General features: G+C 34.3%; 2 protein-coding genes across 4 annotated transcripts; one reads left to right on the plus strand and one right to left on the minus strand.

The window, feature by feature from the left end:
* Positions 1 to 588: 588 nt before the first annotated feature.
* On the minus strand, positions 589 to 86,972 carry SLC9C1 (solute carrier family 9 member C1). 2 transcript variants are annotated; one of them, XM_074301171.1, is made up of 30 exons: positions 86,767 to 86,972; positions 86,457 to 86,531; positions 83,750 to 83,947; positions 81,673 to 81,773; positions 79,423 to 79,551; positions 69,740 to 69,905; positions 68,669 to 68,797; positions 61,787 to 61,948; positions 58,735 to 58,834; positions 57,360 to 57,503; positions 56,101 to 56,275; positions 47,283 to 47,364; positions 44,098 to 44,264; positions 42,740 to 42,865; positions 41,534 to 41,631; positions 39,998 to 40,132; positions 37,566 to 37,761; positions 36,530 to 36,715; positions 35,359 to 35,508; positions 33,977 to 34,028; positions 27,406 to 27,554; positions 16,272 to 16,397; positions 16,002 to 16,100; positions 14,268 to 14,438; positions 9,439 to 9,570; positions 9,137 to 9,322; positions 6,633 to 6,759; positions 4,745 to 4,785; positions 2,962 to 3,064; positions 590 to 846 (listed from the first exon to the last, which is right to left on the minus strand). In XM_074301171.1, exons 3-29 carry the CDS (start codon positions 83,907 to 83,909, stop codon positions 2,993 to 2,995), a joined length of 3,561 nt encoding a protein of 1,186 aa, XP_074157272.1. In that variant the 5' UTR covers positions 83,910 to 83,947; positions 86,457 to 86,531; positions 86,767 to 86,972; the 3' UTR covers positions 590 to 846; positions 2,962 to 2,992. The 2 variants fall into 2 exon arrangements, with proteins under 2 accessions (XP_074157273.1, XP_074157272.1); XM_074301172.1 differs by lacking the exon at positions 57,360 to 57,503 and having other exon boundaries at positions 589 to 846.
* Positions 86,973 to 94,971: 7,999 nt separating this feature from the next.
* Positions 94,972 to 113,637, plus strand: LOC141561499 (OX-2 membrane glycoprotein-like). 2 transcript variants are annotated; one of them, XM_074301173.1, is made up of 7 exons: positions 94,972 to 95,100; positions 97,042 to 97,380; positions 98,695 to 98,994; positions 101,994 to 102,093; positions 104,546 to 104,660; positions 105,775 to 105,857; positions 113,451 to 113,637. In XM_074301173.1, exons 1-6 carry the CDS (start codon positions 95,046 to 95,048, stop codon positions 105,817 to 105,819), a joined length of 954 nt encoding a protein of 317 aa, XP_074157274.1. In that variant the 5' UTR covers positions 94,972 to 95,045; the 3' UTR covers positions 105,820 to 105,857; positions 113,451 to 113,637. The 2 variants fall into 2 exon arrangements, with proteins under 2 accessions (XP_074157274.1, XP_074157275.1); XM_074301174.1 differs by lacking the exons at positions 105,775 to 105,857; positions 113,451 to 113,637 and adding an exon at positions 105,907 to 107,022.
* Positions 113,638 to 144,179: the final 30,542 nt, after the last annotated feature.

Below are 144,179 nucleotides of genomic sequence, written 5' to 3' on the forward strand. Positions count from 1 at the left end.
TCTAATAACTGAAAAAGAGATGTGATAGGAATTGCTCCAGGTTTCAGCCCCACAGTTTGGTCAAGGAACATAAAAGTGCACACGTGGTTGCTCCTTGGATTATAAAGTAGATAAAGACTGCAGTCAGAAAGATTCATCTTCATTAGTCGAATCCAGCCTCAAACACTTGCTAGATGTGAAGCCTGGGTAAATAATTTAACTACTTTGCTTCAGTTTCCTCATCTATAAAATTAACTAGAGAAGAAAATGGCAAACTACTCCAGTATCTCTGTCCCCCTCCACCCCCCCGCAATCCAAATGGAATCACAAAGAGTTGGACACAACTGAAAATGGCTGAACAACAATAGCTCTGATGTTCAGTGTTTCCCCTAATAGTTTCTTCAAATAGTTTCTCATTTTGACACCCTGAGTGAAATCCAAGACAGGAAAAACACATGAACAGCATTAACCAAGTAATAATACTCTTTGTCTAGCAACAATATTTCAAATTCAAATATTGATACTTTAATTTTTAAATACAGCATTATAGTTATTTTAAATCTAATATTAACATATTAACTATGTGACATAAACTTATTTCATATCTCTTTGAGTAAGAAATATACCAGAAATTTATATTGGGATCTTTGAACAAAACATAAGGATATGAGAATATGCCTAAAAAGTCTTCAAGAAAAATGTTGAGTCTAATTCAGGTTTTACTGAAGGGTTGTTATGATAGAACCATTGACGTTTTCATCTTCATCTATTCATAACAGGATAATAGCCAATAGTACATACGTATACATCATACACACACAAAAAAGTGGATGCTTCAAGGAAGAAGAATAGCTTTGTTAACCAGTCCTAAGAAAAAGGATAAAAAATATTTTAAGATGTTAAAAAGTTTTGAGATATCAGGGTACATTTTTAATAATTAACTACAACTGTTACAAAAATTACAGTAGGTCAAATTAATTCAGATTAGTATCTTGAGATAATGAAAGGATATTGTTCAAGGAAGTGCAGAGAATGAGAGATATGATTCCTTGTTATTTAAGCTTGTGAGACAACAGAATGAAAGATTAAGGTCAATTAAGTTCTAAAGGACTTCCTGAACAGTTGGGTGAATAACTGGAGCATTGTGCCAACCCATTCCCTCCTAAAGAAGGAATTGAGGTTAGGAATCTGACCTGTGATTTCATTAAGATAGGGAGCCAATGAAAAATCTCTACTAACACAGGTTGGTATCTTTTATGCAATTTATAGTCTCGGAGAACAACCCAAATTTCTGGGATATATTAACTTTTCTGTAGTTACTCAGCCTTTGTGTATCAGCAGCAAAACACCAAAGGGAAATAGAAGCAATAGTCTAGCCAGTAATCTGTTAATGAACTTTGGCTAGTTCAGGCTTTATCTTTAATTCTAAATTCTACTAATGTTGCTGCCAAAGCTTTTTGGATGGCGAAGGGAATGATTAACCAAAAGATTGAAAAAAAATATTATTTAATTTAGAAGTTTTCCAATTTCATGTTAACTTATTTGCTCTTTTCTATGGAGTTATTTTCTGACTGGTATGGGTAAGTTTTTGGCAAATCAAAAGGTTTAGCTCAATCAAGATGAGTTCTACTACATACTCAGGGACTCCTTTTTCCTTTTCTTTAAATTCATAGTGTTTAATAATTTATATTTCAATTGTAAGTCCTACACCTATTAAAATTGCTTTTATTTTATTCTTATCAACATCTGTTTTTATATCACCTTCATTTTAAAAATATTCCTCCATACTAAGTGAGCAAAGATTTTAAAATATAAAAAAGCTATTCAGCAGAACCAACACATTAACTGTGCCTGGAAAGCTATACAACATTGTATACCAGATAATATATGCAACATATCTTTAGTTTCCCCCCCCTCCACCTCTGCAAAGAGAAAAGGAAGGTACATGTTCTCAGCTATTTTCTAGACCCAAGCTTGGTAGTTTAAAAATCTTTTAAATATGCAACTAGTTCTTAAAAAAAAAAAAAAGGTGACCAAAACAAATATGCACACATGTAATATGTGTCCATGTACAAATACACATATATACACACAAATGTCTGTAATTACATTTATGTATATATATATATTTCTTGTATATAGTACACACTCAGCTTTTCATACTTCTTGCCTATTTCAATTGTCTCTTAATGTGTTTCTTCTCTGCCTCCAGTTTTACCTAATTTCAATTTCTTTTTCATATTATATCCATATTATTGTTTTTAACATTTCACTTTCATTATGTCACTTATCTGCTCAAAATCCTTGGCTCCCCCACACTACAAAATTTTTAGATTAAGCTTGGTTTTCAAAACCCTTCATGATATAATCTTAAGCAACATATCCAATTAATACTCACTATCCTCCAAGTGATCCTTTTTAAAAACGTTTTTTAACATTGTGCCTTCAGTATGGTAGTTTTCCCTTAAATGGGATACTATTGTTTTGTTTTGTAGCTTCTCTAAATCCTCCTCATATTTCAAGATCCAACTCTTGTTCAGAATAATTTCTATTTCCTTCAGTAATACTTAGTCTCCTATCATTCAGTAACCCCTTCTACTGGCTTGCAATATAATGTTACTGTTTCATGTATATATATGTCCTAACTCTTGGATTTGATTGTAAGCTACCTAAAAATATCTAGGATTACAGTTACTTCTTATTTCCCCTAGCACAATTCTGAACAAAGAATAGGTTTAATAACACTTGGTGAATTGGGAGCTGTTCTAGATAGCTTATACATATGAAACAATTAACAGAAACATAAAAGGAGAATGAGGGAACATAGGTTGTCACTTAGAATAAGGATCTTCAGGAACCAGAACCAAAGCGATTTTATTTGAAAAGAAGCTTTCTCAAGATAATAGTTAATTGATACTCAAAAATTCAGAAGAATCATCTTAAAGGCAGGCTATGATATGATTCAAAGAAAGGGTTCCTTACCTTTTCCTCTGAAACAGAAGCTTCTAAGAAATCACAACTCTTCAAGTGCTTCCAAGTTCACCCTGATGTCAGTAGAACACTCTTTCATATGTTTCTGAAAATTCTAGGAGGTGAGAAAGAGTATGATGATTGATTTCTGAGACCCCTTTTGACACCATTCTTATGTTGTTAACTAGATGTTCATGCTGTGCTGTTGATTCTTCCTAATTCCATATTCCCCATCACACCTGACTCCTTAGGATCTCAGGTAATCTTAGAAGTCAGGTAGACTTAGGAATCAGGTACTCCATGTGCCCTGGAGCTGTCAGTTCTCTTATTACAGTTATCTTTCCACATCATGGGGAATAAAAGGAGTGGTGCCCCCCCATCTGGAAAATTCATGTAAAAATTTTGGCCCTCCATTTTTACTATAGAAATCTGAACTATTGTGGTATTAAAAATAAAATATGTATTATGCAAGTATTAAAAATAAAATATGTATTATGCAATACTATACATATATTTATGCATTTCTGAATAATCTGCTAGTCTTCACATGTTGTCTATGAATTCCACCCTCAAATTCCCAATTAATTTTTTATGTTGACTCATGATATATTGAAATCATGATGGGGAAAGTTATATTGTGGAAGGGATAACTGTGCTCTCAGCTTTCCCTCTCTCCTCTCAATGGAGAAATGTTGGACAGCAAAGAAGGCAACAGGAAACTGGTGACTTCTTGATAACAATACTAATAAATGGATAAATATTGCCTCTATTCCAACTGTTTCTGCTGCTACCTAAGTAGTTAGCTAGTATTTATATAGTGCTTAAGATTTGTAAAACATTCTACAAATGTTATTTTATTTTGTATTTACAATCACCCTAGAAGGTAGTTGCCATTTTTATCCTCATTTTACAGATAAGAAAACGGAGACTGATAGAAGTTAAATGACTTGTCCAGCACCATAATGAAAATAAGTGTCTAAGATAAGATCTGAATTCAATCCATTGTCCACCTAACTATCTCTCAGGGAGGTAGAATGTGGAGAAACATAGTAGTTCTTCAAATCAAAATATATAGTTTTATTGATTTTTATTCATATTGGTATGTAATGTGATTATGGAATGTGCCAATATCCATTTTTGTCTATTTCAGCATGTCCTAGTAATGAAACACAAAAGCAGCCTAGAAAATTCTATATTAACAAAATTTCATTGGCATATATAGTAGCCTGAGTTTCAGCATGTAGTTATAATTGGATGATGCTGGGCTGTATCCTCACCTTTCCTCTATGGATTCTCCTTTGATACTAGACTCCCCACTATTACTTCAATGGTAAAGATTCAAAGCCAGGTTGAAAATTCTGAAGGGTCCCTGATTTGGAGAACTTTTGGCAGTAGTTTTGCTGGGAATTTGAATCTAATTCATTCAAGGATCCCAAACCAGTTTAGTCAATGTGGTCATGGAATTGATCCAACCATAGCTTGTCCCTTCCTATGACTTCTTATTATCCCACCTTTTCCCTACTCATTCTTTGGAACTCCAGATTCTTTGACACAGCAGATAGGGTTCTGGGCCTGGAGTCAGGAAGACTTGAGTTCAAATCCAGTCTCAGTCAATAGCTATGGGGCCTGGGACAAGTCACTTAATTCTGTTTAGGGTTATGTGAAATGAGCTGGAGGAAGAAATGGCAAACCAATATTTTTGCCAAGAAAACTCCAAATGGAATCACAAAGAGTCATTCACAATTAAAACTAAAGAACAACAAATAGCAAACTTAGAATGATGATTTTAATTTACCACTGTGGTATCTGAAGGTAGGTTCCTCTCCGAAATGGAATCTGTGGGGGATTTCACATGACATATTATAAAGATACTACCATGTTAGACAAATTAGAGAATGTTTGATATCTTTTATTAGTTCAGAATTATTAAATAATACCATTCATACAAATAGGGATTTAGAGTCAATTTGGAATTTCAGCTTTGGGGATCAGAAATCATTTTTTTAAATGTATTTTTACTGATACTATTCCTTAAATATCAAGTCAAGTTGATAAGCATTTATTAAGCATCTACTTACATGCCAAGTCCTATACTAGGTGTTCAGGATACAAAGATATAAACAAAACAGAACAGAACAAAAAACAAAGATAAAAAACAAAACAAAAAATAAGAACAAAAAATGTTCTCAAGGACCTTACAATCTAGTGGAGGAAACGATATACAAAGATTATTATACAAATGACATATAGACTAGATAAATGGGAAATAATCAACAGAGAAAAGGCACTATCACTCAAGGAGATAGAAAAGAAGAACAGCATCCAAGGAATAACAGACACATAGTGAAGAAGTAGAATTGCAAAATGGAGGGTCTTGTCTAAGGAATAACTTGAAAGCCAGTGTCAATAGATTGTAGAATACACGGAGAAAAAGAAGGTGTAAGAAACTGGAATGGTAAAAGCAGGGCAAAATAATAAGGGTTTTGAAAGTCATCAGAGGGGGTTCCTACGTAGCACAATACATAGGACACCTCTGGAGTCAGGAGGACCTGATTCCAATACTTCCTCCAATCCAGCCCAATCAATGTGATCATGGAAGAGCCAACCATAGTCTTGTCCTTTCCTCTGGCTTCTTAAAAGCCCCCTCTCTTTTCCCTACCCTTTCTTTGGAACGCCAGATTCTCTGGAAGCTTCATTACTTGAAACATTCCAAGCTAGAAACTTTTTTGGCTTCTAGATAATTGGAAGCTGTGTGACCTTGGGCAAGTCACTTAGCCTTGATTGCCTCATGAAAAAATAAAGAAAATAAAGTTATCAGAGGATTCTATATTTGCTATCCTGGAAGAAATAGGGAACAATTACTTAAGAGATTATTGAATGGGGGTAAGGTAACATTAACAGATCTTTAGGAGATGAATTTGACAACTGAGCAGAGGATGGTCTAGAGGAGGTTATAGTATCAATCCGGGAATGAGATGGTGAAGACCTGTATCAGACTAGTGGTGACATCAGAGGAGAGAAGAGAACATAAAGAAAAGATGCTCCAAAGATAGAACTGATAGCTTTTCATTTACAGATTATAATTTTAATTATACATGTTATATATGTATATGCACATTATATTACATGAGAGAGAAAATAACTTTTCAAATAAACAAACTACAAAGTACATGGTGTCTCAAACATCTTCATTCAGTTTTAAAACTATTAAACAGTGAATAAACTTAAGATAGTTTTATCTTGGATTCAAGTCCTAAATCTATAATGTGGCATAGTTATTGCAGGGCTATTTCTGTAGAGGGTTTTGTAGAAGTTTGAGAGGGGATGCACTTAAGAAGGCATAGGAAAGTCAAAATACAATAGATATAATTGTTTTTCAGTTTTCTTTCCTTTTTTTTCCCCTCAGGATGTTATATGCAGAAATGACATGGTTTGGAAAATGGATGGGGAAAGAGGATATACATTAAAAAGAAAAAAATAGGAATTAAAAAGTTTGAAGGAATAAAAGATGAAGCATGTTGAAATTCTAATGTTCTCTAGAGAGATAGCAAAGATTGTAATTTGGACTTGGAGGCCACAAGATTGGAGTTTAAATCATCGTGTTAATTTGAAAAGTATAATTGAAAATGTGTTGATATAAATTTCTTTTTGTAGTAGGAAAATTAGAAACAGATCTGACTTACTTCCAGCTTTAGGTTTTGCTACATGTTTGCATACAGGAACATAGCATTTAGTGTTGTGCCTGCATTTCTTTAGATCAACTGATGTCTGAATCACTAGTATTTTTGTTATGTCTGCAATACCTTGTATCTAGAGAGTAAAAAAAAAATGCAAATCAATGACTGAATACTACATTATATTTCAATTAATTTCAATATATTTCAATTAAAACTGAGCATCTCTCCACAGAGCACATTTTCCTTAGATTATGCAGGGATTCTCAAACTGTGGCCTGCAGGCCAGATACGGCCAGCTGAGGACATTTATGCGGCCCACCGGGTTATGGCAAATGGGCTGAGGGGAAGAGACAGAGTGTGAGTTTTTGTTTTTACTATACTCCAGCCCTCCAACAGTCTGAGGGACAATGAACTGGCCCCCTATTTTAAAAGTTTGAGGACCACTGGTTAAGTAAGCCTAAGTAACTGCTGAAAATCTTGATTCATTACCATTAACTATCAGTCTGGGAGGACCTTGTACAGATCAAAATCCAGTTATTGGGTTAAATTTTTTATTCATCTGGTTGGTTGTTTTGTGGCTGGTTGTTGGCCTTCATTGTTGAAAAGGACCAAAATAATATTACTTTGTCAGAGTTGAATTAATGTTGAATTAATGGTAGGTATCAGGCTAATAATGAGCTTAGAATGCTCTGCCACAGGTCGACACAAATAGTCCCTATAAACATTTGGAGTAGACTTTCTTAACTTTGCACATCCCACATTTCTTCTGAGCAAATACAATTCTGCTTTGCTCATAGAGCACAGCATCTTCTCTACTAAGGGCATTCCATGCTGGGCAGTTCTGTGCCAGTGTCTCACATGTCATACAAATAATTTTAAAGTTCTTAAGACCTTGAGAGTGTCCTTGTATTGCCTTTTTTTTTTTAAATTATTTTTTATAAAAATTTAATTATTAAATTTTATTATGATATAATTATAATTATTAAAATTTAAATTATTTTTATATAAAATTATTTTTTATTAATTTTTATAATTGTTTTGTTAAGCATACATTTGGCATTCAAATATTGTGGCCAACCCAATGGAGTTGTGTTCTCTGCAATAAAGTTGAACTGCTAGGAAATTTTACTTGAGGAAAGGACTTCAGTGTCTGGTATTTTATCCTGCCAGGGGATCTTCAGAATCTTCCTAAGACAATTCAAATGGAAGCAATTCAGTTTCCTGTCATGGCGCTGATATAATGTCCAGGTTTCATAGGTATATAATAATGACGTTAGCAAAACAGCTCTGTAAACCTTCAGTTTGGTAGTCTAATACCTCTCTTTTCCCACTCTTTACTTCAGAACCTTCCAAACAGTGAGATAGCTCAGGCAATGCGTGTGTCAGTATCATTACCAATATACACATCTGGAAAGTATGCTTCCAAAGTCAGTGAACTTACCCACATCATTCAAAGCTTCCCCATTTGCTGTAACTGATAGTTCCACATATGGCTAGTATGGTGCTGATTGGAGTACCTATATTTTCTTGGTGTTTTTTTTTTTTTTTTTTTTTTGGCTAATATTGGCACAAGCAGCAGAAAATTGATCCATACTTTGTAGTTAGCATATGAATTTAGTCTTGTAATCAGTATGAAGATCAGGGGTCAAATCCTACTTCTGACAGAAGTATGTCTTTTAAACTCTGATCTTCAGGATGCTCACTAAAACTTGGTTGAGAATTTGCATTGGTAGAGTTTTACTATCCACAAAATTGCAGATCCTTGATATATCAGTATTATAATCTACAGGGAATATGGTAACTTGAAAAGACATAGACCTTAGAAATAAAGATTTAAAAGGGATTGTAGAAGTCACCTAATCTTTTACGCAACGTAGAAATCTCAGGCATATTTCTAATGATAAAGAACTCATTACTTAAGAAATTAGTCTGTTGAATATTTGGACAACTAAGTTTTAGAAGTTTCTTCCCTTTACTAAGCTGTATCTGATGGTCTATGATTTCTACCTATTAAACTTAGGCCAAACAAGTCTCTTGCCTTATGACATGGAACCCTTTGATGAAGCATTTGAAGGTAGTGACCTCATTGAATATGGTGGTATTCTTATTCCCTCAATTAGTCATTATGTGACATTGTTTCTTTCACTATTTGGGTTTTCTTCAATTTGACTTAATCAGCATTTATTAAGCATCTATTATGCAAGGTTCTTTGTCAGGTGCCAGAAATATATAGACAAAAACAAAAGTGGTTCCTCTTTTCAAAGAACTTAAATTCTACTGGACTGTCTAGTTTTGTCAATATACCTATTCAATGTGACATCAAGATCAGAAAATCAAACACAACTGGCACATCATAGAATGGCACTGTTATATTTCTTGCCCTAGATGATCTTATACTTCTGTTAATAGAGTGTAAGATAACATTTACCTTTTTAGAAACCATATTGTATATTATCATATAAGACGACATATAGAGTATTACTTAGAGTTATATAAAACCATCTCTTTACCTGATGACACGTTTTAGGAATTAGTGTAGGTGCAAAATGTATTTTCTGTAACTGACAATCTTTGGCACTTCCATATACAAGAATAACATAGCTCACAGTTTCATCATAAATGTCAGCTTTGGTACCCATTGGTACATCTCTCACATACACATTACAGAGCTGTAATTGCAAGTTGTATGACCAATTCTACAAGAAAAAAGGAAATAACATTATTTTGTATGTAAATTCATCTCATTTAAGAAGAATAAGTATACTCTGTTTTTACATGAGCTAGAAGGGAGAAAGGGCAATTAGCATCTCACCTCATAAGCCAAAATTTCCTTGACTTTTTGAGCACCAACACCAAGTGACAACTTGAGCCATATTTTATATTCTATGGAAGGACAGCACTCTTTAAATGTTTCATACAAATGCTCTTTGGGAATGAAATAGGTCTGAAAAAGGAAGGAAGAAGATCATATCTAAAAGCAGAAATTTATTATTTCAATCCTCACATTAAGAAAGGTGAAAATATTCTTTGCCATCATGGTTTGCAGAAAAGGGTTTTCCAGTTTTTAGAAATAATAAGGGGCTGTACATGGGCTTAATTTTGAAAATGAATTTTTTTGTGGCAATCCACAAAATAGCTAAATTATTTGCTGCTGCTGATCAGAATTTAGAACTTTTGAGATCCAAATACTTAACATGAGTTTCCCCAACTAAATGGTTCATGCATTTTGGGTTTGTTTGTTTTGTTGTTGTTGTTGTTGTTTTGGGTGAGACAACTGGGATTGAGTGACCTGCCCTTGTCACACAGCAAGTATTAAGTGCCTCAGGGCATATTTGAATTCAAGTTCTCCTGACTTCAGGGCTGGTACCCTATCCACTGGACCATCTAGCTGCTCCCATGTGTTCTGTAGATTTAAAAATGCATAAGCTTGTAAGTATTATTTCTTATATCTATGAACAAAGGCAGCCTTAAAGAATGAGCTCAAATTTAAGTATTTCCTCTGATAACGTATGACCTTGAATAATCACATTAGCTTCATATAATCTCTTAGATTATAACTTAAAATGTGTTGCCCTTTCTGTACCAGCAGAGAAAAGTTTCTACCCTAGAATTTTGTTACTCTGAAGAAATCACAAGTCCAGACTTCCTCCATCCCCAAGTGAACTTAGCTGTCTTTGTTCTTTCATACCATGCTCTGTGCTTTAGTTATTGGTATATACATAATCTCCCTTTTTGGAGGACAAGGACCTGTTTATACATATTGTATCACATATAACATCTGGCACAATGGTGGGCACAGAAATATTTTCAATATTATATGAATATGAGAGCACTGAAAGGAAAAGGCATCATGTAATCTCTTTAGTTGAAGATCAGTCTACCAACAAGCATTTACAAAATACTTTCTGCTCTAGGGCAAAAATGAAACCTGCTCTTAATCATCTCAATCATGCATCTCAATAATTCTTTCATTCCATTTTATCATGGAGAACAGTATGTACCCATATAAGCAAATTCAAAATGAATACAAAGTAAATGCAAGGTTGTGTGTGTGTGTGTGTGTGTGTGTGTGTGTGTGTGCTCGCAAAGCTAGTAGGGAGAGAGGAATTCAGGTTGTACCTCATGTTGGCAGTAGGTATTTGAATGGAGTTTTGAAGTAGGCTAGGATTCCAAGAAATGGAAGAAAGTAGGGAGTGCTTCTAAGTATGGAGGGTACCAATGAAAAGACAGTGATAGAAAAGGAATGTGATGTGGAATGGACATTCAGTAGGATAGAATAGTACTTTAGGTGATGGTGTTTGTAAATTTTTCTTCATTCTTGAAGAGGACCAGGATATCAGAGAGGTGATGCCATGACATGCAAGTGAATTGGATTCAAGGGAGAGAGAGCTGTGCAAGGTCACCTCCTTTACTTTCCTCTCCAGAGTCATCTGGGTCCAATGGCCAGATATAGGTCAGGACAATTGGAGATGGTCTGGGAATACCAGTACTGTAGGCTTCCATTTTGGAAACTGTGGATCATAGAGTGAAGGGAGGTAATGTAAGGAGAAATTGAAAGAAATTAGGAGACTATTAGGGGAGGGGTAGGGAGTACTGTGGCACCCAAACTGGCATGATGGCTACCTAAGGAGAAAGAAGAGCATGGATGTAAGAGATTTTGTAAAGATTGAGAGGACAAGTACTAGCAATCATTATATCTATAGTATATAAACATTTCTAGTAATATTATAGTTGGTGTCTAAAAATTGCAATTTATTTATTAATTCTACATGGGACCTATGAGATGAAGTGAATGAAAATTCAGGGTTGGCATTATTTTAGCACTCATACATTCATGCAGACTAAATAGTTTTATCTTTGATCTCACATCAAAAACAAAAATATGAGCACAAATACTGAGCAACATGTGAGAGACTGTGCCCTTCTCTTTGGACAAGAAATCCCAGCATCTTAACTCCATAATCCCAATGAGTACCTGCCTAATTTATCCCCACACTTATCTCATTCCCTTAATTATATAATCCATAGTAAATGTTGTGAAATGTGTTCTACACAATTTCCTGGGAAGAAAAAACAATAAAGTTTTGTCAAGGCAAAACTCATGGATTCTTCCCAAGTATTTGGATTGAATGAACTAATATAGAGGAAAGCACATTGCAGTATGAAGAGCATGAACAAAAGAGACCTGGATTTTCATCTAGATTTTCATGCTAATATCATGTAACTTCAGAGATATAACAAATTCCCTGATCCTCTCTTTTCCCCTCATTTAAAAAATTAGGAATAATATTATTTACATAGTTATGTTAAAGGGTTTTTAATTAGGAAAATATTTTGTAAAATGAAAAGTAGCGACAATAATGATTATTATTTCCCTCCTTTGATAGACTGCTGATAGATTATTCTTAAAGTAATAGGTTCCTTATATTATTTCCCCATCAGAATCTTTCTGGCTATTCACCATTATCTTTAGGTTAGAATGCAAACTCCTTAGTTTGATGTTTAAAGCTTTCTACAATTTAGTCCCAATATGCCTTTTGAACCATAATCCTAAGTACTTTTCTATTGTTTTCCTGACAATTCAATGTTAAAGGGAACAGTAATTATAACTGATTCTTAAATTGGTTCAGAGTTCTAGAGCTAGGAATAACTTCAGAGGCCATTTACTCTAACCCCCTCATTATAAAGATGAGATCGAAGCCCAAGGACATTAAATGATTTGCCGACCATGATATCTCAGAAATTTTCACTGTGATCTGGGGTCACCATGTTTTAAAGTTTATAAAGTGACTTATGTATGTGAATTTGAATTTCACAATAATCTTTTGAGATACATATCACATGTATTATTCTGTCCTCTTTTCCCCGGAACATTAGTCACAGAATCAAAGCACTGAACACATTTTTACAATTGATTCCAAATCCAGAATTTTTCCCACTATAATGTGATGGATGTTTTAGGAGATAGGATAGTGATTGGGGGTAATTGTTGTTCAGTTGTTTCAGTCACATGCAACTCTGTGACCCCATTTGGCATTTTTTTTTTTGGCTAAGATAATAGAATAGTTTGCTATTCCCTTTCCCAGCTCATTTTACAGACTTGAAAATTGAGGTAAACAGGATTAAATGACTTGCTTGGATAACAAAGTGTCTTGAGGACACATTTAAACTCAGGAAAATAGGTCTTTCTGACTCCAGGACTAGTACTCTGATATGGAGGGTAGATAGGGAACATTTTGTATTACACATGGTGCTTAATTTTTTACAGGAATTTTTTAATGCTTTTTAGGAGATTAAAAAAAAAATGCCCACCAAACTGCAATTGCATTGTATATATCTTGATGGTTTCATAGATTTTTGAGCTAAAAGGAACTTTAGAGGTTATTCAGTCCATTTCTACAGATTCAAAGACACTGAATTTCTAAGATTTGGAGTGACATGACCAAAGTCACAGAGGTAGGAAATGGCTGAGCATGGATTTAAATCTAAGTCCAGTACCTTCAAAGCCAGCCTTCTGAAACACTTATCTTTAAAAATAAATTTGTTAACAATACCAAATTCTGGTAATCAGAGAGGTAGATTTTGAGAGGCCTATCCTCAAGGAAAACAAATTGCAAGAATAGTGATAAGATCTGAGGCCACTTGGTAATACAATCGGACAGAGTCCTGGATAGAGGCACTTCAAATCTGACCCCAGATCCACTTATTAGTCATATGAAGCTAAGCAAGTCATGTAACCCTATTTGCCTCAGTTTCCTTACCTGTAAATTGAGTGAGATGAGGATATAGCAAATCACTACAGTTTCTTTGCCAAGAAAAACCCCAAATAAGATCATGAAGAGTCAGACATGATTGAAAACAACAATAAGAATGGTAAAATTTAGTAGTAGCAACTAGTAGTCTAAATGAAAAGGAAAAAAAAACCTCAGAAAAGCTGGCTGCTATGTTTCAGTTATATGGTTAGGATATGTATTAATTATACATATTTTTATATATTTACATAATTTGCTGTTCATTCATATCCAACTGCTGTGAATCTTTCTTAGTAAAGATACTGGAGAGGTCTACCATTTCCTTCTCTAACAGACTAAGATAAACAGAGGTAAATATATTTCCTAGGGTAACACAACTCATTTGAACTCAGGTTTTTCTGATTTTAGGTCTATCCACTGAGACATCTAGCTACCTCATATTTATTATTATATATTATATTATACAAAATACATAAACATAGGCAAAATTACATGTTTTACTACAATAACCAATATTTATTATTGCATGTATTTACATAAAATCAACTAATTGGATAGAAGAAATCATCTCAATATTGTGGATAATAAATTTAATGAGTATTATCCATGAACTAATTTGTTTGACACTCTTCCCTTAGTATGATTATAGTGAGTTTCATAAACCAGCTTCAGTAAAAAATTCATTAGGTTGGGAAAAAATGTGAATCTTAATAAATATCTACTATATGCAGATTTTGTTCTTTCATAAACATTTTTATGCCCTCATTCTCATCTCTCATATAAATGTGTTAGATATAGGAATATTTTTATTAATGGATTTGCACATAATAATTAATAAGAGGAAGTAATTATCAGGGGAAAAGGAAGCCATATCCAAATGTTTCCTGACCTCTACTACAGTTTTACAGGTGGCAGTATATTTCACAGGTTCATTGGTTAAGCAGTTCAATTCTCCTATGATTGCCCCACTGATGAGGTAGTCTGCATAAGTCATCTGACCGCTATGGTCACCCTTTGAGGGCATTTGGTCCATTCTAAAATCACGGTAGGTACTCTTTCGCTGTTCACAAAGAAAGAACAAGATAAAGCATACAATTATTCTTCATAACCCTCTAACAAAGGGGAAAAAACCCACCCCAAATCCCTTAATGAACCAAACAAAACACCACTCCAACTAATCACCCAATTTGTAGCTCATTTTCACCCTGTTCTTGAATATCCATCCTACTACTTTTGGATAATTTGACTTTTGCAATTTTTTATTTCTTTTGGAAAAAATAATTCTCAAAAGATCATCACAAAATGGAGGGAAGGGTGGCATGAATTTGGCATGAAAATATCCCTTAAATGTCTTGCTTTTAATGATTCTTCCTACCTTGTGAATTATGCCCCAAACACAGCTAATAATATGTGGCTAATTCCCTTTTCCCTTTCTGCAGAAGAGCAGAAGGCAGCAACCCATATGCTGGAGCAAATGACAAATTTATTTGTTTGTTTTCAATAAATATCTGAAGTGGGCTGGCTCTTCTGCCAAATACTTAAGCTTATCCATATCAGTCAAATTTCTCCATAATCTTTTTTTTCTTCTATCCTCTTGAACATCTGCTTGATTACAAACTCCATGATATCCTAGATTTGTTTCTGATTATACTCAGCCATTCATAGAGATTACATTATTTGAATCTAAGTGTCCAAAAACTACCCCAGCAGGTGATCATCTAATCTTTTGTTTTAAGATCTTTAGTGAGGGAGAATTAACTAATTTCTGAGACAGTTCATTTTGTTTTGGGATGATTCTAATAGTTAGAAATTATTTTTTATAGTAAACTAAAATTTCCCTCTCTTTCCTATCCCTATCACTTGCCTCCCTTAAATTCTCACTTCAACACAGCAATTGTGAATACTAATCTTCCTTCAAGGTACAGCTCAAGGATACCTCCTCTGTGTCAAGTCATTCATATTTTCTATCTCCACAAATTATTTTGTATTTCCTTATTTGTGTACCAACTGGATTCCTGTGGAAGAATGAAAACTTCTTGATGGTAAACAAATATTGCTTTTTTCCTTTATTCTTCACCACTTAATATTTCTTCCACTAAATTTAATGGAATGAGCTTATTTATGATGATTGTTACCCATTTCTGAGAACAATTGAAAAGATTAGTATGCAGTCATCAGTCTTCTCTATTCCACACAGATCTCTAGAGGAGACATTTTGATATAATCAATAATATCTTGAACTTGGTACCAGAGTCCAAATCCTAATTTACAAAGACTAGCGGCCTTGGGAATAAATTATTTGACCTCTGTAAAACTTTGGGAATATTAAAATTAATACTTGGCTTATTATTACTATTTAACCCTGTTTTGTGGATAAGTTCTTTCTGAAATGCTTTTAAAAAATGCTTTTCCCAATAACAGTCCCTCCATGTCTATTTGTATAGTATAGGATGGAAATGTTCATAGGACTGTAGTGTTGAAATTAAGGCCTGGAGAAATCAAATGTTTTGAGCAAGGTAAAATAGATAGTGAGTAACAAGGGAAAGTTTAAAAAATTATAAAATATTATAAAGTTTTGAATGCCATCACCTTAGTGTAAATTTTGCAGTTATGGATCTCTTACCTTTATCATTCCAGTGATAATCAAATATATTCCTGTCAGATCATCACCTTCTTCAAATATATTATTTCCACAATCAAAGGTCAAGATTCTGACTTTTTTCTAAAAATCACCAAATGCTCAGATAAGAATGATGTTTTTGTTTGCAGAAAGACAAGATAAATAACAAAAAAAAATAATTTCAAAAACAAACTCAGAAGGAAAGGATGAAAACAAAACATGAGAGGGTAAGAAGGGAAGTAAAAATAAATAGAAGTCAAAATATTGCCTTACCTTAATGAAATTTATGTGGACTTCTGATTTATTTAGCCATGGAATATGGTATAATATTTCATCAAGAGAGGGAAGTCTGACAATGGGTTCAAAGTCAAGCATATCTTTCTTTTTAGAAATAATTATCTGTGAAACAAACCAAAAAGAGATTTGGTCTTGGCTAGCTTTGATGGAATCTCTAAAACACTTATTGCCAACATAATGACATTTCCTTTGTTTTTTCTTCTGAAATTTCCTTCCTCTTTCCTCTTGCCTAACTTTCCAATGTTGACTCCTTTCCTCTCCTACTACTTCCTCATGTTGTGATTGCTCAGATGCTATGGACAATATTTTAATTTTTTTTCTTAAGTATTAGACAATTGGTTAAAAATAACTATAACTTCAAAGAATTTTTCCAGCCTAAATGTTTTTATCTAGCTTTAGTCAATGACATTGATGAACATCCTCATTAATGAATCTTTACTGAACATCCTGATGTTTATGATCTTTTTCACACTAGTGATGAGCCAGAATAACAGGTTTATCTTATTGCTGGTGGTGGTGATATTTACTCCTATTAATACCTAATGGCTTGCTCAGCCTGATTTCAGTTGCTGGACAAATTCTATTTTCCAAGAGCCTATATTCCAATATAAGCATAATAGAAATACATTTTCTAAGTATTATTTTTCACTTTTTTGTCTCACATTTGATCAAATTCCATGTAGGGAAAAATTACATATAAGCATATGTAAGGATCCAAGGAGAAACCTCGCATAATGCAACAAGGTAGTAAAAGTCTTTGATACATGAGGCACCCAAATGTGATCTCTGCAGCTAACAGGGACTGCTTCAGGAGCAGGAATTCTAGTAGCATTGAGAATGAATCATCAACAGGAGACATCTCCTTCTCTTATTGGCTGTGTATGTGATGTCAGAGACCCAATATAAGTAGTGGGGACCAGGAAGTAGAGTAGTGCAGGATGTGATCACATACAATAAAGACTTGTGCTCCTGTGTCCGGGTGCTCTCTCTGTTGAACAATGAACTACTGCTCCACAAGGCAGTGCCCAGAGACGGCTAAATACCTGGGATTAGGTAAGACCTGGATGGCAGATCACAAGTGGCGCCCAACATGGGGCAGCGCTTTTAGGGTCGCCAGGCCCCACAAGGGAAGGTTCAACAGCCTCATGGAGAGATGAGAAGACAGAGAAGCATAATGGATTTGGGTTTAAGTTTTCCCAATGAAGACTGAGGACACAGCTGGGCACGCAGCTCAAGTATATAAGCTAGAGAGTCAGTCGAGTGATTCTCTAGCAGAGAACATCTGATGAGGAGCAGAAGGCTTGCTCCTGGACTCCAAGGCATCTACCCCTCAAGCCCATTGACTACAGCTCAGCAAGGAAAAAATCAGGAGGATGTGAGTGAATTGCTTAAGCCATTAGAATAAAAAGTGCAAGAACTCTGCTTGCAGACTGAGGAAGAGAAAAAATGAAAAGTTACTTTACACCAGTTAGAACAAAAGGAAGCAAGATTAGAGCTACAGAGATAGAAGTTAGGGAGAGAAAATTGAATACAATGGGTTAAATTTGGTTTTAAGGAATTCCACAAATTTTAAAACTAGGAAAGATTTTAACCTGGGCAACCAGATAAGGAAGTATGAGGAGAAAAGCAAACAGAGAGTTGGTGGCCAAAGCCCTGGATAGTGCAACACCTGAGGCAGAGCTAAGGAAGTCTTTTTTTTAGCATTTTACTGATTTATTTTGCTTGGTACTGCTCTAGGAGATCTGTACGGTATAGCCAGTTGGGCCAAGTTAAGTATTTTAAGTACCATGATGAGTTGGCCAGAAGAGGAATTAAGTACGTTGAGTACCTTGCTGATGAGAATGGGAGTGGTGCTTTTCACATTCAAAGCTGGGTTACAATTCTGCCTACAGCTGAGCATGTGCCCTTAGGGTATTCCCCATCTCCTGACCCTTCTCCCTCAACTCTGCCTTTGTGGGCAGGAGGAGGATAGTGGGAGGGGCGATGACATCATCAGCACCGCCCATAAGCAGTTGTGCCCACTTTCTATGTCCTTATTACTAGAAGCAGGGTTCAGCTCCAGGCCCAGGCAAAAAACACTTGGGGCTTGATGGCAACTATTACACACAGAGAATCTTTAAGCAAGCCTTTGGGGGAAGGGGATTGAAATGAAGGAGAGTAGAGTTGTATGCCACTGGGACTACTAAGCTATCCCCTGGAGAGCTGAAATCTATTCCTGTCTGACCTATAGATCCCTTGCCTTCAGGCACAGTTGCCTTGACCATTTCACCTCCTAAGAGTGCTCACAAAACAGTGTCCATCCATACACTGATGTGGGAAATTGTGAATGTGTAGCTAATGTCGCAGTCACTAATATAGGGAGAAAATGTGTAAGCTATCACCTAGGAGAAGTAGCAGCATCAAGCCTCCTGATACACACTCCTGAAATGCAATTTGGTGCTATTTATCCAGATTTTGACTCCCAGCAACAGAATCCAGGAATATTCTGGCCTGCAGCCATTACAGCTGACCATCCTATGCTCACTCTCTATGTAAATGGCATACCATCGAAAGGATTGGTAGACATGGGTGTACATCATAAAGTCATTAGAGGTACCAACTGGCCCAGTCACTGGCCAAAGATTAAGGCAGAACTCTACATGTCTGGGGTAGGAGGATCAATATCAACTGAAATTAGTGCTACTCCTTTGAGATGGATATTTGATGATGAGACAGGAGTTTTTATTCCTTTTGTAGTTTAAAAAATCCCCATCAATCTGTGGGGAAGAGACATTTTACAACGATTAGGATTAAAAATTTGGTTTTTTAGGCAGGGCTGCTGTTGAAGGCCTGCCAACACTTTCACTTGTTCCTATCCAATGGAAAACTGATACAGCAGTGTGGATAGAATAGTGGCCCTTAGGTAGCAATAAAACCCAGGCCTTATTAGATATAGTACAGGAGCAACTTGACCAAGGACACTTACAACCTTCTCTAAGTCCTTGGAATTCCCCAGTATTTGTAGTAAAAAAGAAATCTAGAAAATGGAGGATGTTGACTGATTTAAGAAAGGTAAATGAACAGATGGAAACTATGGGAACTCTTCCACCTGGACTTCCATCTCCTACTCAATTGCCTAGAGAATGGCCTCTTTGGGTTATAGACATTAAGGATTGTTTCTATTCTATCCCTCTAGATAAGGAGGATATGAAAAGATTTGCCTTTTCAGTGCCCAGCGTTAACTTAGCTGAGTCTTATAAAAGATATGAATGGACAGCTTTGCCACAGGGAATGAAAAACAGCCCTACTATGTGTCAAATGTATGTGGTTACTGGTTTTATTCCTGTAAGAAAAGCATTTCCAAAAGTTATGTTATTACGTTACATGGATGATATATTGGGATGTGCTCCTGAGGAATAAATGTTAGAAACATGTCTGTAAAAGACCATAGAAACCCTAAGGAATTACAAATTGCATATAGCTCCAGAAAAAATTCAAAGACATGCTCTTTTTCAATATTTAGGATATGAAGTATACCCTAAGGTGCTTACAGTACAAAAATTCTCCTTAAGGACAGAGAAGCTAAACATTTTAAGTGACTTTTAGAAATTGATTTATTTAGCCATGGAATATGGTATAATATCCAATATCCAATATCCATTGGAGATATCCAATGGATGCGTCCAGTGTTAGGCTTGACTACCTGTCAATTCCAACCATTATATGACATTTTAAGGGGAGACAGTGCTTTAAATTCACCACGCCAGCTTACAAAAGAAGCTCAAGAGGCTTTGAGACAAGTTGAACTGGCTTTATCCAATGTGGTTGAAAGAGTCACTCAAAAACCCTTGGAAATATCAGTTTTTGCTACACAAGAGGCACCCACAGCAGTCCTTCATCAGGGAGACAGTGTGATTGAGTGGGTGAACCTCCCAGCACAACCAGAACAAAGCCTTACTCCTTACCCAGTGCTTGTGGCTAGAATTTTACTAAAGGCCATTAAGTGAGCAGTACTGTAGTGGGGTGGAACTCTGAAAGGATATACTTGAATCTAAGATAGCAGGGTGCATGTAGTTAAGTACCTACTGGGTTCTAAGCACATACTTGATGTAATATAATGATGTAGTCAATCTAGTTGGTGTATACTTAGGGTAATGTGATATGATGTTCTACAGCTACACGTGCTCAGTGTGATAGTGTAATATAGTCATGCTGGTATATTTTAAGGGAGTCCCAGAGACAGAGGGCTCTCTCAGGCACGGCGATCTCAGCCACAGAGAAAACTTCATGCTTCAGACTCCAGAGTCCACCCTCCATTTTTGACCTGCTATGTATCTACTTTCCTGCCTCCTTCACTTCACTCTCCCACTAAGCCCAAGGACTCAGATTTATCCTGAGCCCACTAGAGAGCTAGCTCAGACATTACATAGTACAAATATCTGGGATAAGACCTGACAAGATATACACCTTTTATACTATTGCACAAATTAATGGATGCTATGAAACCATCCCAGAGTTGCAAATTTTATTGACCACAGCTCCAAATCTTACTCACGGGTCTCCATTAAAAATAACCCAGCTATTATTAATTGGCCATGGATTTTTGAAGAGAAGGTTTCTAAGGTTCCTCTTAAAGGACCAACTATCTTTACAGATGCATCCAAACATAACACTTGTGCTGTATTCTCTCATGACTTAACTATAAAGAGAGTAGTAGAACTTCCTTTCAGCCCACTTGGAAGAATGAATTGTATGCAATTATGCTAGCTCTTAATTATTATTTAAGAGATGTAAATATATTATCTAATGGGCCCATTCAGTAGGTGTGGTAGAAAGAATTGCCACAGCCCAAATAAAATTTGTAGCTTTCTGTATATATCAGTTCTTTAAGGAGCTTGAAGAACAAGTGAGAAAGTGTCCAGGTAAGTATTATATCTTTCATGTCCATTGAAATTCAAAGGCAAATCACCTTCTAATCATGTTAGCCAATACCTCTTTATTTCAGGAAGCCCAAGAATCTCATTCTAAATATCATCAGGCTGCTCAAGCTTTACATTTGCAATTTGGGATAACAAAAGAAGCCAGGAGTATAGTAAAAGCCTGTACAGCTTGCCTTCCTTTCCATGCTCTTACACTTGTGGTTTGAGACCTAATGAAATTTGGCAAATGGATGTGACCCATTATAAATCTTTTGGCTATCTGTCTTTTATCCATGTTGTGGTAGACACCTTTTCAGGATTCACTTTTTCAATACCAGCAGCAAAAGAGACAGCCCAAGTGGTCACTGAATGCCTCATACAAGCTTTTGCAATTATGTGTACCACAAGCAATAAAGACAGATAATGGACTGGTTTATACACCTTCTGTCTTTCGGTCCTTCTGCTTTGAATTTGGCATTGCCCATTCCCATATAACACTACTTGCCAAGCTATTTGTACCCTCAAGGTGCTCCTGTCTAAACAAGAAAAGGAAGTATTGGGGTTCACATGACCCTTCACCCAACTCACAAAAGCTCACTTAGATGCAGCAATATATACACATAATTACCTGCAATTTTCCTATGCTGTGAATCTTACCCCAGCAAGGCATTTTTGGCACATGCAAAAGGCACAGTTGAACAATGAATTGGTCAACAAGAATGGGAGCCCTTTCTCCACAGTGATGTGGAAGGGCTTAGATGGCATCTGCAAGGGCCCAGATTGGGTTGGGGTTTGGAGACCTGGATATGCTCTTGTCGTTTCCAATGCAGACTCAATAGCAGAAGAGTGAATCCCAACCAGGAACATCTGTGACCTGGGGAATCAAGAAGAGAAGAACCAGAAGACGACCTCATCCCCAATGATGGCCCAGAAGGATCAGGTGGATATCAGCAGCCCTTCAGATGCTGATGAGAGCCAGGTCCCTCCTGAGCATGACACCAAAGATGGCGAACACAGCACCAGTGTCACAGCTGAATTGGACTGCCTTGGTTGATGCTTAGCACCTAGTAGCTGACAAAACTGGACAATGAACTTGGCGCTTCTCCCATGGCCCCCTGCCAATCCTATGGTGGGCTGGGGGGGAGGCTTTGCCCATTTTCCTGTAGGCTATGCCTCTAAATTAGTGGGTGAAAAACCAACAGACCTATCTGCCAAAATAACTGAGGCAGTGCTGAAGAATATGACTTCTTTTCTTTACTAGATACAATTGAAACCATAGAACTTTACCTCAGGTATTCATTTAGTACATGACTTACCTAATCCCAGGTCTTCAGACATCTGTGGTCACTGCCTCGTTGAGCAGTAGTTCATTGTTCAACAGAAAGAGCACCCAGACACAGGAGCACAAGTCCTGTGTCTTCCCTGAACATGGCTTTCTTGAACGGGATGACCAGCTCTTACCATCTTACTTTTTATTTACCCTTGTCCTATTTTTATATGCCTTGTAATCTCACTAATTAAGCAAGCTGTTGTTGATGTCAAAACTCGTTTGATGCTGAGTGGTCCCCGCTAAACAAGAAAAGGGAGTTGTAAGGGTCCAAAGAGGAACCTCGCACAGTGCAATGGAGGAAGTAAAAGGCTTTGGTGCTTTGGGATATGATCTCTGCAGCTAGCAGGACTGCCTCGGGACCGGGAACTCTAGTCCCATTGAGAACACATCATCAACTGGGAAGCTTCTCCTTCTCTCAGACCCAATATAAGTAGTGGGGACCAGGAAGTGGAGCAATGCAGGGTGTGATAGCGAACAATAAAGACTTGTGCTCCTGTGTCCCGGTGCTCTCTCTGTTGAACAATGAACTACTGCTCAGTGAGGCAGCAGCCAGAGACGTCTGAAGACCTGGGATTAGGTAAAACTGGCGATCGGTGACCTGGGAGATTACAGGTGTGTGTATGTGTGTGTGCATATGTGTGTGTGTGTGTGTACATACATACATACATACCTTTGGGATAGATAGCTATGTGGCACAATGAATAGGTATCAGACCTGAGGTAACAAAAGTCTCCTATTCCTGAGCTCAAATCTAGCCTCAGACATTTATTAGTTGTGTAACTTTTAACACCACTTGTCCTAGTTTCCTCATCTATAAAATGGGTTGGAAAAGGAAGTGGAACCATTCTGATATTTTTGCTAAGAAAATCCTCAAAAAGGATCACAAAGAAATAGATACGATTGAAAATGAATGAACAACAAAAAATATCCTTAGCTGGCCTTAGCTTAACTCCCTTTGTATTGTCAATCTTTTTATCAATTCCACTGGCTCTCTCAGTATTTGAAATGCTTGCAACCTGTTGCTTTCTTTGCCCCTCTAGAGAAAAATGAGATTCATCTTCCCTTTAGGAGTGAAGTCATCATTTCCAAAATAAATTTTACTGGAAAACTAGGGGAAAAGAAAATAAATACGATGTATAATGGAAACATTTATAGAGTATAAGTGGTTAATAATTAAGAAAAGATTAAATAAAATCTCACCAAGGAACAGTTTGGATCAAAAAATTGTAGACTAATAAAACTAGCAACTTAAGGAAAACTATAAGAACTTCTTGTCTGTTTTCTACCATGTCTTGTTTCCTTGGCAGGAAATAGGATAAAATTATAAGGATTACTGCTTATATGAGATGTGAATGAGCTATTCTAATGAAGGGAGAACTGCTCTTGTAGTAGAGGAGAAAGCCAGGGCAAAAGTATGACAATGAAGATAAATAAAAGCTACTATTAAGAGATAAAAGGAAATTTAGAGATCCAGAGAAAATGTTCAATGACTCTCTCCATGGTCTGTGTGTAGCAGACACTTGGAGAATTTTGAACTTGGATAAACTGTTTTCTAGGCATCTACCCTGCAAATTGGTGCTGATGGTATGAGTTGAAGTGGTGTGATGCCTATCCCTACTTAAAGGTATCATCCACAAAGAGATAATAGAACCTCTTGTTAATATTGATGAACTCTTCTGGTTTTCTTATTCAGAACTTCTATCTCTATTCTTCCTTTATCTTATGCACCATGTGTCATGATGTTTTATGCCCTAGAATACCCTTGTAAAACCCAATAGAAAGATCAGAAGTCTAGAATTCAAGGTGGAGCCAAGGTGGTGAAGTAAAGTCAGGGACTTGCAGGAACTCTCCCCCAAGCCCTTTCAAATACTTTTAAATAATGAATCTAAGCAAATTTCAGAGAATCAAAATCAATAAAAATATGGAGAGAAACAATGATTTAACCCAGGACAGCTTGAAAGGTCAGGAGGAAAAGTCTATTGCACCAAAGTAAAAGCGGAATACAATAGAATTGGACAAATATTTTTAAAAAGCCACTTAAATTAAAAAAAAAATTAAAGTAAATTGGACAAATGGGAAAGGAGGAACAAAAGTTCACTGGAGAAAATAATTCCTTAAACATTGGAATTAAGCAAATGGAAGCTAGTGACTTTATGAGAAATCAAGAAACAAAACAAAATCAAGAAAATGGAAAAAGTGAAAGACAATGTGAAATATCTCTCTCATTGGAAAAAAAAATAACTTGGAAAATAGATCCAGGAAAGATCATTCAAAATTATTGGACTACCTGAAAGCCATGATCAAAAAAAAAAGAGCCTAGATATTACCTTTCAAGAAATTATCAAGCAAAACTGTACTTTCTGGAATTAGAGGATAAAATAGAAGCTGAAAAAATGCATTAATCATCTCCTGAAAAATACCCCCAAAATGAAAACTCATGGGAATATTATAGCCAAATTCCAGAGCTCCCAGATCAAGAAGAAAACTTTGTAAGCAGACAGAAAGGAACAATTCAAGTATCAAAGAACTACTATCAGAATAACACAGTATTGAGCAGCATCTTCATTAAAGTATTAGAGGACTTGCAAAATGATATTCTGAAGTACAAGGGATCTAGAATACAGCCAAGAATCACTTACCTAGCAAAATAAGTATTATCTCCTAGTAATATGTTAGAAGGAAAAATGGATATTAAATGAAATAAAGTATTTTTAAGCATTCCAAATTTTACTTTTAAATACAAGAATCTAAAGCATAAAAAATAAACAGGAAAAAGAAATCATAAGGAACTTAATAATATTAAACTGTTTACCTTCCTGAGAAGATGATACTTGTAACTCATAATAACTTTCTCATTATTAGGGCAGTTAAGAATATATAGAGACAGAGGGCTCAGGTGTGAGTTGAATGTGAAGGGATGACATAAAAAAAATAAAATTAAGAGGTGAGAAAAGAATGTATTAAGAGAAAGGGAAGAGAGGTTGAATCATATAAATTATCACACATTAAAAAAGCAAGAAAAAGCCTTTACACTGGAGGAGAAGAGGAGAGAGGAGAGGGACAATGAGTTACTTTCAGTAGAATTGGCTCAAAGAGGGAATAACATATACACTCACTTGGATATAGAAATTTGTCTTACCCAATAGGATAGTAGGAAGGGAAGGGGATACTGGAAAGGGGGAGGATGATATAAGAGAAAGCATACTGGGGGAGGGGATGACCAGAAGTAAAACACTTTTGAGGAAGGCCAAAGTGAAAGGAGAGAGAAAATAGAATGGATAAATATATAGGGGAAATTGAGAGTATACCCATCAGTTGAGGAATGGATGAATAAATTATAGTTTACTTATAAGAAATGATGAGCAGGATGCTCTCAGAAAAATTGGAAAGATTCCCATGAACTGATGCAAAGTGAAAAATACAGTGTGCAGAATAACAGCAATACTGTATGATGATCAACTATGAACGATTTAGTTGTTCTCAGTAATACAATGATGCAATACAACTCTGAAGAACTTATGATATAAAATACTATCCATCCCCAAGGAAGTAATTGATTGCATCTGAATATAGAATGAAGCATCCTTTTTGTAAACTTATTTTATTTTTGAGGGTTTTTTGATCTGTTTTCTTTCACAGCATGACTAGTAGGGAAATGTTTTGCATGACCTACACATGTATAACCTATAGCTAATTTCTTGCATTATCAATGAGTGGGGGATAATGAGAGAGGAAGGGGAACAATCTAGAATTCAAATTTTTTTGTTTTGTTTTGTTTTTGTTTTTTTGCTGAGGCAATTGGGGTTAAGTGAGTTGCCCAGGGTCACACAGCTGGGAAATGTTAAATGTCTGAGACCAGATTTGAACTCAGATCCTCCTGACTTCAGAGCTGGTGCTCTATCCATGGAGCAACCTTGCTGCCCCTAGAATTCAAAGTTTTAAAAATGAATGTTAAAAATTGATTTTACAAGTAACTGGGGAAAATAAAATACTAAATAAAATGGGGGGAAAGGTCAGAATCTTTGTATTCTGTGCTAGACAGTCTTCTTTTAGAGGCTTTGATCACAGCTCACTTCCTATTGGTATATATTGTACTGGGAAGGGGATGATGCTTTTATAGTCCTGATTAACCCAACTTCCTCTCTCCATTGTCTCCCCTCCCCACATTCTACACTTTTGCTGCTCTCAATCTCAAACCACTTAGGCAATGAAATTCAACAGCTCACTTCATATTGGTATATATTGTTTGGGGAAGGGTATGTTGCCTTTACAATCCTAACTAAGCCAACTTCCTCTCTCCATTGTCCTCCACTCCCTACATTCTACACTTTTATTGCTCTCAGTCTCAAACCACTGAGGCAATGAAATTCAACAGTTCAAGACCTCATACACAATCATACTCTCAAGCCACTTCTCCTGCACCAATTAGTAATGCAGTGTTATGATGCTTAAGTATCACATTTGCAGTCATAGAACTCAACTTCCCCATTATGATAGCAAACTATATGCCCAGAATATCCTCTTCCTTTAGCCTTTGGCTTACATCTCCACACAACCTTCCAGGAGAGGTATGAACTGTTAGAAAAGTAAGAATGGAAAAGGGTCTACCAAAGGAATGGTGGTTAGTTACCAAAGTAGTCTCTGGCAGTGTGTTAAATGATTTTATGCAAGGATACTGGTAAATCAGGTATTTTTATCTCACAGATAACCGTTAGAGAAAGTTCAGTTTTTAAGCTCAGGCCTATACAATAACTATCAATCAATAATAATTTATTAAGTACCTACTATGTACTAGGTATCATACTAAGTACTAGGAATACAAAAAGAGGCAAGAGAAAGGAGATTACAATCTAATAAATATTGGTGGAATTGTCCTGATTACCTTCTGTATTTCAGTAACTTCAGATTTATTGACTATTCCTTTTGCTTCTAAGCTCCTAAGAATCTCTGAAGCCATTTTGAGCAAAGTGTTAATTTCCTCCTTGGTTTTCATAGTGATTGCAATATCTGGATGGTCATATTCTAAATAACCTGAAAAGAAAATTATGTCATGAGTTAAAGCTCAAATCTTTGCTGTAAAATTCTATAGATTTATGTGAAAGGGAGTAGCATGTGACTCTTTTAGAACTGTGAAGAACTGAGGTGAAAGAGGTAGATGAAAGAAATGGGTATGGCTCTCTGCCTCTTGTCACAAATTAACTATTGCTAATTTATAAGGAGGAGAATGCTTAAAAGCAAGTCAACAAGAAAACAGTCCTATCTCATGATCTATGATTACAACCTTGTTGTTTGGTGCCATCAAGACTCTATTTTGATTCTAGTTTAAACTCTGTGTATAAACTCTTCCTTGTATTATATACATTCTATTTTTCCAGCATCCTCTGGTCTGGTCTGGATTTGATTATAACACAACATATGTCTTCCAGCCTAATCTGGTTCTCTAAAAATAAATTCCTGCTTTCTATGCTTAGGTGATGCTCCTATTTGTATCCTCCCTCTTAGTCTGGATCTCTGGCTACTTATTAGGCCTGGTTCCTCAGAGATGGTACCGTCTAAACTACTGATAGCAGCTTCTTCTTTCTAAGTTTACAGTGTCTGTAGATTCTCTTCTGATTCCTATAATCTCATGCCTCTCCTCCCTCCCCCACTGGCCTGATTTTAATTCTAGCTTCCCAGTTTTAGTCTCACTTGACTTTCCCTTTCCCCTTAAAACCCATGATTGAGAATTGCCACAAGCATCATGGTGCTTTAGCATGTTTGTTTAAGTAAATTCAAAACATAAAGTATCTCTATGTGTAAAAGCATTGTGATAGGTACCCAAGAGCACTACAATAGATGTTGCAGTATATATTTCATTTTATGGATAAAAGACTTTTGAGGATGATTCAGAACAGAATTCTGCACCATAAATGGTACATAAAATACATTATTGTGTTTTGTATTTATTAACTTGATCAGTTTATTAATATTTCATCACAAACTCTCAAGTTTTGCTGATAAGAAAGTGATGATAGAAGAAAAAGTTGCAAGGGATGGAATTCCCAAATATTAGACCTGAAATGATCTTAGAGATTATTTAACCCAATCTCTACCTAAGTCAGTAATATAGCCAAGCAAGAGTAGTCACCGAGGTTTCTGTTAAGGAGCTCAAGTGAAAGGGAATTATCCCCTATTACTCTTAGGTAGAACCATTTTTTGGACAACTCCAATTATTAGGAAATGTGCCCTTATTTTTTTAAATTTTTTTATCTTAATTTTAATTTATCTAATCAATAGTGACCTAAAACTTTTTTTTTATTTAATAGTTTTTATTTACCAGATATATGCATGAGTAATTTTACAACATTGACAATTGCCAAACCTTTTGTTCTAATTTTTCTCCTTCTTCCCCCCCTCCCCAGAGGCAGGTTGACCAATACATGTTAAATATATTAAAGTATAAATTAAATACAATATATGTATACATGTCCAAACAGTTGTTTTGCTGTACATTGTCCAATTGATGGGCATCCACTCAGTTTCCAGTTTCTGGCCACCACAAAGAAGGCTGCCACAAACATTCTTGCACATACAGGTCCCTTTCCCTTCTTTAAGATCTCTTTGGGATATAAGTCCAGTAGTAACGCTGCTGGATCAAAGGGTATAATGTGCCCTTATTTTTGAGCTGAAATATGTCTTTCTATATTTTCCAATTACTGCTTCTAATTCTGTGCTTCAGAGAAAAATAAAACAAACTGGCTATATTATTCTGTCTTCCTTCCTGCCTCATATAGCTCTTCTCTTTTCCTTGGGCTAAACATTTATTCAGCTTATCATCTTATACATAATTTTAATTCCCTTCAGAGATTACTTATGAATAATTTACAACTTGGGAAGAATTGAGAAGTAAAGAATAGATTTGCAAGTCACAAGAAAGTAGATTTTAAAGGGTTACTAATAAAATGTAGATGTGATCTTAAATTAAGATTCATCAGAGACCATATATTGTTCTGTTTTTCTGAGTATTTGCTAGCAAGGCAAAGAAATAGATTTTTCCAGTTCTTGGAGTCTTATTTTTTTTTTATAACATCACATTTAAGAATAAAATTCAAGTATCTTGACTATCAACCCAATGTTCATTCTACTAAGCTTAATGACAATCTTTACACTTTATAAAATATATTATTTTTAGCTATGGGTGATAGTGTAATCTCTATGCTCACCACTCTTTATTTACACTTTTATTCAGTCATTCTAGTCATGCCCAATTCTTTATCATCCAATTTGGGGTTTTCTTGGTAGAAAAACTGGGATGATTTACCATTTCTTTCCCCAGCTCATTTTACAGATGAGGGAAGAGAGGCAAATGGGATTAAGTGACTTAACCCAGGTCACATATTAATAAATAACTGAGGCCAGATTTGAAGTGAGAAAGATGAGTTTTCCTGATTCCAGGAAGGTGTAGTACTCTATCCACTGTGCCACCTACCTGCCCTATGCTCTATTACCCCTTTATAAAATCTTTAGTGCAACACAAAACTAGAGACAGTCAATAGTAGTCTTTTGAGAGGTGTAAAGGCATTGACCAGTTCAAATGCTGAAGGAATTAGCATCTAGCATTTGGCTTGCCAAACACTGATCATCCTTCTAAGACCCTTTGTAAAACATGACAAATTATTAAGGGAGGCAGTCACTTTACTGAGAAGACAATCTCTGGAAGTCAAGAGGAGAAACATCTATGGAAAAAGAATCTTATCTTTGAGAGAGAGTTGTCTCTCAGGAGGTAGATGGTAGAATTTCTCTCTGCTATTCCACCCCACCATTGGACATGACATGTCACTGCTTGCTCTATAAAAACACTGTCCAACAGAGAACAGAAGCACTCCTTGAGTATTCACAGAGAAAAAAACTAGCCCTGATTATAGGGAGTTGATCTTCAAAAGGTTCAAGTCCAGAAATATTAAGAACATAAATATATCTTTGCATAGATATAAATATAAACATATAGATGATAGATGGAAAGATAGACATTGATATAAATTTATCTTTGCATTTCATTTAAACTCTACCCTGTTTTCATTACCTACTTCTTATCTTCAATGATGACATTAGTTGGACTAAAGGAAAGTACATTGATCAGGAGTATTCTGATCAATTCTTACTCTACTACATAAAGATCAGATACTAGATCTGATTTGACTTCATGGGTTGCTATTGTAAAAGTCTTTATCACCTACCATCCAGACTAGAGGGGATAAATATACTTCTGTGTTCTCAGTGAGTTGGTCTTTGAATGGCAGATTTAGGCTGTTATTTGGATTGCACCCAGAGATTTTCTAGCATAATAGGAACTGCCAGAACTTATGATTCTCTGACATAGCCTTTGAGAATACTGGGCCACTCTACCATGAGCACCTCACAACAGATTTCATGACAAAATCTTAACCAAATATAACAATGTTTGGTTAAGATTTTGTCAGGAAATCAGGAATATTATTAAGGAAATGTATGTATGTATAAAGATACACATGAAAGTGAGCCAGTCAGGGAGTGAAAATGAGGGATAAATCATAAGGCTCTTCTGGTGCCCACAAAATCCAAAAGACCTAAAGTGAGCCCTTTAGATCCTTGGTTAAGTCCTTTGTAGAAGATCATTGGAAGAGAATGGTGAAAGATGGATAGGATGAGAAGGCACAAACAAGTTTCAGTGTGCAGAGTTGTTAAGTCTACATTGCTGAAATTGTGGATCTACTTGTGCACAATAATTAAACTAAAAATTGCAGAAATCTGAAATCATGGCCAAAAACATAGGAAGGGATCAACATGGGAAAAAAATGATTCTCGAATCAGAGTACTGGGCAGCTAGATGGTACAATGGCTGGTACAGGTGGTGGAATCAGAAGGTACCTGAGTTAAAATTTGGCCTGAGACACCTGACACTTACTAGCTGTGTGATCCTGGGCAAGTCCCTTAAATTCAATTGCCTTAAAAAATGAAGAAACAAAAAAAAAAATAATCCTGGAATCAAAGTACTTGGATTCAATCTTACCTCTAACTACCTCACTGCAAGCATTTTAACATTTCTAGATGTCAGATTTCTCATCTATAAAATTAGGGGGTTGAACAGATGGTCTCTAGCCTCTGTTTCTATAATTTTATGAGGAAAATGGTAAGATACCCATTCTTTATTTAAGATAATGGTGTAGCGAGCTATCGTCTCCAGAAGCTGCCAGATCGCTCTCTGGGAAGAGATCTGCTGTGTCTACTCAAATCTCTCAGTCAGATTCTTCTTCCTGTAGTGAACCGTTGTCTCCAGGTAGTTGCTGTTAACTCTTGTCCTTAGAAGTGACTTCCCTTCCTGCAGAGAGCCCCGTCAAGCCTGATGCAATTCAGAGTCTTTCTCTTGAATCCTGTCTCTGAATCTCCTCCAGCTCTTATCCTTCTCCAGGCCGATCTGCTCTCTGGGCCCAGTGCTGTCTCTTTTATCCTCCCAGAGAATGGGCGTGGGATAATGCAAGGGCTTCTGGGAAGAACCACCCCAGCCAATGAGCTTGCTCCTTCCATCAAATCAACCTGAGTTCTCACCTTGTAATTGTCCAACCTGAATTCTCACCTTGTCACTATCCAGACAACCTGAGTTCTCACTTAGTAATCCTAACATCATGGCATAGAAAGAGATTTTTTTAAAGCATACTGGAAAATACATTAATCATATTATAGCATTAGCTAGGAATCATAGATCAGTGAGATTTTATAAATGGAAAAGACTTTAAAAGTTTCCTAGTAAAATGTTAGAAGCAGTTTAGCATAATCTAAAGAAAACTAGATTTAGCTCTAAATCACTATTCATTAAAAAAAATGCAGATTAAGACAACTCTGAGGTACCACTACACACCTCTCAGGTTGGCTAAGATTATAGGACAAGATGATAAATGTTGGAGGGGATGTGGGAAAACTGAAACACTCATATACTACTGGTAGAGTGGTGAACTGATACAACTTTTCTGGAGAGCAATTTGGACCTCTGCCCAAAGGACTACCAAGCTGTGCATAAAACCCTTTGATCCAGAAGAATCTCTACTGGGTCTGTATCCTAAAGAGATCATAAAAAAGGGAAAAGGACTCACATGGCAAAAATGTTTGCAGCAGCCCTTTTTGTAGTGTCAAGGAACGGAAAACTGAGTGGATGCTCATCAATTGGAGAATGATTGAATAAGTTATGCTATATGTATGTTATGAAATATTATTGTTCTATAGGAAATGATTAGTAGCATGGTTTCAGAAAGGCCTGGATAGACTTACATGAACTGATGCAGAGTGAAGTGAGTAGAACCAAAAGAACATTGTACACAACAGCGAGATTATGTGATAAACAACTGGATGGAGTTGGCTCTTTTCAACAATGAGGTAATTCAGGCTAATTCCAATAGATTTATGATGGAGAGAGCCATCAGCATACAACAAAAAGACTTTGGGGACTTTGGATCATAAAATAGAATTTTCACCTTTTTATTGTTTGCATACTTTTTTTGTTTCTTATTTTTTCTCCTTTTTGATCTTATTTTTTATGCATGTTATTTGTGAAAATATGCATAGAAAAATTGCACATGTTTAATATATATTGGATTACTTGCTGTCTAGGGAGGTGGGAGGAAAGGAGGGAGAAAAATTGGGAACAAAGTATTTTTCAAGAGTGAATGTTGAATGTATGGGATTGCCTATCATCTAGGGGAGGGGGTAGAGGGAAGGAGGGGAAAATTCTGAACAGAAGTGAGTACAAGGGATAATGTTGTAAAAAAATTATCCATGCGTATGTACTGTCAAAAATTATAATTATAAAATTATTTAAAAATTACTGGTGGCAAGGACCCTGAGGTGTACAGGTGTTTATCCTTCTACCACCTAACCTCCACCTGGCTAGACAGCACCTGTTCTTCCTGCTAATAAATATTTGTGAATGTTTTGGAAAAAAAAGTGTGAATGTTGAAAACTATCTGCATGTATTTTGAAAATAAAAAGCTATTATTAAAACATGTATTTGGAAAAATAAAATGCTGTTGAGAGAAAAAAAACTAGATTTTTGTCAAGATATTTAGCAATGTCAAGGTTCTAATATTAGGAACTAGGTGACTGCTAAATCATGTTACTCCCTCAATCCTTCAAGTTCCTCATCTTTAAGAAAAAAAAAAGGTCTACTTCTGCTGATTCTAGAACACCTGCTTATTTGAAAAATAATTACAGTTTAAATGATGTAATATTAAAAAGAGGCCAACACTTTGGAGAGTGAAATCATTTTCCTTTGATTGTAATTCTCTGCAAGAGAAAAGACATATCTCTCTAATATGTCCTATAGAGAATTTTAATTATTGTGGAACTACACAATCTCTGAACCTATTGAAGCTCAGGATTTTGAAATGTGTTCATAATATGCTAACCCTATATTGAGAGCAAAACCTGCCATAGTGGTTACCTACCTAGCTCTTTCATAGCATCTTCTGCACTCTTGGATACACGATGACGCAATACCTATCAAACAAAAAGTGTGCAAGTTCACAACATATGTATATAACTGCAAGCAAAACTCAGTGAAGTATGACTTATGTTTTTTTTAGGTGTAATGTGCCTTGTGGACAGATTTAATATATATATATATATTAATATATTTAATATATAATGTCTAACCTAAATGGATGGCAGAACTTAAAACAGGACAAAGATATTTACCAGGGACATTTCCAAGAGACTCAGGCATTTCCCTGGTTGTTTGTAAGGTAAATCATTACACTTTGCTCTTTGTTGAATGAGTAAAGATGCTACTGTTAATTAATCTTGGCAATATTTCAGTGATATTATGAATTTTTTTCTATTCTGTTTTGTGAGACTAATATAAAACTACATCAAAGGCTTCAAGCAAAGCAGTTGGTTTGAAGAAACAAAGGCTTATTGATTCAGAATTGGAATGATCACAGTAAGAGACCTTGGAAATCATCTGGTTGAAGTACTTCAATGTTCAGATTTATTGTACTGAGTAAAATTGAGTAATTTGCCTAAGGTCATATATATTATAAGTAGAATATGTGATTTCTATTTAGCTATTTTGGCTCCCAATTTAGGGCTTTTCTTATTATATCTCTCATACTTGAATTTAGATGAAATGACTAAGACATGTAAAAATCTCTTCTAGATGGGAAGCAACATGAAGGCTATTTAGTCCAACCTCCACCTAGTGTTATTATTTAGCCTAAGCTTGCAAGGATGTAAAAGCTAACATCTTTTCCCCTCTGTTCAGCTGTTCTTTGCTTTAGAAAGATTTCCCCCCCCATAATTTGGCTTTTATAACTCCCAGGATGCCTTGTGACTGGTTGTTGTTTAGTTGTTTTTCAACTGTGTCTGACTCTTTGTAACCCGATTTGGGATTTTTCTTGTCAAAAACATTGATTTTCTATTTCCTTCTCCAGCTCATTTTACAAAATGAGGAAATTGAGTCAAACAGGATTAAGTGACTTGCCTAGGAAGTATCTGAGGCCAGATTTGAACACAGGAAGAGGAGCCTTCCTGATTCCAGGGGCTGGGGCTCGATCCACTGAATCACCTAACTGTCCAAATGATAAGTGTTGGGAAATTATATCAGTATACACTGAACAACTCCTTCTCTTGTCAGTGTGGTTTTGAAACCTCAGGGAAGAGGTTAACTTAGTAACTTAAAAAATAAATAACACTGCCTTTCTATTACCTGATACCATACAATTAACAGCTGACTTGGAAACACAATTTATGTTTTAATATCTGTTAACCTGAGTCCAAGAATGAAGGGGGCAGAAATAAATCCAATATAATGTTTCATTGTTTCTCTTACCTGAGCAACTGCTTTGTTTCCAGAAATATGGTCTATTATACATGTTATGTCTTCTTCACCTTGAACATATCCTTTTAAGATGGCATATCTAAAAGATAATTGCTGGCTCATTCTCTTATCTATTACCTCAAGTAACATTGGTGTTATGAGCTGAAAATAAGGATACACAATATTGAATTCAGAAATTATTTTATCTAAAAGATAGTTTAATTGATATTGATAAAGCAAAGCATTTTTAAAAGTTAGTAAAGTTCTCAAGTTAACTAGAGGATTATATGTAAATATTAAAAATATTAAATTGGGCTTCTACACAGAGTACATTTATAGAGTAGAATGCTATTTGAAAAATAAATTTTTTAACATAACTTACAAAAAGATGTCAGAAACAAAATAGCATGAAACTTGCATCAAAAAGGGAGCCATTATTATGTAAATGGGGGAGATAATTTCCATAAATCATTCGTTTCCAAACTGGACTATGGACATCAACCACCCTTTAGCAATTTATCCTGAATTTTCTCTGCATCTGTGGAACTCACATAGTAGAAGTATTCCACTCTCCTTCCAGCTCTCCCTCTAATTGTCTCTATCTAAGGAATGCCCAGGCTAAACAAAATTCATTCTTCTCTAGCCGGTATTCCAGTCTTCCTTTACCATGCCCCAGCAATATATACCTTTTTTTCCCCTTTTTTTTCTCTCTCATTCTTTTCAGTGTCTTTTTATATACTGTCTTCTCCCATTAGAATTTAAGTTCTTTGAAAACAGACAGGAAGGAAATAATTATTTATTGGCTGCCTACTATGTGCTTTGCACTGTGCTAAATCTTTTATAAATATTGTCTCATATGATTATTACAACAATCCTGGGAAATCAGTGTTATTTTTATCCATATTTCATATATTAGGAAATTGAGGAAGATAAATTAGGGCAGATTTGTACTCAAATTTTCCTGACTACAAGTCCATATTCAATATGTCACAAGGGCTTGTCCTTCTCTCTATTTGTATTTATATTCTTAGTGCTTAGCACAATTCCAGGTACATTGTAAACATTTAATAAATGTTTGCTGATTGATAATAAAATATAAAACTATGCATTAGCCTGAACAGTTAGGAAAAAGCCTACATTCATTATTCCTGCTCCAAAATGATGTGGTTTGATGGTTCTTTACCTTAAAGACACGAAATATACGAAGTAATTTCACAATTTTTAGAAAGAATATACTATTAGTTGAATAGTTAGAAACTTCCACGGCTTCTGAATCAATCATTAATTCTTCAAAGATGGCAATCACTGTGATTGCTAACTCTAATAAGTTCCAGTTTTGCAGGAAAAATCTCTTCCTCATTGCTATTATCTGTTTGATGAAAAAGCCACATATTTACCAGTTGAGATTTGACAATTGATTGACCACAAGAAAACAAAAGTCTACAGTTTTTTTTAGTGACACAGTAACATTTCACATGCCTGTCCTGTAGCCCAAGGACACACATGGACAATGGGGAGAAGAGATAGCAGAGGGAAGAAATGAAGGAATAATGGAAAATGGAGATATTTACCAATCAATAGGCCTATATCCCTGAGATGTCCTTTCTTTATAAACAAATACAATTATTGATGTTCCTTTTTATAGACTCATCTCATTTAAAAATTGTGATTTTGTGTGGTATGTTTTATATGTGAAGTCAGGTAACTGTGTGTACTTATGTGTTTATTTTAGTTTCATTAAAATGGTTTGTTTGTAGGTGTTATATATACAAATTTTGTCTACTTGAAATACCACATTCCAAGATGATGTGAGATCGTAAAATATGTGAGATTTTGACAATTTGAGTAAAAGTCACCCTTATAAGGGCTTACCAATATGATTATATCAAACCTTTGCTTCATCTCTATTGGTGTGGTGATGGTGGAGTGGGATTAGAAGTAGAGGTGAGTTCACATTTCTAGTTACACTTGTAAATGTCTATATATTTGCTCTGTTAGAAGTGTGTAAATTAACATTAATTTTGTACTAATATTTGAAGAATATTTTTTATATTCCTCAAAGTCACTGTGATACCTAATGGTATGCCAAAACTAAGTTTGAAAATTGTTTCTTTAAACACAGTGTATCTAAAATCACATACATGTACTTATATACACACATATGCATACATACACGCAAACATACGAACAAACAGAGATGGATAAGAGATGGTTATTACCTTAAATACAGCTTCCACTATGTAAAACAAAAGGAATGTATGGTTTACAGTTCTGATTTCCTTGTCATAGATTATATTTAATTGTGGTATCCAAGACATTATAAGAGGAGACATATTCAACATGATTACAAGATATCCAGTAAATTCAAATTCATCACTAAACACGATCTTATGACAAAATAAAAGAATTGGATTTCTGTTTAAAAAAAAGTTTATAGAAGAAAAAATATATCATTATTATATACTTAAGCTCTTTGTCAAACCTGTAAGGACCCACCAGCAGCACTTGTATAATCCTAATATGCTAGAAAATAGCCCAAAATATCTAACTGTTCTATGACCATACCAAAAAGGCAGTTTAAAATGAAGTCTGAAAACCTTCATTCTGGGATCAAAAGTTATATCCCAATTGTGCTATTGTGTGGACACACCTACATGATCTTGGTCTTGAAATGTAATTTCAGATATTCTATTCTGAAATATATTTCCCTCCTTATTTTCTTATGCATAATTTGTATCCTCAATTGTGCCTTTACTTTAAATTTCTGTCAGGACTTTATATTGTTTGGGATTTTTTTTGGTGGGGAAGAGGGGGGATGCTTGAATATTGGCTTTTCAGTTTGGACTTCGGATTAACAACAATTTTACCATAACCCCTCATTTTAGCCTGACACCCGAGATTTTGACTTTGTTATTAAGTAACCCTGATGGTAAATTTATTCTACTGGCTCCACCCAAGTGCAAACCTTGTCTTATATCTTATTGAGAAAAGCAGAGGTCATTTGCTGAGAGCTCCTTTTTCTCATCTCATGTCACTCTTGTGCCTTCTGCTATTATCTACTTCTTCACCCTTGTATCAGAAGAAGGGGTAACCATTTTCCTTACCAAGTCAAACTCTTCTATCTGCACAAGTGGTATCTCATCTTCTCTAGCCGAATTCCCATTCTATTATTTCTACTCATCCTGTCTTTTGGTTGCTTCTTCCCTGCCTACACACACCTGTATGTTCTAATTTATCATCATCATCAGCTCTTTCCTTCTTTTTTTTTGGTTAAACTCTTGAGAAGGTCACCTACAATATATGCTTTTAATTCATTTTCCTTATTCTGTGAATTTTCACTAGCTATTCTCCATGCCTGGAATTTTATTTCTCCTCATGTATGGCTTCTCTGACTTCCTTTACTCATAGCTAAAGTTCCACCCTCTTCAAGAAACCTTTACCAGTCTCCCTTAATGCTAGTACCTTCTCAATGATAATCTCCAATTTATTCCATATATAGCTTATTTCTATAAAGTCATTTGCATGTCTTCTCCTTTGTAGGACTTTGAGTTCAAGAGCAAGAACTGTTTTTTGCCTTTCTTTCCCCTGTGATTAGCCTAATACCAGTAGACATTTAATAAATAAATAAATAAGAATCACTTAACTCACTGATTCTTGCCCTTCCACTCTTCCTATAATCTAGTGTTGACACCTTTGCATTACAAGCCATATCACATATTTATCCCATACTCCCTTTAAAAATTCTTAACTTGTTATTTTGTTTCTTTTGTGGACTTTCTGGTGGTTTGGTAAAGCCTACTAACCCTTAAGAATAATATTTTAAAATGCATAATAAGATGAAATACCTAGGATTACAAAGGAAATAGATTATAATGAAATATATTATCAAAATAATCATGTCCATAGGTCCCAGGTTATGAAATATGATTTAGAATAAAAGCAAACAATAAAATAATGTAGCATTTTGCAGTAAAATTTTGATAAAACTTTTTCTTAAAGATAAATGGATTAAAATAGATTAGAGTAGGCATGCAATTAAATAACATGCTAGATAAATAAAGAAAAAGATATTTACGTGACCTAATAAATGAAAAAAATTATATGCTATCCATTAGTTTAATATTTTAGACTTAATCTATAACTACATTTCCTCTCTTGCAAATTGACAGAAGGACTAAAGTCAAAGAGTGACTTATGGTCATCCTTCTGTAGCTTTTTAAATTTATTTTCCATTTTTGAAAATTAGCTTTAAGGGAACTTAGTGGTGGGGGGAATAAACTAATACCTAGAACTCTGTTTCTACTACCAATTGCAGCAATAGTTAAAAATTTGTGGATTAAAGTAGTTGAATTACAAAAGTTTTCAGCTTGTTTCCATTTCAGAGAGGCAGCATGAAATGTGGAAAGAATTTAGAATTTAAAGTCCCAACACTGGGTTCAAATTTTGAGTGCCAGTAGTTATTATCTGGGAAATCATTTTTACTATCTAGATAAGAAGAAAGATACTTTGTCAGTTCTAAAGCATTATGGAAATGATTTATCATTAAAGACATGGCTATTTTTAATAATCATTATTTTATATACATATACTATAAATAAGGAATCAGACCTTGAAAACTTGGAAAAGTTTATATTAAAGTAATTATATTTACAGTAGAGCTATGTATTTTGTTGGTGCTCCTTTTTCTTTTCTACTGTTATAAACCCAATTTAGCAATATGTTTCTGAAGAAATTAAAAAATCTCTTTTTTTCCACATAAGCCTGTATTGTCTGAAAACTCATAAATCTGAAATAAAAAAAAGAAAGAAAATAAATTGTAAATGTATTTCTGGGATATCTTGACTGCAAATTCATTAGAAAACCAATCTTATTTCTTGCCTAAACAGATCATAATGAATGATCTGTAGTGGTTGTTGTAATAGTTGAGAGGAAAATGTCTGGGGAAAAAAATGGACTAAATGTTTTGACAAATACTAGTTTTGTAGTGATTCTATCAAGCTTTTGTGTCACAATGCACAAAAAAGAAGACATGAGCACTATCTCTTAGAAGATGAAGCACTCCTGATTGGCTCAGGTACAAAGAACCTTAATGATTTAAGGGGCTACAAGTCAAGAATTTGTTTTGCTTGACTATACATTTAAATTTAAAAGGTTTTATTTTTCTTTTGATTTTGTATCCCCACTGAGTGGAAAAGTGAATGGGGGTTAAGGGCAGAGTAAGGTAGAAGAGAAAGAATAAAAGAAAGAAAGAGAAAGAAAGAAAGAGAGAGAAAGAGAGAAAGAAAAAGAAAGGAAAGAAATAAGCAAGGAAAGAAGAAGGAAAAAAAAGAGAAAAAGAGAGAAAAAGGATTGATTTAGTATGCTATCATAGATTTATAGGATTAGAGGGAAATTTGAATTATCTAATTTAAACCATCCTTCCCCTTCCTTGGAATTGATTGATACCTCTCCCCCAGGAGCCTCCTCTCCCCTTGGTTTGAAGAACTGGAGCGTAAAGTACCAAACTCCTCTAAAAACTTACCTTTATAAAGGGTAGAAAATGGAATTTTCCTTCAGTTCCCTTTGCATCTATTGTTCTGCTTCTCTTAACTCCACAGAACAAGAAGCCCCTTAGAGTCATCCTCACTTTCCTACCTCCTTTTGTTTTCTGTCTCTTACCTCTCCCCCCATTTGATTGTAAGCTTCGTGAGGGCAAGGACTGAATTTCCTTTCATTAATTGAATCTCTAGTAATTAGCACAGAGTGGGTCCTCTGTTGCTCATTTGTTTTTTGTCATGTCCCACTCTTTGTGAGCACACTTGGAATTTTCTTGGCAAAAATAACAGATTTACCATTTCCTTCTCTAGCTGATTTTATAAATGTAGAAAGTGAGGCAAAGAGGGTTAAGTGACTTGCCCAGACTCACACAGCTAGTTAAGTGGCTGAGGTAAGATTTGAATTCTTAGACTTTTCCAAATCTGACAGTGTAATATGGTGCCACCTAGCAGCCACAATAGGTCCCTAATCAATGTTTATTGGATTTATTGGATTCGATTGCACTAAAAGGATTCAACCTTTGCAGTTATAAAGGCTATTTTCTTTTTGTCTTTATATCTCCTATGCCTAAGACAGTCTCTTGAATGTAGATGACTCTGAAGATATATTTGTCAAATAAATGAATGAATTAAAACATTAAACAGGCACTTACTGTCCCTTTTTATCGCCAAAACTCCCTGCAGCACCTATCAAGACTTTGACTGCATTTTGGGACAATATTTCACTTGCAAATTGTCTCTCATAGCTTGCCTTTAAAGAAATAGCAAAATTATTATAAATTATTATTAAATTAAAAATTATTAAAAAAATTATTATAGGGAAGGGTAATAAAGATAACATTCTATTTTTTTCTCTGGGGAAAGCAATTTTACATCCAGAATAAGTGGTAAAACACTTTTTGGGGGAGTTATATTTTGGACTTCATTTAAAATTCAATCTAAACCATGAGATCATATAGAACACCTTGATTTTGCATGCATGCTAGTATCTCAGCATTCCTGGAATTTTCTAAATATATACTTCTCCAAAACTATTCTCAGTGACTGTGTATGGCATATGGAAAAGTATGTGGGATGGAATATTAGAAAGAAAAAAGCAACAACAAGATTAAGTCAAAGAAAAGGGACTCAAAGCCTTCTGTCAGTATCTTTTCCCTTCTTAAATTGTATACATATTTGTTTCCATTTATAACTTTACCCCACTCCACAATGTTTTATTTTTGTATCTATATATAAAATATCTTTCCATGTTTTATCTTTATAATAAAATGTAATAACAATGACAATAAAATGAAGGAAGATCTTGCTTCTCATTTTGTCTTTGTATCTTCCCTCCACACCTAGCACAGTGCCTTGAACGTAACAGATACTTAATGAATACTTGTTGATTTGCATTGGATTAGTTTGGTCAGCTCTGGAGTAGTGTCTTACCTACTTTTGCTAAAAAATATAACCCTATAAATGCAAAATGAATTGAACTGGGGGACATTAGACCTACTATTTAATGAGCTCACAAAAATCTAAAAAGGCTTTATGCTGTTATGGGTAGTATGGAAGCCTATAAAGCAACACCAAGTGGGGAAAAATGCTTTATGAATCTTGGATTTCATATAGACCAGCTATATTAGGAAAGGCAGTGTTCTATAGCAGATATAATACTATGTGGTTGCTAAGATCCAAATTTTAAAAGTGTCTTATTCACTTTAGCACTACCTAAATGTCAATTATAATCAGATAATTGTTTAATGTTATGAGCCATCACAGAAAGAGACATTGAGTTGAATATAAATCAAGATTAATCAAAGAAGGGGATCAGAGTTTTGTAAAAGACAAATAGAAAGAAAACGAAAACTACTCACTATTTGTGCTGATAATAGGCGTATTCTTGCCAGTTCCATGATTTCAGTGCTAATTCTGGTATCTCCTAGTTCCATTTGACATTTTGGACATTTGAGTTTCTGTTGCTCTGATTCTTCTGCTGTCAACTAATTACAAAAATTAAATATATTCACATAAATACATCATTAATATATATATATATATATATATATATACCAAGTAATTAGCAAACAGGATCTTTTATAAAAAAAGTATAGACAATGAAGGAAGAAAAAATCTTTCACCTGATATCAAATTTATCAGATTATTTGCATATCCAAAATTCTCCAAATAGATAGGCAATGGCTTACTTTATAGATAGCTTAAAGAGATTTGGTTTTAGAGAGCCAGTTATTTTTCTAAACTGTATTCTGAGGTCTTTAGATTTGGGTTACAGGACCACTCAGAAATTCCCAAGGGCTTTATTCCTACGGACAGTTTCATTAAATTGGGATTAAATTTATCAAAAAGTAGATAAATTGTTTTTGACTAACTTCCACTGGGGTGTGAATCACTGCTAAATTATCATAATAGTATTTCCATCCCATCTCTCGAACACATTCATCTGATGTCCTCTTTCCAGCTAACACTAGGAACATGAAATAATTTCATCCCATTCCACTATATAGATTCTGCTATTAGGTAATTTTGCATGCATGCTAGTAACTCGGCATTCCTGGAATTTTCTAAATATATACTTCTCCAACATCTACTCTCAGTGACTGTGTATGACACATGAAAAAGTATGTGGGATGGAATATTGGAAAGAAAAAAGCAACAACTAGATTAAGTCAAAGAAAAGGGACCTAAACCATCTCCTGTCAATATCTTTTCCCTTTTTAAATTGTCTATATATTTGTTTCCATGTTATGTCTTTACCACACCCCATAATGTTATTGCTCTTAGGTATTAGGGGGTTTGCTAATAGGTAAGATGATAACAAATATTATTACAGCATTCTCCATAGTATCTAATATAGTAAGTTGGGATGGAAAGAATTCTTGTTTCTTAAATAGGTACCTAAAACTCCAATGGCTACAAATCAGAGCCAATGTTTTTCCTATTATGCTAATAATAATGATATTGATAATGACAACAAACCAGTATTCATAAAGCTTATCACAAATACTATTATTTCATTTGTCCTCAAACCATCCTAGAAGGTAGGAACCCATTCTATATTTGTTGTTCAATATTAGAAAATTATTGTAACTTGTCTACTGATCCTAAAGATCAAGAATTGTGAATCTTTATTAATTTATTTATTTCATAAATCATATTTACTTAAAGTTGATTACATCAAACTCTGTAGGGAAGACAATATAGATTAGTTGCTCACCTTATAAGGATTTTTAAACGTAGTTTTTTTGTCAACCCAAGTCCAATCTGCATTGGCAAGATCTCTGTCAAATCTTAAAGCAGTGATTGCAGACTTGGTTATTTCTTGAAAATGTTGAACTGTGTAATAGAGTGACTTGCGTTTTGTTAATGTAATATCACGGAGACCTATCAAACAAAGAATAAGTTTTTAAATTGTGGAAGGTCTGGTTTCCCTATGTAGATTTATGATTTCTACTCATTTTGTTTTTAATGCCTTCATAAGAAATATTAATGGAAATGAAAAGTGAGAGACTCAAATCAGCTAGTTTTATAGTGAGAACAATTTAGACCTCAAATTGTTTTCCTTCCATATTTGCTTTTATTTGGAAGAATAAAAAACAGAGTCAGAATGCTTATGAACAAAATTACCCATACTCTCTTGTTATCAGTAAGATTCCACACAGAATATAGAGTTATCTGCCAAACTAAAAGCTCTCTTTGTATTAAGACAACTCTGAGATACCACTACACACCTATCAGATTGGCTAAAATGACAGGAACAAATAATGATGAATGTTGGAGGGGATGTGGGAAAACTGGGACACTGATACATTGTTGGTGGAGTTGTGAAAGAATCCAGCCATTCTGGAGAGCAATTTGGAACTATGCCCAAAAAGTTATCAAACTGTGCATACCCTTTGACCCAGCATTGCTGTTATTGGAATTATATCCCAAAGAAATACTAAAGAGTGGAAAGGGACCTGTATGTGCCAAAATGTTTGTGGCAGCTCTTTTTGTTGTAGCTAGAAACTGGAAGTTGAATGTATGTCCATCAATTGGAGAATGGTTGGGTAAATTGTGGTATATGAAGGTTATGGAATATTATTGCTCTGTAAGAAATAACCAGCAGGAGGAATATAGAGAGGCCTGGAGAGACTTACATCAACTGTTGCTGAGTGAAATGAGCAGAACCAGAAGATCACTATACACTTCAACAACAATACTGTATGAGGATGTATTCTGATGGAAGTGGAAATCTTCAACATAAAGAAGATCCAACTCACTTCCAGTTGATCAATGATGGACAGAAATAACTACACCCAGAGAAGGAACACTGGGAAGCGAATGTAAATTGTTAGCACTACTGTCTATCTACCCAGGTTACTTATACCTTCGGAAGCTAATAATTAATGTGCAACAAGAAAAAGGTATTTACACACATATATTGTATCTATTTATATTGTAACACATGTAAAATGTATGGGATTACCTGCCATCTCAGGGAGGGAGTGGAGGGAGGGAGGGGATAATTTGGAAAAATGAATAAAAAAAAAAAATTAAAAAAAAAAAGCTCTCTTTGTTCTAACTCTCCTATGTTTCCGTTCAGTTTGCTTTTCTTTAACATAGCATATGGCCATACAAAGACAAAATTAACTCCTCTATCTCTCTGTCTCTGTCTCTGTCTTACACATACATATGCATATGTATACATATATATATATATTTATATATATATATATATATTATGTGTGTAGATGAATATTCATCAAATATACATGTGTGAGAGAAAGTTTTGAGAAGGAGAAAACTAGTACCTGGGGGAAGGGGAACAGGAAAAGTTATATATATAAGGCAACATTTGAACTGAGTCTTTAAAAAACAGATTCCAAGAGGTAGATGTGAGTACATAGAGCATCACAAACATGGGGGACAGCCAATAGAAAGGTACAGAGAAGGGAAACGAAATAAAATTTATGCAGAACAACAAAGAGGCCAGTGTAGTTGGCATGGAAGGATGTGTAAGATTAGAAAAATGAAGAGGCAGGTTAGGAGAAAATTTGAATGCTAAGCCAAGGAGTCCATATTGATCCTAGAGGTTATAAAGAGCCACTGTATGAGGAGTTGGGGGTAGGGTTGTGATGTGCTCAGAACTTCCATTTAGGAAAATCCCTTTGCTGGTTTTGTGGAAGATGGATGGATAATTTATTATCTATAGCCAACCCTAATATCTTGCCAAAATCCTAGTGGCCTTCTGGATATCTTTACTTAAATGGTTAGTAAGCACCTCAAACTCAGCATTAGTAAAGTAGAATCCATTGTCTCCTCATTTCCTGAACCTTCCCCCTTCTACACTTTTCTATTTCTCCTTAGAGTCTTGCCATTCTTTCAGTCAACCAAGTACAAACAAACATGCAATACCACCCTACTCTTTTTCTCTTATCTCCTCTATATCCTAACATTTACTCAGATACCTCAAGTTCTTTATTTTCATTTGTTTCATTTATATTTATTCATCCAAGTGCCGCCTCAACACATATAAGGTCTTCTCTATCCTACTTCTTCTCTTACACAATTTTTAATTCTTTCTCCATCCTCAAATGATCTTTCCCATAAAATGTCTCCTGATAGTAAATTGTTTTCATTTTTATCCCTGTATCATATGCTTTGTATATAATGTTGAACTTATTTGAACAAGCTGTTTGTAAATAGTGGAGTAAAACAGTTCAAATTTTAGATCAGATAGTTAATCAAGCCATTTAACTCCTTTCAATCTCAGTTTTCTCAACTATAAAATGAAGTTGAATTCAAACACCTTGATGATTCCTTCCAGGTCTACTTCTATGATCTTAAGTTTATGATTGATCTTATTACATTTTGTTCACATTTAGTTTTAATTTTCTCACTAGTATACTTCATTTTGCTATCATTGCTTTTTTTTTTACCTCTTCTAGTTTTAGTAGTTATATACAGACTTACTATTTAGAAGTTTTGCTTTGTTTCTGTTGTTTGTACTAATTATCTCTTATAAGCCAAAGTGAATGAGGCATATAAAAACTCATTATATAGACCACAGAAGACAAAGGAGTGAGGACAAATAGCTTAATTGACTTTGATGTGAATTATCAATATTTCCCACTTAGTTCCCATTTCTGCTTTTTATCTATGTAGAATTATATTCACATGCCATGTACTTATTTGGGTTCATGGTGATCAATTTTTAGCTTAATTAGCAGAAGCCATTTGGGGATGGCTACCTAGGATCCTTTTCATTGATCTGCTGTATGGTCTTGAGTTTGTGGTCATTTGATTTTTCTTGATTTCCTCATATGTAAAATAGATTTTATTATACAGATAATCTCTACCCTTTCTTTTCTTAGATTATTTGAATATTTTTTTTACCTACACAATATTAACATGACTTACCTAAATGGATAACTGCTCGAGGTAATGTGATTGAATTTATCAACAAAGTAATTAAACATAATGTCACTCCATGAAGTAAGATCTAGAATAGAAAAACAAACAAAAAATAAATCTCTGGTACTTTACATATTATGTTTTTAACAATGTAAAATTTAAATTCTTTTTACCTAGTCTATAATCTAGTACATAAGTACCTGACTCCACTTTAATGGATAGGCAATTTTCCTTAATATTATATGTGGTATATTGTTGTTCTGCTATTCTTTTCCTAGCTTCCATAGCCATCCCTCCTTTGTGTCTTCAGGTGCTGTGCATCTAGGTCATAAAGATCACCTGACTCAGGAAAAGAAAAGCATATGGCAGAGAGATCCTGCTAGGCTCCACTGACCTGTAAATTCTCTTTTCTGCTTCTTTTTCTACTCTTCAGGAAAATATTCTAGATTTGTAGTTCTACATCATTCTTGTCTCCATTTCTTTTATTTTTTTCCCAGTTTCAATAATACTTTATTTTCCCAAATACTAAAAAGATAGTTTTCAACATTCATTTTTATAAAACTCTGTGTTCTAAATTTTTGTCCCCTCCCCAAAACAGCAAACAATCTGATAAGGTTAAATATGTGCTATCCTTTATCCATTTTTCCATATTTGTCATATTGTGCAAGAAAAATCATACCACCAGGAAAAAAAACATAAAGAAAAAAACAAATAAAAAGGTAAAAATACTATTCACACTCAGTCTCTATAATTCTCTTTCTGCACATGATTTGCATTTTCCATCCAAGTCTACTAGAACTGCCTTGAATCACTACATTGTTAAAAAAAAAAAAAAAGTGCCAAGTCCATCATCACACCATCTTGTTATTGTGTGCAATGTTCTACTGGTTCTGCTCACTTTACTCAGCATCAGTTCATTTAGGCTTTTCTGAAATCAGCCTGACTATCTTTTTTTATAGAACAATACTATTCCATTACATTCATATATCATAACTTATTTAGATATTCCCCAAGGGACACCCACTCAATTTCCAGTTCTTTGCCACTACAAAAAAAAAAAAAAAGGCTTCTATAAATATATTTGCACATGTGGGTTCTTTTCCTTCTTTTATTATCTCTTTGGGATACAGGCTCAGGAGTGGCAGTGCTGGATCAAAGTGTATATGCAGTTTTATAGCCTTTTGTTGCCTCCATTTCTTATACTTCACGATAAAACTCCTTGCAGAGATTAGATAAGAGACATGCACTAAGAACTTCTAATCTCAATCTAGAAGTCATCCTTATTTTAAAAGGGACATCTTAGAAAATACTCAGCACTATGTATGAATGCTTTTCCCAATGGTCAGAGGAAAAAAGGGGGAATGATCCAATGTGAAACTAAAATAAAAAGCATTTAAAAGTTTAGCATCCTACTGTCTTTCTACCCAGGTTACTTATACCTTGGGAATCCAATACTTAATGTGCAACAAGAAAATTGGATTTACACACATATATTGTATCTAGGTTATACTGTAACACATGTAAAATGTATGGGATTGCCTGTCATCAAGGGGAGGGAGAAAAGGAAGGGAGGGGAAAATTTGGAAAAATGAATACAAGGGATAATGCTGTAAAAAAAAATAGTCATGCATATATACTGTCAAAAAATTATAATTATAAAATTAATAAAAAAAGAAAAAGAAAAAGAAAATAAAAGTTTAGCATCATGTGGTGTAGTTGGAAAAAACTATACAAGCAGTCAAGAGTTTTGAATTCTATCAACAGTCTCTATAATCTTAGACAAATCAGTTTCCCATTTTGATACTATTAAAAGCATTGGACGCAATGTTCAATTTCTCTTCTGTGAAATTGTCTATAGTTTGCATGGAGTTGAATTAACAAAGATTGGAAAGAAATTTCTTTCAAAGAGGTAAAAAGGAACTATGAAGGATAACTGATATAAAACTTTTTCATTGAACCACTTCTGTTTTCTGACTATGATAGTTTTTAATAGTCAGTATGATTTATTCCTCAGTAGATATTATACTGTGGTCAAGGATCTGTTCATGTTTATAAGAATGGTGGAAACACCAAGCTGTATATAAAAAAAATTTAATGATGGAATCTAAAAGGAAGTAAGGAAGTAATAACTCAGAGATCATTTAGTGAAACTGTTCATTAATCTTCCCTTAAACTTACCCACAATTAGTCTTCCAATCTTCACTTTGGCATTGAGAAATTATAGGTGTGTTTGATTCTTTATTGACCCCATTTGAAATTTCTTGGCAGAGATACTGGAGTAGTTTGACATTTCCCTCTTCAGTTCATTTTACAGATAAGGAAAGTGAGGCATAAAACGACTTGCAAAGTACAACTTACAATCACAGGGAGTAGTAACCCTCACAGTTCCAGGGAAGAAAAGAGTGCTTGTCGTTAGGTCCCTGGAAAGATCTCTGAAAACAGATTGAGACAATGCACCATCTACCTTGGAAACAGATGCTATTTTAACAAAAAATTAAAAGCCAAATAATAGTCTGGGAAAATGAACAGACAACAGAAAAAGATTATTACCAAAGATAGTAACTACTATGATGAAAATGAAGATAAAGCACACTTAGAAGAAGCTCACAAAGTCAAAGCTCCTATATCCAAAGACTCCAAGAAAAATAAGAATTAAGCTCAGGCCATGAAAGATCTCAAAGGGGATTTTGAAAATAAAGTAAGAGAGATAGAGGAAAAATTGGGTACCAAAAACATTGGGTTCAAAAGGGATTACAAAAAGCTAACAAGAAGAATGCTTTAAAAAGGAAAATTGGCCAAATGGGAAAGAAAGTACAAAAGCTCATTGAGGAAAATGATTCCTTGAAAATTAGAACTGAGCAAATCAAAACTAATGACTTTATAAGAAATCAAAAAACAATCAAAACCAAAAGAATGAAAAATAGAAAATAGAAAACAATGTGAAATATCTCATTTAAAAAACAGCTGACCTAGAAAATAGATCCAAGAGAGATAATTTTAAAATTACTAACCTACCTGAAACCCATGTTTAAAAAAAAGGACCCTTGATATGATCTTTTAAAATCTTATCAAGGAAAACTGTCCTGATATTCTAGAACCAGAGGGTAAAATAGAAATTGAAAGAATCCACCAATCACTTCCCCAAGAGATCCCCAAATGAATACCCTCAGAAATATTATAGCCAAATTTTGGAATTCCCAGGTCAAGTAGAAAATATTGCAAGCATCCAGAAAGAAATAATTCAAATATAGTGGAGTCACAGTTGGAATAACACATGTTTTTTAGCATATTCTATGTAAACAACAGGATGGCTTAAAATATGATGTTCCTGAGAGTGATGGAGTTAGGATTACAACTAAGAATCATCTCTACAACAAACTGAGTATAATTCTTCAGATGAAGAGGTAGAAATTCAATGAAAATAGAGAACTTTCAATCATTTGTGATGAAAAAAAAACAGTTGAATAGAAAATGTGATTTTAAAATATAGGTCTTAGGAGAAACATAAGGAAGTAATCAGGAAAGGGATGTCATAAGGAATTTAGTAAGATTTATCTATTTACATTCCTTCATGGGAGGATGATATATGTAACTCATTAGAACTTTCTCATTATTATAGCAGTTAAAAGGAGTATATATAGACAGAGGGCACATGCATGAGTTGAATATGAAGGGATAATATCTAAAAAAAATAAAATTAAGGGGTGAGAGAAGAACTCAATGAAACCCTCTAGATTAAATCAATATGGACTTTTAAGATTCAGTGATTTCCAAAGGATATGAATAACGTAATTTTCAAAAGAGGAAATCAAAGCTATCAATACTCACATGAAAGCATACTCTAAATCACTTTTGATTAGAGAAATGAAAATTCAAACAATAATTTCATGTATAAGTTTAACTTATATAAATCAATTATCATAATGAGGACTTCAAAAGAGCCTAGAGAGGTCACATCACACCCATCAGATTGGCTAGTGTGACAGAAAAGAGAAAGGCAAATGTTGGAGGGGATGTGGGAAAATTGGGACACTAATGCACCATTGATGGAATTTTTAATTACTCTAATATTTCCAAGAACAATATGAAATTATGCCCAAAGGGCTATAAAATTATGTATACTCTTAGACTTAGCAATACTACTCTTAGGTCTATATCTTAGAGAGATCAAAGAAAAAAGGTTTAGTTGTACAAATATGATAGTTTTCCCCTGCCCTGGGTGAAAGCAAAGAATTGGAAATTGAAAGGATGCCCAACAATGGGGGAATGGCTGAACAAGTTAGTACATGATTATGATGGAATATTATTTTACTATAAGAAATGACCAGCAATATAGGTTCTGAAAACTTAGAAGTCTTATATGACCTGACGGAAAATGAAATGAGCAGGCCAAAAGAATGTTATACATAGTAATAGCAGTATTGTAAGATGACCAACTGTGAATGACTTGTTTACTTATGATTCAATAATAAGGAATGAAAGAAGCCAAAGATTTTTAAGACTAAACAGATGCTGATATTAATAACAATAATAATACTATGTATATACATGCATATATATATATATATATATATATATATATATTTTCCCCCCCAAGAAAAGAATCAAAGGCTTGAGGGAATTGAGGTGATAAGGATAGCAAATGGGAAATTGTGGGTATTTAGTGAACCACACTGTCTTCATCCCTTTTTTTTTTTTTAATTATGAGTTTGGTTCAACTTCTATTTTGTGAGAAAATTTTATTCAACTGTAAGAATTGGAAGTAAATTTTACTGCTTATTTGAAACTAGCTCTTTGAGGCTGGGAAGTTGGACTACCTCTACTTGGGATTTAGAGACTTAATTAAGAACCTAAGTTATGCTGACCAGAAACTCCATCAGATCCAAAGATTGTTGCAAGGAGTTTTCTTATAATTTTATAAAATGGTCTAAAACACATCAATCAGCTATTTGTTTCCATGTTCTTTATAATGTTTAAGGCACTTGAGGGAAGCTTCAGGAATTGTACCTATTCACTTTCCCCTTCCCATCTTCAAAACTCCTTAATCTTTCCTCCATTTACAAATCAGATTCACTAAATTTTATAACCCAGTTAATTACTTTTCTTAATTAGCTGGTTTTATTTGATTGTTTTTAATATATCAGTCTGTCTCCTCCATAATCAGAATCTACTGTCAAAGCTGAGGAAGACAATTGGTCCTGATTTTTTTGGTAATTAGCATGCAATGCTGGAAACTTTTGTTTCCTCAGCATTTCATCTTTCACCCACCACAAGTTTTTTGTCATTGTGAGTGGGGAAAAAACTTTCAAAATTCAAAACAAAATTTGTTATATTTTAACAAATACAAAATGACTTGCTATTGATGTGGAAATCACTCTTGAACAGTCATGTCCAGATTGAAATTGATTGCAATTGAAGCAATAAAAATGAATATATTTCATACTTGTGATTGCATTGCCAAGTATATTTACTGTGAAATTAAGACCTGTAACTTAACTTATTTAAATATATTATTGATGACAAAAATGGGAGATGGATAGAAGAAAAGTCATCAACATCAATTATAATAATTTAATGCATAAATTTAAATAAATCAATTATCATAATAAGGACTTCAAAAGAGCCTAGAAACTACTTTAGCTTGCTAAGTAATCCTGTTAACTTGAAAGATTCGGCAGTTAATGGCATCACTGATTTAGAATACAATTTATAAAATTTTATTTAAAAGGATGGTCAACAATCATGAGCAGAACTTTTCATAAAATGCAAAAGTAAAATTTATAGAAAACTTGGAAGGCTAATTATGTAAATATTAAGCATAAGGGCATATAAGAATGAAACTAGGACAATGAATAGACTAAAACTGGAAATTTTTTTTAAAATAACAAACAATTTTCACGTATAGGAATAATTGAGTCATTTGGGGCTAGATTAAGTACATGTAAGAGGTCCACACTGAAAAGGACGTACTTCTGAGGATATTGAGGATCATCAATTCAAGGTATATGAAAGAAAGGTGATACCAAAAGACACGGAAATATCTTGGGATTATTATTGAAATTTATTACAAAGAAAAGAGAAAGACTGAAGATTATCAATAATCATTAACCCAGATGCCAACTTCTTCATCTATAGAAAATATTTGTAAGAATAACTTATACGTGAGCATAACTTATGTTATAATAACCTTTACAAGCATATTCCTAATGAGAGGATTAGAAGTAAATAGGCTGGCTTTCATAAGCAATATTTCACATCTTTAACATTACACATTTGATGGAGAGACACAGAAAACACACGATCCCATGGTGCTTATTGTTTGTTGATTATTAAAAAGCATTTTATTTAGAAGAAGAAAACATGACCTTTCAAAAATTCTCTTATGATTTCTCAAAATATACAAAATTCCTTGAAAGATATAATGAGAAATAAACTTGTTTGGCAATCCTTTGATATTCAATGAGGCATGCAACTTATAATAATAATGAGCATTTAGGATTTGCAAACATCTATTTTGTCATTTTATCCTCACAATAATACTGGAAGGTAAGTATTATCATTATCTCTAGTTTCTAAATAAGAAAACATATTCAAGTGACTTCCCCAGGAACATAAAGGTAATAAGTTGTATTAATTATGAGATAGAATTCAATCTTAAGCCTTGTCAAGTTCACTGTTCTTTTCTCCCTACCATCTCACTGACCTTGATTAAGGTCAACAGAAAGAGCTCCAAACTAGATATCACTAGACCAGAATTCTAATGGCAGTTTGGCCACTATTACCGGTAATGTAGAGTAAGTCTCTTCTTTCTAGGTCTAGTTTCCTCATCTGTAAAATGAGAGGGTTGCATTGGATGACTTCTAATGATCTCACTCTTAATGTTATTTCCTTCCTGTATTTATCAACAGTCCTATGTCTAATATGCTTGGAAAGAAGTTTCAAGTTCTTTTCCAGTGGCAGGATGGAGGAAAGCTGCCCTTGAATTCTTCTGTACACAATGAGATCTGGCAGGTATTAGCAAGCTAAAAAATCTTTGATTTACAGGCTGTGTGAATGGCAAAGTGTCTACCATCTCACTACCAGTCTAACTGCCTCTAGAACTAGTCATCAAATCACTGGTTGCCAAGTTTTGGGTCATAGCATCTACTCAAAGGAGAAGTAGGAATTTTTAATTACTCTAACATTTCCAAGAACAATATGAAATTATGCCCAAAGGGCTATAAAACTATGTATACCCTTAGACTCAGCAATACTACTCCTAGGTCTATATCTTAGAGAGATTAAAGAAAAAAAGGCTTATTTGTGCAAATATGATAGTTTATAGAACTATCATTATCATTATCAGTGAAAGGAGCACTCTATAAATCTTTTAAAGGAGAGAAGATTCTCCCCAACTTCTAAATTTAATAATCTTGTTATCAAGTCTTTAAAAATTATTTAAATAAGTTAGTTGGTCTCCTTTAGTTATTGGATTTTAGGCTGTATCTATACTATGCAAAGATTTCTAATAATCTAGTTACTTTATCAAGTAATTACTTGAGAAATTGTAATGGGATGATTACAAAATGTGTACTTTAGAAGGCTCATCATTAAATTTGAACTTTCTATTATTAGACTATGTTTAGTTGTAGTCTTCTGTAGTTTAAAAAATTATTTTGAGGCAGCTAGAAGGTGCAGTGGATAGAACACCAGCCCTGAAATCATAAGGACCTGAGTTTAAATTCGGCCTCAAACACTTAACACTCCCTAGCCATATGACCCTCGGCAAGTCACTTAACCCCAATTGTCTCAAAAAAAAAAAAATTTCCCCTGAGATTTTAGATGTTTTATTTCCCCTAATAAATTATTTCATCTGGTATTATGAAGCAACTGCTTATAATTTGATTGTTATAGCACTAAATCTATAAATTAATTGAGGTAGTATCATCATTTTTATTATATTAGTTTGACCTAATCATAAATAATTGCAATCTCTTCAGTGATTAAGATTATGTTTTATATCTGTAAAAATTGTATTTATAAATCTCGTGTATGATCAAGGCTGATTTGAAAATACATCAGAATGAGTATTATTACCTTGGAATAAACAAAGGGAATGCATCTTTAGCTTTGATAGGGAAGTTGGTGGCTTTTCCCCCATTTTCATAGCTCTGATCCAAATCATTTCTTCTAAATGTGGATAAGTGCAATTGATCTACCTCGCTGAAATATAAGTAAGTAATATACTCCAGAAGGATAGCATGGGATAGTGGCTGACTATCCAGTCTAGAATTAATAAAACCTAAATTAAAATCCTGTTTCTGACATATCCTGGCTATGTGATTCTGGGCAAGTCAAGTAATCTTTTGGTAACCTTTGATTTTAAAATGTGGAGCACTTTCTTCTTTACATTGGTAGTAGAGAATGCTTCCACACAAAAAATTCCCTTTACCAGTGAAAGCATAGATTTAACGTACACACACACACACACACACACTCCTGATAAGTACTCCCCTGATGTCTCACAGAACTTCGAGGCAACCTTGGCCTTCGTTCGAGATTAAGCCAGGATTATACTCATAGTGAAAAACTTATAATTATTAACCCAGTGATAGACCATGTATTCTTTGTCTAAGGATTAGAGTAACTGAATTCAAAGAGGCTTCAAGACAAAATTCCTTGGCCATAATTAATACTTATGATGAAACCAACTACCAACTAGAAAAATTGTAACTGATATTGCTGGAGGAATGCACACAGTAATAAAATCATAGATCCTTGAAATACGGAAATAAGATGAAAGAAAAAAAAAATTTTTAAGTCCCAAAACTACAATTTTCTTTACCTGAGACTTTTCCCTTTCCGATCCAATGCTATTAACGGAATAAGAAAGTGTAAGAGCCATGTTTATGTTAAACAGCCCCCTCATTTCGCTCCAGACCATTGTAAAGGCCCAACGCCAGGTAAATCCATAGCCAAACCGGTTCAAAATGGGGCTCAGTATCAGAAAGACCAGAATTCTGAAAGAATTAAGAAAAATCACTTCTTGTTAATTATTAGATTCATTGTATTTCATGAGAATTTCCAGCTTTCAGAACAATGCTTTGATCATTAAGCAAACCCTTCTTGGGAATCAGCAGTTATTACTGAATGATATTAAATCAGGGCAATGGCAAAGTCAGGGTTCAGCTCTGAATAGTGTCTCTGAACCCTAATCAGGACTGATCAGCTATAATTGGTAAGCTGACCGTGATCTTGAAACTTGATCTTAAAACTTAGTATATCTTGCTTGATCATTTCAGGAAAAACTTCACCTTAGAGTTTTTAGTAGTTTGATCCTACTTTTTGTGACTTGGGGGTCGGTGACCTTGAGCCCTACTTGTGGTCACTGGGTCAAGGCAAGTCATAGAATCCTATGTCATAGCAGAAGAGACCTGAATTGGATCTTAGTAAGCAACTGGTTCAGACTATTGATTTGTAGAGAAAGAAACAAAGAAATAATGCTAGTAAACTTCTCAAAATGTTGTCTTATGTGCAGCCTGGAAAGCAGGTTCCTTCATTGGAACCCTTTTATTTTACATGATTTTTGGGGGGAAGAGAAGAAATCAATGCCATATGATTTGGACCCATATGGGTCATTGAATTAGTAGCCTAAAATGAAAGCCTAAAATTCCCAAATATCAAAAAAGACAACAGAATAAAGAAAGCATCTTTTTGATGTTAATATGGAAATATTTTGCTTCACTATTTTTGTGATATAAGAATGTCTTTTTTCTTTCCTTCTCTAGCCTTTCTTTTCTCTTTTTCTCCTTTCTTTTTTTCTGTGTCTTTGGCCAGATTTGGATTCAGTAATATGAGTCTTCCTGACATTATATCCACTGTTCCTAGCTATCTTCAATAAGAGTTTAATTGATTGATGAATTCATAATTCATGTTCCATTGGACTGAAATAAATTGCCATATTTTACATAATTCTAACTTCTAATATCATGAATTCAAATATATAGAAGAACTTCTGAGGATTCCTTATTCATGCTAATGAGAACCTTACTATATTAAAGAGAAATAAAACTATAATTGCTCATTAGTTACAATCATTCATACCTTATGATAATCAATGTAAAGTAAAGATGCACGGCATAATATATATCCAAGAATGATACACTTAAGTAGGCATGGGCAGGAATCAACATTCCAACAAAGGTAAATATCATCAGAGAAGCAAAAAATCTGATACTTTTCCAAAATCTGTGTTTTCAAAAAATACATATGTTTTAAAATTTAGGCTTTTCCAATATGTTTAAAATTTACAAGCTATTTGAATCAATATCACATGTTTCTAGCTCAAATTGAAAGAAATGTAAATATTAATGTATAGGACAGATTAGCACTGAAACATTATAGGAACTGGATTCACTGTGGCCTCTGTAGGTATCCCAGAAGTACCAGTCTACCTTGTGGGGTATTCCTAGTGTGTGACTCTCACAAAAGCAAGATCTAAAACTTTTGCCATTGTATCTGGTATCTATTATACAAGAGTTTGATGTTTCATGTTGTAGTTCCATATTCCCAGTTGACTTTGTGATGGCATAAGGATTTAAGATATCTCTTCAATCTACAAGGAAGTAAATTGCATTATTTCCCAATTCCAGATTCTGCTTTGGAACTAGCAGCCTCTAATAACCACATGCAACTAAATTTCCATACATTTCTTTAAAAGAAAACTCTAGAGCTGAAACCATTTCATGAGAAAATATTTGCCTATATTCTTAGTCCTATCTTTTCCTCAAATATTTCGTTTTCAAGATATTTTCATGGAGGCATAGAGGTTGCTTCCAGTTCATCAGGAATATTTCTTGGGATATAACTTATTCAACATTCACAAAAATAAATCCTCTAAAAACATTAAAAAGGAAATATTTGACTTAATGAATTGTTTCTAAAAAGAACAATGGATCTAGAAGATAATTAGAAAAACAGTAGCAATTATCCTAATATATTAGTCCTATTATTCAGAATTATATCCAGTGAGACTATATTCATCCAGTAAATTTTGGTTAATTCCCAAATGCCAAAATGTTAGATGCCAAAAAAATATATATATATAGCCAAACAGTACTGTCTTTCTTGTACATATGAACTTAAAGACTTTGATAGTTAAGTCTGCTCTCTTGCAATTACTTTTCTCCAAATTGTGACAGTGCTCCAGAATCACAATGATCTTGGTGCTCAGTTTAACATTTTATTTTGCAAGACTTGGCAAGCTACCATCATGACAGCATCTATCTATTTTGGACCATTCCTAGTTAAGAATTCTTTCTACATTTTAAATAAAGGGTTTTGTGTGTTTAAAATGTAAAATTAATTTTAGCTATCAAGTTCACAAAAATAGTTGGAGGGCCAGATATGGTCCTCAAGTGTATTTTTTTTTTACATAATTCAGAGTTACAGATTTGTGAAACTGTATGAAGCTACTCACTTGAGAAGGAATAGCTCAGCTCCTTGTTTAAAGCTTGTAGAATTTAAAAGAAGAGATGATACAAACAAAGAAATGATTCCAGACATTCCACTCCATTCAGCTATTTGAAGAAGCAAACAAAAGCAAAATTAATGTCATTTCTCTCTCTCTCTCTCTCTCTCTCTCTCTCTCTCTCTCTCTCTCTCTCTCTCTCTCTCTCTCTCTCTCTTCCTCTCCCTCTTTTTCTCCCCTGCCTCTCTCTCCCTATATATGTATATATATATATATATATATATATATGCATATGTATGTATGTGTGTGTATTAATATTAGCAACGATGTAGAGCTGTTTCTATATCAGAAAACAATTATCACTTCAACATCACAGGGATTAGGGGCCTAGCACTCCAACAATCAATCTAGAAAATACATGTAAACATTTTTAGCCTTCCCTTCATACCAGGAAACTCTGAATTTTTTTCTTTTTTTTTTTCTTTTAAGGGATATTTATAGTAACTTATTGTAAAATTGAATTAAGTGTTTGATCATAGGTTCTGTGTATATTGTTGACTTTTGAGTATTATTCACAGATCCTACAACCCCCCCCTCCAAATTCCAATTTAAATATTGAAAATACAATGGGAAATGTCACAATGTGGAAGAGATAATTGTAATCACATGGAATAGCTTGATAGCACAATGACCTTATGGAATTGCTATCTACTACTATCTACCTATTAAATATCTAGAACTGGAAGTCTATAGATACATTAAATTCAACATGACTGTAAAAGAATTCATTACATTTTTACTTAAATCTTACCCTTTTCCCAACTTCTTTATTTCTGTCAATTTCTGTTCACTCTCATTCCTAACCTTCATGTCATCCTCAAGATCCCCATCTTATCTGTTGCCAAATCCCATCAATTTTACATTCACAAAATCTCTTGAATGTAGCAGGTATCTTCCTCTTAATCCGCTTCAGACCACTTATAGCATCTAACTAAACAGTCCTAACTATTATACTTTGCCTGGGAGGTATTACCACTCTATTTACAGCCATCTGTGCCATCACACAGAATGATATTAAAAAAATCATAGCCTTTACTACATCCAGTCAACTAGGCTCCTTCTCTCTATTAACATAGCCTTACCCTGCTGCAGATCTTTATCACCTTACAGGTGGAATACAGTAGTTTTCTTTCCTCAAGTCTCTTCCCACACTAATTCATCCAACACTCAGGTAACAAAGTGATCTTGCTAAAGATCAGGTCTAAGAGGAGCTTAAACTATATTATAAGGTATAAGACCATAAGTGAAGTATATAATGGATAATTGTGATTATTTTATATTAAAAGTTTCTTGTATAAATAAAACCTATTCACCAAAGAATTGAGGAAATGAAGAAAATTGGGGGAAAAAACTTACATAGTCTCTTGGCTAGAATGTAATTGGCTTGGAATATTACTGTGGTGAAAAAAATGATGAGTTGATTGATTTAGAAAAACATGGAAAGACATGGACTTAGAAAGGAAAATGCTATCTATTTATAGAGAAGCGTATAATAAGTGGAAATAAGCATAATGTGGTCTTACAAATGTAAATGTCCATATGAGTACATATATGTATATATTTATAGATAGCTGCATGTGTGTTTATATACATCTAATTGAAGACTTTGGGGCTTTTGAGGGAGGGAGAGGAAAAATAAAAAGTAAAAGTATACAGTAGAGAACAGAAGAAAACCTACAAGAAAGCAAAGAAAAGCTAGACAACTTTGAAAACAATGTATAGTGTTTATTTTTTATTATATTATATATTTTAATGGAAATTTATTGCTTTAATTTGAATCCTCTCTCATGTTCTGCTGTGTACATGACAATTTTTTTCTTTTCTTTTTTTAAAATTTTGTATCTAAATTTAACATAAACTTAAAAACTTACCAAAAAAATTTAAATACAGGTCTGATAATGTCCCTCCTCTGTTCAATAAACTGAAGCCATTCACTATTACTTTTAGAATTTAATATAAAGTCTTCTGTTTGGCTTTTAAAGACTTTTATAATCTGATTCCTTCCTATCTTTGTTGTCTTCTCACACCTTCCTTAGCTACACGTACTCTATGATCTAGCAATACTAGTCTTCTTTCTGTTGCTCATATAATAAGACTCCATTTCCAAATCTTTTCCTTTTGCCTATCTACTGATCATGCTTGGAATGTACTCCCTCTTCATGTCAGCCTTCTGGCTACTCTGACTCTCTTCAAATCCCAGTTAAAATTCACTTTCTGCAAGAAAACTTTTCTGTTTCCTCCCTCCCCTTCCATCCTGAAATGCTAGTGTCTTTTCTTTTGAAATTCCCTCCCAATTACCCTATATATGTATTTTGACACAACTGTTTGGCAATCTTCTTATAAAAGAATGTAAGCTCCCTAGGGGAGGGATCTTGATTTTTGCCTTTCTTTGTATCCCTAGTATTTAGTACACTATGTGCACAGTATATAGCAAGTGCTTAATAAATGCTTATTGAATGACTATACTTGAATTTCAGATAAATAGTGTAGTGATTATGAAGAAGTTCTCCAAGTCACTGGGCTACACCAGGGTTTTCAAATACAAGCTATATCTGTAGTGGGTAATGTAGATCTAACCCAATGGCAAGCCATAGTCACTTATGACCAACTCTGCTACTAAAATAGAATTTCAAACAATCTCAGGAAATCAGTGCTATTATTATCCTCATTTTACATTTGAAGAAGTTGAGGCAGATAAACGTTAAGTGATCTATCTAGGGTAGCACAATTAGTAAATGTCTGAAGCTGGATTTGAACTCAAGTCTTCCTGACTCCAGCTTGAGTAGTCTATCCACTGCATCACTTAGCTTCCCTGGGAGATGATCATTGTTTCTGAAAAATTCAATCAAAACAAATCTTATTGGACAACTATAAAATGCCTACTATGTGCAGAGCAAGGACCAAAATGCTGAGAGACTAGCAAAGTTTAGACAAGACATAATTCCTTCCCTCATAAAGCCCATAGTCTAACAAAATAAAGAATTAATGAATAAGTACTTACCCACATAAAAGTTGATATATACTAATGAAAAACTAATCATTGCTTCACTGACATCATCATTAAATATAATCCCGAGCCAAAACTCTAAGATTTTGAAGTTTATAAATCCAAAAATTATACTTCCAAAAAATTTTTTTATAATTTCATGCACAATAGTAATACCTGCAGAAAATTGGAATAGGTAAATAAGACAGTTTAAATAACTTGTTCCCAAAGAAGGAGGAGAAGAAGGAGAAAGAAGAAGAGGAATATGGAGAAGAAGAAAAGGATGAAGAGAAAAAGGAGGAGGAAGAGGAGAAAAAAGACAAGAAGGAACAAGAGCCTAGTCTCAGTTCCAGGGCCCTGAAAAGCCCTAGCACTTGTTACAAGGAAGCAGCAGCACTTCTAGGGTAAAGAGCAGAGGGCAGACCAGGAGAACAGTTACCTCTCCCTGGATCACAACACCTTGAAAGCACTGCAGACTCTTAGATCTAGCTCAAAAAAAGCAGTTGCAAAATAGTCTGGAAGAGAGTATCCACTTGGTGAGGTGAACAGAACCCAACTTTAACAAAAAGTTCAAAGAAAATAAGTAGGGCCAGAAAAATGAGCAAACAACAGCAGCAAAAACAACTTGACCATTAAATACTACTATAGTGGCATGAAAGACCAGGACACAAACTCAGAAGAACTACAGTGTGCAAACAGGCACAACCAAATTGTCAAAGAAAAGTGCTAACTGGACATAAGCCCAACAAGAATTTTTAAAAAATTATTAAAGCTTTTTATTTACAAAACATATGCAATGGATAATTTTTCCATATTGATTTTTGAAAAATCTTTTGTTCCAAATTTTCCCCTTCTTCCCCTCACCCCATTGCCTAGCTGGCAGGTAGTCCAATACATGTGAAATATGTTAAAATATTAAATTCAATATATGTATACATATTTATAAAGTTATCTTGCTGCACAAGAAAAATCAGATCAAGAAGAAAAAAATCTAAGAAAATGCAAATAACAACAGAGTGAGAATGTTGTGTTGTGGTCCACACTCAGCTCCCACGGCCCTCTCTCTAGATATAGATGGCTCTCTTCATCACTGAACATAGTTTTGAATCATCTCATTGTTGAAGAGAGCCATGTCCATCAGAAATGATCATTGTATAGTCTTCTTGTTGCCTTGTATAATGATCTCCTGATTCTGCTTATTTCATTTAGCATCAATTCATGTAAGTCTCCCCAGGCTTCTCTCACATAATCCTGATGGTCATTTCTTATAGAACAGTAACATTCCATAACATTCATACACCATAACTTATTTAGCCATTCTCTAATTGATAGGCATCCATTCTGCTTCCAGTTTCTTGCCATTATAAAAAGGGCTGCCACAAACATTTTTGCATATGTGGATCTCTTTCCTTCCTTTAAGATCTCTTTGAGATATAATCGCAATAGAAATACTGCTAGATCAAAGGGTATGCACAGTTTGATAACTTTTTGAGTATAGTCCTAAATTCCTCTCCAGAATTTGTTCACAATTCCACCAACAATGTTAGTGTCCCAGTTTTCCCACATCTCCTTCAAAATTGATCATTATCATTTCCTGTCATCTTAGCCAATCTGACAGGTGTGTAGTAGTATCTGAGTTGTCTTAATTTGCATTTCTCTGATCAATAATTGTAATGTTCTTCTCTAAAGTGTAATGTTCTCTGGGAGCAGGTTTCTTGGGGAGTTTCTTGAGGTAGCCTTAGCTTTAGTTCAGTGTAATCACCCCAAATGCAGCCAGGAGTTAAAGTCAAAATCCTTTATTTTCTCCTTCAAAGTCTTGTCTCTTTCTGGGGCTCAGTTAGCTTTAATAGAGGCCTATCTCTCTCCTTGGTTCCAAAAACTCCCTCCAAATGTCTCTGAATCCAAAGGTTTGTTCTTCAGCCTCCATCCAGCACAAAGGTGGAAGCTGGAATGAATCTAATTCTGCCTCCAAGAGTGGGCTTGTGGGCTTCTGACTTGTGAATCTCCCAGAAGTCAATCCTAGTTGTGAATCTCCCAGCCTATATATGCTCTCCAAAGGTGTGAACTCCAATGTGTGACTAATGTGTGAACTTTAAAGGTGAACTAAGTATATAAGCATTAGCACCTTGTTTCAAGTTCTGGTCCATTACAAATAGTGATTTGGAGCATCTTTTCATATGACTACAAATAGTTTCAATTTCTTCATCTGAAAATTGTTTATTTTCTTTGACCATTTATCAATTGGAGAATGGCTAGAACTATTATAAATATGAGTAAATTCTCTATATATTTTAGAAATGAGGCCTTTATCAGAACTTTTGAAAAAAATGTTTTGCCAGTTTATTGCTTCCTTTTTAATCTTGTCTGCATTAGTTTTGTTTGTACAAAGCCTTTTTAACGTAATATAATCAATAATGACCTCTAGTTCTTCTTTGGTCACAAATTCCTTTCTCCTCCACAGATCTAAGAGGTAAACTATCCTATGTTTTTAATTTGTTTATAATATCATTCTTTATATCTAGATCATGAACCCATTTTGACCTTGTCTTGGTATACTGTGTTAAGTGTGAGTCAATTCCTGGTTTGTGCCACACTAGTTTCCAATTTTCCCAGCAGGTTTAGTCAACTAGTGAATTCTTATCCCCAAAGCTGGGATCTTTGGGTTTGTCAAATACTAGATTGCTATAGTTATTGAGTATTTTGTTCTGTGAACTTAATCTATTCACTTGTAAAGGGCTGAAACTCTTAAAAGGTATGATTGAATCAGACAACTGAGCACTTAAGGCTAATTACCTATTGGACAATGACTCTATTAACATATGTTTGGAAAAATGGCCCTTTTCACTGTTCTGTGCTGGCTCAATGTTTGGTGTATACAGATAATCGTAGGCAAGGATTAGAGGGTAGGGTGAGACAAGGGAGATTCACTTTGTAGCAGGATGAGGAGGAGAGAAGTTGGTGACGAGCCTTGTGGCAGTTTGTCTCCCTCCTTTCTCCCCCTAAAGACCAAGGACTTTTGACTATCCTGACTCTGGCTGATCCCAAGGCCTGCAGGGAGCTATCCCAGACTGATCAACTTCTCTATTTGTTAGCCAGCACCAAATGGTTTTGATGACCACTGTTATAATATAGTTTTAGATCTGGTACAGCTAGGCCACCTTTGCTTTTCTTTTCATTAATTCCCTTGAAATTCTTGACTTTTTGTTCTTCCAGATGAATTTTATTTTTTCTAAGTCAGTAAAATAGCTACTTGGGAGTTTGATTGGTGTAGCACTAAATAAATAGATTAGTTTAGGTAGCATTGTCATCTTTATTATATTCATTCAACCTATCCAAGAGCACTTGATATTTTTCCAATTGCTTAGATCTGATGTTGTGTGGAAAATGTTTTATAATTTTGCTCTTACAGTTCCTGACTTTCCTTTGGCAGATGGATTTCCAAGTATTTTATCCTATTGACAGTTATTTTAAATGGAATTTCTCTTTGTTATCTCTTATTGTTGGATTTTGTAGTGACATATAAAAATGCTGTGGATTTATTTTGTATCCTACAACTTTTCTAAAGTTGTGAATTACTTCTAATAGTTTTTTAGTTGATTCTCTAGGGTTCTCTAAGTATATATACCATCATATCATTTGCAAAGAGTGATAATTTGGTTTCCTCATTACCAATTCTAATTCTTTTAATCTCTTTTTCTTCTCATTGCCAAAGCTAGTATTTCTAAATCAATATTGAATAGTAATGACAATAGTTGGCAACCTTGTATCAACCCTGATCTTACTGGGAATGGTTCCAGTTTATCCTCATTACATATGTTTGGTGATGGTTTTAAATAGATGCTACTGTTTTAAGGAAAAGTCCATTTATTCCTATACTCTCTAGTGTTTTTAATAAGGAATGGGTGTTGGATTCTGTCAAATGCTTTTTCTGCATCAATTGAGATAATCATATAGTTTTTGTTAATTTGGTTGTTGATACAAACAATTATGCAAATAGTTTTCCTAATATTGAACCAGCCCTGCATTCCTGGTATAAGTCCCACTTGGTGGTGATGTATTATCCTAGAGATGATTTTCTGTAATCTCTTTCCTAATATTTTATTTAAGATTTTTGCATCACTTTTCATTAGGGAGATTGGTCTATAATTTTCTTTCTCTGCTTTTGTCCTACCTGATTTAGGTATCAGCACCATATCTGTGTCATAGAAGTAATTTGGTAAGGAGTCCTTCATTTCCCATTTTTTTGAATAGTTTATATATCCAATATAATTATTGGAGTTAATTGTTCTTTAAATGTTTGGTAGAATTCACATGTAAATTCATCTGGTCCTGGAGTTGTTTTTTTTTTTTTGTTTTTGTTTTTGTTTGTTTGTTTGCTTTTTTAGGCAGTTGATTAATAGCTTGTTCTATTTCTTTTTCTAAAATGGGACTATTTAAGTAATGCATTTCCTTTTCTGTTAATCTGGGAAATCTATATTGATGTAGATATTCCTATATTTCACTTGGGTTGTCAAGTTTATTGGCATAAAGTTGGGCAAAGTAACTCTTAATTATTGCTCTAATTTCCTTTTCATCAGTGGCAAGTTCCCCCTGTTCATTTTTGAAACTAACAATTTAATTTTCCTCTTTCTTTTTTCTTATGAAATTTACCAAGAGTTTATCTATTTTGCTGTTTTTTTCATAGAACCATCTTTTAGTTTTATTTATTAATTCAATAGTTTTTTACTTTCAATTTTAAAATCTCTCATTTTTAGAATTTTAAGTTTAATATTTGATTGGAGTTTTTTAATTTGCTTTTTTTCTAGGTTTTTAACTTGCAAGCCCAATTCATTGATCTTCTCTTTCTCTATTTTATGGAAGTAAGCCTCTAAAGATATAACATTTCCCCTTATTACCGCTTTAACTGCATCCCACACATTTCAATATGTTGTCTCATTATTGTCATTCTCTTGGATGAAATTATTGTGTCAATGATTAACTGTTTCACCCATTCATTCTTTAGCATGAGATTATTTTGTTTCCAATTACTTTTTGGTCTATTTTCCTCTGATGTTTTTATTGAATATATTTTTTATTGCATCGTGATTTGAAAAGAATACATTTACTATTTCTGCCTTTCTGCATTTGATTTTGAGGTCCTTATGTCCTAATATATGATTTTTTGTATAGTTTCCATGTCCTTTCTGTCTTCATTCAGTTTTCTCCAAAGATCTATCATACCTAACTTTTCTAGTATTTTCTAACTCTTTAACTTCTTTCTTATTTATTTTGTGGTTTGATTCATCTAGTTCTGAGAGTGCAAGGTTGTGATCTCCACTATTATAGTTTTACTGTCTATTTCTTCTTGCAGCTCTCTTAACTTCTTTAGGAATTTAAATGCTATATCACTTGGTGCATTTTTGCTTTTGCTTGATCTGAGATCAGGGATGGCTTACCCTTGCTTTTTTTTTTTTTTTTTTTTTTTTTTTTTAACTTCTCCTGAAGAATAATAGATTCTGCTCCTGCCTTTTATCTTTACTCTGTATGTATTACTCTGCTTTAAGTGTGTTTCTTGTAAACAACATATTGTAGGACTCTTGCTTTTCATCCAGTTTAGTATATGCTTCTGCTTTAAGGGAGAGTTCACCCCATTTATATTTATGGTTAAAACTACTAATTCTATATTTCCTGGTATCTTATTAACCCCAAATTATATTTTTCTCTTTCCTTTTCCCCTTTCCCTCCTTCCCAGTATTTTACTTATGAGCACTACTTGCCTCAAGCTGCCTTCCCCTCTGCCTTTCTTATACCTTTCCCCTACTATTTTTCTTTTTCCTTCTATTTAACCTATCCTTTCCCTTTTCCCCTTTCCCCCTCTCACTTTTCTATAAGGTGAGAGAAATTTCTCAGTGGAACCAAATATTTCTAATATTTTCTCTTTGAGCCAAATCTGATGAGAGTAATATTCACACAATATTCATCACCCTCTCTTCTTTCCCTTAATTATAAAAACAAAATTGGTCTAAGAGTAAAAGAGGCACAAAATTTTCTGAAGTTCTTTTCTTCAGGAAAATAATTCCTTAAAAACTAGCATTGGCCAAGTAGAAGCTAATAACTCCATGAGACATCAAGAAACAAGAATCAAAACAATGAAAAAAAGTAGAAGAAAATGGGAAATTTCTTTTCTGAAATGCAACTAACCTGAAAATAGATTGAGGAGAAATAATTTTAAAATTATCAGACGATCTGAAAGCCATGAATTTAAAAAAAAGACTCTAGATGTCATATTTCAAGAAATTATCAAGAAAAAATGTCAAAAAAGAAAAACTGATTCAATAAAAAAGAAATAGAAATTGCTAATCACAACCCACAAAAGATCCTCAAAGTGAAAACTCCCCAGAATGAAATAGCCAAATTCCAGAAAACCCCTGCTGAGATAACCTTTGGAAAGATCTCATAATCTGTTAAAGGTTTGTTGACAAAATAGTTATCACTGATGGACATTTCCCTTAGCTGACCATAAGATTTTCCTCTTTAGGAAATTAACCAATCAATGCATGTCATTTCCTCATTTTCTTTTTGGTGATCTCTTAAATTGTATAAATATGCCCTCAAAACTAAACAGAGAAGTCTGTGACTGGAAATTAGTTTTGTATCCAGTTTCTTAGAGATGACCAGTTTTACTATTAAATTGAAACTTTCAATATTTCAATGTCCTTTTTGCTATGCACTGAAATTTTGGAGTCATGGAGAGTTTTCAAGAAACATTGTAAAAGTTAAATCAATAGGTCATGACAACAGATTGAATATGGTATAAAGGAGGAGAAAGGAAAAGGAAGATAATGGGGAGTTAAGGATGACACCTAAGTTTCAAGCCTAGAAGTAGAAGGAAAGAAAATGAAAAAAATAATATGTTACTTAATGCTGCAGTAAGGTCCTTATAATGAGTGTCAGCAATGTATAAAGTGATCCTGAATGTATTTTCAGCTAAGGCAGCCATCAACATGCATTCTCCTTTAATTAAATGTGTGAGGCCCTTTGAAAGACCTATGGGGAAAAAAAGAAGTTGGTTTTTAAAGTGGTATGAAGTGAAGAAATGCATATTTATCAGTAACCCTCAATCTGACTACCAATTATATGGCACATTTATCTTTGTTTGCTTCATAACCCCCCCCCTTCTCCCCCATGCATCTTAACAAAAAAGTCATTTCAGGAGAAATTGGTCAGTCATATGGAAAAGCAATTTAAGCCCAATAATGCATTTTTTACTAATTCAATTGATTTATGCTTGTGGTTTTCATAAAAAATATAACCTAAAATGATCATATCCTGAAAGTATATCGTGTTTAAGAGCAAAGAAATGTTTGCGTGGAGCAACACAGCAATACATGGTAGTAATTTAAGTAAGAATATTAGAATCAAACTATCAGGCTTGATTAACATAGTGCAAAGTTTCTATTACATTTTTGCATCAGACTAGGAGTCCTAAATTTGAATCCTGATCTTGCACTGAATAAATGACTCTGTACTAATCTCTTACTTTTTCTGACACTTGTCTACAAAATGGGAATAAATAGCTTTGCTCTGCCTGCTTTACAGAATTGTAGTGAGGCTCATATAACATAGAGTGCTTTGTAAGCCAAGAAGCCATATATAGAAATGAAACAACTATTATTATTAAATGATTGTCTAAAAGGATGTGTTCAGTGCTTGCTTCAGCAGCACATATACAAAAAGGATTTATTCAATAGAAGGTTTTTGGAAATTAATCTCTTTAGCCAAAGAGCAATTTTAGAATAATTTAAGCCTTCAGCTCTACTCCAAAAGTATAATCCATCCAAGCAAAAGGAATACCTTCCTTTCCTTCCCCATCCCCATATTCATTGAAAAAGTAAGCTCCCCCCAGCACAGAATATCAGTAGCCAAGGAAATTGAAATATACCCTAGAAAAATCTAAACAAGGAAAGAAAGGAGAAAAAAGCGACCTACCAAGATTCCTTATAGCACTTGTAGTCAGCATGGGATCTGTACAAACAAGCATGATTGCAAATAATACTCGTGAAGTATTTTCCAAAACCAATTTATTCACAGATGTCAGATACCAGTCAACTAAGGCATAATTCAGGAAAAAGCCAGGGATTGTAAGAATGACTATCTGTGGAGATATTTCAAAGGACAAAGAACCCAGATCACCTGTATTGTCTCACATTTCTTATAAAAGTAGATACACAGGAAAGCAGAATGAGCATGGAGAACTAGCCTGTGTTAGGAAGATCTGACTTCAAATCCTGCCTCTGTCACATATTGGCTACATGATCCTAAATAATCATTTAGCTTTTCAGTGCTCTCTGTTAACTCTTAAGATTCCAAGTTACAGAGTAGGGACTTATTAGCATTGTTAGAGTGAATTTTCTCATTGGGAATTCTCTATGAAATCAAAGTTTCATATTCCCTCAAAGCATGTGTATGTGTATGTATGTGTGATTGAGAGAAGTAGGATTATGTTCTTCAAAGGAGACCTCATTTATCCTGTAGCATTTAGTAAGTCACATGCAAAGAAAAAAAAACTGATTCTCATTGATCACAAGTAGGTCCTAGGTCAAGCTCCATTTGGTCATTGTTTGGGTCCTGATTGACAAATCTTGAATATAAATAGCAATCATTTCTTCTTTGGCCAGAAATAGAGAATCTTCCCCTCCCAGTTTTATTTAGATTTTTTTTTTGGGGGGGATACTAGGTGAAAAAGGAGACTCTTTACCTTAGTTGCTACCCAGCCTTCATCCCTGAATGGGGCAGCCTCAATCAAACTGAGACCTATTGGAGACCTTAGCTTAAAAATTCCAAGGTCTCCCATTGCATTCAGGGCCATCTCCTGTCCTCCTGATCTATATCTTGCCACTAGATCCAGATCAGTTCCCTGATGTCATGATCCTTTTAAAGAAGGAAGGATAAGCAACAATTCATATACATTCAAGGCTAGGATCATATTTCCTGAATCCCTCTGGTGGTGGGATTTAGTCATTTTCAGTTGTGCCCAATTCTCTGTGACACCATGTGTGTTTTTTTTCTGGCAGAGATGAGTAGTTTGCCATTTCCTTCTCCAACTCATTGTTCAGTTGAGAAACTGAGACAAACAGGGTTTAGTAATTTGCCCAGGATTACACTGCTAGTAAGTGTCTTAGAAAGGTCTTCAGTGAATCAGATTCTAACCCTAAGCAATGTCAGGCCTAGTAAAAGAATTACAAAGAGGAGAAACAATTATTTTTAAGTGAGGAAATAAAGGTATTTATTATTTTTCTAGAAAAAAGGATTAAGTACATAAATATGACACTTAATATTTACAAAGATATAAACTTCATATTAAGAGAAAGAAGGGAGAGAAAAGACAGAAAGTATAAAGACAAAGAAATAGCATCTGAGGATGACTGATATTTTTATAACAATTTAAGGACAAAGGGGCTTTATGTCCATCAAGATGGCAAAAGAAAATTAGAGCTGAAATTCAAATATTCTCCTTCTTCATAGCCTCAGACCTTCACCATGCTTTCCCAGGGCTGCTTTCCCCCCTGCACATGACAGGTATTTATAGATGGAGTGTTTACATTTTTATAGGCAAGATTTTTGTTTCAAGAAAAAAGAACTTAAGACAAAGATTCTGTGAGTTAGACCTCAGCAATATGTGAACCAAGATTACCAGAAATGCAGACTTGATTTTGAAAAGACAGGGGACCTGGAGACCAAACTGTCAACATCAACCAATTATTTTGGGGAAAGTAAGGGAGTTTCAGAAAAACATCTACTTCGGCTTCATTGATAATACCCAAGGCCTTTGAATGTGAATCACAATAAAATATGGCAAGTCTTCAAAAAGACAGTAATATGAGATTATCTTGCTTGTTTCCTGAGAAATATCTTCTTGTTGCTGTTCAGCCTTCATTTTTTAAGAGAATCAGTGGCATAATGAGTGCACATAAATTGGATTTAAGTAAGGCAGAACTAAGCAAAGTTGCTAGCATCACTGTCTCCTCTAGTCATTGAAAATCAGTAACAGACCACAAAGCAAGAGTTAGAACCAATGGAACCATTGATTGGTTTAAGATGAGGAAAGGAGTACTACAAGGCTATGTGTTGTCATCTTATTTATATGCAGAGTATATCATGAAAAATGCCAGGCTAGATGAATCCAAACCTAGAATTAAAGTTGCTGGAGAAATATCAACTATCTTTGATATGCAGATGATATGATTTTAAAAGCAGAAAGTGAAAAAGAATTAAGAAATCTTTTGATGGGGATAAAAAAGCAGAATAATTGGCTGAAGCATAATAATTAAAAAACAAACAAACAACAAGGGGGGAAAAATGAAGCAACTGGCCTCATTATTTCCTGACAAATAGAAGAAGAAATGGAAACAGTGCCAGATTTTATATACTTTGACTGAGAGATCAATATGGAAGGCAATTGTAGTCATGAAATTAATAGATGCTTGCTCTTTGGAAGCAAATCTGCCCACTATCCAAAAAAAGCAGAGATATCACCTTGCCAACAAAGGTCCATACAGTCAAAGCTATGGTTTTTCCAGTAGCAATATATGATGATGAGAGTTGGATTGTGAGGAAAAACTGAGCACTGAAAAAATAATTTTTGTAAACTGCAATGGGTACAAAAGACTTTTGAGATTCCCTTGGATAGCAAGGAGATCACATCGATCAATACTTAAAGCAATTAATTTGGACTATTCATTAGAATAATATATCAAAGCTGAAGTTTAAATGCTTTGACAACATAATGAGACTATAGGATTCATTGTAAAAGACCTTGATGATGCAAAAGATTGAAGGTAGAAGGAGAAAGGAATGACAGCAAATGAGATGAATAGGTAGTGAGTTTGGAGAAACTTTGAAAAACAGTGGAGCATATAAAAGGACTTGGTGTACCAACTGAAGAGTTGAACAAAATAATATTTATTTAGAGAGATCTATCAACATAAATAGGTAGATGTTAGAAGCTGAGATGTAACAAAGTATGGATTGATTTTCTGTTGTTTGTGCTAATTTTGGCCTAACAATTAACACCAAGAAAATAAATCCATCAGGTAGGACCACACCAAACAGATGTGGATTACAAGCAAGTGTGAAGTTGTGAACGCTGTGGATAAGTTTATTGATCTGACAGGTAGTATACTTTCCAGGAATGTCCACGTTGCTAATGAGATTGCCACACACACATTGCCAGAACTAGTTCAGTGTTTGGGAAGCTCTAAAGGAAAGTGTGGGAGAGGAGAAGTATTAGACAAACTGAAGGTCTACAGAGCTCTTGTGTGGAGCTCATTTTTGTATGCCTATGAAACCTGGATAGTATACTAGCATTGCTTTTATTTGAATTGCCTTAAGAAGATTTTGAAGATCACTTGACAGGACAAGATACCAGACACTGAGGTTCTTTTTCAAACTAATTTTGCCGAGAATTCAAACTCTACTACAAAGAGTGCAACTTTGTTGGATTGGCCACACTGTTCAAATGCCAAATAAATGTACACTAGCCAAAAACACTATTTTATAGAGAACTCACACAGGAAAAGTGCTCACAAGATGGTCAGAAAAAGTGATACAAGGACACTCTCAAGGTCTCAAAAATTTTAGAATTGGAGCAACTAGCTGGTACAGTGGATAGAGCACCAACCCTGAAGTCAGGAGGACCTGAGTTCAATCTGGCCTCAGACGCTTAACACTTCCTAGCTGAGTGACCCTGGGCAAGTCATTTAATCCCAAATGCCTCAGGAAAAAAAATTTAAGAATTTTAGAATTGATTATGAGAAATGTGAGACACTGGCATAAGACTGCCCTGCATGATATGCCCTCATCTAAGAAGGTGCTGTGCTCTATGAACAAAACAGAATTGAATTAGCTCAGAAGAAAATACAAAATGCATGAAGTTAGAGAATCCAATCCACATCTGCATAAGAATTATTTATGTCTGACCTATGGCAGAATATTCTGAGCATGTATTGGTCTGATCAGCCACAATTGAACCCATTAATTTGACTCTAACATAGTAGTGTGAACAATAGACAGCAACAGATAGATAGATACATACATAGATAGATATAATAAATAAATATGTAAGCTCTTTGGTGAACAAAACTGTTTCATTTTCATTTTCCCCCCTCAGTTTCTAGTAGTAGGAATTTCATAATTGCTTGTTGATTGACTGATTTAAAAACAAAGAAAGTTAAGCACAAAACAATAAATGATTATACTGAATTGGATAATAAGATTTTAAAAGTACAAAATAATATTTCAAATCCTTGATACCTTCAGTGCTTTTCAGTTGATAGGAAACTCAACAGGGATCTAGATGAATTAACTTATAAGAGAAAATTATGAACTTTTGATAAGATTTCTACTTCCCTTTCCATGCTATCTGACTGCATGCCATCTGATGGAAGCTAAGAATCCAAGACATCACATCAAGGTCAGAGAGGGGAAAAGCAGCTTACTAACATCAGCATAAGAAGAGTTGCCTCTACTTCTTCTCCACATAGTATGTATTTCCCAGGATCAATTAAATAACCTGGGAGACTGAAAAGGGACAGAAATAAGTAAATTGAAAAGAGGAGTTGTTTGGGGAAAATTTGTATTCTGTTTGAAGAATTATGAATTTAGACTATCTATGAAGCATCTAGGTAAAAGATTCAAGAAGACAGAGGGAGATTTGTAACTGTAATTCAAAAAAGAAGTGACTAATGTATAGAATTGAGAACCACAGTTATAGAGATCCCCAAGAGAAACGGTAGTAAAAGAAGAAGATAGGTTCCAAGATAGAGCCTGGAGTACACTCACGAAATGGGGTTAGAATAGGAAAGATGAACCTCCAAAGGAGACTCAGGATTAATCCAACAAGTAGGAAGAGAAAGATAACAGATAAATATAATGAAACTCTTCGACTAAATCAGAGCTCAATGATGACTTCAGAAGATGGCTAATGAATATAAATCACATATCATGGCACAATCTTAATGCATTGAGATGCATACACTCTGAGACATGGCCAGTCTACTGATTCATTTTGCTTGACTTTACTTGTTACAAAGAAGATGCCTACTTAAGGGTAAAGGAAGAGAGAGGAAAGGTGGATTAATAAATAATCATAGACAAGAAAAAAAGTATCATACAATAGTTCTAAATACAGAAGAAACACCTCTATCCCCAAAAAGCAGAACAGGACATAAATAGAGTACTCTTTTTAATTGGTTTGTTAAAGAGAAATTATCATTTTATTTACTTAACTCATTTTGTTATATCTCAACTGAGCATAAGCAAACATAATCATAAAATATTATTTATGAAGGGAAGATATTGAGAAATTCTAGTAAGATCTGAATAATATTCTACAAATCAATTCATTATATACTTTGAAACTGAATGATTTCAATAAGGAATTGGGTAAAGGGACAAAAAGCAAAAATTCTATTGGAAAATATAATTTGGATTCAAGAAATGAAACACAAAAAACTGAAGGAGACTTCTCAATAGCTTTATGTCTGTATTTCAGGAATTCTTCCCACCCAAATTTCAGAAAGCACTGGGAAAGGAGAGCAAAGATCAACACCATAAAAATAAAAACTAATTATATATTTAAAAGACAGGGAGTAAACATTTAAGGCCATAGGAGGAATTACTGAGCCAGTTTTCTGTTTGTAATTATATCTTTAAATTATTAGTCAGAGATATAAGTAAATAAAAATCAAACTCTGCATGCCCTTTGACCCAGCAGTGTTACTACTACTGGGCTTACATCCCAAAAAGATCTTAAAGAAGGGAAATGTCCCCACATGCACAGAAATGTTTGTGGCAGCCCTCTTTGTAGTGGCAAGAAACTGGAAACTGAATGGATGCTCATAGGTGAAGAATGGCTGAATAAATTGTGGTATATGAATGTTATGGAATATTATTGTTCTGTAAAAAATGACAACAGGATGATTTCAGAAAGGCCTGGAGAGACTGACATGAACTGTTGCTGAGTGAAATGAGCATTACCAGGAGATCATTATATACTTCAATAACAATACTATATGATATATAAGTCAGGGATACATATGAAAAATATGTGCAATTTCAGCAATTCTGACGTAAGCTGGAAATAAGATGAAAAGGAGGAAGAGTAGGAAGAAAGAAAAAATTGATGATGAGGATATCAATAATGACAACATCAAGGAAGAAGATAAAGACAATGAGAAAAATGAGGATAATGAGGATGATAACCCATCCATTATTTTTCAAAAAGTATCCAAAAGCAAAGACATTGTCTCTTTTAACTATTTTCCATTTCTTAGAGAAGTTTGATCAGTATAAAACAGTTCCCAGAAAGGACCAAAAAAGACCAGAAACCAGCTCAGCCATAAATGCTTAAAATTTCTGAGTAGCAGAAAATATTGAAGATAAGAACAATCAGTTTAATGTTCCAGCTCATTTCAAAACATTACAAAGGAAAATGACAAAAGACTACAAATGCTGTTGTCTCAAATAATAGTGAAAAGAAGATAAAGGGAAAAGCAGAGATTGACATACTATCTAGAAGTGATGAAAAAATATTAAGGACAGTTGTAGATGAAATCCAACAAGTAGGAAGGCCAATAAATAGGTGTTAAAAACAAAATTAGTGTTGTTGGCAGAAGAACCATCACATTTGTAATTCACCAGCTCAGCACCCTCTGTGAAACAGTTGAAATGATATACGAGAAGTTGAAAAAAGTAGTTGGATGAAACCACTTATGTACAGAAAAAAAAGCTATAGTTAAAATGAAACAATTTTAAAGGAACTCAGTTATGGATTACCAAGACAAATGAAACAGGAAAATTTCCAAAAATATAATACTTGAAAGGAATTGGTATTGTGACCAAATTAGCCAGGTAATCTATTGTATATTTTCAAGAACAGATAAAAAGATATGGATCCATTAATAACCAGATAAAACTATGCATTATTAGCAATACATAACTCCATATCAAAATTATATTTAGAAAATAGTATACTCAAAACTTGTCTATACATTATTTATATCTGAGAAAATATTAGATAATTTATCAGAACTAAAATCAAATAATCAAAATTATGGATTTTATGCATTTTTAAGAGTTTATGGAACAGGTTGTAGTAATTTATAGCAGTAATTAAATGTATCGGCCAGTTCAGTCAGCCAGAATGTGACAAAACAAGGACTTGAACTTCCTGAATCAAAACTGGCACTATGCTATATATTTGTTATTGAGTTAGAGGTCTGAGAACTCCCTGACTTTTTAAGAGCTGTAGTTCAGAAATGTTCTCTCATAGTCCTTGGAAGAGAGTTGGGTTATTGAGATTTTTGAGTTAAAAGATGCCTAAGAATTTTGAAAAAGGATGCACAGAAATGAGGTGGGAAGGGAGGAAAAGAGAAAATCTGGAACTCAAAGTTTTTAAAAGAAATATTTAAAATTGTTTTTACATATAACTAGAGAAAAATAAAATACTAAAAATAAGATTTTAAAAAGAATAATGTATATCTCAACATATCTTTATATCTCTAACTTACATGTGAATATTTATTAATTGGATGGACTAAGAAAAAAAGAGATGTAGAAGTTATAAAAGAGTTACAAAGAGAAAAATACAAAAAATAAACCACATGAAGTAACCAACTGCAGCAGTAGAAAGGGCAATATTTTCAGCCACCATTTGGATCTTACTGAATTGGACTGAAGAGAATAGTAGCAGCAGCAAAAGGGCGATGATTATCACAGAGAGAAAGAAACAGAAATAGTTGAGCCATGGTAGAGTAGAGATGTGGTCATGAAGTCTCTACAGGTATTATCAAACCCCAAACTCTAAATCTACTGTTTCACCATTTCAAGGACTAAAGTGCTAAAAGTAATAATTTTCCCTCAACTTTCATCCCTAACTAACAGACTATTGTTATAGACTGTTTTCTTCTTTTTTAAAATTTAGGTTGAGCCTTTTATCCAGATTTTCCTTCATATAAAATCTATGGTTACTCATGAAAGTTTATGTTGCTTATCTGTATATTTGATGAATGTTGGGGAAAAGGAAAAGAGGAAGATAGGAGGGATTAGTTAGAAATACACAAAATCTCAATTACAGAGCAAAATCTCTATTCAATATTAAGAATTAGTTATAACTAGGGACTCTGAGCTATTACGATTTTATTAATAACACTTAGACTGATATGAGCACTATAAAATATCAAGGAAATGCTTCTCATGGACTTGAAGACAAGGCTAAAAGGCAAACTAATTTTTTTAAAAGAATGAAGTTGCTTAATACTTTACCTTCTGTTATGAAAGAAAAGAGGGAGAAAGAGAAAAGGGTAGTGACATAAAGGTTTATATTCTGAAATGAATTTATGGTAAGTGATAGACAAGAAGGTCTTTAGCTGCTGGCTCATTCTACTTTCCACAAGGACACCAGTTAGTTACCCTATGTCTATATATTAGTTAATGTTAAGCATGTAACTGTTAACTTTCATATTTCCATTGCTTTTTAGATGACTCTACTACTTATTTACAAAAATTTTCTTTTTTCTTTTTTTTTTTTTTTTTCCAGAAACTTACTGCTTCTGTTGTGTTGGTAAACACACTAAAAGTCCCAGTTTATCCAAAATATTTGAGATGGTGGTTCTAGGTACAAGTTAATTTAATTTTTCCCTTATTTTGTAGATACTCAAGCAACTGAAAATATAATATAAGAAAAGATTGCAGAAAAAAGAGGCTATTGATAATAGCATTTCTATAACAGTTTAAAATTTTTGAGGAACTCTGAGGAGGAAAACAAAGCTGAAAGAGGGTAAGTGACTTGTCAAATAGTTACAGCCATGCAGCTAGCATGTATTAGAGGCAAGATGCAAACTCAAGTTAACTCCAAATATAGCACACTCTAACTCTAAGACTGGGTCAGATTAATGGTAATATCCTCTTCTCACCTCTGTCTGCTCTTAGAACTCATAGCTTTCTTCAAAGGTGAGCTACCTCTATTTTTTAATCTTTTTATTTCTTTTGTACATTTCTTTTTCTATTTTTCTATTTAAAATTCTATTTTTTCCAATCACACATAAAAAACAATTTATTATTCTTTTCAAATTTTGAGTTCCAAATTGTCTCTCTTCCTTACCTCTGCCTCCTGCCCTTGGCATTGAGAAGGCAAGCAATTTGACAGAGGTTATACATATGTCAAAGGTTGCCTCTTCTAAGGAGTTCTTATTGATACTAGCTCCTCTTCTTAGTCTAATTTTTTTTAAATTTGCATACATAATTTGTATTAATGAACACTGGTTTTCCTCAATAGAATGTAAACCCTATGAAGGAAAGAGATGTTTTATCTGTCTTTGTATTTTCAAGGGTTAAGCACAAATACATAATTGTTACTTAATGTAATGATTTAATCAAAAATTGGGACTAACAATTGAATTATTTCTTTAATAATTTTTATGCTCCCAAACATAGCTCCTCCCTAGGTTTGAACCTAAAAATAGAAGAAAAGAAAAGAAATCCATTTAAAAAAAATTTTAACTGAATTTGAATTTGACTTCTGGAACCAAACATTGTATATGCTCTGACCACCCCCTAACATGCAGCCAATTGTCAATAAATTATGTTACAGGAGAGAAAATCACATTGCTTACCTGCCAAAATAGTTTTTGAAGCATATAAAAATCTGTATCAAACGAGACTGAAAATATGATTACTGGAGTAAACAAGTTAATAAATATGACAGGATCCATCCATTGTATCAACTCTGTATATTTTTGTACCTGGGAACATGAATGGAAGTACAGTATTTCTACATCACAAACAATACCAACTTCACACATTAAGCTATTAATGATAAGATTTATATAAAAATACATGCTGTCCACAAATCAAGCTTCATATATTTAGCTATTAATGATAACATTTATATAAAAATATACTGTCCAAAAAACCATAAATCTCATATATAAATAGTATGTTTAATTTGCCAATGTGCACTTTGACAACTGAGCCCTTTTTATAGTAGAATCTGTTGTTGAAAATCTCATAGGCACATCGTTATTTTTTATTCCTTTTAGCCAATTTAATGGAATTAGTACCCTTTTACTACTCACCTGGTTAATAGCTGAAGTCAGTCACTTGTTATTTTTCAGTTGGACTATACCATTGGTCTCCTAGTTGGTCTCCCTGTACACACCTCTATCTTCTCTGGTCCTATCCTCTGCACAACTACCAAATTTATATTCCTAAAGCATTAAGGTGATCATTCTCCTCAAAAAATTCCAGTGGCTCCTTATTGTCTCCAAGATAAAATATAAATTTATTTGTTTTGTCACTTGAAACCGATCACAATCTGGCTCCATCTTGCCTTTCCAGGTTGCTCCATCTTATTCCCTTTATTTTCCAGATAAAGTGACCAAACTTTCTGCTCCCAGTTCATAATATTCTATGCCATTTCTAAATTTTTATAGAGGTTCTCTATACACTGTCTCCTCTCCTCTATGTTTTATAATTCCTAGCTTCTTTCAAGGCTCAGTTCAAGGGCGAGTTCTTGCATAAAACTTATCCTTATAACTCTCCCATTCCTTCTCACTCTCCCTGAATGTATTTTCTATTTATGTATTTGGATCTTCATGTCTTAATCCATACATTATCAAGTAAAATGTAAACACTTTCAAGATAGAGACTGGTTTGTGATTTTTTTTTGATTTATTTTTCCACAACTTAGTAGAGGATTTGCCAGGAATAGCACTGAAAAAAGATTTGCTGAATGTTATGAATGAATGAAAGTTGTTAGGAAAGGCAGTCTATTGTCAGAGAAGGTCTTGTGCAAAACTGATAGGGGACATTGTCTTCCTGACTGTGGTGGGTTAGATTTCAACTAATAAAAAAAAAAAAATTAGCTAACGTAGCAAAGGACTTTCTCCTTATCCTCTCAATCTTGTTTGTACCCTAAACAGGAAAATATTGACAATCTCCAAATGAGGAAGTTGGATGTTATACTGAATAGAGCATTGGACTTGGAGGAAAGAAGACCTGTGTTCAAATCTTGCCTCAGATACTTAACTGTGAGTGAATCACAACCTTAACCTGAGCTCCTCATCTATAAAAGAGGGATTGCTGAGTCATTTTAGTCATGTCTAACTCTTGGAGACCCTATTTAAGGCTTTCTTGGAAAAAGATACTGGAATGGTCTGCCATTTTTTTTTTTTTTTTTGTAGATCACTTTGAAATGACAAGAGAAACTGAAGCAAACATGGTTAAATGACTTGGCCAGTGTTACATAGGTAGCAAACATTTGAGGCTGGATGTGAACTCAGGGACCAGGGCTTTATCCTAACTGACCCCAAAAGGGGGGTAATAATAACTTTTACCTCAAAGACTTAATCTGAAGAGCAAATTAATTAGTATGATTAAGGTAATTATAAAATTTTAAAGCACTATTTAATTTTTAAAAATGTCTGTTTTTATAGAGCTGTTTTAAGAATCAAATGATTTTTAAAATCTTTTTTGTTTTGCTTTTTTGCTAATTGTGCCTCCCAAGTATCAACCTATTCTCCATTTGGGGTTCTGGCCCAAGTGTTTGACAAATTTTCTTGTCTAGGATCTCCTCACAACAAAGGGGGAAGGGGAAAGGATCTTTTCATTTTCCTGTTATATTCTCCTCAGTAGTCACAGATCCCTAGCATCAATAATAACTCTCTAACTAAACACACATTGAAAGGAAGCATCTCAAGTTCAGAATCTCTTTTTTCTGTGTCTTATCATCTCCTGCAAGTGTCAGTCACTACACTCAGTTTTTGATCTATTAAAACTAAAATCACATCAAGGAGACTATTTGTCATACAGAAGTTTCAGGAGCTCTCTTGACCCAATTTATATTTATGTTTTATGATACAAACCTTAAAAGATGTAAAACTTAGGATTTCAAAAGAACTTCCTATTAAAAACAGGAGTATTGGGAGGGGAAACTGTGAATCTTTCAACTTGATCTTCAAAAATGCTGCAAACAAAATATTTGTTGTTAGTAGAGGGAATGTATTTATCCAACTTTGAGATGACACATTTGTCCAGGAATAACAATATAATATTCATTTATATACAATCATATTTCATGTTTAATTTCATGCCTTAAAGTCCTTCCATTGCTCCTTTATGAAGTTCCTGAAATGTAAAGTGTTATTCTTTAAATATGGATTCATTTCTCAAATTCTTGGCAAATACCCATAGCACTACCAAGAACTTAGGAGCTTTCAGAATCAAAGGTTTCATCCTTGTGGTACTTGGCTCTAACTGGTGAGCCTTCCTTTGATTTTCCTTAGTTGTGAGTTCACCATGCTACTTGATGGCTATCTCCATGTCATGTCACCTGAACCCCAGCCTCAGAGTATATCAGTCCTTTGATCCTATCACCATTTCACCCTGACTTTCATTAAAAACTCTTTCATTTTGCTATATGTACATTTATCTCTTCCATATCCCAGAGATTAGGAGCATGGCAACCCCACAAATTGAAAAATTCAGATAAATCTTTTGGCTCTCCTTTCATACCAGAAAAAAGTCTGAATTATTATGGTACTAAAAGATAAAATATATTGAAATTATACAGTATTATTCATATATTTTATGATTTTCTGAGTTTCTAAACTCTTTCTGCCATTTGCTTGTCTTCATATCTGCAGCTTCTCCAAAACTCCCCCAAAATTTCATTTAATTTCTTATGTTGATGAGAGATTATATTAAAACCATCTGGGGAAAATCATGATGTGGAAGGGATTGCTACATTGTCTTTTCTCTCATTAAAATGTAAGCTCTTCAAGAATTTTTTTCTTTTTTTCCAATTGTTTAGTACAGCGTACTACTCATTGGTATTATCTTCTAAAATCTTATGAAATTCTATAAGCAGTAGTTGATAAATATCTTTAGATCTGTATCCTGTAAGTTACCAAAGTAAATATGAAGATAAAGTGCAATTAGAAATCTCTGGGACAAGAAAGTTCATAGTCACTAATCTTATTCAGTGCTTATAGAGTGATTTACTATTGTTCTTGATTTTAATTCACAATAAACAATATTCTATTTAATTTCTGTTTGTACTGTCCTATTGTTTTATACACTCACAAACTTAGCCTTTTCTTGCCTCAATTTATAAAAATGACCATGATGATAAGTGAACATTTTTTAATCAAAGAAAGCAGCAAGAAATCAGTTTTGTATATTAGAACTATTGTAACATTTATATAGCACTTAATATGTCAGTTCCTGTATTAAATGCTTTGCAATTATGTCATTTGATACTTACAACCACCATGGGAGGTAAATGCTATTACCATTCTCATTTTACAGATGAAGAAACTGAAGAAAACAGGTTAAGTGATTTGTCCGGAGCAACATGGTGTCTGAAGCTGAATTTAATAGGTCTGGTGTTCTATTCAATGTGTCACCTAGCTGCCTAACATCAAAAAATACACAAGTAAATGAGCTGTTCAACTGGAAATGAATTATGATCTCAGTTCAAACCAGAAGATAGAATAATTTCATCAAAGGGTAGTCTGCTGTCACACTTTTCCTCTCTCCAACACGTTGAAATCCCTTCTCCATTCACATAGCATTAGAACTCAGTATTCTTTCAGTAAATCAGGAGCATGTGCCCTTACACAGATACAGTATAAGACTTTCAGAGCATCCTCTGAAAACCAGCCCTTGAGTTGGACAGAAAAGGAGTAACAAATATAATGTTCTCTTTGTTTTCCATCAGTGAGGCAATTCTCTACATGGGAAAAGAATAGGGGAAGAAATTTTGAACTCTGCTTCACCAGCAGGGGACTAAGTAGATTTAAACTATTCATGACATGAAGTAGATTTAGGGAAAATTTCAAATTATTTAATCATTACTGATTTTAATTCTGAAGTATAAGCTTTTAAGAAAAGAAAGAGAAAATGGAATAGGCTGTTAATAAAGAAGAATTATATACATACCTCCAAGTATATTTATAATACATAACCCAAATACAATTTTGGGGAGATACTTTGGGGTGGTCAATAACATAGAAGAAAGAAAATCAAACCACTTGTTCTCTAGTTCATCATTGCTTTCATTCTTGGAAGGAAACTCGCTGGAATTCTGAGAAAATAACATCTTGCCACCTTTAATAATATCACTCTGAACTCTTCTCCCTGCACAGTACAGAATAAGAAAAACATGAGATTTTCCTTCAGCATACCCTATGAACTATGTGTGTGACACTGTCTCTAAAATTCCTTTTACTCTATTTCCAATGATTCCCAACTATTTAGTAGGAACATATTTATTGTGCTCTGATTTCTTTCTTCCATCATCTATTGGGCAGCATGACCAATAGCATCAGATCTCTATGGTGGTTTAAGATCTTCTAGAGTTCTGGAGAAGTTGGTATGGAATAGGAATGTGTCTGGAGACCTCAGAAATATCTGGAGGTAGAAATAAATATTTAATAATAGGTTCTCCAGAGAGGAAGGAAATGTACACTAGATATATTTTTTAAAATTTTAATCTGCATTAGTGGTATTTCTACATCACTTTCTCAAGTTTAGATAATTAACAAAACCATCAAAACAAAATTCAGTGCTTTCCCCAATATAGAATTGTGTACAATAGAAAGTTTTGAAATCAGTGGGCATGGGTTCAAAATCCACCTCTGTTGTTTACTAGCTATGTGGCTGTGCCTTACCTTTACTGACAATGATGATGATGAAGACGATAATGATGATAATGATATAAATGATAATAATAGCTGACATTTAAATAGCACTGAAAATTGCAGAAGATTTTATTCAACTTTCATTAATTGCAATTATTTGTAATAATGAAAAAGTTGGGGCTTGTTGATTTCCAAGTTTCCATTCCATTTATAATTCCAATCTAATAAATTAACAGTGCAATAGAAACACTGTTGAATTTGAAGTACCTGAGCTCTTGTTTTAACTCCACTATTTACTATGTGATCATAATCAACTTGCTTTATTTTTTCTGTGTTACAGCTATTCCATTTACAAAATCAAGAGTTTGGACTAAATGAACTTCTAATTTTCAGTCTTATGACCCTATGACTTTTATTCAAAATAGTAAAATAATAACATAGAGTGTTTGTTAAAAAGTTGATTGAGGACTTTGATTTGGTTGGAACCAAAGCAATTATGGCTACCGCCTTCCACATCATAGTGCACAACCTACTCATTTTGTGATTACACAATGCATTCAAATCCTACCTTGGACAAATCCCTTAAACTCAGTTTCCTCATGAATAAAACAAAAGCTATGGACTTCAAATTCTAAGAAGTAGAAACATTGAAGTACATCACTAGATCTTTCATCTGCTGTCCTACCTTGTTGCAACTGGGTGGAACAAGATGACCCTCCCAGAATAAACTCATCATTTCTAATCTTATCACTATGAAGCTAACTCAAACCTTGACCGTACCTCCCTCAGTTTCCTTTCCCCTCTAGAAGCTCGGAGAGTGAATTATCAAATATTCCACTGGATTTTCAGCTTACTCTTCATAACACTGGTTACACTATCTAGTTTCAACTTCATGGAATATAATGCCTCCAATTTGGGTACCTTCTGGTATCTTAAGTTTCTTCCTTCCACCTCTGCTTTTTTCCTCCTTTTGTATGTTGTCTCCCCTTTTAGATTGTAAGCTCGTTGGAGACAGGGACTGTCTTTCTTTTTATTAATTTATTCCTTAATGCTTAGCATAATATCTGACACATTATGGCACTTAATAAAATGTTTATTGGATTATTAGATTAGAAGTACCTTTCAGCTGTATGTCTATGATAACATGACTTTGTTAGTACATTTCCTACTTCTTAATTAGAAATCATCACTAGAAATATGTTAAAGACTAAAACAGCATACATCTCTCTATTATCCTTTGGGTCACCCACAACCTTAATTCCAGTATGTCCAACACAAGCAACATCATTATGAGATGATGGATTGTAAAAGGATGTCTTTTTCATGTAAAGGAGCAGGGAGGTATTATTAAGAAGAACAAACATCTTTAGTGAGCATACATGCCCAATGTTTATGAAAACAGGATTTTCCAAATGAATTATATCTGTGGTGTTATTCTAGAAGGTTTCTTATATAGGCATATGGACGTATATTATTGGAAGAAACTCTATATTTATGACATACTGGGGCTGTGACTCCATACCATTATAAAGGGAGAAACTGAAGCCAAGGATTTCAGAACCCTCACTAACGATGACTGAAATGTTGGACATCTCCAATCATGTCCACACTTATGCTTTCACAAGATGGTAGGGGTTTTGTTAAGATTTGTGGATTGCCCTTTTTTTGGTGTTGTGTTGTTCTTTCAATAGTTTCCTATCCGACTCTTTGTGATCTCATTTGGAGGTTTTCTTAACAAAGATACTGAATTGGTTTTCCATTTTCTTCTCCAGCTCATGGAGCACCTCTGTAAATGCTTTACATTCAAATGGGCTAAGATTCAAATGAGAATTCAAAAGCTTTCGTTAGCCTGATATTAATTGTAGATGTGAATGTCTAGACAGGAAGATAGGCAAAATCTCCATTTTATAATAAATTATTTCACAATTAATAATTTTATAATAAAACATAAGGCCTACTCATTAAATGAAGATAGAGGAATAGGTATACGAACTAATCTACTTTACTTTTAATGCTTCTTCACTCTTGATAATTGGCCAGTTATGAGTCCTTCCTCTGTCTCAGAAATCAGTTGTCAACACCTGTGGAGATGAACATCAATACATAATCAATACAAACTCTCTGATAATACAGTTGCTCTGCTTTATTGGCTCTAGAAGATTAATGAGTCTGAACTAGGCTGTCCAGGGGCTATCTTAGATGGCAGCACTGGAATGAAAAAAATACATAAATAAAATCGAGGAGTTGGAATTAAACTCAAGCATTGAAAGGGTAGGTGTGAAGAAGAGGAAGAACTGAAAGGAACAATTTAGGAACCTGAATGGTGGGAGACATTTCCAGCAATCTGGCTCGTGCTGAGGCTGTGGTTGTGTGAAGAGGCAATTGCTTCTCTTAAGGAAGAAGCCAAATTAGATTGAGGAGGAGAAATTGCCAGTGAGGAAGAGCTCTTGGCAGTGAGGACAGGATAGAGAGATGGCTAACTGAACCCAGCAGAACCTTGTCTAAGTCCCACCCCTGCTGTCCACCCATTGGTTCCCAGTGTCTGACCCATGACCTGATTGGCCAATGTAGTATAAATCAGGAATTCACAATTCATCTGTTTTTGTTGTTTTTTTCTTGAGACTTCAGATGCTGAACAGAAAGTCTCTGCTCATAGGTTAAAAAATTTGACATAATGAGGTAGTAAATACAATTTTATTTTTTAAAAAATATTTTAATTCTTTAATTTATAACTGTTTTAGGTAGTAATAACTAATGACACTAGAATTATTTTCTTTAACACAAAAGAGTACACATTTTCTTCACTAAATATAGGATTATATCCTGTGATAATATCACAAATCCCTACACTATTGCCTAATTATTCTCATGCCATTGTGAGATATTTAAAGGACCTTATTTTAAATAGGAAGGTGTGTGTGTGTATTATATAACTACAGACATAGGTAGATAGATATAAATATAAATGTGTATATATATATAAATAGCTATAATATTTATTATATACATACATATACACATATACATAAATATGTACTCATCTACTTAGTTATTTAGGATATAGAAAGGCTGAATGGCTCAGATGTTACACACCTGCATCTTTTTTTTTTTACCCCTGAGGCTGGGGTTAAGTGACTTGCCCAGGGTCACACAGCTAGGAAGTGTTAAGTGTCTGAGACCAGATTTGAACTCGGGTCCTCCCGAATTCAGGGCTGGTGCTCTATCCACTGCGCCACCTAGCTGCCCCCCACCTACATCTTTTTACAGTAGTTCAGATGTGTTTCAATATTAGCCCATGAGATAAAATTTAATATTGATTGTAGAAGCTTGCATAAAAAGAAAATAGGAACACAGCTAAGTAAGGAAAAATGTTCTCCTAACTTGATGTCAATTCTACGCTAAAGTCATATAGACAGCCAATAATATTGAGAAAATGTCCTAGTTATACTGAGAGTCAGCAGATGGGAAATTTTGGGGAATTAGAAAGTCATACTGGAGAAACTGAGTTGAAATAAAATTCCATCAGCCATGTCAAGAGTCATCCTTCTATTCTTTCTATGAGATAGAATTCCATCTGGAGTTCCCGAATATCACCCCATAGGGTTACTGGCATTATTGATCATTATCTCAATAGCATTTGTTAATGATCATATTTGGAATCAGTCTCAGAATGATGTCATTTACAGTCCCAATTGTCATATTTAAAGGCACATTGTAATTTAGTTCAAATAGGGGTTCTACAATTTCAGAAAGAACCTACTGCTCATCAATTTACTCCTTGCCCTCTGTAAATTTCTCTATTGACTTTCAAATCAAGTTGCAAAGGCAAACCTTCCTCCAACCTTCTCAACATGCTTAAGCCTTCTTTTCATTTGTATACATCTCTTCTGTGGCTTGAAAATTCAAACTTTAATTATTACCACATAAACACACATGCATACTTAATTATACATATACATATACACACATTGATATCCCTCTAGTAGTCTTGAAAAACACATCTTTCTTGTTTCTCTTTTTCCAAAACTCTAAAACCCTTTATTCACATGACACAACTTTTCTTTGCTTGTTCAGATCTTCCATTTCCATCATATCTCAAACTATATTCATTTCACTGAATATTTCCTTTATAATTTTAGCACATATTGTTGTTAAATGAATCCAATGACTTACAAAAACCTTATTTTCCAAGCTGTATAATTAATTTCAACTCAAACACATCCATACCCACACCCCCACACCCCCATATATATATATGTGTGTGTGTGTGTATATATATATATATATACATACATACATATAAGTTACTAATTTACCTACAATTATTAAAGTCTGTTGCTTGACTTGTTGCAAACTAAGGTTTCTCTTAGGAAATTAAAATATCTCAAGTGTTTTTCCCAAACAGGGATAGCAGCATCCATAATTCTTATGTTATCTACCAAAATCAACCAAAGTATTTTTCCCAAAACAAATTATACTCACTTTTCTTTTCTGTTTACTTATTCTTCATTTTCAAGAGTCTGGAGAGAGTTAACAATAATAAAGTCAAGAGTTATATTTTTCAATTCTAGCTAATATTTCTTATATAGTTTTTATAATAACATACCTTTTAAACATATATTTCTAAAATTCTAAATTGATTTCATTTAAGGACATTATAGAGAAACTTTTATCAAAGGGTACTTTAAAAAACAAAAAAAAAATCTTATTTTGTAGCTTTAAACACATCACCCTAATGTCAGATTATTGAGTGGGCAATTGTAGAGAACAGAATATCATAGTCAGACAGTTCCCCATATTTAAATTGAACATTATAAATTTTAGTTGGGAGGTCTAATCTAATTAGATTAGTAATCTAATCTAATTACTTTTAGCAAATGAGAGCTTTTTCCAATTAAAATTTAGCTTTAAAAGCATTTTTCCTATAGCTGCTGCTGAGTTAAAAATAAAATTTCTTTCCACATTCATTTTTAGTTCATCAGTTAACGTTTGTTAAATTTGTATTGGGTACTTTTATCAGTAGAAATAACAGTTGTTCAACTTCTAAAATTGGTACAAGAAAAGAGTGAAGTGAACACCTGAAAAAAGCTGGGACTGGGGTCTTGGAGTCTGGGGAAAAGAAATACTTTCTCCTTATTCCTCCTTCATGCATTACTGCTCCTTATGAAACCTCTTGTTGCTATTTCTTTTCTTATTTGGGGGGTGAGGTGGTTTTTCTTTCTTCCATTTTGGGTTACATGACCTTTCCTCCCTCGCCCCCACCTCACAGTGAAAGCACTTACATGGATCCTAAAATACAGATCTTGCCTGTCACACTGCCTGTGACCAAGGGTAAAAGAGTTCAGATGATTAAGATTTCCTTTACTGAGATGACAATCTGATAATTCTCCAATTTCTGGCCCACTCTTCCTTTCTACTATCTTCCCCTCTCCTCATAGAAAATATATAAAGCAACATATTCGATATGCTGAAAAGGCATGCTGAAACTAGGGTTTCAGTATAGATATGTTTTTTTTGTTTGTTTGTTTGTTTTTTTTGTTTTTTTTTTTTGGGCAGGGATTGATTAATGAACCGGTGCAGATAATACAAACATCTCATGGAGTAAAGGGTTACACCCTTTATATAGTTCAGTACTTTTTCATAGCCTCTTCTAAAAATGATTGGTATTCTCACCTTCTTGCACTGTCTGCACTAATTCAACAAACTTAGTGGCATTTCTTCTTCATGTGGAGACATCAAAGCAAGAAAAGGGTTTATGTTGTCTAATTAAAGCTCACACTACAGCCTGCGGGCCAGATGCGGCCTGCTGAGGACGTTTAAGTGGCCCACCGGGTTATGGCAAAATCAGACCAGAAGTGACGTTTCTTCACTTCAAAATAAGATACATGCAGAGTGCATAGGAATTTGTTCATAATTTTTGTTTTTACTATAGTCCGGCCCTCCAACAGTCTGAGGGACAGTGAACTGGCCCCCTATTTAAAAAGTTTGAGGACCACTGCTTTAGCATATCAGGAACTTAATGATAATGTGCTGAAAAGATAGGGGGAACAGGAAGGAAATGTATGTTTATTTATGATAAGCAAACATCTCCTGCTTTGGGATAAAGCACAACTTGTTATTGCAAAGTTTCAAATTATAATGAGGATATAGGTCAAGGCCACATTCTTATGAGAGGTCTTCACTCAGTTTATCCTATTTAGGCCCAACAATTAACATCAAGAAAATATGGGTCCTCTACCAGCCAGCACCACACAATCTATATGCAGAACCAGTAGTTATAGTAAATGGAGAATTGTTGTATGCTGTGGATAAGGTCACTTCCCCTGGCAGTGTACTTTCCAGGGATGTATACATAAATGATGGGGTTGATGTACTCATTGGTAGCAATAGCTCAGTGTTTGGGAAGCTTCTAAGAAAAGTTGGAGAGAAGAGATATGAGACTGCTTGTCCAACTGAAGATCTACAGAACTGTTCTGGTGACTTCCTTGTTGTATAATGTTTTATCAGGACAGTCTACCAGCACCAGTCCAGAACAGCTCCCATTTGAAATGTCTTGGGAAGATTCTGAAGTTCACCTGGCAAGATAAGATACCAGACACTGACAGCCTTTCTTAAGCTGGACTGCCAAACATTCAAAAAACACAACTCTAATGGACTGGCCACTTTATTTGTATGCCAAAAATATTTCAGCAAAAGACTTTATTTTATGAAGAACTCACACAAGGCAAGTGGTCACATGGGGGTGAGGAGAGCTTTAGACTTGATTGCATGGCGTGGGAGACACTGCACAGGATACCCAGCATGACATGCCTGCCAAAAAAGGCACCATGTTTATGAGCAAAGCAGAATTGCAGTGGCTCATAAGAAATGTGAGAAAGCAAAGTTAGAGACGTTTATACACAAAATATTCATATGGACTATTTGTGCCTGATCTGTAGTAGTGTTGTGCCACAGTTCTCTTTTATCCTGGCTCACTTTCCCTAAATTGTCCTGCCTTGGTTTCCCTGAATTGTTCTGCCTCAGTTCCTAATTGTTCTGGTCCATCCTGCAACACCACCCCTCCTTGCTGATCATCAGAATATTTGATAAGGATAAAAGACCTTCTATCTTAGACATCATGACCCTAGCCCTTCCCTACTTATCAGAATGCCTCTTCCCATTCTGTAATCCCAATTTATCAGATGTCATTCTCATCCCAGATGCCTTTCCCCCATCATGTCATTGTTCTTGTTACCCTATAAAAGAATCTTTGTATCCAACATTCATTGCTGGATTCTTGGAGACCATAGTCTCATTCAGCCTTGGGACATTTGGTCCCAGTAAATCTCCCCTTTTCAAATAAATTATTTTAACTCTCCAATCTCTATCTTGCCTTAGTTACTCCAGCATTACAGTGGAATCTTCTGAGCTCATAATGATATGATTAACCACATGTCCCTATACACTGGAGCATAGTGACATCATTTCAGTCCTCTTCAAGCACAATCTGGCTCCTAGTCCAGTGCTCTATCCACTTTGCCAACCCAGCTACCCCTGTGAAAGTACTCTTATTGCTGTTTCAGTTGTGTGTGACTCTGGGATCCTGTTTGGGGTTTTCTTAGCAAAGATATTGGAATGTTTTGTTATTTCTCCAGCTCATTTTACAGGTGAGGAAACTGAGGCAAATAGAATTAAGTGACTTGGCCAAACTCCTATAGCTAGTAGGTGTCTGAGGCCAGATTTGAACTCAGGAAGATGATTCTCGATTCTAGGTCCAGTGCTCTGTGCCCTATGTAATCACTTAGCCGCCCTTGTGGAAGTACTAAAGAGGTACAAATATGAGAGAGGATTCTGTTCTTCAGAGAGCAGGCAATAAAATACTGAGTCTTTTCTGAGGCCTTTCGCTTCTTTTAGCAGTAGGGAAGCCTGGAAGATGAAAATACAAGTATGGGGAGATTTTCCCCTGGCCAAAATACAGGCTCCCAGCTAGGAATATTTCACAATTGGCTGTTATACATAATGTAGACAGAAATGTGGATACAAAAGACTTTTTACCTTGCCCCCTTTAACTCACCTTTTGTTCTGGCTATACATTTGCAGATGATCATAAAGAAAATATTGGGAATTTCTAGATCTAAGTCTGGTATAAGTGGCTCAATGACTAGAGTTTTGGTCCTGGAGTCAGAAAAACTTATTTTTCTGAGTTCAAATCTGACCCCAGACACTTACTAAGTCTGTGATCATGGGCAAGTCACTTAATCCTATTTGCCTCATCTGTAAAATGAGCTGGAGAAAAAAAACGGCAAACCACTCCATTGTTTTTGCCAAGAAAACCCTAATGGGGCCCCAAACAGGTAGGTGGATTTATGGAGCTGAAATGACTGAACAATTACAACAATCAGGGAGCATTCTGTGTACCTTTTCTTAACAGTATGAAGTATCTCCTGGTTATGGAAAAAAACAAAACAAAACAAAAAAAAAAAAAAAGGTGGTGCAGTGGATAGAGCACCAGCCCTGAATTCAGGAGGACCTGAGTTCAAATTTAACCTCAGACACTTAACACTTCCTGGCTGTGTGACCCTGGGCAAGTCACTTAACCCCAGCCTCAGGGGAAAAAAAAAACCAGACCCATTTGTTTGTCCTTAGGAAGAAGCTTTTGAGGCACTGATATCTTAGTAGACTTTGTGGTAGAGGTGGCTCTCAAGATATGAAGTACAGAAGCTGATAGAAGAACAATAATGGTTGTTGTCAGTAATGAGATCAGCAGTGGGATTGGGGGGAGAGACAGCAGAGAAGTGATGCAGCATCCATGTGCAGGCCCCGCAGTGAGCAGGACCCCTCTGGGAACAGACTCATAGAGATCAGTCATGTCAAGAGATGATAGCATGCACAAAATGAAAGCAACTTTAGTCATACAGTTTCTCTTCAGGCGCCGTTCTATATGTGTGTTCCCATGTGTTGATCTTCATATACAACTGAGGTGTAGAGAGGAAGAACTAACACAAAGGCATTAAAAGGGGGAAGACTGTAGCTCTGAAAACTTACATTGGAAATGGATTAATAGGGAACAATATGTATATAGGTGTGTGTGTATATATGTGTGTGTGTGTGTGTGTGTGTGTGTGTGTGTGTGTGTGTGTCACGAAGGGTATAGCATTCTCTAAAATCTATGAAGAACTAAGGGAGTGGGGAACTAGATAATGTGAAGCATAAAGATTTATTGCAGTGGGTGTGTTTCATGGGAAAGAGATAAAGAAGGAGGGAAAAGATGACATAAAATAAGGTAGGATTCAGAATGGGAAAGAGAATGTGAAAGAGTGGAGGAAAGAGATAAAGGAGAGAGCCTTGAGTGAAGAGAGTTTAGGCAAATTTAGGAGAAGAATTAAAGTAGAAGAGTAAGAAGAGAGAGGAAATGAGAGGTACACACAAATAGTATAACAAGGATTAGGAGTAGAAATTATTAGAAAAAAAATCAGTACTAGCAATCATTGATCTCAAAGTCAGGTTTAAAGATTCAATCAAAAGAAATCTTCATTATGTGTCAGTCACATTTATGTTGTTTTAAATGCATTTCTACATATGTATAAATGAAGATTAGGGTAAATATGCATTTAAATCTGTGTATTATATATGTAGACATATATATATATAAGTGTGTATATGCAAGTGTGAATATATATCTAATGGAAATTTATTGTTACATATATTAATCCTCCTGATGTTCTGCTGGGCATGACAATGTTTTGTTTTATTTTTTTTCTCTCTTTCTTTTTCTATTTTGTTCTTTCTTTATTTTGTCTTTAGTTTAAAATAAATAAATATTAAGAAAATAAAAAGATATGAGGCTTTAACAAGTGAGAAGCATTGCCTGTGTTTTACTTTTACTTAATTATTTTACTTTGTTACAATATAAACTCTTCCTAAAAGGAAGTAATATCTAAATGTTTATAATGTAAAATTAAAACTGTCTCTGTGTCTGTCTCTCTCTGTATGTGTGTGTCTGATTGTTTTCTCAGTCAGTAACAAAGAACAATTTAGTGAATATTTTCTTACTTGGATATGAAAGAGGAAGTTCCTTTTTAACAAGGGTTTTTATCTTGGGAGGGGTCTATGAAATGACTAATTTTTTAATTTTAGATATTATAATAACTATATTTTAATATAATTAAGTTGCTACTCCTTTGCATTTTATTTCATACATTTCAAATATTCTAAGAAGACGTCGTTGAAGATTTCATTGGACTGCTTAGGGGATTCATGACAACCACAAAGGTGAAGAAAGATTCAAAAAGATATAAGGGTATAAAAATGCTACCTCCATTTTTTTTCCTGAGGCAATTGGGATTAAGTGACTTGTCCAGGGTCACATAGCTAAGACATGTTAAGTATCTGAGGCCAGATTTGAACCCAGGTCCTCCTGACTTCAGGGTTGGTGCTCCTCTGTCCCCAAAAAAGTTCAAAGCAATTCACAGTTAATACAGCTCATTAAAGTTGGAGGGTGGAGCAAAGAGAAAATAAATAGGTTCCTCTCCCTTGCTTCCCTGGGCATCTCATTCCAGGACTGCTATTCCAAAAATGATTGAATTTCTGTCAGGAACCCTTCAGACACTGCCTCTATGCTGTCTCTGCTCCTGTCTATCCTCCTTTTCTTCCTCAGGACAGAAGGACAAGGTAAGAAGTTTTAATTTGTACCAGATTCTTTTAAAGGCATGCTATCCTATCAAGGAGATCAATAACAAATGAAAAGAAGGATACAAATCTTGGATTATTTCTGCAAAGGGAAATGAGCCTAGGAATACTCAGCTTGCTAATCAAATGGTACATAAATAGATTTTAGAAAGAAAATTTAATTTCAGGCATATGACTAGGATTTTTGACAGAGTATGCAAGGTGAGATTGCTTGAGACCCTACAGAGAATGGGTTTTAGGGGTTTGACATAACTTGGATTTCTGACTAGATTTTACTCTTCCATGGGGTGGGACCATGGAACTAAACTAATCACTATTCAGAGTCTTCTCCCTGCCTGCCTCAGTGATTAATTTTTATCAATTCCAGTGCTAATACCTAACACTGAAGACCACATCAACATGCTCAATTTAATTTGATTTTTTCTAATATGAGCATCTTCTATTGCATGTACATGCATGTAATTTGTTCCTATAGCTTTTTTAGTACACATTCCTATTTAATTTTATTTTCAATAACTTTTCCCCCAATTTGCTATAGTCTTATTATAAAATTTGAATTTATTTTCACTAATCAATGGATTTTAACACAAATTTTACTATGTTTCTAATTTACCCAAATGAGTTAAACTGCAATAGTATAATTATTTTTCACTTACCTTCCATTGTTTTCTGATATCAAAACAAATTTTCTTTTGACAGGAACACTTTGGAATTCACTTTCAATGGGGAGTGTGAAAGGAGATTTGCTTAGTGCCCTCAGATTAAAATCAATAAACAGAAAGACTTTTATCCTTTTCTGAAGCTGGTCTAAAATTTCCTTATCTAATAATAAAAATTATTTTCTATGATAAACTTATCCTAACTTTAAGTATAGTTTTTAAGTATACATTTATTTTACACAAAAACTAAAACCAAGGTCATGGTTTGAAAGTGAAAACTTTAGATTTAGAGATTGGCTGAAACTTCTATTGGCTTAGAAAATGTCTTTCCTTGTGAAATTATTTAAACACAAGATTTTTAAATCTTTTTTTTTCTTATACTATTTTCTGAGTTTTTTCTTATTTTAACACTTCCCTGAATTCCTATTTCACGGTATCTTCCCTGAACATATCTAATGAATAATGAGACAGTTCTTAAAGTGGAAACTTCAGCTTTAAATCAATCCCTAGTCATTTTAAAAGTCCCCTTTAAGGAATAACTGATCTTATTGTTTTATTAAACTCTATATAGTTAGTACCTCCATAAATTTATCAATATACTTCATAAACACTTTCAAATTATAATTTTAAAATAAAGAGAATTTGATTTTTCCTTTTATACAAATTTGGTTTCTAATCTTTTTTTTTTTATTATTTAATCTTAGTTTTCAATTAATTTCTGTATCTGTCTTTCATCTGGACAATCTCCAAAATGGCCAGTGTTAGAAACAGAAAAAAAAATTTAAAAAAAGAGAGAGAGAAATTTATTTTCTTTACTCTTTTTTTTGAAATTTTATTATTTTTATAACCTGCTTTGTTTCTAATCACAACCTCTTTCTGCTCCAGAAATTTTTACATGACCCTAGGTATATAGGTATATTTTTAAAAAGGATAAAAATCAAGCATTTACTGATAATAAACTTATAATTTTATGACTCCATATTCAATTATAAGATTCCATATGGAGATGTGAATCAAAGAACTGAGTTCTAGAATCATGAAGATAGCCAGAGTTGTTTCATCTTTGGTACAATAATTTCTGTCTAGGAGAGGTTTGAGAGATTTTGAAGATTAGAGAAAATGTCTAATCCTCCATTGTTGGTCATATGATCTACTCAATGTTCCTTCTACTATCTTACCATGCTTCTATTTGTTCATTCTGATTTTTTTTCCTTTTCCTTTTCCTTTGTTTTTGTTTGTTTGTTTGTTTTTGTTTTTGTTTCAGATTCTGTGTTTGTAACAAAGAGTAAGAACACTGATATAGCCGTCCTTGGGAACAATGTGACCCTAAACTGCAATTTGACGATCCCAGCAGATGTTTTGCAAATTACCTGGCAAAAGCTCCAAGGGTCTATTCCAGAAAATATAGGAACGTACAGTAGCCAGCATGGTGGAAAAATTCTCCCCCCATACAATGAACGGATCCAGTGCAGCAGTACAGAACTGACATCCTCAAGCATGACTATATATAACGTGACCTGGAAAGATGCTGCATGTTACAAATGTCTCTTTAATGTTTTTCCAAATGGTATCTATGGAGGAAAGATGTGCTTCAGTGTACAAAGTAAATGGAAAAATGTCTTTGTGCCATAATGTTTTCTAGAAGATCCAGACTGTTCCAAAAGCAGTACTAAGGGGAGATAAAAAGAATAGGTGGGCAGGCATGATACATAAAACTTTATTATACTGACACTTAAGATCAGGGTCTATAATCATAGAATATTAGGAAAGAAGATAGTGTAAACTGATTAATCTAAACTCATCATTCTATACTTGTATCTTCTATGTCAAATTGGCACATTTATGTGGTCATTACCTAGAAAATAAGTCTGAGCATTTCTTTTTGAGAAAATGCAGACAGAGGCTGCAAAAGGTATTTATAAATATGGATGGTTATTTTTAAACAATAGCAAAATTTATCTGAATGAAGGATAAAAATAAACCAGTATAAAAACTTGCTCAAAAAAGTAAGTTGGGAGTTTCAATTATAATTGCTCTTTGTCCCCCTTTCAGCACACACACACACACACACACACACACACACACACACACACACATACCCCTCAATGTTTCTTTACCTGCAGTAAGTAACTTTTTTTCCTCTCATAAAATTCAAAGCCAAAGATAGTTTTCACTCAAATGAAATCAATTCAAAGGCTCCATGAAAGTGCACATTCTTACTTAACTCACAGTGGAGAAGTTTATGGAGCCCCAGAGTACACAGACACAAACAGCCAGGAAAACTGAAATAAATATATTTAAAGCAATCACATCAAAAATTTGGGGATAGGTATTTGCATCCATTCTTCTATGGGACATCTGATAGTAGTAACTAAAGAGTTGGTTGAGAAACTATTTTCATAGTCACAGACAATACAATGTCTCCGAAATATATTTAGTTATCATTCAGGTTAAATTTTGGCATCAATAGCATCTCTCACAGTTTAACCTCATTAACAAATTATGGCAGAATGGTATAGTTAATAAAGTGCTGCTTTTGGAGTAGGGAAGACTTGAGTTTGAATCCAATCTTTGCCATATACTGATTAGATGACAGGGGGCAAGTCACTGAAACTTTTAGTGTTATACTCACCTCTCCAGTCCACCTTCTATCAATATGAAAAGCAGCAAATCCTAATAGATCCAGGTCTGGCCTAGGAGACAGGATTTACATGTTCCCCCATCTCTGACACATATTGATTAACTGTAGGACTGGAGCCAGTTTCTTAAACGTTTCAGTGCCCCCAGGAAATGCTCTGAAATGAAAAGTTGCTGAGCTACTTAGGAGTTCCCTAAACCCATTATAAACCCAGACTGAAATCACTTGTATGCTACATGGACAGTGATCATTTCTGAATTTTCTTTTTGTTTGACTTAGTTGTGCCTGAATTAAGAACTGAGCTCCATCCTCATCCCACCATTGAGGGAATCTTTATAGTCATCTGTTCAGCTATAGGAAAACCTGCCCCTCACATCACCTTCTCCCAAGAGAGGCTGCTGATGGGATTGCCTAAGGAACACATTGATCAAAACCCAGATGGAATAACTAATGTCACCAAATGGTTTAATATCTCGAAAAAGGCTGTGAGGTCCTTGAAAATTCACAATGCATCCTGTGTCATGGATCACCCTCTAAGGAAGAAGAAAGCACTTGTTTATTTTTCTCAGGAACCAGAATGTAAGTAAAAAGTAAAGCCAATAAGATTAAATTTTAATTAATATATTTGTGGTGATCCATATATTTCGATAAATGGAATAACATCGTGTGTGTGTGTGTGTGTGTGTGTGTGTGTGTGTGTGTTTATTATAAGTCAGCTCAGTGACACAATGAATAGACAGCCAGATCTGGAATCAAGAAGATTTCTTTTTTATGAATTAAAATTTAGCCTCAGACATTTACAAGCACTTATCTTTGTTTGCCTTAGTTTCCTCATCTGTAAAATGAGCTGGAGAAGGAAATGAGAACAGAATGGTAACTCCTTGTAATCCCTAATAATGGGATGTTAAGGTTAGTGTATCCCTAGAGTTCTGAAATTCTGACTTGTAGTAGTAATACTAAAGCTGATTTGTCATCTGTACTACGTTCACACCTATATGATGATCCCCTGGAAACAAGTGCCCATCAGACTGATTGAAAAGGGAACAACCAACTCAAGGAAGCAACAGAGCAATTCAAAGCTTCTCTGCTGATCCACAATGGCCCATAAGTGATTGCTCCTCTTTCAGTATAGGTCACATAGGGAAACCTAGTCTTAGAACAAAACAAAACATAAAACTTTTTGAGATTAAAAAAAAACAAACCTTACATCATCAAGAAAATTTAGCCATTACAATAGGAATCACTGCAGATAGTAAAGTTTTAAAATTCATTTAAACTCTATAACAACAATAGAAAATGTCAATATAATTTGTTAGGCAATTGGATAACAATTTGATTATCGAAACAAATGTTCTTTCTTCTTGTTAACCTAAGAAGAATAAGCCAGTATAAATTGGAAAATTATTGTTTATCTGCTAGTGGATTATTCTTATTCTACTATATCTCCAGTAAGGCCTGAGGTGAGAAAGAGGGAAGAAATAAACATTTATGAAGCACTTAGTGTGTACTAAGGACTTTGAAGGAAATTGGAAATAGAATAACTCTTCCTCTTAAATCATGATTAATTCTTTATAACCACCCTCTCTTAATCCATCTACAAATTTATTCAAAAAATAAAAACTAGAGTTTAGAAAACAGAAGAGAAATAGAGAGTTCTAAAGCAGCTGGGATCCATCACTAATGGAGAAGGTAAGATTAAACTAGGATGCTATTTACCCTCTTTGAATGAGTCCATCTACCACAAGTTAATTAATCAAACAAAAAGCAATCTTGAACTGCTTACTAGTGTCAGGCACTGTGCTAAGTGCTAGAGATGCCATTGCAAGACTTGGTACATATTGTGGCCTAAGATGATGTTCATGATGTGGGGCATAGAAGTGATTATGGTCCATATAAGGAATACATATGCATACCTATCATATAACCCTTAAGGTATGAGAGGTGTCATGATGTAATTAACAATGAAACGCTAGACTTAGAGGCGAGTAGCTTGTGTTTAAATCATGATTCTATTACTTTCAACTTATGCAACTTCATATAGATCATTCCCTCTCTCTATGCATCACTTGCAAGAATCCTTGCAGCTCTGACTCAAGCCAATTGGGCAAACCCATTTCTAAGTCTATTTCTGATTGAGTATGTTTCTCTAATTGAGAAAGTAAAATTCTCATAATTTTTGTATCATCTACTCTTTTACTAAAGATAACCAAGTGGAGTTAAATCTGACTTTGAACAAAATTATCCCATTCATAGATTTAGTTATTCAATGAACAAATATTTATAAAGTACTTACTATATGATAAGCACTATCATAGGCAGTGGAAATATAAGGAAAGGAAAAAATGTGGACCCTGTCCTCCAAGATCTCACATTTAAATTTGGCAGATAATATTTATAAGATTATGCTTGTCAAAGACATATAAAAGGAGAGCCAAGCAGCCAAGCAGCACCCTAAAATCCTTTCTAAAAATCTTTAAATAATTCTATAAAACAATTCCTAGAGCATTAAAAATCACAAAAAGATGGGTTGAAATAATTTTCTTGCCAAAGAGAACTGAGAAGATCATTAAGAAAGGTCTATTGCACCTGGGCAAGCATGAAGCACAGTCTATACCAGCTTGGGGGTAGGGGGTAGAGTGAGGTATGTGATCTAAGGGGATTGCCACTGGGGAAGAGGGGATGTGAAATAGACTAGGAAAATGCTGCCTGTAGAAGGTGGGATTTAGGCTGATTCTTGAAGGTAGGCACAGAAAGCAGGAGTAGGAGAGAAGTAGATGAGCATCCTGGCATATGTAATAGCCAATGAAGAGATGTGAAGACTGTCATGTATGAGAAACAATGAGAAATTAGGTGTTACTGCATTACAGATTACATGGAAAGGAATCAAGTGGAAGAACATTTTGAAAAATAGGAAGGGATGTTTGTGAAGGAATTTACATCCAAAGAATTATATATTTGAATCTGAAGGTAATAGGGAGTCATAGGTTTGTCTTCATATGGTGATGACATAGTTAATCCTGTGCTTTAGACTAATCATTTTGACAAATGAATGTTGGTTGGCTATATTGGAATTGAGTGAGACTGTTTACAGGGAGAGCCACCAGCAGGCAAATGCAATAGTCCAAGTAGGAGGCACTTAGGACTTATAGAAGAGTAGTAATAGTGTCAGAGGAGAGAAGAAACTTTTTATGGGAAATGTGAACTGCAGAGGATGAAGCTGAGTGTATACACACACATACACATACACACACACATATATACATACATATATACACATATATACATAATATATACATAAATACTGTAGACTACCTTAAACTCTGAAAATAATACAGAAACATGACTGGATTTTTCCCTAGGGTGAAATTATGAAAGTTTTCTTCAATTCTTAAAACATTTTGCAGAACATTTATCCCATAGCAAACCAAAACTAGATCCTGGGGAAATACTGGTAAGTTTTCCTTATGATGGACCAAAGTAAAACAAAACAATTAAATTTAAAATAAAAAACAAAATAGGCTCGATATATTGGGAATTAAGGCAATTAACATATGGTATTTATGTTTTATGTTTTCTAGCAACTTCCAATTACTCATTGTCAAGGTCACGTACATACCTAATAGCAACACTGACTTGCCTATTGATCCTCATTAGCTGCTTGGTGATATACATGAAAGGGTAAGTTACACCAATAATTTGGTAAACGCAAAAACCGGGGGTAGGACTCAGGCCTGACCTCATGTAGGAGAAGACTGTTTTTATAGCCTTAGAAAGGGTGAGAAAAGTAATATTAGAAGCTGTTGTTAACTATTTACTGATTATATACAAATGTGTTTCATGTCTTTTCCTCAACAGAGTTGCATGATGTAGTAGAAAGAGCTTTGGGCCTGGAGTCAGGATGGCCTGAGTTCAAATTCAACCCCAGACACTTCTTAGCTGTGTGATCCTGGGAAAGTAACTTAACCTTTACCTTGATTTCCTCTACTGTAAAATGAGGGAAATAGAAACATTTCCCATGGTTTTTGTGAGGATCAAGTGATATAATATTTGTGTGGTACTTTGCATAATGAATGGTAAATGATAGATATTAATAAATCCTTAACCCATATCTTAATCTCCTTCCCCTTTTCCTCAATTCCTTCCTTGTCCCTCCTTTGAACTGTAGCATTTGATCAGAAAGAGAAGGTAGAGGACAATAAAAGATGGGATATATGGAAAGACAATGAGGGAGAAAAAAGTGTTACATAAAGATGATAATTACTAATAGGCCTACCTATCATTATTTTATTATTAACGACTATTAATGACTAACTCATAGCTCATAGTTTTGCCCGAGAATGATCAAAACCAAACGTTTTTCATGGGCCTAATTGGCAAGAGATGAAAATGTTTGATTTAAAAATTATATTATCTCAAAATTACCTCATAGAGAGAATATGATTTCAATACTAATGCCGTATATCTTTATACCAATCATCACCAAATATAATTAAGGCATACTACCTCTCTAGAATATCAAATTATCCCAGTTTCAAAGGTCCATTGCTCCATATCCCCTCAAAGTCCCAGTTTATAACTCTCTTCCCACTGTCATTTACTTTTTTCCTATTCAACGGAAACAATTGGATCAAGGCATTGTGGCCGCCAGGTGGCACAATAGATAGAGCCCTGAACCTGAAGTCAGGAAGCCTTTTCTTTTGGAGATCAAATCTGACCTCAGACACTTAACTAGCTATGTGACCCTGGACAAGTCTCTTAAGCCTATTTGCCTCAGTTTCCTCATATGTAAAATGAGCTGGAGAAGAAAATACAAACAACTCCAATATCTTTGCTGAGAAAACACCAGATAGAGTTATTGAAAACAATCGAACAATAAAAAAGTTCCTTGAAAGACTTAACAAAGTAAAAAAAGAACATTTTCTCCCATAAATCAGAGTTACCTCATACAAATATATACATGATCACTGGAAGAATGGATGAGATTATAAATTTGAACATATGCAGCTGAGCTCTGAGCTGTATCTCTTCAATGGCCTCGTGCCTCTAGTACTGTATAGCTGCAGATCTCTGCTGCTCTTACAGAGACAATAAATTTGCTGGGGAAGGTGGCTCTGTCAGGTAAATTCAGGGGGATTTCTGGGTGCATAATGAGGCAATAAACATTTATTAAGTAACCACTATGTGCCAGACACTGTACTAAGCAATTTATAAATACTAACTCATTTGTACCTACAAAGGTAAGATTATTGTCTTTGAGGAAAATATTGCAGAGAAAATTGTGACTTGCCCATCATCATGCATCTGGTAAGTGTCTGAAAGTCAATTTGATTTGTCAAATTTCCTGGCTTCAAACCCAGCCCTCTATCCTCTGTACCTCCTGGGAGATTTTCACAATACCTGATTATCCCTAATCTTTACAGGGATTTTTTATACTGGTTTCTGATGTTCTTCCAGCAGCTGCAAGATGAATTATCAGTTGGGCTTTGCTCCCTGTTACCAGCTGCTTAGAGTAGTTTCTCTCATTTCACCTGCTTCAGCTCTGATAAGCTAAGGAAGGAGAAACATTAAAAAATCTTTGCTTGATAAGGACAGACTGATTTATCTTTGGGCCTCATCACCAGATCCAGTTAATAAAACCAGGCAAATATTCTCATGCCAAATTTTTTTTTTTCTGAGTTCTGGAAGGATGACCCGTATCCTTTTTTTTGGAATAATCTATGGGAGATATTGTCATACTTGTAGTACATTGCTACCTACTGAGTAAAAGCACTAGGCTTCAATTCCTAATTAGTCAATCAAATTTCATTAATTACTCATGTGACTTTAGACAAATCAAGGAATAAGTGATTTCTCTAATCTAATCTATTACATGGCAATTACAAGCAACAACAACATGCTCTGCATTTCCATATTTTTGTTGTACCTGCTATTTTTTTTCTTTTTGCATCTTGCTGGACCTCAGACACTTCATCTGAAAATTTTTTCTTAATTCACATCAAGAAATTAAAGTCAATTATTGGGACTTTATGTGAACAGGAGTAAGGACAGAAAGGTACTATACTAATGATTTTGATGGAAAAAATAACATATATAAATATTGAAATAAGTGGGTTCTCTCTTATTGTTCCAGGATAAAGAATAAAAGTAGTGGCAGCTCTACACAAAATATTTCCTCTGAGAAACCAGGGAAAGAGAAGTCCATGGAGTCAGACACTCAGGAAGAGAATATTCCCAATCATATTGAGGTAATTTGTGGTCATATGATCTGTATTCTTGTCATGTACAATTTTGATCTATGCTATAAATATTCTTGACTGTGATATAATTCTTTGTATAATTTGATTTTGAGAGTGGAAAGAATAAACACAGGAATAAGTGATTTGCCTAAACTAATAAGGCAAATTTATTACATGGCAATTATATGCAATGCAAGTCTCTACATTTTCACAAATTTTACATATCTACAATATTTTCTTTCTATTCTAAGACCATATTCATGGAACAAATAGGATTACACTGTCAAATTTTTTCCAATCTAATCAAGCACATTTAAGACACTACTTATAGTTATTTAGGCATGGGTATTGGTGTGTTTGCTTTTTTAATCAATATCACTGTTAAAATTGCAGTTACTCTGAAAAAGATTTATTCATTCATTCAATGAATACTTGTCTGAGGCTTTGATTAAATACCAACTTAGTGTAAATCAGTAGTGTGATATATGAAAGTCACAGAAAGTAATGTGATTTTAGGTTTTGTGAGAGAAATGTATTATACAGAATGAAAGGGTGAAAGTCACCCATACATTTAGTAAATTACCATCCATTTGAAATACAGCTTAGGAAGGATGCTTCTGAAATGCTCTCTCTTCTCATCTCTTTCTCCTAGTGTAAAGGGCTGAAACTCTTGAGTTAATGCACTAAGGTCAGAGCAATTGAGCACTTGAGGCTAATTACTGATTGGATAATACTCTATAAGAATATGCTTGGAAAATGGCTCTTCCCACTATCCTGTGATTGCCCAATCATTTGGTGTATAGAGAATTGTAGGAGGGACTAGGGGGTGAAGTAAGACTAGCCAGAGTCACTTCTGGGCAGGAGACGAAGAGGTGAGGTAGCAGAGATCCTGCATACATCCCCATCACTTCTACCACTAAAGACCAAGAATAAAGACCAAGAATTTTTGCTTATCCTGACTCCGGCTTGTTCTAAGGTATCCAGGGTGCTAATGCGGTCATCACATCTTAGGTTTCCTTCAATTGTTATCTGACACATTCCCATTCTCCTGTAATCTTTAGGACCTTTCGTCTGAAACTGCTCCTCCACCCAGTTATCCTAAATATATGTTATTTGAACATAGGTTTTTACAATGGTATTTCCTCCACTGAGCTTCTTGAGAGCCTAGACATTTGTACTTCTGGATTGTATACAGAAGATTATTTGGTGTGTATAATTTTCTCTTAATTATTAATTTCAACAAATCTTTGTTAAGCTTCTACCACAAGAAGAATAAGAATGGAGCAATTGGGAAGCAGAAAAACACTCCTGAGATTTCCCAACAAAAGGGAACACCAAGGGAGAGAAAAAAAAAAAAAAAAAGAAGAAGAAGAAGTAAATATAGCATGTCCTGATTTACATTCGGTCTCCACAGTTCTTTTTCTGAATGCAGATGACATTTTCCCATCAAAGTCCATTGGGATTGCCTTGGATTACTGAATTCCTGAGAAGAACCACATCTTTCATACTTGATCATTGTACATTCTAGTTGTTATTTTGTACAATATATTCCTGGTTCTGCTTGTTTCATTCAGCATCAGTTTGTGTAAATCTTTCTAGGCCTTTCAAAATGAACATGTTCATCATTACTTATATTCCATTATATTATTCCAGTATAATATTCCATTAATTTCATATAATATAATTTCATCATCATCATCATCATCAAGCATCACAGGTCTCTCCAGGCCTCTGTGAAATCATCCTGCTGATCATTTTTTATAGAACAACAATATCCTATAACATTCATATATCATAACTTTTTCAGCCATTCCCAATTGATGAGCATCTATTCATTTTCCAATTCCTTACTACCACAAAAAGAGCTTCTACAAACATTTTTACACATGTAGGTCCTTTATGATTTCCTTGGGATACAAACTCAGTAGTGCCACTTCTGGATTAAAGGGTACATACAATTTTATAGCTCTTTTGGGCATAGTTCCAAATTATTCTCCAGAATGGTTGGATCATTTCACAACTCCATCAATGATGCATTAGTGTTCCAGTTTTCTGACATTCCCTCCAAAATTTCTCATTATCTTTTCCTGTCATTTTAGTCAATCTAAGAGGTGTGAGGTGATACCTTAGAGTTGTTTAAAATTGTATTTCTCTAATCAATAGTGATTTAGAGCATTTTTTATATGACATGGTTTAATTTCATCAGTTGAAAATTATCTATTCATATCCTTTGATCATATATCAATTGGGGAATGACAACTTATATATCTGAATCAGTTCTTTATATATTTTAGAAATGAGAACTTTATCTTGTTTTGTTTTGTTTTTTTTTTCAACTTTCTTTTTTTATTAAAGCTTTTTATTTTCAAAACTTATGCATGGATAATTTTTCAACATTGACCTTTCCGAAATCTTGTGTTCCAAATTCCCCCCACTTACTCCCACTACCTCCCCTTGATGGCAAGTAATCCAATATATGTTGAACATATTAAAATATTTGTCAAATCCAATATATTTATACATATTTATACAATTATCTTGCACAAAAAATCAGATCAAAAAGGAAAAAAAAATGAGAAAGAAAATAAAAAGCAAACAAACAATAATGAAAAGAGTGAAAATGCTATGTTGTGATCCACCCTCAATTCCCACAGTCCTCTTCCTGGGTGTAGATGACTTTCTTCATAAGATCACTGGAACTGGCATGAATCATCTTATTGTTGAAAAGAGCCACATCCATCACAATTGATCAACATATAATATTGATGTTTCTGTGTACAATGATCTCCTGGTTCTGCTCATTTCACATAGCATCAATTCATGAATTATCATCATCATCATCATCATCATCATCATCATCATCATCATCAAGCATCACAGGTCTCTTCAGGCCTCTCTGAAATCATCCTGTTGATCATTTCTTATAGAACAATAATATCCCATAACATTCATATATCATAACTTATTCAGCCATTCTTCAATTGATGGACATCTATTCCCAGTTTCCAGTTTTTTGCCAAAAAACTCTTTGGGATATAAGCCCAGTAGAAACATTGCTGGATCAAAAAGTATGCACATTTTGATAGCTTTTGAGGCATAGTTCCACATTATGCTCCAGAATGGTTGGATCAGTTCACAGCTCCATCAACAATGTATTATTGTCCCAGTTTTTACATATCCTCTCCAATATTCATCATTGTCTTTTCCTGTCATCTTAGTCAGTCTGAGTGGTGTGTAGTGATACCTCAGAATTGTCTTAATGTTCATTTCTCTGATCAATAGTGATTTAGAGTACCTTTTTATATAACTAGAAATGGTTTCAATTTCTTCATCTGAAAATTGTCTGTTCATATCCTTTGACTATTTATCAACTGGAGAATGGCTTGAATTCTTATAAAGTTGAGTCAGTTCTCTATATATTTTAGAAATGAGGTCTTTATCAGAACCCTTGCATGTAAAAAATGTTTTCCCAATTCATTGCTTCCCTTCTAATCTTGTCTGCATTAGTTTTGTTTCTATAAAAACTTTTTAACTTAATATAATCAAAATCATTCAAATTGCATTCAATAATGTACTCAAGTTTTTCTTTGGTTACAAATTGCTTCCTTCTCCACAGATCTAAGAAGTAAACTATCCTTTGTTCTTTTAGTTTGTTTATAATTTCACTTTTTATGTCTAAATCATGGATGCATTTCCACCTTATCTTGGTATATGGTATTAGGTGTGGGTCAATGCCTAGTTTTTGCCATAATAGGATCCAATTTTGACAACAGTTTTTTATCAAATAGTGAGTATCCCAAAAGCTGGGGTCTTTGGGTTTGTCAAACACTATTTTATTATAGACATTGACTTTTTTGTCCTGTGAACCTAATCTATTTCACTGATAGACTACTATATTTCTTATCCAGTACCAAATGGTTTTGATAACAGCTGCTTTATAATATAATTTTATGTTTGACACAGCTAGGCCACTTTCATTTGCATTTTTTTTCATTAATTCCCTTGAGATTCTTGACTTTTTGTTCTTCAGATGAAGTTTGTTATTGTTTTTTTCTAGATCTGTATTACAATTTCTTAGGAGTTTGATTGGTATGGCACTGAATAAGTAGATTAATTTAGGTGGTATTATCATTTTTATTATATTCACTCAGCCTACCTATGAGCACTTGATATTTTTCCAGTTGATTAGATCTGACTTTGTGTGGAAAGTATTTTGTCATTGTGTTCTTTGCCTTGGCAGATAGACTCCCAAATATTTTATATTATCCACAGTTATTTTAAACAGAATTTCTCTTTGTATCTTCTGCTGTTGGACTTTGTTGGTAATATATAAAAATGTTGATGACTTATGTGGATTTATTTTGCATCCTTCAACTTTGCTAAAGTTATAAATTGTTCCTATTAGATTTTTAGTTGATTCTGTAGGGTTCTCTCAGTATACCATCATATCATTTGTAAAGAGTGATAATTTGGTTTTCTCATTACCTACTCAAATTTCCTTAATCTCTTTTTCTTTTCTTGTTGCCAAAGCTAACATTTCTAATACAATAGTGAATAGTAATGGTGATAGTGGACAGCCTTGTTTCATTCCTGATCTTATTGGGAATGGTTTTAGTTTATCCCCATTACATATGATGTGCTGATGGTTTTAAATAGATGCTACTGATCATTTTAAGGAAAACTCCATTTATTCCTATACTCGAGTGTTTTTAATAGGAATGGTGTTGGATTTTATCAAATGCTTTTTCTGCATCTATTGAGATAATCACATGGTTTTTTGTTAGTTAGGTTTTTCATATAGTTGATTATGCTAATACTTTTCCTAATATTGAACCAGCCCTGCATTCCTGGCATAAATCCTACTTTGTGGTGGTGTATTATCTTGGGGATGACTTTCTGTAATCTCTTTGCTAATATTTTAAGATTTTTACATCAATATTCATTAGGGAAATGGTCTATAATTTTCTTTTTTTGTTTTTGTCCTACCTGGTTTAGGTATTAGCACCATATCTGTGTCATAAATGGAATTTGGTAGGACTCCTTCTTTCCCTATTTTTTTCAAACAATTTTTATAGTCCTGGAATTAAACATGGAAATCTATCTGGTCCCAGAGATCTTTTCTTAAGGAGTTGCTTAATAGCTTATTATATTTCTTTTTCTAAAATTGGACCATTTAAGTAATTTATTTCCTCTTGTCTTTCTCTGGGCAATCTATATTTTTATAATCCATTTCACTTAGATTATCACATTTATTGACATATAATTGGGCAAAATAACTCATTATTGCTCTAATTTCCTCTTCATTGATGGAAAGTTCTTTTTCATTTTTGAAACTAACAATTTGATTTTCTTTTTTCCTTTTTCTAATCAAATTAACTAAAGGTTTCTCTATTCTGTTCATTTTTTTCATAAAACCAACTCTTAGTTTTATTTATTAATTCAATAGTTTTCTTGCTTTCAGTGTTATTGATATTCTTTTATTTTGAGAATTTCAATTTTTTATTTAATTGGGGGTTTTTAATTTTTAGTTGCAAACCCAATTCATTGACTTTTCTCTTTTTCTATTTTATACAAGAAATCATCTAGAGATATAAAATTTTCTCTAATAACTTCTTTGGTTGTATCTTACAAATTTTGGGATGTCTCATTATTGTCATTCTATCCTCTTGTTCTAGGACATCTAGGCATTTTTCCTTGATGACTGATTTCCTAAAAGATGACATCTAGGCTTTTTTTTAATCATGGTTTTCAAAAAGTTCAATAATTCTAAGATCGTCTTTCCTAGACTTATTTTCCAGGACAGTTGTTTTTCCAATGAAGCATTTTACATTTTCTTCTATTTTTTTCATTTATTTTTGTTATGTTTGACTGATTCTGAAAGTCTCATTGAATCATTCATTTTCATTTGTTCAATTCTAATTATTAGTGAATTATTTTTTTCAGTCAGCTTTTTAAATCTCTTTTTGCATTTGGCCAATTGAACTTTTAAATGAGATGTTTTGTTCATTGCATTTTTTTTCCATTTCACAGATAGTGTTTTTCAATAAATTGGTTTCTTTTTCATATCTATTTGGTAAGAAGTTATACGGTTTTCCTATTTCATCAAATCTATTTTTAAGAAGTTTTCTTTAGATAATTTGTTTTTCTCTTTGACCCAGCAGTTTTTCTATTGGGCTTATATCCCAAAGAGATCTTAAAGGAAGGAAAGGGACCCAGATATATAAAACATTTATGCCAACCCTTTTCATAGTGGCAAGAAAATGGAAATTGAGTGAATGCCTATCAGTTGGAGAATGGCTGAATAAATTATATGAATGTTATGGAATATTGTTGTTCTATAAGAAATGATCAGGAGAATGATTTTTGGGAGGCCTGGAGAGACTTACATGAACTGATGTTAAGTGAAATGAGCAGAAGCAAGAGAGCATTGTATATGGCAACATCAATATTATATGATGATGAATTCTAATGAACATGATTCTTTCCAACAATGAGATGATTGATGCCAGATCCAATGATCTTGTGGCGAAGAGAGTCATCTACACCCAGAGAGAAGACTGTAGGAACTGAATGTGGATCATAGCACAATACTCTCACTTTTTTTGTTGTTCGTTTGCATTTTGTTTTTTTAATCATTCACTTTCTTTTTTTGATCTGATTTTCCTTGTACAGCAAGAGAATTATATAAATATGTTTATACATATTGGATTTAACATATATTTTAACATGTTTAAATTATATTGGATTGCTTGCCATCTAAAGGAAGGGGTAGAAAGAAGGAGAAGAAAATCCAAAACACAAGGCTTTGCAAAGGTCAATGTTGTCTAATTATCCATGCATATGTTTAAAAAATAAAGCTTTATTTAAAACAAGTTTCTCTTTTTTCCTTTTCTTGCAAAGATTTCATTTCCCTTCCCTTTCCTATTTTTCTTCTATCTTTTAAGATTCTTTTTGAATTCTTTCAAGAGAATGTTGTGAAATGGGGACCATCTCATATCAACCTTAGTGGCTTTATCTAGAGCTGATTTGCCTTTAAGATTCTTGGGGTTTGAAGAATATTCTTCTTTATCTCCCTAGAAGCTGTCTAGGATCAGAGTTCTTTTTGCTAATTTTTAAAAAAGATTGAAGTCTTCTCTGAAGGCAAAGGGGTGACAACTGCTTTAGTTTGCTCTGGGGCCAGTGCTGCTGACTTCTGGCATGTCCAGTTCCTGTTTTTCACAATTTTCATTTTGAATTTGCTTTGTATGTCTCACAGCAAATCTGCTGAATCAGCTTGTAACCAGGACAGAATAGCCTAGGAGTCTCAGAATTAGATTTCCTGTTGTGCAGACACTGCAATGCCCTGGATTCTAGCCCTAGCTCCCTGCCCTGAGCTCCTTGCACTGAGATCTGGGGCTCAGCAGCCTTTTCCCCTGCCCAACTGAAACAGCTGTTTTCTGAGGTTCTTCCAAAGTATCTTCTTCTGGAAATTTGTTATACTCCAAATATTTGTGGGTTTTGTCACTCCAAAACCATCTCAGAGGCTTAATCTGGTATTAATCTGAGGGATACTAGGAAGAGCTCAGATAGAAACACGTCTACTCTACACTATCTTGGCTCTGCCTCTCTAAATAAAATCTTTATCAGAAACACTGGGTATAAAATTTTTTTCCCAGTTTTGTACTTCTGTTCATTTTATTTGTGTAAAACCTTTTTAATTTAATGTAATCAAAGTCCATTATATCTTTTGTAATGTTCTCTAGCTCTTCTTTGGTCATAAATTTTTCCCATCTTCAAAGATCTGATAGGTTAATTTGCTTATTATATCACCCTTTACAATCCATGACTACTAATTCTTTTTTGTCTATAGCAAGAAGACTGCTTCAAATGGAGCTGTTAACTCCTGTTCTAGACCTTTATATCATCTTCCAATCATGCTATTGTATGAACATGCTTGCATAGTCTGTATAGCATATTGTTAGCTTCTTTCATATCTATTTTCTCATGCTTGGCTTGAATATTTAACTTTGCTTATACATTCTTCCCCATCATTGTGCCTTTTTTTTTTTTTTTTTTTTTGCTTTATTTGAGCTTCTGGATACTGTAAAACATGACATTTAATCACCAATTCAAGATAGTTTAATTTCGTTGAAAACTCACCAGTATTCTTCAATTTAGTTTCACAATCTGGATTCTGACCTTGGTGTTGCTATTAGCACAGAATTACACTGCTGTTCTAATAAGCCAGTTCAGTTCTGATCTTGGTAGACTAGAACCTGGCATTGCTTATCCATTTTCAAATGCATATTTTTATTCTATAATTCCTTTAGAACAAACACAAATATTTTATTGTATTTTTGTAGTAACTTCTTTGGGGAGAGGGGGATGGTTGATGGATTTTTTAAAAACCGAAGTGAAATTCTTTTATATCAAAAGGATCAATGAATTGATGTCCCAGGAAAGAAATAATTAAATCAAATATCTCTTATGATAAAATGTGCTGGTTAAATCTCATCTCAAAATGAAATAAGAAAAAATTAAAATAGAGTTCATTAGAGTAATATTTTATTCATCTTATAGTAAAAGTCCACAGTTTGGTAATTCAAAAAAAAGCTAAGTGCAAGGAAGGGGTTGAGGTCATTTTACCACATATTAAATGATTATTTTAAAATTCAAAATGAAAAAGATATTTAGCAAAGAAGCAAATCAATGTTCTGTTTGAGAAATTCTTTAAAAATTAAATATAAAATAGTTGTTTTTTTAACTAAATTGTAATTGATCAATAGCATATATTAATATTTGTTTTTGTTTTCTTTTCAGTCAACCATATGAATAATGAAACTTATCAGAAAAGAAGAAAAATGAATAAATTATCTAGAAAAGGAAACAACATGAAATTCTTTTGCAGTGATGAGAAGTGTGTCAGAAAAAAAAAGAAATATAAAAAGGAAAGAATGACAATAAATTCTAATGGAGTCTAAGAAGTCATGGAATAACAGAAAGAAAATGTAAGAATAAGAAATTTTAAACCAAACCAATAAGATAAGCAAGAAAGTGGAAATTATAGAACACATGATAGAATATCTCTCCAAAAGGATGTTGAAAAAAGAAAATAGCATTTGGAATTAAAAATAGAAAAGTGAAAGAACATTTTAAAAATGACCAAAAAAAAAATTATCAACATTGAAAAAACACATTAGTTATAAGTAAATCAGAGCTACTGACCTTGAAAATAAGATATTCAGAAATAATTTAAGCACTATAACTCTCACAGCAGGAAAAAAAAAAAAAAAACATGACAAAATTATAAGTCCAAACAACTACAACAGGAAATAATAAGATTAAATGTCCATAAGCTTATTAAAACTAAAAGGCAATGTACTTAGTAGAAGAATTTAAGATTGCCAATAAGACATCTGGGTAGTACAATGCAAACCTGGAATCATAAATACCTGAATTGAAATCTGACCTTAAACATTTAGTAACTATGTGATCTTGAGCAAATCACTTATCATTATTTTTCTCAGTTTATTTCTATGTAAAATGGCCTACAGAAGGAAATGAGAGGCCATTTCAGTATCTTTGCCAGAGTCAGACATGAATGTGAAATGACTGAATAACAAGATCCTTGATAAAGATCACAACTTCAGTCATGAAGGAATATAACCATTCAGTTTCAGAAATTCAGGAACCTAAGTTGAAGTCAAGGATCTCTCTATACCACTGATGTAATAGCATTCTTTGGTTCCTTGATATTTTAGGGGGACCTTCTGTCCTGGCAGTGGATCAGGAAATCCTCCTTAGGAAACTCTCAATGTATCTGATTCTGACCACTCCTTTGCCAAATAGCTTCTAGCCTCAGGAAAACTCCTATGTCCAGTACTTCTCAGTTCATTGCTGACTGATGATATGGTCAGTGATAAACAAATTTCTGAGACCATCCTTAATTCATCTGAAGATTTTTCCCTAGCCTTGGATCATGGAATCAACATGTCAATGATAAGACTCCTTAGCCCTGGGTCATGGGGAACTGGAAAAAGCTGTTCTCTGTCTCTCATAAGGTTCTTTGCTATTTCCAATCTGGCATCTGGCCTGCTGAATTCTCAATGTCAAACACTTTTTGCCAATTTAACTTGAGGAATGGGTCTGCAAATTCTTTTGCAATATCTGGGACATCAACCTGGGGACACCCAAATATTGTTAGGGTGTCTCATCCCTCAACATTTGGTGGCCTGCACAGGGATCCTGAATTTTTGCATCCTCCTTGTTAAGGTAAGCCTCTTAATTTGTTTGCCCCTATTCTATAGCTGGAACAACCCAAGCACCTAGGAAGGCTTGGGACTGTCAGGAGCTTTACACTCAGCAAACTTCCTTGACTGGGGATGCCTAGACTTGAAAGTTCTTGCACTTCTCAGCAGAAATACTATTAATTGGGGAACACCTGTCACCTATCATCCCCTCTGGGAGGCCTGAAGAGGATAGGTGCTATAGAACTAGGAAAATCTAAGGCTTGTGGCAAAAATGGAAAAATTTACCTCTGTCTCTATCCCTAAGCTTCTCCCTTAGGCTATCTCTTAAAAAACAAGACACAAATTTGGTCTGAAAGATCTCAAAACTGAGAAACTTATTTTCTTTTGCCATATTACCTGGCCTCCACATATCTTGGGGAACCAGGAAAAATGGTCTATCAATGTTTCAATTAGCTACATCACTATCCAGCAGTTAAACCTGTTTTGCCATAGACAAGGCAAGTGGACTGAAGTTTCCTATGTCCAAGCCTATATGGTTTTGTCTCAAGATCCTAAGTTAAGATACTCTGCAGGATGCTGCTGGCAAAATTTACTGGAGGGGAATTGAAAATAGATACTGACCTTCTAGATGACCCCCACTTTCCCTCCTCCAGGGATACAGGATTCCTCCTCTGTACCCCTATGCAGTCCTTATTAGGAAACCTATGAATCCCTTCCAGAACAACCCCCTTATCAAAGTCAGGATTATTTGTCCAACAATATTTCCTTAACTCCCTCCCTCTTACTTCCTGAGCCAGATCCTGAGACTTCCCAACCCCCCACTCCTCAGTCCCTCTCATACAAGGAGTGGGACCCCATTTTTCTCCTCCTCAGGATTCTGATTCAGCTACCCTTTCTAAACTCTTCCTATTGAGAGAAATAGCAGACTCTGGGGGAGAGACACTCAGGGTGCAGGTGTCTTTTTCAGAGTTAGATCTTTCCTAGATTAAGGAAAAATTTAGCTGTTCTCTGAAAACTTCATTATGAAGCGGGGTTATGGTCCTTTTAAAAAACTGTATTTCCTGTTGATCTGTGATTCCTTTCAGATTTCCAGCCCCTTCTGCCTGAGGCGTATCCTCCCTAGACAAAAAAGCATCCTTTTGAATTCCAATAGGAGATCTGGACTTGTCTCAACCCGATTCTGACTTGCTTAGGCCACCCAGCCCCACTGGTTCTGATCTGCTTGGGCTTCTCAACCCCCACCAAGACATAAATTCCTTCCTCCTCCACTAGTCTGAGAGGTAAACTATCCCATGTTCCTCTAATCTATTTATGATCTCATTCTTTATGCCTAAGTCATGGACCCATTTTGAGCTTATCTTGGTATATGGTGTTGAGTGTGGGTCCATATCTAATTTCTGCCATACTAATTTCTAGTTTTCCCAACAGTTTTTTTTTTTTTTCAAATAATGAATTCTTATCCCAAAAGTTGATATCTTTGGGTTTGTCAAACACTAGATTGCTATAGCTGTACACTATTTTGTCCTGTGAACCTAACCTGTTCCACTGATCAACTATTCTATTTCTTAGCCAATACTAAATGGTTTTGGTGACTTCTGCTTTATAATATAGTTTTTAGATCAGGTACAGCTAGGCCACCTTCATCTGATTTTTTTTTTTTTTATTAATTCCCTTGAAATTCTCGACCTTTTGTTCTTCCATATGAATTTTGTTGTTATTTTTTCTAGGTCATTAAAATAGTTTCTTGGGAGTTGATTGGTATAGCACTAATAGATTAGTTTAGGGAGTATTGTCATCTTTATTATATTCACTCGGCCTATCCAAGAGCACTTAATATCTTTCCAATTATTTAAATCTGACTTTATTTTTGTGGCAATTGTTTTGTAATTTTGCTCATATAATTTCTGACTTTTCTTTTGTAGATGGATTCCCAAATATTTTATACTCTTGACAGTTGTTTTGAATGGAATTTCTCTTTGTATTTCTTGCTGTTGCATTTTGTTGGTGATGTATAAAAATGCTGAGGATTTATGTGGATTTATTTTGTAACCAGCAACTTTGCTAAATTTGTGAATTATTTCTAATAACTTTTTATTAAAATCTCTGGGGTTCTTTAAGTATACCATCATATCATCTGCAAAGAGTGATAGTTTGATTTCCTCATTACCTACTCTTATTTCTTTAATCTCTTTCTCTACTCTTATTGCGGAGGCTAGAATTTCTAATACAATATTGAATAGTAATAGTGATAGTGGGCAACCTTGTTTCACTCCTGATCTTACTGGGAAAGGTTCCAGTTTATCCCCATTACATATGATGCTTACTGATGGTTTTAAATATATGCTCCTGACTATTTTAAGGAACAGTCCACTTATTCCTATACTCTCAAGTGTTTTTAGTAGGAATGGAAGTTGTATTTTATCAAATGCTTTTTCTGCATCTATTGAGATGATCATATAGTTTTTGTTAATTTGATTATTAATATGGTCAATTATACTAGTAGTTTTCCTAATATTAAACCAGTCCTGCATTCCTGGTATAAATCCTACTTGATCATTGTGTATTATCCTGGGGATGACTTTCTGTAATCTCTGCTAATATCTTATTTAAGATTTTAGCATCAATATTCATTAAGGAGATTAGTCTATAGTTTTCTTTCTCAGTTTTCAACCTACCTGGTTTAGTTATCAGTACCATGTCTGTGTCATAAAAGAAGTTTGGTAGGACTCCTTCATTCCCTATTTTTTCAAATAGTTTATATAACAATGGGTTTAATTGTTCTTTAAATGCTTGGTAGAATTCACATGTAAATCTATCTGGTCCTGGGGATTTTTTCTTAGAGAGTTGATTAATAGCTTGTTCTATTTTTTTTTTTTTTTCTGAAATGGGACTATTTAAGCAATTTACTTCCTCCTCTGTTAATCTGGGAAGCCTATATTTTTAGAGGTAGTCATCCATTTCACTTAAGTTATCAAATTTATTGGCATAAAGTTGGGCAAAATAACTCCTTATTATTGCTCTAATTTCCTCTTCATTGGTGGAAAGATCCCCCTTTTCATTTGATTTTCCTCTTTCCTTTTTCTGATCAGATTTACCAAAGGTTTATCTATTTTATTGGCTTTTTCATAAAACCAACTCTTAGTTTTATTTATTAATTCAATAGCTTTTTTACTTTCAATATTATTGATTTTTCCTTTTAATTTTAGAATTTCAAGTTTAGTATTTGGCTGGGGGTTTTTAATTTAGTCTTTTTCTAGCTTTTTAAGTTGCAAGCCCAATTCATTAATCTTCTCTTTCTCTATTTTATTCAAGTAAGTCTCTAAAGATATAAAATTTCCCATTATTACTGCTTTAGCTGCAATCCACAAATTTTGGTATGATGTTTCATCATTGTCATTATCGGGTGAAATTATTAATTTTTTCTATAATTTGTTGTTTCATCCAATCATTCTTTAAGATGAGACTATTTAGTTTCCAATTACTTTTTGGTCTATTTACCCCTAACTTCTTATTGAATGTAGTTTTTATTGCATTGTGATCTCAGAAGAAGGCAATTACTATTTCTGCCTTCTTGCATTTAATTTTGATATCTTTATGTCCCAATATATGGTCGATTTTTGTATAGGTTCCATGAACTGCTGAGAAGAAAGTATACTCCTTTCTATCACCATTCAGTTTTCTCCAAAGATCTATCATACCTAATTTTTCTAATGTCTATTTACCTCCTTAATTTCTTTCTTATTTGTTTTGTGGTTTGATTTATCTAGTTCTGAGAGGGCAAGGTTGAGATCTCCCTCTATTATAGTTTTGCTGTCTATTTCTTCTTGAAATTCTCTTAACTTCTCCTTTAGGAAATTAGATGCTATACCACTTGGTGCATATATGTTTAGTATTGATATTGTCTATGCTACCCTTTAGCAGGATATATTTTCCTTCCTTATCTCTTTTAGTTAGATCAATTTCTGTTTTTGCTTGATCTGAGAAAAGGATGGCCACCCCTGCTTTTTTTTACTTCACTTGAAACATAATAGATTCTGCTCCAACCTTTTACCTTTACTCTGTATGTATCTCCCTGCTTTAAATGTGTTTCCTGTGAACAGCATATTGTAGGGTTCTGACTTTTGATCCTGTCTGCTATCTGCCTCCACTTAATGGGAGAGTTCATCCCATTCACATTTACAGTTAAAATTACTAATTCTGTATTTCCTGCCATCATATTATCCCCAGATTATGTTTTTTCCCTTGTCCCCCCCGAACCCTTTCCCCAATATTAAACTTATGAGCCCTACTTGTGTCACACAGCCCTCCCTTTTTAGTATCCCTTCCCCTCCTTTTAAGTCCCTTCCCCTTTCTTGTACCCTTCCCTTATTACTCTTTTCCTGTTCCCTTTTCCTCTCCCCCCTTATAATGAGGTGAGAGAGAATTCTCTGAAAAACAAATATGTCAATTATTAACTCTTTGAGCCTACTCTGAGGAGAGTAAGATTCATACAATATTTCTCCCCCTCTCTAAATTCCCTCAGATATGGTAAATTTTCTTTGCCTCTCCCTGGGATGTAGTTTCCCTCTTTTTATCTCCCCCTTTCCCATTTTCCTATACTATCCCCTTTCCCTTTCTACTTCCCTTTTTTTATGTTATATCAGTAAAATCAAATTATACATGTAGACTTTCTGTATATCCACAACAGAAATACAGTTCTCAAGAGTTTCTTTTACCTTTTTCTGCTTCTCTTGAGTCTTGTGGTTGGAGATCAAATTTTTTGTTTAGATCTTGTTTTTTCCTAGAAACAAATGGAATTCCTCTGTTTCATTAAATGTCCATCTTCTTCCATGGAAGAAAATGCTAAACTTAGCTGGATAGTTTATTTTCTTGGCTGCATTCCAAGTTCTTTTGCCTTTCGGAATATCAGATTGCAGGCCCTTTGATCCTTTAATGTGGAGGCAGCCAGATCTTGAGTGACCTTTATTGTAGCATCTCGATATTTGAATTGTTTTTTCCTGGCTGCTTGCAATATTTTTTCCTTAGTGTGATAGTTCTGCAGCTTGGCCACAATATTCCATGTAATTTTTTTTTTTTTAGGGTCTTTTTCAGAAGTTGTTTGATGAATTCTTTCAATGCCTATGTTCCCTTCTGTTTCTATTATCTCTAGACAGTTCTCTTTGATGATTTTCTGTTAAAATAGAATGTAGGCTCTTTTTTTCATCATAATTTTCAGGAAGTCCAATGATCCTCAGATTAATCTCTCCTAGATCGATTTTCCTAGTAAATATTTGACCTTATTCTCCAGCTTTTCATTTTTTTGATTTTGCTTGACTTATTCTTGGTGTCTCAATGAATCATTCATTTCTATTTGTTCAGTCCTGATTTTTAATGAGCTATTTTCTTCATTCACATTTTTGTTCTTTTTGTATATGTCCAATTGAGTTTTTAAATGAATTATTTTGCTCTGTGGAATTTTTTTTTTCTATTTCACTAATTTTTTTTTTTTTTTTTTTTTTTTTTTTTTTTTTTTTTTAGTGAGTTATTTTCTTTTTCCAATTCACAAATCCTACTTTCTTGGGAATTCTTTATCTTTTCCAATTCAGAAATCCTACTTTCCTGTGTTTTTTTTTAACCTTTTCCAATTCACAAATTTTGTTTCCCTGCACTTCCTATGAATTTTTTATCTTTTCCAATTCAAATTTCAGAACGTTGTTACTCTCTAGCATAGCTTCTCTTTCCTTTGCCCATTTATCTTCTAACTCTCTTTTCAGGTCTTTAATAGTTTATTCTAGGAGAGAGTTATGTGATGGGGGCCAGGTAACATTCTCCTTCAGGGGAATCTGGAGCCTGTCTGCTTTTAGACTCCTCGGAGTTGGAAATCTGCTCTTTTTCTGTATAGAAACTGTCAATCATTCTCTTCAATTTCTTACTCATTTTTAAAAACCTGTGGGGTCTGCTTTCAGAGTAAGGGGTGGATGGCAGCTGTCTTGTGAATGGGGTGGAAAAGGTACAAGGGTGCTCTGGGAGCGAGTTTCCCTCCCCCCCCCATCAGAAGTGATTCAGAGCTGGGCTTCAAGTGTGCCCAGGGGAAGAACCCCAGCTGTGTAGCCTAGCAACTGCCCTGAGGCTAGGGCCTGAACAGTGAAAGTGTCATAACCCCAGGCCAAAGCCCCTGTGGGGCCATGGATATTAGCAGCTGACTGGCAAATAGCCCCAGAGCACAGACTGGAAGTGTCTCTGCCCTGGGAAGCACAGTCACTGCTCTGGGAGTTTCAACGCTGTGGAAGTTCCACTGCCTCAGGCTGAGCCCCCCACTGTGAGATTAGAGGCTGCCCCAGGCTGTGTCCCCCCCACTGCCTTGCAGATTCTTAATTGCCCCAAAGAAAAGCCCTGGACAGCAGAAGGCATGCTGCGATCTGTGCTGGCTCACTTCTGGTTTGGGGTAGCTATAGGCAGTTTCTAGCAGGTTTTTTTTTAAATGGCTTGATTTCTCTGCTGGTCTGCTGTTTTGCAGGCAGAGTACAGCTATCGGCCTATGCCAGAATCCTCTGTCTCAGTAGCTTTTCTAACCTCAGAGGCTTTCCCAGCCCAATTGTCATAGTGAACTAGCTTTTGTCTCTCTTCGTCTGTGCTGGTCTTTTTCCCCCACCCTTCATTATAGACCTTTTCTGACAAAGTTCCAGATTCTCTTCAGCTGGTAAGTTATTGTGTTTCTAATCTTCGTGGTTTTTACCAGTCCAACGCTATTTTTGAGGCTGAATTAAATAGTTGGTATTGAGGGTAAGAGAGAGCTTAGAAATTCGCGTGTATCTTCTCCACCATCTTGGCTCCCTGTCTTAAAAGATTTTTAAAAAATGTTTAAATTATTCTTACATATAACTGGGAAAAGAAATTAAATACTACATAATAAAAAAAACTACATAAATAAATGATTTTAAAGTAGTTTTTGCATGTAATTGGGTAAAAATAAAATGAAAAATTAAAAGGTAAAATTATAATAATAAAGATGAAATCAAAACAATTATTAAGATCTAATTTGCCCAATTACATGCGAGTAAATCTGAGACTTGACAAATATTTATAAAAATTAAATTGCCTAGAGTAAAAGAAAAGGAAATAAAATTCTTCAACAACTTTATCTTAGAGAATGAAATTGAAAAATCCATCAATGAGATCCCTAAATAAAAATCCCCCAGACCAAATGGATTCCCAAGTTAATTCTATTAAACATCTAACAAAAAATTTCAATACTACACAAATTATTTGAAAAATAAGTAAAGTATGAGTCCTAATAAAACCCTATTATGACACACACAAAAAAATAGTGGTGATAATTAAACCAGGAAGAGCAAAAATAGAGAAGAAAAACTATAGATCAATTTCTCTGATGAACATTGATGGAAATGGAAACATTTGAAATAAAACACTGGGAAGAACACCAGACAAATATATAATAAAGATCATATACAATGATATCTTAAAAACAAATTAAGGGGTAATTCAGGACTGTTAGATATAACAATAAGACAAAAAAAAAATTGAAGGAATTAGAGTAAATAGTAAGGAGACAAAATTGTCACTTTTTTCAGTTAATATGATGGTCTATTTAGAGAATCCTAGAGAATCATCTGAAAAACTTCATCAGGATTGCAGGATATAAAAGAAACTCACAAAATCACTAGCATATTACCAACTAAGTCTAGCATCAAGAGAAAGAGAAATTTCATTTAAAATAAGTGTATAGAATTTAAAATACTTGGGATTCTACCTTCCAAGACAGTTCCAGAAACTATATGAACAAAATAACAAAATACTTTTCCTAAAAATAAAGACATATTTGAACAATTAGAAAAAAATACATTATTGCTTATGGATAAAATAATTAAATATACTAAAATTTACAATTTTGCTTAAATTAATTTACTTAGTACCATGCAAACCAAACTGCCAAAAATTTATTTTATAGAGCTAGAAAACAACAACAAAATTTATCTGGAAGAACTAAAAGTCAAGAATCTCAAGAGAATCAGTGAGGAAAAATGTGGGAAGGAAAGTCAACTAGAGCCAGCAAATCTCAAACACTATATTAAAATCTTAGATATCAAAGTAATCTGGTACTGGCTAAGAAATTGATTGATGAATCATTAGAACAGATAGGTACACCACACACAATAGTAATGATCATAGTAACCTACTGTTTGATAAATGCAATGATCCTAACTTTTTGTACAACTTGTTATATGACAAAAATTGCTGGGAAGTAGTGGCTGAATTAAAGGGTATTCATAGTTATATAGCCTTTGGGCATAGTTCCAAATTGCTCTCCAGAATTATTGAATCAGTTCAAAACTCCATGTAGTAACAATGCATTTGTGTCCTACTTTTCCCATGTCCCCTCCAATATTTATCATTATCTTTTCCTGTCATCTTAGCCAATCTGATATGTTTGCAGTGGCATCTCAATGTTGCTTTAAGTTGCATTTTTCTAATCAATAGTGATTTAGAACATTTTTCCATGTGACATTAATAGCTTTGATTTCTTCTGAAAACTGGACTGACAAATTTCAAAAATTGCATATGCATATATGAGAATGCTCTTTCACTGATAGGAGAAATTCAAATTAAAACAACGTTGGGATTCATTTTATATTTGTTTGGCAAAGATGATTAAAAAAAATAAATCCAGTAGTAACCACACCCCCCTGGTCAAATAGCTCCTGATTAGGAATTAGCAAAAGTGGGTTAAGAAAACAGTATGCTAAGAAGACAGCTTTCTTAGCATGCAAAATCCTATTAGGACTTCTGCAGATTTGGGGTTCAGAGTTGTCTTTTATTAGCTTTCTGAGGGTTGAGGCTTCAATTCAAAATTGAATGAGATTACTTAACTGGGAGTTTGAGCCACTCAAAAGCATGTTGAGTATGCCCTAGGCCGAAATTTCCAATTAAATGAGATTACTTATCTTGGGAAGGGTGTTGTGGGAAAAGATATGCCCCTCCCAGGGTTTGAGATTCAGGAATCCCCCCCCCCAAAAGGGAGACACAGTTTCAGGGCCACTCAAGGTTAAAGGGGACACAGTTTATATCAAAGGGATGAAGGAGAGATGGCTTAGAGGAGAGGACAGAGTGCTTGCAGATAATGGGGTGCTGCCCCAGTGGAGACCTGTAGAGAGAAGTGTAAAACAGATCACATCTTGGGACTGAGAGATCTTCCACCTTTTCGAGCTTTCCATGGACATCATTAATTTTTTTTTTTTTTTTTTTAGAAAGGCCTGAAAAGATTTTTATTTTTATTTTTAAAATTTATTATAGCTTTTTATTTGCAAGTTATATGCATGAATAATCTTATAGCATTGACAATTGCCAAACCTTTTGTTCAAATTTTTCCCCTCCTTCTCCCACCCCCTCCCCCAGATGGCAGGTTGACCAATACATATTAAATTTGTTAAAGTAGAAATTAAATACAATATTAGTATACATGTCCAAACAGTTATTTTTCTGTACTAAAAGAATCGGACGTTGAAATAGTGTACCATTAGCCTGTGAAGGAAATAAAAAATGCATGTGGACAAAAATAGAGGGATTGGGAGTTCTATGTAGTGGTTCATAGTCCTCTCCCAGAGTTCTTTCGCTGGGTGTAGCTGGTTCAGTTCATTACTGCTCTATTGGAACTGATTTGGTTCATCTCATTGTTGAAGAGAGCCATATCCATCAGAATTGATCATCATATAGTATTATTGAAGTGCATAATGATCTCCTGGCATGGACATCATTTCTTAGGATTTAGAGTCACTTTTCACTCTTGTGCCTTAATCAATAATGAAGCCAGATCAGGACCAGCTTTAGAAAGATTGTATGTGGGACTCACAGAGCAGCAGAGCCACACTTAAATCCAATTCTCAAGAGTCAAGACATCATTCAGTGATTGTCACACTCCTTTTTGAATGGGAAGGAAGAGGCACAACCAACTAGGAATGTGAGAGCTGGGGGTGCAGAAGGGGACCCTGAAATTCAATCAGTACAGCTCTTTTCTATTTATATATGAAGAAGCAGAGGGTCAAGTGGTTTTCTATATATTATGGAATTTTTTAATTGGAAAGAGTGGATAAAATAATGCTTGCACTGCCTTCCTTTCTTGGAAGTTTTGTGAAGATCAAGGTAAAATGTATGTGAAAAAACTTTGTAGCTCAAAAGTATTACATGGGTAATAATAATGCTAAAAATAGGTAATATTTATATGGGCCAGGCCCTTTTGATTTTTTTATCTCCTTTGATCCTGAGGTAAATATTATTATTAACCCTCTTTACAGATGAGGAAACTGAGACAAACAGAAGTGAGATGACATGACAAGAAGGGTCACCCAATTAATAAACTATTTGAGGCTAGATTTGAATTAAGGAAGATCCAGATACTCTATGAATTGTGCCATACAGCAACCTGAATTCTAACCTATGGATTAGATTTTCTAGAAACAACTCTAGACTTTATTTTAGAAACTTTTCCTGAATTTGTACTTGAGAGTAAAATTACATAAAACAAGCCATAATTTTTTTTAATTTTTATTTTCCCCAGTTGCACATAAAAAAGGAGTTTTTTGAGGGAGGAGTTATATATGTACATTCTTTTTTTTTAAAACATAATTCTTTATGAATCATGTTGGGAGAGAAAAATCAGAACAAAAAGGAAAAACCAGGAAAGAAAAAAGAAACAGAAAAAAAAAGTAAAAAAGTAAACATAGCATGTTTTGACTTTCATTCAGTCTCCATAATTCTCTCTTTGGAATGTAGTTGGCATTTTCCATTCAAAGTTTATTGTAGAACTGAATTGCTGAAGAGAACTAAATTAATCATATTTGGTCATCACAATCTTGTTGTTGCTGTGTACAATGTTCTCCTGGTTCTGCTCTCTTCATTCACCATCAGTTCACATAAATCTTTCCAGATCATGCTAAAATCAGCTTGTTCATCATTTTTTAAATGATAATATACCATTAATATATAGGATATCATACCATTAATTTCATATACTATAATTTATTCAAATATTCTTCAATTGATGGGCATCTATTAATTTCCCAATTTTTTGCCACCACAAAAAAAGAGTTGCTACAAACATTTTTGCACATGTTCGTCCTTCTCCAATTTTTATAATTTCTTCAGTGGCACTGTTGGATCAAGGCATATACACAGTTTTATAGCCCTATAGGGTTCTCCTTTTTTCCTCATTAAGAAATAGCAGCCAGAAATTTAGCTTGAGCTGAAAAGTACATTTTCTAGATTAACAATATTTTTTTTCTGTAACATTTTTGTTTAGTGTTTAGTGTTGCATTCCAAATTCTCCCTTCCTGAGATGGTAATCAACAAGATATAGGTTACATATATGAAATTATGTAAATTATTTCCACATTAAGTCAAGAAGATGAAAATAAAAGAAAAAATATGAGACAAAATAAAAAAAATAACATGCTTCAGTCGACATACAAACAATATCTTCATCATTAGTCCTTTGGAATGATTGTATTACTAAGAATAGCTAAGTCATTTACAATTCTTCTTAAAACAAACAAAACCAATACAAACAAGATTAGAAGGGAAGCAGAAAACTAGGGAGAAAAAATGTTTACAGACAGAGTTTCTGATAAAGCCTCATTTCTAAAATACATGAAGAACTGTGTCAACTTTGTAAGAACACAAATCATCCCCAGTTGTAATACACAGAAATACTGATGATTTATATGAGTTTATTTTATATCCTGCAACTTTGCTAAAACTGATAATTGTTTCAATACGTTTTGGATGATTTTCTAGGATTCTCTAAGTATATCATCATATTGATGAGGTTTGTATCCCCTCGATTCCCGGTGGTGATGAAGTTAGTGGTAATAAGACAGTGGTTAAAAATCCTCTCTGGTCAGCTGCAAGTTTAAAGTGAAAAAATTCACTTATCCTGAATTATTATTGGCAAAATGAAAGTTTATTGTTGGATAGAAAACAGTTTGCTAAGAGACTGACTTCTATAGTGGCAGAGTCCTATTAGGGAAATGTATTCTTGCATTAAGAAAAGAATGCCTTCTCAGTGGGTAGAGAATCCTAGCAAATTGCTTGGCCCTCTGCAAAGAGTGACTCCAGATACAACCCTTTTTAAAGAGTCTTGAGACTTCCAGACTCAGGTTCCCAGGTTTAGATGCTTATCAGTTTCCAGCCCAGAACTCCTACTGGAATTAACACTTCAAATGGGGTGCTTTTTGACCAGGATTTCTAATTGAATCAAAGGCTCTGGCATTCCAGAAAGAGATCACAGATCAAAAGGAAATACAGTTTTTTAAAGGGAACACAACTTCAGTAAAGGGAACAGTTTCCCTTCCCCTTCAATATCATCTACAAAGAGTAACAATTTTATCTTCCCATTGCCTATTCTAATTCCTTTAATTTCTTTTTCTTTTCTTATTCCTAAAGCCAACATTTCTAGTGTGATGTTGAATAATAGCAGTGATAATGGGCATCTTTGTTTCACTCTTGCTCTTACTAGAATTTGTCCAACCTCTCTCCATTACAATCTTTGCTAATAATTTATTTTAAAATTTTGCATCAATATTCATAAGGGAGATTGGTCTGTAATTTTCTTTCTCTCTTTTGGCTCTTCCTAGTCTGGGTATCAGTATCATATTTATATCATAGAAGGAATTTGACAGAACTTCTTTACCTATTTTTTCCAAATATTTTACATAGCATTAGAATTAATTGTTTTTTAAATAATTGGTATAATTCATTGCTGAATCCATCTGGCCCTGGAGATTTTTTTTAAGGAGTTCATTAATGACTTGTTCAATTTCTTTTTCTGAAATGGAATTATTTAAGTAATTTATTTCCTCTTCTGTTAACATGGGCAATTTATAGTTTTATAAATATTCATCATTTCCATTAGATTATCAGACTTGTTGCCATAAAGTTAAGCAAAATAGTTCCTAATTATTGCTTTAATTTATTTTTCATTGGTGGTAAATTCGTCCTGTTCATTTTTGATGCTGGTGATTTTTTTTTCTTTCCTTTTTCTAATCAAATTAAACAAAGGTTTATCTCTTTTGTTGGCTTTTTCATAAAACCAATTCTTTTATTAATTAGTTCAATAGTTTTCTTGGTTTCAATTTCATTGGATGAATTGTGGATTGTTTCTTTGATTTTTTTTTTGTTTGATCCATTCATTTTTTAGAATTAGATTATATAATTTCCAATTGTTTTTTAGTCTATCTTTTCCTGACCTTTTTTTGAATGTAATTTTTATTGCATTGTGATCTGAAAACTATTTCTGCAGTTGATTTTGAGGGTTATGTGCTCTAATGCATAGTCAGTTTTTATGTAGGTGCCATGAGAAAAAGGTGTATTCCTTTCTGTCACTCTTTAATTTTCTCCAGAGCCTATCATATCTAAGTTTTCTAGGATTCTGTTAACCTCTTTAGTTTCTTTCTTGTTTATTTTGTGGTTAGATTTGACTAATTCTGAGATGGGAAAGTTAAAGTCCTCCACTAATTTTGTTCTTTATTTCTTCCTGTAACTGGCTTAATTTTTGTAAGAATTTGCACGTTCTACAACTATAACAACAGAAAACTGCCTCACAAAGCAGCAGTTAAATCACTTAAATCCAATTCTCCGGAGTCAAGATATCATCCAGTGATGTCATTAGTCCTCTTTTGAATGGGAGGGGAAGAAAATTTTTTAAGAAAAAATTTGATATACTAATATATTTTAATTATTATAAGTACCAAAATTAATTTCATAGGGCATATGAAGGAAGATACTATCTGCATCCAGAGAAAGAACTCATAAATAGAAATATATAGAGAATGGTTTTACACATATGCACACACCTTTGTGTCTCATGGTAGTCACCAGGGTTTACATAAAACTGTTATATATTTAAAAGAAATAACAAGTTGTACATAATAGATCTACAATTTCATGAGCAATCACTTTTTTCCCCTATTCTACTATCTTATGGAAGTATTTGTTTTATTTATTTATTTATTCTTCCCTGAGGCTGGGGTTAAGTGACTTGCCCAGGGTCACACAGCTAGCAAGTGTTAAGACCAAATTTGAACTCAGGTCCTCCTGAATTCAGGGCCTGTGCTCTATCCACTGCACCACCTAGCTGCCCATGTTTTATTTCTTAAATTCAGACAAACTAAAAAGCAGAAAATAGAGAGATATATAGTCAGTAGTATGGACCATGTTTTCATTATACTCCTGGATTAAGTTATTTTATTCTCTTGGAAATCACTTATTTTAAGCTATCATCATTACATAGGTTAGTGGTCATGAAGTTAATGTAAGTTATTTTCTTATTTCCATGTTTCCATTTTGTAAATTTATTGAAACATTAATAAAATATTGACTTCATCCAAGAAATATATCAGATTTATATCAAAAATAAATATTAAATTCACCAAGTCAAGAGATTCTGTTTATAGAAGAATAGCCCCAGCTTTTACCACATTCTGCTTTGGGGAAACTGCATGTCACTCCCCTCTCTTTAACCTCCAATTTGCTCATATGTATACTGAAAAAAGATGACTTGAATAAATTCAGCTTTCTCTCCCAGCTCTAACATTTCCTGTTTTATAATGCTGAGTAGGGCAATCCTTGGTCCACTACTCCCAGAAGTTCCCACTTCTCCCACCTCAAACCGCAAAAAAATACAAGCCGACCTGTCTCAATCTTTTTTTTTTTTTTAACAACCTTCTCTCACTGGATAACATTTCCCAGTTCCCCACTCCGGGGTCTCTTTTATTCTTCTATAGTGGTCTTACTTGCAGCTCCATCATTCAGAAGAGGGAAGTCCCTTACTTTCCAGGACCATTGCAACTCCAGGGACTTCCAGGCTAAAGAGAGAGAGATCTCCTGTAAGATTCACCTGTAGTAGAATGCAATAAGTCTGGCACTCTGAAATTCATTCCCCTTCCTTCCCCCAACAAGGGAAGGTGCATATATTAATCAGATTATCCAAAATTACGTGTGCTAGATACAGCAGAGCAATCAATCTTCCACCTGGCCTTGCGTATTCACACTATCAGTTTTCACTGAAGCTGGACTCCAACATATGGCACCTTGAACAAAGAATGGACATGGTCATCCTGGCAGGAGAGCTGCCTTCTTCGTGAGAGCTCAATAATTAAGGAAAACAAGAGGGGAAAATAATTTATCATTAGAAATAATTTACCACAAGGCTTACATGAGGAATAAAATACAAATATATGAGGTATAGAATATAAGATATCAGATATATATATATAGATATCTATCTATCTATCTATCTATATATATAATAAGATAAAATTTATAAGATTGATTTTTGTCCAGTTGATATCAAATCAGAATGGGGCAAAATCAATCAGGTATCAGTGACAAAGAATATTATTTGAAAGTATTTTTAAAATTAGTTAAAGGAAAAAGATTGGCAATTACCACAGGACTGTTACAAAAATTTTTGGAGTCTGTGGAAATATGCTGTTCTTGTTTTCCTCAAAAGGGAATGACTGGAGTTGTGAAAGAATCCAACCATTCTGGAGAGCAATCTGGAATTATGCCCAAAAAGTTATCAAAATGCATACCCTTTGACCCAGCCATACTACTACTGGGCTTATACCCCAAGGAACTACTAAAGAAGGGAAAGGGTCCTGTATGTGCCAAAATGTTTGTGGCAGCCCTTTTCATAGTGGCTAGAAGCTGGAAGATGAATGGATGTCCATCAATTGGAGAATGGTTGGGTAAACTATGGTATATGAATGTTATGGAATATTATTGTTCTATAAGAAATGACCAGCAGGAGAAATACAGAGAGGCTTGGAGAGACTTACATCAACTGATGCTGAGTGAAACGAGCAGAACCAGAAGATCATTATACACTTCAACAATGATACTGTACGAGGATGTATGCTGATGGAAGTGGATTTCTTCAACATAGAGAAGAGCTAATCCAATTCCAATTGATCAATGATGGACAGAATCAGCTACATCCAGAAAAGGAACACTGGGAAATTAATGTAAACTGTTCTTTTTACCTTCTGAATCCAATTCTTCCTGTGCAACAAAAAATTCGGTTCTACACACATATATTGTATCTAGAATATACTGTAATATATTTAACATATATAAGACTGCTTGCCATCTGGGGGAGGGGGTTGGGGGAGGAAGGGAAAAAATCTGAATAGAAGTAAGTACAAGGGATAATGTTGTAAAAAAATTACCCATGCATATGTACTGTCAAAAAAATGTTATAATTATAAAATAAAATAAAAATTAAAAAAAAAAAAAAAAGGAACGACTGATTTAGAAAAATGGGATAAGATAGGAAAGCAAATAGTTGATAGTTCAAAGAAAAAGGACGGGGAGCCCTTCAAATTACAGTATTTTCTATTTGGAATATTTTGAAAATATGTCTTCAACCATCAGAGGCAGTTCCCTTAACTACAAAAATCCTTAAAGTAGATTCTTCTAAGAGTACTCTGGGAAATGACCAAAACTATAGAATGTTTTAATGCTAATAAAAAGGGAGAATCAGCACAATTTACAATTCTCTCATCCCCTGCCCTCCTCCCCTCTCCTTGTCTGAATCTCTTACATAAATCTGAAGGGAAGCAAAATTCTTATGAACTCAGAGGGCTAGTTCAGAAGGCAATTAAGAGAGCCAAGGAAAAAAAGGAGAGAATGTTCCTTTAGAAATGCAGTTAGCATTTGCTATTATTGAACTCCTAATCCTAATAATCCAACTCAAAGTAGGAAAAGAATATAAAAAAAATTTGGGGTGGTGTAGGTTTGGGATCATAGGAAAGGAAGCCTTCTGGATGCAACCTGTAGAATTCAGACTAATTTTAAAATAGGAAATAGAAGGAAAAATATTTGAAGGGCTAGTAGACACAGCAGCCAATAAATCAATGATATCACAATGCTTTTGGCCACAGCCTTGGCCTAAAGTACAGGTGCACACACTTTACAGATATAAGTGATCAGGACAAATGTGCCAAATAGTTAAATGAGAATGAGTTAAATGAGAATAAAGAAGGATAGATCAAACCTTATCTTTTTCAAATACTCCCTATTAATTTATGGGGGAGAGATCTGCTACAAGGAATGAATGTAGTCATACAAAATTTTTCATAGGGGTCACTGATCAGAAAGTACAGGTATCTAAAATTAAATGGAAAGAAGGGCCTCCAATTTGAGTTGCTCAGTGACTCCTAACAAATAAAAATATGGAGGCCCTTCGAGAAATTATTAAATTATTCAACAATTACAAGCTGGTCATATAGAACTGTAATGCCTCAGTTTCCCTGAATTGTTCTACCTTAGTTTCCCTTGTGGCAATTCCACCCCCTTCCTTGTCCTATTAGAACTGAGAGAATAGGGGCTTTTGGCCACTCTCACATTCCAAAAAGTCATAAAACTCCAGATGGCGTATCGCAAATGCTTAGGTATCTCCTGGTCTCAGACTTTCTGTCTCCTGCTTTCAACCCTCAACCTGTCCGAATTAAAAAGTTATGGTCCTCCTGGAATTTCCACTCATCCAGTGTTCTGCCCCACCTTGCCTTTGTTTCCCTGATGGCAGGACCCCTATTAAAGTCTCTGGAATTACTTGTTGGGTGCTGAATGCTTTGAGACAAGAGTCCAATCCAGCCAGCTGGTTAAGGCTAGTCCAAATTCTCCACTATTAAAATATTAAAAACCCTAACAGGTCTCCACAGGAAGCCTTGAACTGACTGGGTCTGGGCTCTTTTAGGGAGGCTGGTGTCCAGTTCCTTCCAGAATCCCATGGAGAGAGCACTTCCAGACACAGCAAGAACTCACCACCCACACCTCTATTTCGGCCACAGTGGAGTAACTGGTTTGAAACCCCTGTGGGGTAAGTTTTCTGTCTGGTCTGATTGATAGCAAATCTGGGTCCCCAGAAAAAAATTGGGCTGATGAGCCATATAACTCTGGGAAATGCTAAAAGGGACACCTTGTAGCACTGCTAGTCTGGATGCGTTTTGGCCTAAATCTGGGTGTTCTCTGAACACAATTTGGTTCTAGGTGTCTTTCGACAATAAATCTGGGTGCTTCTGAGCTCAACTCTGGGTGTTTTTTTAAAACACTACTTATCTGGGTACCTCTGGGCACAAATATGAGTTCTGGGAATTTTTTGTCTGGGTACTGCAATTTATGGATAGTTTACAATGGGACTTCCCTCACCCAACATGATTCCTTATGAATGGCAAATATGGATCATTGATATAAAAGGATTATTTTACTCTATTCCTTTAAAATCTGAAGACTGTCTTTATTTTGCATTTTCATTACTGTCCACAAATTTGAAGGAACCTTATTTAAGATTTCAGTGGAAAGTTCTTCCACAAGACATGAAAAATAGCCCCACTATGTCAACAACATGTGGTAGAAATTATAGCTTCTATCAGAGCCAAATTTAAAGAAGCATATATCATACATTATATGGATGGCTTTTTATGTGCCCATTATTATTGGGATATTGCACAACAGGTATTAAGGGACACACAGGAGGTTTTAGAAAAATATGGACTGAAGATAGCTCCAGAGAAAGTGCAATTAGCCCCAATATATTTGTATTTATGACAAATAATTGAAAACCGTTAATCAGGCCATAAAAAAATAGAAATTAGAAGGAATAGGTTAGACATTCTAAATTGTCAAAAAATTATTGGGATATATTAATTGGATGAGACCATATTTAAAATTTGGGACAAAATTATTGGAAATTTTACGAGGAGATCCAAACCCAAATTCAAAAAGAAACCTAACCATAGAAGCAGAGGATCAGTTGCAAGCAGTAGAAAGAGCAACAAATTCCTGTCATTTGGACAGAATAAATTTACAAGAAGAAATACAGATATCAGTAATGACTATTCTCAACATTCCTTTTGCAACCATTCACCAAGACACAGGCCATTTAGAATTTGCCAAGTACACACTTAGCTTCATAAAAGCCTTTCTACCAGATGGTGGCGATATTGATTCAAAAGACTTTAAAAAAGATATTGCAATTAACTGGAAATGTTCTACAAATAATTCATCAACCATATTCTAAAGATCAGCTTTTGATAGCTGTTGAATAATGATTGGCAAGTTTTAATGATGATGTATCAAGGTCTAAGTGATAACATCTTTCAGCTACTGATTTTACAATTCATGGCTAAGTATCAATAAATATTTCTACTTTTGACTAGAATTAATCCAATTACTGATGCAATTATGGTGTTTACTACTACTAACAAACAACTGTCCTCTTTATATATTCAACTTTCCACTAAAAATGTTTTTCACACTCCATTTGAATCAGTGCAGCAAAATGAATTATAAGCAATTATTATTGCCATTGTATATTATTCAAAAACCTTTTTTTCCAAAAATATTATTTCTGATAGCAAATATGATGTTTATGTGGTAAATAATATAGGTACAGCCCAAATAAGGTTTTCTATAAATTTAATGATTTATCAATTGTTTAGGCAATTGCAATGTGCCATAAGAAATAGGGAAGCCCCTTTTTTCTGTATGCATGTATTTTCACATACTGAACTTCCAGGAGACATAACAGCAGGGAATGGTGTTGCTGATTTTCTAATATAACCCTCCTTATTAACTATGTCTCTTTTTGATGCCAAAAACTCTAATTCATGATTTCATCAATCTCCACAAATGCTTTGTCAACAATTCAATATTACTAAAGAACAGGTGAAACAAATAGTTTGATCTTGTACTTATTGTAATCCTTATTTATCTTCCTTGAAAACAATAACTAAAAATCACCATGGTTTGGCCCCTCTTTGTAACCCATTATCCCTCTTTTGAAAGACAAATATATTCTTGTTATTATAAACACTTTCTCTTCTTTCATACTTGCTACCTACCATACAGAAGAATCTACAATTATGATTATTGATCATTTGCTATTTTGTTTTTCTCTTTTGGGAGTTTCACATATGATAAAGACAGATAATGGCCCTGCTTATACTAGCATTGTTTTTTAAGAAATTTTGCCTCTCCTTTCATATTCAGCATGTTACTGGAATATCTTACAAAGCATACTGTCCAGGTCATTGTGGAATGGAAGCATGGAGATCTAAAGATCTTTTTTGGAAAAAAACAAAACAGGGAAAGGAGGATTAATAGATGATTAACAATAGCACTATATACTCTAATTTTTTTTTAACACCTGATTCATATGGTAGTACACCAGCAGAAAAATAATTTAAAATTCTAAAATAAAAACATGATATAGTAAAAAGTAATATTGAAAGCCCCAAAACCGGGAAATGGAATGGGCCAGATAAATTACTAACATGGGGACAAGGTTATGCTTATATTTTTCCAGATGTCACTGAAAAACTTATCTGGATACCAGAGAGATCCTGTATGTGACCCTGTGAATTATTAACACATCAAATGCAACAGCTGAGAATACAGCCTGGAAGAAGAAAGGAGAAGAGAAACTGAAAACAGTCACCAAGACACAGGAGAGCTAAAGGAAGAAAAAGCTTACTTACTTTGTTTACTGTTATCTGCCAGAACTTGAAGCAAGGTGCTAAGTCAGTGGAATTGATAGAGACAATGGTTGTTTAGTATGGTGCTTAACAGTTCTCTAGTTCAGTACATGTACATAGTACTTACTAGAGTTCTACAAGATTCACACCTTTGATAAGAGACCATATATAAGCTAGGAGCCTCAGCCAGGATTCAGTCAAGGAGATTTAGAAGACAGAGAAGGCATTTGGGGAGAACTAGGGAAGACCAGAAAAGTAGTGGCAGTCCTCCTGCCTCCCCCACAGAAACCAAGACACATTCAGGAGGACCTCAGGAAGCTGGCAGAAGCAGAGAAGACAAAGGACTGGTGGCAGGAGCTTAAAATTTCAGAACCAAGAGAGGCATAGGCCTCTAAGAAAACTACCCAGGCCCCAGGAAAGGAGACAAGACTTGGATAGAGACAATAAAGGATTTGAACTTTAATCCCTGGCTGGACTTGTAGTAATTACTGAACGGAAACTAAGGCTGCCTCCAGAAGCCCCCTAAGGAAACCTCACAGAGAATATTACATTTTAGAGAAGAATATTACAATTCACTTTATTGACTATTCAAGTGGCAGGTGGACAAAAAGAATACACACATTGGACTTTTGTAGCATATCCTCCAATATTTACATAGGCACATAAACTGACACCTGTATCAACTACTAATTCAAAGTTGCTGGGAGGAGTGCAGAAGCCATATAGGCAATAAACAATATTTTACATTATTAATAATATTATATTATTATTTTATATTGTTAATAATATTATATAGGTATTTACAGTTAGGAAACATATATTTTTATAGATCAAAAGGGAGTGATTTTATGGAAACTACCGATAACTTTTTTTCTATTTGTCAAAAGCTGGTATATCATAAAAAAAAGGTTTAGAAATTGTGGGGGTGACACAATGGTGGAATATTACTAAACTGAATATTAATTTCATAGATAATGATGAGAAGATTTCAAAACCAATAATGTCTTAAGCTCAATTGAGCTTTATGGCAAAAAACAGCCTTTCCTTCTTGGAGCAAATGTTTCATGATCACACAAACAGTTTCTGCTAATTTGTTTTCCTGGTCAAGATCAAGTACAGAAGCTTCTATAGGAATGTTTGTGGAAGATATCATTTATTCTAGGGAAGGGATAGTTTATGAAAACTTATCTAGAATTATGGTAACTATAGGGGAAAATTTTACGTCTCAGATTTGGGATTCTACAATGTTTCAGACCCTTCAGAAATATACTGTAAAGGCATGTTTAGAATATCCACAGATGTTTCTAACTACAGATACCATTTTTAGAAATGTCACTGAATCCAAATTAGAAAGATTCCAGGAAGATATATTGTAAAATGTTACAATTGTGTTTTACCCCAGTGTCTCACTCCAAATTCACTATCTATGGTTCTTATTATTGAACACCTGTCCTATGTGATGGTGCCTACTAAGATTAATCATGATTGGTATAGGCACCAGGCAAACAGACTTGGGATAATATCAGAAGATAATTAGAAAACAATAGAAGTAGGAAAAGGAGATTTGTTGGGTTACTCATTTGTGGAGCCCTAGCAACTATAGCTATTATCACATCTCTTGCTGTTTGGGCTACAGCTTTAACAGAAACTGTTCAGACTAATCAATTTGTAGATCAGTTAGCAAAAAAAAATTACAAACTCTCAAAGAACAAATTAATATTGATAATTGGTTAAAACAAAAATTAAACTTAATAGAACAATCATTAATATGGTTAGGATATCATGTAAACAATCTGGAAATTCTATTATAACTAGCCTGTGGTTATAGATTTACTCATGTATGTGTAACTCCATATAGATAGGATAATGATACCTTGTATGTGACATGGTTCAAATAAGGAACAGAATAAATGGAGCCATACAGAGTTCTAACCACCTTAGTTCATAAATAAATTATATGCTATGGATATTTTTAGATCCCTTCAATGAAGACAAAAATGACATCAAGATCAACTACTAAGTTGTCAATAAATAATTTAACTCACAAAGGCTACGGGCAAAGACTCAACTAGAGGAAGAGTTTATATGTGATTTTTGTTCACAGATGATTAAACAATGAATGCAAGCTCTGAGGCTGAGATGCACCAGAGTATAGATTAATTCTCTGCTGCTTGTATGGTCTGTATAAGACAGCAACCCTTCCCCAAATTAAAACCAGAGGCTGTCAAAATAGAAAAGCAAAAATAATTTATTATGATCTCCCAAAAAAGAGCAACTTCCACTTACCATGGAAACCTCACCCCCAGATCCCATTTTAAATGCAGAAAACTATTCAATGACACTTTTTTTTTTTTTAATCACATGAGGAACTTAATGCTAATGTGCAAAACGGTCAGGGGGAACAGGAGGGAAATGTATGTTAATCTATGATAAGCAAACATCTGCCACATTTGGCTACAGCATAACTTGTTATATCACAGTTTCAAGTTATAATGAGGATATAGGTCAAGGCCACATTCTTATGAGAGGTCTTCACTCAGTTTATCCTATTCAGGTCCAATAATTAACATCAAGAAAACATGGGTTGTCTACCAGCCAGCACCACACAATCTATATGCAGAACTAGTAGTTACAGTAAACAGAGAATTTTTGTATAGTGTGGATAAGGTCACTTCCCCTGGCAATATACTTTCCAGGGATGTATACATAAATAATGAGGTTGATGTCCTCATTGATAGCAATAGCTCAGTGTTTGGGAGACTTCTAAGAAAAGTGTTGGAGAGAAGAGATATTAGTCTGCTTGCCAACTGAAGATCCATAGAACTGTTCTGCTGACTTCCTTGTTGTATAATGTGTTATCAGGACAGTCTACCAGCACCAGGCCAAAAAGCTGAACAGCTCCCATTTGAAAATGTCTTAGGAAGATTCTGAAATTCACCTTTAAGATAGGATACCAGACACTGAAATTCTTTCTTAAGCTGAACTGCCAAACATTCAAACAGCAAAGAACACAACTCTAATGGACTGGCCACTTTATTTGTATGCCAAAAATATTTCAGCAAAAGACTATTTTATGAAGAACTCACACAAGGCAAGTGCTCACATGGGGGTGAGAAGCACTTTAGACTTGATTGCATGGCATGGGAGACACTAGCACAGGGTGCCCAGCATGACATGCCTGCCAAAAAAAGTCACTGTGTTTATGAGCAAAGCAGAATTGCAATGGCTCATAAGAAATGTGAGAAAGCAAAGTTAGAGACATTTATACTCAAAATATCCACATGGACTATTTGTGCCTGACCTATAGTCGAACCTTCTGAGCTCATATTGATATGATTAACTACAGTTGGACACACTATACACTGGCCCTAAAATAGTGAGGTCATTTCAGTCCTCTTCAAGCACAATCTGGCTCCTACTCCAGTGCTCTATACACTTTGCCAATTCAGCTACCCCTGTGAAAGTACTCTTATTGCTGTTCAGTTGTGTCAGTTGTGTGTGACTTTGGGATCCTGTTTGGGGTTTTCTCAGCAAAGATGTTGGAATGTTTTGTCATTTCTTCAGCTCCTTTTACAGATGAGGAAACTGAGGCCAAACTCACACAGCTAGGAGGTGTCTGAGGCCAGATTTGAACTCAGGAAGATGTCTCCTGACTTTAGGTCCAGTGCTCTATGCACTATGTAATCACTTAGCTGCCCTTGTGGAAGTACTAAAGAGGTACAAATATGAGAGAGGATTCTGTTCTTCAGAGAGCAGGCAATAAAATACTGAAAGTCTTTTCTGAGGCCTTTCGCTTCTTTTAGCAGTAGGGAAGCCTGGAAGATGAAAATACAAGTATTGGGAGATTTTCCCCTGGCCAAAATATAGGCTTGCAACATTCTACCATTAACTATTATACATAATGTAGACAGGAATGTGGATAGAAGTCAAGACAATAACCTTGCCTCCTTTGACTCACCTTTTGTTCTTTTTATACATTTGCAGAAGAACATGAAGAAGATCTTGGGAATTTTGAGTTCTAAGCCTAAGATAAGAGATTTTTAAATCATTACCAAGTACAGACTTTAAAAAAAAAAAATGGACATCCATCAAGGGGCACTAAGTGGCTCAATTGCCAGAATGTTGATCCTGGAGTCAGAAAAACTTATTTTCCCAAGTTCTAATCTGACTCCAGACATTTACTAGCTCTGTGATCATGGGCAAGTCACTTTACCATGATTGCCTCATCTGTAAAATGAGCTGGAGAAGAAAAAGGCAAACTATTCCAGTGTCTTTGACAAGAAAACCTTAAATGGGGCCACAAACAGGTGGATTTAACTGAAAAACTGAACAACTACAACAGTCAGCGGGCATTCTTTGTAGTTTTTCTTAACAGTATGAAGAATCTCCTGATTAAAAAAAAAAAGAAGAAGAACTATTTGTCTGTTGTTAGGAAGAAGTTTTTGAGGCACTGATAGACTGGAGATGGCTCTCAAGATAAAGACCAGAAGCTAGTAGAAGACAATAATGGTTGTTATTAGTAATTATGAGACCAGCAATAGAATTGGGGGGAGAGACAGCAGAGAAATGATGCAGCATCCATGTGCAGGCCCCGCAGTGAGCAGGACCCCTCTGGGAACAGACTCACAGAAATCAATCATGTCAAGAGATGATAGCATTTACAAAATGAAAGCAACTTTAGCCATACAGTTTCTCTTTAGGCGCCATTCTATATGGATGTTTCTATGTGTTGGTCTGCATATATGATCACAATGTGACTCCAGTCTTCCCATATGTGGTACATGGATTTGTGGGGAAGTATGGCCCAATGTGTTGGGGCAATATTATACATTACACTATTAATTTTCTAAGATCCTGTGAAATGCGTTTGGTTTCAGCTAATTAGATAAAATAACACCAGCTATCAGATTTAGAGTAGAGCAGAAAAAAAGTTTAAAAAAAAAATAGATGTATAAAACATTGAAACATTGAGTTCAAATAAAAATTTAAAGGTTACTGTAACTTTGGAGGTGGGTAAGAGTGTTGCAGCTTATAAAATTCATAGCTAGGACTTTTGTCCTGTTGAGAAATAAGACACTATAGAAGAATAAATCCAAATGTCTATAAGAAAAAAAAATTGACACCGACTTTTCTGTTATCTCTGTTTTCATCTTTCCTTCCTTCCCATTGTCCATAGGACTTTAGGAAGTAGTATCTGCTTTGTAAACAGCTCTCAAAGATATTTGAAGAAAGGAGGAATATCTCTGGAAAGAAGATCAAAAGTAAATTAAAAGAATTATGCAAACACTGGGTTATTTCTGTAAAGATAAATGGCTCTGCTCAATTCATTGTTTATCACTTTATAAAAGTCCTCAACATTGATCATTTTTATAATATTGATGTATAAATCATTCTTTGACTCAGTTCACTTTACTTTGTATCAGCTTACAGAAATCTTACCAATTTTTTCTGAAAACCATTCCCTTCATTATTTCTTAATGCAAATGATTATCTCATCCATTCATATATTCCTCAATTTACTCAGCCATTCTTCAAATGTTGGGTATACCCTTAATTTCCAGTTTTGTCTTGTTTTTGCCCCCACAAAAATAGCTTGGAATTAAAAATGAATATAAAAACATAAAAGCAAATAACTTTGAAAGTTATAAGGTATGAAATCATCATTCATGATTCCAGAGGAATAACAAGGAAACATTATATTCACCATTTAGACATGATGGATTTAGAGTTGAATGAGACATATACTTCTGTCCACATCATTGAGGGAATTTGTTTTATTTGACCATGTGAATTTGTTACAAGAAATTTTAGTTTCTTTTTTTTCCCAATAAAGTTGAAAGTCCAAAGGAGAGAAACTATATTTCTCCTTTTTAAAAAATGATGGAGGGAAAGGATTCTGAGAAGATGGCAAAGTAGGGCAGAAAATTCCAAGCTCTCCAGATTCCCCCCACAAACAAAACAAGATTGTGATTTGAAAAAAAGACTTCAGGACCTGGGTTTAACCATCATGAAGGCAAAAAACTGGCAGACTAATTCCCCAGAAAAAGCAAGTGGGGACCCCTGGAGCTAGCTACGTTTGGAGGGAGCTCCAGTAACAACCATGGAAACTTCATCTCCCAGAGTGGGGAGTCAAAAAACTGAATCTAGAAGTTTGAGGGAAGCTCTCCTGATAAGCAACACCAGGCTCAGAATTATTGTAAAGACTAAGCCCTGAATGAGAAGGAATCAGAACACTTGGTGAGTGCAGAGAAGCTGCTGGTTGCCAGCATTGCAGGAGGGTAGAGCTCTTGGTTTGTAAGGGGTGAACTGAAGTGAAGCCAGAGACATCATTCCCTGAACCCCAGGATTAAAGGTAGTTATACTAATATTTTGCATTTTAAAAAATATAAAATGAATTGGCAAAGAAGAAAGAACCCAACCATAGAAACTTAATATGGGAATAAGGAAGACTGGGGTTCATTTTCAGAAGAGAACATTGAAGTAAAAAAAAAAAAGTCCCTTGTATATCAAACTAATATTAAATGGTTTCTTGCCTGGAAAAGTTTTGTAAAAGACTTTAAAAATCAAATGAGAGAGATTGAAGAAAAACATTTTTTAAAAAATTTAAAATCCAAGAAAAAAATTATTATGAAAAAAAATGGTAACCCACTGGAAAAGGAGAGTCATAAAGAAGAAAATAAGGAAAGTCTTAAAAAAGAAAATAATTCTTTGAAAATTAAAATTGGGGAAGGGGAAGCTAGTAAAGCTATAAGAAAGGGACCAAGAAATATAAAAGAAAAATCTAAAAAATGAAAAAATACAGGAGAATGTGAAATATCCTAGAAGAAAAATAACTGGTCTGGAGAACAGATCAAAAAGAGAAAACTTAAGAATAATTGAACTACCTGAAAGCTATGATCAAATATAAAAGAAATGTTGATACCATAATATAAGAAATAATCAAAGAAAATTGTCCTGAAGTGATAGAACATGATGGGAAAATAGAGATAGGAAACAATCCAATAATCACCACCTCAACAAAATTCTATAAGGAAAACACATAGGAATATTATTGCTAAATTTTGAAATCCCTGGTCAATGAGAAATTTTATAGGAAATAAAACAAAACAAAATTAAAAACCAATTTAAATATGCTGGAGATATAATTAGAATTGCATGGGATTTAGCAATAGTTACAATAAAGGACCACAGGTCCAGCAATAATATACATTAACAATGAAAAAAGAATTAAGCATGAGATTAAAAATATCATATTCAACAAAATTAACTATAATATTGAATAACAACAAAATGGACATTCAACTTGAAGATTTTCAGAAATTTGTCTCAACAAAACCCGAATATAATATAAAATTTAACATATAAGAGCCAACATCAAAAATTAATTGCAAGGTACTCAACAAAGACAAATTGTGTGTTTTACATGAAAATATAAACCATATGTTTAAGATTGATATCAGTAACTGGGTAGTTCAAAACAAAGAGTGAGGCAGAGCTGAATATGATTTGACTCTAAAAAGCAAAATTGTCTAGCAGGAAGAATATAGTACCCTTTGAAATATATGAAGAAATAAAAGAGTAGGGATTAGGATAAAGTGAAATATAGTAGAATGTATCTTTATATTTTTAAAATTAATTTTATAATTATAACTTTTTTTGACAGTACATATGCATAGGTAATTTTTTGCAACATTATCCCTTGTACTCCCTTCTGTTCCGAATTTTTCCCCTCTTTCCCTCCATCCCCTCCCCTAGATGGCAGGCATTCCCATACATATTAAATATGTTATAGTATATCCTAGGTACAATATATATGTGCAGAACTGAATTTTGTTGTTGTTGTTGTTGCAAAGGAAGAATTAGATTCTGCAGGTAAAAATAATCTGGGGAGAAAAACAAAAAATGCTAACAGTTTACACTCATTTCCCAGTGTTGGACTCCCGTCCTCCAGAATTCAAGGCTGGTGCTCTATCCACTACGCCACCTAGCTGCCCCCCCCCTTGTTAATTTTAAGTCTGTGTTTAATTTAAGTGAACCTTAAATGGATCTTTGTTGCAGTGGACCCTAGTTGAATTTCCAGAGACCAAGTTACTCATTGAGGCAAGCAGGGAGGGGCATTGAGAGGATTACCTTGTATTTAAGTAGGCCTTTGTTGCAGTAGGTACTTGTTGAATTCCTTGCATTGACAGGATTATCTTGACTCCCAGAGTATCAATCTGAAGGTCAAGCTACAAATGTCAATTTATGAGATTATTCCTTTCCTACCTAAAACTCTACCCTCTCTTTTGCTAATTTCAAGTTGTTTAGGAAATTTCATTAGCATATTACCAACAAAGTCTAGCAGCAAGAGAGAGAAAGAGAAATTCCATTTAAAATAAGTATACACAATTTAAAATACTTGGGATTCTACCTTCCAAAACAATTCCAGAAACTATATAAACAAAATCACAAAAATACTTTTCCTACAAAAATATGGATTTGAACAATTGGGGAAAAAATAATTGCTTATGGATAAAATGATTCAATATTCAAAAATTTACAATTCTATTTAAATTAATTTACTTATTTAGTACTATGCAAATCAAACTGCCAAAAATTTATTTTATACAGCTAGAAAACAACAATAACAAAATTCATGTAGAAAAACCAAAAGTCAAAAATCTCAAGGGAATCAATAAGGGGAAAAAATGGGAAGGAAAGTGGTCTATACCCAGCAGATCTCAAACTCTACATCAAAATCTTAGTTATCAAAATAATCTGGTACTGGCTAA

Source organism: Sminthopsis crassicaudata, chromosome 3 (assembly GCF_048593235.1).
Source record: "Sminthopsis crassicaudata isolate SCR6 chromosome 3, ASM4859323v1, whole genome shotgun sequence".
Lineage (NCBI taxonomy): Eukaryota > Metazoa > Chordata > Mammalia > Dasyuromorphia > Dasyuridae > Sminthopsis > Sminthopsis crassicaudata.

Excerpts from the sequence above, each read along its gene's own strand:
- SLC9C1 (XM_074301171.1), bottom strand. The coding sequence starts at position 83,909 with ATGTTATTTTCTCAGAATTCCAGCGAGTTTCCTTCCAAGAATGAAAGC. Across the intron at positions 61,949-68,668 it reads GGACCTTACTGCAGCATTAA|GTATTACTATTGTGCATGAA; the intron begins GTAACATATTAT and ends AATTTTCTGCAG. Across the intron at positions 57,504-58,734 it reads GCTGAGCTATTCCTTCTCAA|ATTTTGGAAAAGTATCAGAT; the intron begins GTGAGTAGCTTC and ends TTGAAAACACAG.
- LOC141561499 (XM_074301173.1), top strand. The coding sequence starts at position 95,046 with ATGCTGTCTCTGCTCCTGTCTATCCTCCTTTTCTTCCTCAGGACAGAA. Across the intron at positions 97,381-98,694 it reads GATGTGCTTCAGTGTACAAA|TTGTGCCTGAATTAAGAACT; the intron begins GTAAATGGAAAA and ends TGTTTGACTTAG. Across the intron at positions 102,094-104,545 it reads TTGGTGATATACATGAAAGG|GATAAAGAATAAAAGTAGTG; the intron begins GTAAGTTACACC and ends TTATTGTTCCAG.